The sequence below is a fragment of the Thrips palmi genome, unplaced genomic scaffold (assembly GCF_012932325.1).
Source record: "Thrips palmi isolate BJ-2018 unplaced genomic scaffold, TpBJ-2018v1 HiC_scaffold_4, whole genome shotgun sequence".
NCBI lineage: Eukaryota > Metazoa > Arthropoda > Insecta > Thysanoptera > Thripidae > Thrips > Thrips palmi.
In genome coordinates this window covers 11,291,530-11,425,964 of record NW_023144631.1, presented here as the reverse complement: position 1 = coordinate 11,425,964, position 134,435 = coordinate 11,291,530, and the positions used below count along the sequence as shown (strand labels likewise).

Genomic DNA, 134,435 nt, shown 5'->3' with positions numbered 1-134,435 from the left:
TTTCATTTTTTAAAAAAAAGCCCCTTCACATTTTACCTTGGTATTAATTTTTTTATTTAATTATTTTATACATATGCCCCTTTTCATATCTCGGCGAAAGGGCTTACGTTGGGTTCGCTTGGTGCATCCGCGCCGTACCGCACCCCATCCGAACACCAACCCCCACCCTCCCAAACATCGAGAGGGGTGGCAGAATCGGGCACGAGGGGTGGCAAAATCGGGCAGGAGGGGTGGCAAAATCGGGCATGGCAGAATCTGGCAGCTTCAGATCTTCAGGGGCCTCGTACCGGCCTTTTTATACACACACCCCCTGCGGGCGCCAGGGTGGGCACGCCCGCCGCGCCCCCCGTGAAACCGGGGTGGCCTACCTCCCCCCGCGGGCGCCAGGGGGGGACGCCCCAGCGCACGCCAGTGCCCCGGGAGGCCTACCTCGCCCCTGTCATTACCATTACCATTACGGGCTAGACCCGCCCTGGAGACTTCGACGCGCGGTCACCCGAAGAGTTCCGTCAATGCCGTCGCTAGTTCGGCCCCGGGGTTTCAGCACTGCGAGTACTTTTACTTCGGCTCCATCATCAGTTCGTTGGGCGCAGTCCCATGCAAACGACGGCGGGCGTAACTGGGGCTGATTCCGAGAGTTTTCCCTCGCGGCTCCGTCTCTCCTCGCACTCACGAGGGCGCGAGAGAGACAGCGTGACCGAAACGGCGCTCGGAATCAGTCCGCTGGGATAGGGCACCCCGGGCCTGTTAGCGAGGCGGCCTTATTTGCGTCACTCAAATACTTTGTAAAGGAAATCGCGCAATATTCGACGAGAAGGTCGCCGGCCAGAAGGTCGCAGTGTCAGTCTTGACCGGCTCGGCTCGGCCGGCCTCCCCTCTGCCGGGCCGAGCCGCACAGTGGGCCAGAAGACCGGTGGAGGCGGATGAAACTCTAGACGCGTTTTGACCTCCAGCGTCGCTAAACAGGACTCGAACCGAACGTGTGACCCCACCCAAGGATCCCTCTTTCGGAGAGCAATCCATTGGGGGGGTCACAGTTCTATTCGAGCGCCATTTTGTGACGCTGGAGCTCAAAACGCGTCTAGAGTTTCGCCCGCCTCCACCGGTCTTCTGGCCCACTGTGGGCCGCCCTCCGCGGAGCACCGCGGCGCACGAACGACGCGAAGGTGCAGTATACATCATGCACCCAGCAGACTGATTCCGAGAGTCGCTTTCGTCGCTCTGTCTCTCTCGCACCCGTACGGGACGCCCCGTGAGTGCGAGGGGGACAGAGCGACGAAGACGACTCTCGGAATGAGTCTACAGCGCACCCGAGCAGCCAGCACCGCGCATTTTTGAAACACACAAAGCGTGCGGGGCATTATAAAAGGTTTGCGTTTCGAAAGGGCGGCGCGGGGTATCGACACACCGAGAGAGTGGCGGCGGTGGCGGTCCGTTGGCAGTGCAGTGGGGGACGCGGAGGAGGAGCAGCAGATAAGCGGCCTAGCGCAGCGCGTGTCAACGGGTTATAGTGCGGCGCCATCTCGCGGCCGGTGGGGAAACCAGCAGACTGATTCCGAGAGTCGTTTTCGCCGCTCTGTCTCTCTCGCACTCATGAGGCGTCCTCTATAGGTGCGAGAGAGACAGAGCGACGAAAGCGACTCTCGGAATCAGTCTGCAGCCGACGCACCGAGCGGCGCCGAGGATGAGTGGACGACAGAGTGGACGGGCCACAGTGGGCCAGAAGACCGGTGGAGGCGGCCAAAGCTCTAGACGCGTTTTGAGCTCTAGAGTCGCGGATTAGGACTCGAATCGAGCGTGTGACCCCACCAATGGATTGCTCTCCGAACGAGGAATCCATTCGTGGGGTCACACGCTCGGTTCGAGTCCTGTTTAGCGACTCTGGAGCTCAAAAACGCGTCTAGAGTTTTGGCCACCTCCGCCAATCTTCTGGCCCACTGTGCGGGCGTCTTGTTGTCGTTTCGCGGTTGGCAATGCCCCGCGAGCTATTGTTGCACCGGCCGGAGAGTCTCTTCAGCGTGGAGTAGCGCCGCCCTGTCAAGAGGGAGAACTTCGGCCTCGGCCGGGTTAGAGCGGCAAACTGTTGAGCGCGCAAAGCAGCACTTCAATGAGTATTTTCCCCCGAGTTTGTAGCGGTGGCGGCGACACAGGTGGAGTCTTTCGGGTAGCCCACCTGCACTTTACACGGTCAAAGTATGGCTTTTTGTCTTCCTTTTAGGAGGCTATCTAAGAGGGGTGGTGAAAAAGCCCCCCCCCCCCCCCCCCCAACACACACACACATACCTTTTCTTGAATCTGCACCTGGATTTTCGGCAGTGCAGTGCAGCGTCGGCACCTTAGGCGTCGTTGACTGACAGCTGGCCGCACGGCCAGCGAAGATGATGATGTCAGAGACTGTCGCCCGCACGCTTCCGCCACGCACCGCGCTGCGCCACGCCCCCCGCGCCAGAAAGGAGCTTCTCTATACGCCTCGCTGTGCTTCCCTTCCCTTCCCTTCCCTTCCCTTCCCTTCCCTTCCCTTCCCTTCTCTTCCCTTTTCTTCCCCTTCAGGGCCAAGTTCAAGCCACCGCCAGCGAGGTAGTACCGTCCGTGCGAGCCGAGCAGCCGAGCCATCGCGGAGCGTCGTTCCGGCGCTCTGTCTCTGTCTCTGTCATGGGTCCAGGAGAAAGAGAGTGAGAGAGCGAGAGAGAGACAGAGAGAGACAGACAGACAGACAGACAGACAAACAGACAGACAGACTTAGACAGACAGACAGACTTCGGAAAAGCTCGGCTGCAGCGCGGTGCGACGAACCGAAGCGAATGCGACGCCAAGCAGTCAAGCACCGCGACGACAATGCGGTCGGATGAAGTCATCTCGCAAAATAAAGGGAGAGACAGAGAGAAAAAAATGCAGAAGACGCCGCCGCCGGGATTCGAACCCGCGCGCGAGCGGCTCGGGACGCGCTAATGACCGTTTGAACGGCGTTAATTTCGCGGTTGCCCGGCCATCAATCACTCACTCGGTACGCGACGAGGAGGACGAGGACGCCGCGAAGAAGCTCGTAACTGGGTGCGTCCCTGCTCGCACAGTCAAGCCCGTCCACGGTGTAGAGCCGTCCTTGCCCATTGCGGCATGTAAAACTGGCCGCTGTCTGTCTGTCTGTCTGTCTGTCTGTCTGTCTGCACCCGTCCGTCCGTCCGTCCGTCCGTGTGGCCGCTGCGACGTCGTGCAGACTGGACGGCCCACCGCGGGGGCGCCCGGGGGCGCCGCGTCGTCCGGGCCGTCTTGGCGGTCAGCAGGCTGATTCCGAGTCGTCCTCGTCGCTCTGTCTCTCTCGCACTCATGGGGCGTCCCGAAGAGGTGCGAGAGAGACAGAGCGACGAAAACGACTCTCGGAATCAGTCCGCCGCGGAGACGCCGATAAAAATTAGCGAATGATACGGTCGAGTGTGTTGTTGACTTTTTTTTCCAGTGTGATGCAACGCGTTGCAGCGTGCGGGGCGGCGAGGCGGCGTTGCCTCGGCACTGCCAGGGCGCAGGCCGCCCGAAACGGGCCATTGTATGAAGAGCGGCTCGCTTAGCATGCGTGCCGCGCCTTGCAGACTCATTCCGAGAGTCGCTTTCGTCGCTCTGTCTCTCTCGCACCTTACGGGACGTCCCACGAGTGCGAGAGAGACAGAGCGACGAACACGACTCTCGGAATCGGGCGGCCGCCACGCCGTGCCCTGCTGCAGGCCTCGTAATTATTCGCACCAAAGAAAGGAGACAGAAAAAGGGAAGAAGAAAAAAAGGTATGGCCGAGACTTGTCCAATATATTGGCAGTGCCGTGCCGCACGTCGTCTAGCGGCCCATTGGCCCATTCCGCGCGTTGCGACGTCACATTAGAACAAAGAGGCTCTTCGGCACCACACTGCGAGAGGTCCCGCCCGGCCCGGACGGCGTCGCCTGCAAATTGTTTATGTCGCCGCCGAAAAGGGGAAGACGGGGTGCTGCGGGCTGCCTGGCCGGCCGGCTCGCCTGCCGGGCAAAAGGCTAGAGGTTGTGCCGCGCCGCGCTCCGCCCAACTCGACTGGAAGGCCGGGACGTTTTAAAACGAATAAACGACACGTTAAAACTGTCGGGGCGGCTCTGAGTGAGTGTGCGCGGCGCCCCTACCCGCCGCCCTGGATCTAATCGTGGGAGTTCATTTATCACGCTCTCTCTCTCTCTCTCTCTCTCTCTCTCTCTCTCTCTCTCTCTCTCTCTCTCTCTCTCTCTCTCACACACACACACACACACACAGAGGCACGGAGTGGCAACAAACTAACAGTCCGAAATATTCCTCGAGATGAGGTGGCCTTGCGACGAGTATAAGAGGCCGGCGTGTGTGTGTGTGTGTTGTGTGTGTGTTTGTGTGCGTGTGTGTGCATGCGTGCGGGATGCCCGAGGCGTCTCTTTTTGGAAGGACCTGACTGACCTAGCACTGGCAGGCGTTATACCGGTCACACATCACACTCACACACGCGCAGGCAGGCACACACACATACACACACAGGCGTAGGGACGCACGGGCGGCGGGCAGTCCAAAATATTAATGGTTTCGCGCAAGCAAGGAGAGGTCAGACTTGGTCGTGGCCGGTCATATGTGCGAAGCGTACGTGTTCCCACCGCAGTGCACTTCTCTCTCTCTAGCACACTAACACAGGTGCGCGAATTCACTCTCACACACACACACGCACACAACACACACACACTCACGCACGGCGCACGCGTGCCATTCGTTCACACCTGTCGGCTCCAAACCGCTGAGGTGAGGCGTCGGATTTGCGGCAATCTGTTCACAGCGCCATCGCCTCCTGTCAAAACAGAGCCGCACAAAAAGTGGCAGTGGTTTTTCATTCTTTCAACGAACTGGGCGGGACGGAGCGAGTCGATCCCCAAAGTACTTCCCCGTGGGGCTAACGCACACAAACACACACACAAGCACGCACGCACACACACAGACGCGCGTGCGTCCATGATATACGGGTCGCATTTTCAAGGTAGCCCCCAGAACGATGCATAATGTGTCCTCAGAGCAACACTCGTACAAATTTTATTTACGACCTGCAAGACGGGCGCATTCCTCGAGGGTAAATAGGTCAGCAGAAGCCAGACAACAACAACAAAAACAACAACATGCTTTACAACTGCCAAGCCTCGAGGCGTACGAGCGGGGGTGCTGCTCGAACGCTCCACACTAAAGACAAAGGCTGCTTCCACTTGGTCTCTCTCTCTCTCTCTCTCTCTCTCTCTCTCTCTCTCTCTCTCTGTCTTTTTTACAAATTGCAACGGAACGCCTCCATGAGTGCGACGGAGACGGCGTGCTCGAAACGCAGCAGACTGATTCCGAGAGTCACTTTTCGTCGCTCTGTCTCTCTCGCACCGCTACGGAACGCCTCATGAGCGCGAGAGAGACAGAGCGACAGAAAACGACTCTCGGAATCAGTCTGCAGAGGCGCACTGCAAGGCGCTGCTGCTCGCTTCGATCCCGCTGCGTATCGCGTGCGTACGGCGGATCCAGGAAAGCGAACCAGCTCCAAGTTTGTTTCGGTGTTTCCTGGGCACGCCACACTGCTAGACGCGACCGCGTCCCTGGAAGCTACGCTAGCCTGGCAGAGCCACGACAAGGAGTTGTCCGATAATAACAGACGAGCAAACACCGGAAAAGACAAGCCCGCCCTCTCCTCCTTTCCATCATGTCCCCCCACCCCGACGTCCCCAAACGCCACGACGACACACCGTCTGCTCAGGCAATTTGCATAAGGGCAATACCGTGCGATATGATTTGCACGCAAACGAGCGCCGCTCAGCGCCGTGACACGACGTGTGTGTGTGTGTGTGTGTGAGAGAGAGAGAGAGAGAGAGAGAGAGAGAGAGAGAGAGAGAGAGTATGTGTGTGTGTGTGTGTACAGACGTGCCTACTACGTGGTGGTGCTGGTGATCCGCACCCCTTTTTTCCCGAATCTGGGTCACTGGGCCGCAACAAAGCATATAAAGCTTTTGTCGCCCGCGGCGGTGGCGACGTCCTGACTTTGGCTCGCCCCCGAGGCACCGTGCCCCCGCCCTTCTGGCCCTCCCTCAGCAGGCGCGAGAATCCGGGGGGGGGGGGGGGCAGGAGGATTGCGGTGAAGTGACCAGGAAGGTGGGCAAAAAGTCCGCACTTCACCCCCGTAAGTAGGCCACTTTTGCTACGACTCTCCCCTGAAACCGGATCTGGATCCGCCCTATTCCCTCAGAAACGCCCTGACGCGACGTGGCCAAGAAGTGCCACCTTGTGGACCGCGGCGGCCCTAGGCGGCCCGCATCATCGGCGCGATGACCTTTGCTACCCCGCGATGCAGGTCGAACTCGTAAAGGGGGTAATGAACGGCGCACGCAGCCTCTGTTTGCATGAGTAACTTACTTTGTGCGTGTGTGTAAGTGTGTGTGTGCGTGTGTGTAGGTGTGTGTGTGTGCGTGTGCGAGCGTGTGTGTGTGTGTGTGTGTGTGTGTGTGTGTGTGTGTTGGCGCGCGCGCGTTTCCGGTGAGTCTGCTGATGGCAAACCGATGGGCACGAGTCCAGGCGGGCTAGGCTGGGCTGGGCGTGTGGCGCGCGGTGATGCGTACGGCTGCTGCTGTTGCTGGCGGTAACCGTGAAGGCGTCCGTCAACGTGTTGGCCACCCCATTGTGCCGCGTCGTGGCCGCGGCCCGTCGTCGGCCTGCATAGCCTCGCTCTGTCTCTCTCGCACTCGTGGGGCGTCCCGTGGGGTGCGAGAGAGACAGAGCGACTGCTGTTCGGAATGCCGCTGTCGTCATCGGCATGGTGCAGAGGCAGGCATTCACCAAGTCCGATACCAGATGACGGTATGATGATGCACTGCGAGAGGAAGAAGGAGAAAGGGAGGAGTGAGAGAGAGTGAGTGGGAGGGGAGGGGATGGGGAGGACGGACTAGGATGGACGACCCAGATGGGCTGACCTTGCACCACTACAGCATTATCGCACAGTGTGCGCGCACGGCGGCCGGCAGCAGACTGATTCCGAGGGTCGTTTTCGTCGCTCTGTCTCTCTCGCACTCATGGGGCGTCCCTTGTAGGTGCGAGAGAGACAGAGCGACGACTCTCTCGGAATGAGCTGGAATCTCCCGTTTGTCCTTTCTCCCTTCCCTGGTTGCCCTGGCTTCACTTCACTGCTGATCCAAGTGTGGGACAGTGCCACACGCTACGCGAGGTAGCGGTCAACACAGCTCTCCACTAGGTGGTGGCGTCAACAGCAGAATGTTCCACACTAGGTCACGGTCAACAGAAAGCTGCCCGCTAGGAAGCGGGGATCATGCCGTGCCGTGTTCCACACTTCCCCACGCGCCTCAATTCAAAATGTAACACCACACTGAAAATCCAGGTGTGGGACAGGCATGCACTAGATAACGTGGGACAAAATGTCCCACGTTTGCAAGCGTGGGACAAACCGCGTTACACGCTTGCAAGCGTGGGACAAATCCGTGTCCAACACTTGCAAGCGTGGGACAAATCCGTGTCCAACACTTGCAAGCGTGGTAGGAAAAGGTAACTGATCCGGACAAACCGTGTCCCACGCTTGCAACCGTGGGACACTTTGTCCTACGCTTACAAGTGTGGGACATTTTGTCCCACGTTATCTAGTGCATGCCTGTCCCACACTTGGATTTTCAGTGCAATACCACCTGCTGAGTGCGGAGCGCAGTGTTCCACCCTACCGATAGTAACGCATAAAAATTTTCCTCACTTGAATTAGCAGTGTGTCAGTTTCTCTTGCTCTTCAGCGCCTTAAACACGACAAAAAATCGCGCTAACGCCAAACACACACAAAAAGAAACACGTTATTGAAACGTCAACCATTAACAGGGTTTCGAACGGCTGACCTTTGAAACCGCAGGCGAGCTCGCTACCCATCCGGCTAACCGAGTGATGGACGCCGCCACCCGCCGTGCCGACGCAGAGACACACGGCTACATGTTACTCACAAGCTAATGCCGACAAATGATTGCAATACACCACCGCCACTGCGCTACAACAACTTGTTGCTGCCGTCTCCACACACGCGCACGCACTTACCTAAACACACACACACACACACACACACACACACACACACACACTGAGTTCATTCATCCATCCAGCTGAGATGGATTCCGCATGAGTCGACAACAAGCGGTAACGGCTGGCTAATGCGCTTGGCTACTGACCGCGCCTGTCTGGCTCTCTCTCTCTCTCTCTCTCTCTCTCTCTCTCTCTCTCTCTCTCTCTCTCTCTCTCTCTCTCTCTCTCTCTCTCTCTCTCTTAGTGTTCTAAAGGGTAGGAATATTCCCGGGAATTTAGGGAATTCCCGGGAACGTTCCCGGGCACAATCAAACCCCAAAAATGGGAAATTCCCGGGAATTTAAAAAATGGCTAAAAACAGCTGGTTTTTTGCAGGAAAAATGTAGAACACGCAAGGTATCAAGTAAAAATTATGAAACACATGAGTGTATTTCCATTTTTCTTTCAGAAGGGAACAAAACAAAACGTTTTGTAATCAAAAATTAGTTTTCTATCAAAAAATTTCGTATTAAAAATTTTAACTTTTATCAAAAGTGATGGGTTTCATATGAAGCAATGTTCCCGGCCAAGTGGGAATATTCCCGGGAATTCCCGGGAAGTCTCGGGAATATTCCCCTGAATGATTGTTCCCGGGAATTTTCGTCTCTCTCTCTCTCTCTCTCTCTCTCTCTCCCTCCCTCCCTCCCTCCCTCTCTCTCTCTCTCTCTCTCTCTCTCTCTCTCTTTCTCTCTCTCTCTCTCTCTCTCCTTTGCCCGTATAGGACGTCCTATGAGTGTGTGAGGGAGAGCCCGCCTCCACACCTCACCGTGTTTCGCGGCTTGTTCAGTCCAACCACCCTCGCACCGCACGCCGCCTGACGCAGGCCGCTAGGTGGCGCTAGCGGCGAGCCGTCTGGTGGTTGGCCACCGAGAAGACGGTTTTCATTTCCAAACACAACCCAGCCGAGTCTGTCGTTTGAACGAACCCCGAGGGTTTCGTTTGAACCTTGAAGCCCGAGTGAATTGTTTGAACCCTGGGGGTTCCGTCTCAACGTCGATGATTCTCGTTTGTACCCCGAAAGTTTCGTTTGAGCACTGAGGGTCTCGTTTAAGACCTGCGTAATTCGTTTGAACCCCGAGGGTTTTATTTGAACGTTAGGTTCCTTTGAACCCTGAGGATTTTTTTCGAAACCCAAGGGTATAGATTGAACCTGTGGGCTTTTAACAGTCCCGCCCGGGGTTTCCCAAAACCCCGGCTTGTGCCCCGTTCGGACCCCCACGACCGCAACTTAAACCCGGTCCCCCTAACCTCCAAATGCCGGCCGCCGGGGGTGCCCGCCCCCCCCTGGATTTCCTTCGATCCCTGGGGCTCCCCGGCGCCGCCCAGCGACCCGTTACCCCACCGAACCCCCCGAAAAATTAATTTGCCTTGTGGGCGTAGCAGGGGGCCCCTGGGGGCGGGGACAGTGGAAAGGGGGGAAACGGCCAAACCCTAGGTTTTATAAATTCTTTAATAACAGTTTCCCCTAATGACCTTTAAAGCAATCCATGGGGGAATTCTTGATCCCATTCGTCTGAAAAAGGGATTTTTGGGGGCCCTCCACCTCTCAACTGGGAGGGGGGTTTTGCAGCCGGGGGGCGGGCAGCCAACTGCGGGGGGAATCGGCCAGGACTGAAGTCGTTTTTTCCCTCCTTGTAAGGGGGGGTTTAAGCGGGGAAAGCCCAAAACCCCTCTGGTTTCCCTGAAGCCCTCCGCGGTTAGCCGGTGGGGGCCCGGGGGGGGCTAAAATTTTACGGCCATCGCCTTTAACCCGAACCGCCGGGTGTTTCCGACCCCTTTTAATTTTTCCCAAACGGAAGAAGGAGAATTGAAAAGTCATGGCACCCAAGCCAAGCCGCCGAGCCCCCCCCAATCATTCTGTTTAAACCCAAGCCGCTTGATTTTTTCCCCGGTTTTTTGGCTAGGGAAAGGGGTTTTTTATACCGCAGGGTAGTAGCTCCCAGAAGCCAGCGTTTGACACCCAAAATCATGGCTTTCGCTCGTAAATTCAGAAAAATTTTCAGACCTTCCTTGGCCTGCCCCAAAGGCAGATATAAAGGAAAAGGACCCTTCTCGGTTCTTCTTGTTAACTGGTAAAACCACGGCGCAATTTGAGAAGGGCGTTCAGGCATTTTACCTGCGTACGTGCGCAGCTGATATTTTTTTAAGTTTTTGGTGTTTTTTTTGCGGTGCCGACGGCGGCTGATCCTGGAGGGGAAATGATGGGCCCCTCGTAAAACGGATAATAAGGGGACGCAATCGTCGCGCGAGCCGCCGTGGCGCGCCACTGCCGCGTTGCATGCAGGCTGTCGTTATTAACCAGGATTACATAAAGAAAATTCGGCCAACTGCGCCCTAGGGGCCTTCAGGACCGCCGCTGCAGACTGATTCCGAGAGTCGTTTTCGTCGCTCTGTCTCTCTCGCACTCATGGGGCGTCCCGTATGGGTGCGAGAGAGACAGAGCGACGAAAACGACTCTCGGAATCAGTCAGCTGATGACGACGCTCGCTGCGCCTAGTTCCTGGGCGCACCGCAGCAGAGTCCCTTTCGTCGCTCTGTCTCTCTCGCACCTACACGGGAAGTCCCATGAGCGCGAGAGAGACAGCGACGAAAGCGACTCTCGGAATGAGTCTGCAGGGGGAAAGCAGGCTGGCCGGAAGGCCCGGCCGCAACCCCAACCGCCAGGCATGTTGCCGGAATTCCCCGGTTCCTGATTCCCGTTACCCGTCCCGCGGTTCGGGCCTTTATCGGGAAACCGAAGCGTCCTTCTTCTCGACCACCGGCGCCCCCGGTGCGGAGGCAGGCACGGGCCCCGGACATGCAAAGCCGCCGGGGCGCCCCGGCCTGGTGGGCCAAATGGGCCGCCGCCAAGGCCGCAGGCCCGCCCCCGGACCCCGCCAGTTCACGCCTCGGTAGATCCTTGTCGGCCACCGGCGTGCGCGTGATGGAGTTTTCGGGCTCGCTCTGCCTCCGGGGGCCCCCGGGCGCCCGCGGGCGAAGAAAAAACGACTCTCGGAACTGCACGGGCTGGGCAAAGGCAATGGTTTGCATGTGGAACGGTCAGGGAAGGGTTCTTGGATGTCCCCGCCCCGACCTTTTTAAGGAACCCGGCCGGCTCGCATAAAGCTTTTTCGTTCGTCTTTTGCATTATGGGGGCCCCAGGGGGGCAGAGGCGGGGGACACCCCGAACAATAGCTTGGAGGAAGCCGGCCCAGCAATCCAACGGGCCAAATCGAACCGTTTTTGGAGAGCGTTAAAAAGCTCGAGAATTTTCCCCATGGGGCCCCCGAAAACCATTGGGGGGTACAGCCGGGAGCCCATTGCCCGGACCAAAACGGCCCAAGGGCCCCCCAAGGCTCGGCCCACTGCCCGTTGGAAAATTAGATGTTAGGGCACCGGAACCAACCCCACCAACAGAGGCACACCCCCCGCTTCAGCTTTTCCCCTTTCCGGGCCGGGGAACCCCCATGGCCGTCCCGGAATCGGGGTCCATCGGGACCTCGAGTTGCCGCGACGCGTTCGGCTTGTTCTCTGCACTCACCCCGAGATTTGGCCCACCTGGTCCGGAATTCGTGGCCCCCATGGATGATTAGGCCCCCGGCCAGTTGCGCCGGGACATTTGAGATGTTTCCCGTGGGACCCCGCGATATGAAGAGGGTTGAGTGTCCGTTGTCTCGTTTCATCAGTACCCCTTTGGGGGGCCCCAGCGGCCCCCCCCCGGGTTTTTTTGGTTCCCCTTTTAATACAATTTCCGAAAACAAAATTTCCCAAACCCCCTTGGGTTTTTTTAAGGGCAAAAACCCTAAAAAGGGTTTTTTGGGGTTTGGGGTTTTTTGGGGATCCCGGAACCTGCGGGCCCAAAAAAATCTACCAAAGTGTCTTTTCCGAAAGAAAAAAGTGCGCTCTTTCGAATGCCGTGTCGCGCGAGGCTCTGAGGACGGGTTTAGACGCTACGGGCTCTCAAAGTTGCTCAATTTCACTATTTCTACTGAAGATTTGAGCGTATCAGGGCCGTTCGAAGCAGACCATCGGCGATTTCGCTCCTCTTTGGCTTAAATGGTGCCTACCCATAGGTAAACCCCCCCAAAAAAATTTTTCAGCTATCTCAGGCAATTATTAGAGGATCTGTGAACAATTTAATTTTTGGGTCTTTTTACCACTGAAGTGAGGTGGTTTTGGGTCCAAAAAAAATTTTTTTTTTCAACTATCTCTATTTGATCAGCACCTCTTGAACGTCTTTTTTTCATGGTGCCTCAAAACATTTTTTCCGAGGACAAACCTGTCTTTCTAGAAGCTGTGGTTTTAAAAACCCAAAATAAACAGGTTTGTCCTCGGAAAAAAAGTTTTGAGGCCCATGTAAAAAAGACGTTTCAAGGGGCTGATAAAAAGAGATAGTTGAAAAAATATTTTTTCTGGACCCAAAACCACCTCACTTTAGTGGTAAAAAAGACCCAAACTTAAATTGTTTCCCCGATCCTCTAATAATTGCCTGAGATAGCTGAAATTTTGTGGGGGGGTTTACCTATGGGTAGGCACCATTTAAGCCAAAAAGGAGCGAAATCGCCGATGGTCTGCTTCGAACGGCCCTGATACGCTCAAATCTTCAGTAGAAATAGTGAAATTGGGAACTTTGAGAGCCCGTAGCGTCCCAAACCCGTCCTCGTAGAGCCCGCGCGACACGGCATTCGAAAGAGCGCACTTTTATCTTTCGGAACGACACTTTGGTAGATTTTTTGGCCAGCAGGTTCCGGGATCCCCAAAAAACCCCAAACCCTCAAAAAACCATTTTTGGGGTTTTTTACCTCTACCAAAAGCCAATCGGTGTTGGGTCCGGCCCCAAATTTTTGGGTTTTGGCAATTCGTATTCACTAGAGGAACCAAAAAACCGGGAGGGAGCCAGATCTGAGGGGGGCCCCGGCCAAGTTTTTTTTTTTGTCTGGAGCTGCTCTTTGTCTCTCTCGCACTCGAGGGGCGTCGCGCGTGGGTGCGAGAGAGACAGAGCGGCCCAGCGGGTGGCGCCTGCATTCCGCCGGCCCGCGCCTTGCAGTGCAGTGCCGTGCGCGCGGCGCCGCCAACAACGCGACAACTGCCGCCGCGGGGCGACGCCGCCGACGCGCGCGGCCGCGAGATACGCCGTTTTGCAGTGCAGGCCCCGCGCCGCAGCGCGCGCAATTGTTGGAACGCAAGGAGCATCTCGCTAGCCTCAGCCCGCCCGGCCGGCCGGGCCTGCAGACTGATTCCGAGAGTCGTCGTCGTCGCTGTGTCTCTCTCGCACTCATAGGACGTCCCGCATGGGTGCGAGAGAGACAGAGCGACGAAGAAGCCTCTCGGTATGAGTCCGCCGGCCCGTCGTGTCGTCACCGCGAACCCGACTCCCCCTCAATCCGCGGCCAGCTGTCCGTGGACGCGGCGCCGCGGCGCACTGCACGCCGCGGTTTGCTGTCTAGCACGCGCGCGGGATATGGATGGATATGCGGGGAATTCGAAGGGGTCATCACGCGTACCATCACCGCGCGCCGTGCGCTTTTTTTACGCACCGGTCGACCTGCTGCGCGCCGCGCCGACCAGCAGACTCATTCCGAGAGTCGCTTTCGTCGCTCTGTCTCTCTCGCACTCAAGGGACACCCCGTCTAGGTGCGAGAGAGACAGCACGACGAAAACGACTCTCGGAATCAGTCCGCTGGTCGGCGCGCCTCTGTATTACAGAGCGAGAAGAAATCAAGTTTCGGTCTGCGACGTCATCTCATCTGCGATATGCAAATATTTGGCGGTGCTTCATTGGCCGGGCGAGGGCCGTGCAGGGCGCGCGGACTTTGACGGCGTCCCCATCCATCAACCAACAGCCAACACAGCGCGCCGCGCCGCCATGCCGCCCCCGCGGCGGACAAGATTGATGCCGTATTGAGCGGCGGGCTGCCCGGTGGCCTGCTTCGCCTGCCCGGAGGCCCAGCGGTGGCGGCGCACAGTGGGCCAGAAGACCGGTGGAGGCGGCCAAAACTCGAGCTCCAGAGGACTCGAACCGAACGTGTGACCCCACCAATGGATTCCATGTTCGGAGAGTAGTCCATTGGTGGCGTCACACGCTCGGTTCGAGTCCCATTTAGCGACTCTGGAGCGCAAAACGCGCCTGGAGCTTTAGCCGCCTCCACCGGTCTTCTGGCCCACTGTGCAGCGCCGCCCGCCGTTGTGCCGCCGCGGCGTCGCCACACCGCGTCGTCGACGTGCGTCACAGCGAAACGGCGCCGCCACCGGGATTCGAACCGCGGTCTAGCGCGTCGCGGCCCTGCAGCCCTGCGCAGCCCTGCGCAAAGTTCACGGCCGCGAAACGCGCGGCGCACGCCGAGGCCGCGCTGTCCGCACGACGCGCGCCTTTTCCAGACGGTCGCGGGATCGATCCCCGCCGACGGCCGAACGCTTTTGCCCCTTTTGCCCGGGCCGAACTAAGCGAGCGAGGCTTAACGGCGACGCTAAGCAGGATCAAGAGACGCCAAATGAGCCGTCCTCCACAGTGTGTGTGTGTGTGTGTGTGTGTGTGTGTGTGTGTGTGTGTGTAAGAGGCCCTAGGGAGCATGGGCGTAGCAGAGCCGCTGCGTAAGAGGACGTAGTTACGCCCCTGCACGGCGGCAGCGACGGCCTGTCGACGGATCCCGAGGGTCGCTTTCGTCGCTCTGTCTCTCTCGCACTCTTGGGGCGTCCCGCATAGGTGCGAGAGAGACAGAGCGACGAAAAAGGACTCTCGGGATCAGTCTGCTGGACGAGCCCGCCGCGCCGATGGCGGCCCAGATCAGGAAGAGATCCCCTAGGGACTCCCTTGGGGCGGCGCAGGCAGGGCAGCCAGCCTCCCGGACGCGCGACGAATTTATCGCCCACGAAACGCGAACGCGCGATCCGCTTCCCGGCTAAACGCTGCCCGATAGTTTCGCAAACTGTCCGCGCCGCGCTCGCGCCGCTCGCGGCCCGCTAGAAGAATGACCTGCCGGAGGTGGCTGCCGGCTGATGCACTCCGGGGGGTCGGCCGCCCTGAAGCCCTGCATAACGAGATCGGCCCTGCCGCCCGATTCCGCGAAGGATCGTTCCGTCGCTCTGTCTCTCTCGCACCCGTGAGGAAACGTCCCACGAGTGCGACAGAGACAGAGCGACGCAGCGGCCCTTCAGAGTCAGGCGGCTGCTGCCGGTGGAGACAACGAAGGGCAGGCACAGTGGGCCAGAAGACCGCGGAGCAGGCGGCCAAAACTATGTACGCGTTTGGAGCTCCAGAGTCGCTGACCAGGACGCGAACTGAACGTATGACCCCACCAATGGATTCCTCGTTCGGAGAGCAGTAGTTCATTGGCGGGGTCACACGTTCGGTTCGAGTCCCATTTAGCGACTCTGCAGCTCAAAACGCGTGCGGGATTTCGGCTGCCCCCACCGGTCTTCTGGCCCACTGCGGCAGGCAGCCCTTCAGCGCATTATGCACCATAACTCGGCGGCCCTTTCCGAAAACCGGCGTGGCCTCGGCAGGACCCGCGTCGCCACGCTGCCATTGTTCGTCCACCGGGTCCTAACGCTAACGCACTCGCGGCGGTGCCTTCCTCGCGCGTCCTTGGCCGCCCCGCCGAGCTGAGTGGCCGCACAGTGGGCCAGAAGACCGGTGGAGGCGGACGAAACTCTAGACGCGTTTTGAGCTCCAGAGTCGCTAAATGGTACTCGAATCGAACGTGTGACCCCACCAATGGATTGCTCTTCTAACGAGGAATCCATTGGTGGGATCACACGTTCGGTTCGAGTCCTGTTCAGCGACTCTGGAGCTCAAAACGCGTCTAGAGTTTTGGCCGCCTCCACCGGTCTTCTGGCCCACTGTGGGCCGGGCCGGCGAGCGCAGCCGGGCCGTGCGCGGGGGTCATCGCGGAGCCGAGCCGAGTCCGGCGAGCCACGGGCAGGCCATGGGCAGGCCCAGCGCCGGCCGGCACCGCCAGCACTCCGCACAAGGCTCGATAAATCCCTGTCGCCCTTTTGCCGAGCCTTTTCGCGTCGCCTCGCCGAGCCTCGCCGAGCCTTGGCCTGCCCTTACCTCGGAAATGGACTGCATTACCACCGGCACCGCCGGGCACCGCCGGGCACCGCCGCCAGCAGGCATGATATTTGATGTCCCCCTTGCGACATCCCGACGACGACGCCTCAAGGGGACGCGTCTTAATCCTGCGGAAAAAGGAGCATCAGACTCGTTAGGACGGTCGCGTGTTTCGTTATCGGGCGGCAATGTCATATCGCTCCTCTTTGGGGCCCGTGAGGGTCCAGTGTACAGTGGGCCAGAGGACCGGTGGAGGAGGCCGAAACGCGTTTTAAGCAGGGCTCGGCTCGAACCGAGCGTGTGATGGACAATGGACTCCTCGTTCGGAGAGCTATCCATTGATGGGGTCACACGTTCGGTTCCAGTCCCATTTAGCGACTCTGGAGCTCAAAATGCGTTCAGAATTTTGACCGTCTTCGCCGGCCTTTTGGCTCACTGTGCGGTGGGTTCTGTCGGTCCCCTGGCTCCCATGGGTCCTTATTTTGGTCCTGTGGAACACACGCGGCGGAGAGGTGGAATCCAGCGACCGCCCTAGGCGTGCCTCCTTGCCCTAGGCGCCGCACGCGGCACGCGACCCAGAGGCTGTCCTCAAGTCCTGCAGGGCCCGTCGTCCCGGGGACCCCGGCCTCCTGGACACCATCTCCCCCCTCGCCACCGCGGCACGAGCCCACCCCCGGGGCCCCCGGCGCCCCGGGCCGCGGTGGAAGGGGGCACTGCAGGGCTCGCGGGAAGGAGGGGGAGGGGGACGCCGCGGGCCGCGGGGGTGGCACGGTACGGCACCGCTGCACCTTAACGCTAGGCTCCGGCGGGCTGCGCGCTGCGCCGCGCTGCGCTAGGCTAGGCGCGTATAAATGGGCTAGTGGTGGAGCACGCCTCTCAGTACTTGCAGCACCAGTGCCCGCCCCGCGCCAAAGGATAACAGCACAGCGTCGCAGCCAGCGCCATGCGACTGGTAGGTCTGTCACACCACTGGGAGAGGAAGCCAGTGCGTCTCGCCCCAGGAAGTTGACCTGGGTCGCGTGGACGGCAGTGACGTATCCAGAGCCAGGCTGAGGAAGGAGCAAAGTCCGCCGTTTCTTTGCCTATACTTGCAGGGGCAAGTATACAGGCGCAGTGCGGCATTTTTGCCTACCTTTCAGGCGGCTACCTGAAGGTTAAGGGGTGTCAATTATTGGTCATTCCCTCTCTCCCCTACTGAACCCGCGTCTGGTGAACGGGGTGCGCGCCTCGATCCGGATATTCGACCGTATTCGACCCCGTCGTCGTGTTGTCTCCGTGCGTTGGAGACGTCCCATCGCGTGGGAGCACCAAGCACAGGCGCGGAAGGAAGGGGAGACCGAGTGCTTTTTGCCTACTTACAATGGCAAAGTAGTACGTGTTGCCTAACCTCCAGGCGGTCTCATCTAGTGGGCCTGCAGACCGGTGGAGGCGGCCAACAAAATTCCAAACGCGGCTTTAGCTCCAGAGTCGGTAAATGGGCCTCGAACCGAACTTGTGACCCCACCGATGGATTCCTCGTTCGGAGAGCAAGCGACTGTGGAGTCCGAAACGCGTCTAGAGTTCTGGCTGCTTCCACCGGTCTTCGCTGACCTACTGTGGAATGGCTAACTTCCCCTATTACGCGCCACTTGGATCAGAGCCCGCTGCTGCTGCCCTTGCTGACAGGCCCAAACGATAGCCGATAATCCGATAGTACGCCCAAACGATAAACGGTGTCGCATGACGTCGAATTGAATTGGTGAGATTTCATTTGGGAAATCAACATGAAGCTTTTAAACCAAAGCTGCAGCCCCCCCTAAAACTCAGTGGTGCCAGCACATGGGGAAATAATGTCGTTTTGCCTACCTCTTCGTCGGATACCTGTACGGGCCAAGGGGAAGGTGAATTGTCCCTGTGCCCCCCAACTGGATCCGCGCCTGCTCAAACTCAGGGCGAAAGGACCCAGCAAGGACCCAGTCTCTGTGGCGGGGCTGCCGGGGCGAGGGCGCCTTGTCACAGCCCTGCGGTGAGTGACCTTTGCACCGCGCGCCAACACTAGTGACTCCGACTTGCATGCAAGCCGCCCGTAAAGGGAGTAGTATGTTGTGCGGTGAGCCGAGCTGGCCTGCCGGTTGCAGTTCGCTTGCAGTCTGCTTGCAGTCTTCTGCTTGCAGTCTTCTGCTTGCAGTCTTCTGCTTGCAGTCTCCTGCTCGCAGTCTTCTGCTTGCAGTCTTCTGCTTGCAGTCTTCTGCTTGCAGTCTTCTGCTTGCAGTCTTCTGCTTGCAGTCTCCTGCTCGCAGTCTTCTGCTTGCAGTCTTCTGCTTGCAGTCTCCTGCTCGCAGTCTTCTGCTTGCAGTCTTCTGCTTGCAGTCTTCTGCTCGCAGTCTTTTGCTCGCAGTCTTCTGCTCGCAGTCTTCTGCTTGCAGTCTTCTGCTTGCAGTCTTCTGCTCGCAGTCTTCTGCTTGCAGTCTTCTGCTCGCAGGGCACTTGCCGCCCGGCTCTGCTTCCAAGCTGCCAGCATCCCCGCGGTGCTATCCCGGCTATCTAGCGACATGATCGGAACGAGGCGCCTCGGCCGGCACCTGCCACTGCAGACTGGTTCCGAGAGGCGTTTTCGTCGCTCTGTCGCTCTCGCACTCATATGGGGCGTCCCCTTTAGGTGCGAGAGAGACACACAGAGCGCCGAAAACGACTTTCGGAATCAGTCTGCTGGCCCTCTATACATCAAGCCCGTGAACTTCCCCCTCATAGGACCGAACTGACGTGGACTACTTGTTGATCTGCAGCGGCACACGGAAAAAAGACTGAAGTCAAAAGCTAAATTCGGAAATCCGATACTACCCAAAAAGCTGATTGTTACGACAAACCTCGACAAACTCGCCGTGCATGTGTCCGGCCGCGTAGCTACCAGATTTCGGTTCCAGATTCCGGATTTTCGATTGCAGCTTATCGAATGTAGCCCATCGAAGCAAAGTCCTTTAATACCGTGGGGGGCCCGCTTCCAAAAAATATTATGTATCGATTAATGTGTCGAAACTGCAAATATAGTGGCAAGTTTGCTTACCATAAAAGTGGCATGCCGTTTTGAATGCCAAAAATTGGCAAGCCTGGCCCTGATATACTCCTCGGCTAGCCAAATATTGGCAAGCTAATGAGGATTTCGGGTAAAGGTTGCCAATTTTTTTGGTATTCAAAACGGCTTGTCGGTTTTGTGGCAAGCAAGCTTGCCACGGCATTTGCGGTGGTATGCTTGTATCGATTAGTGTATTGATTAATGCATCGATTGACCGGTCCCATATGCATGAATCCCCGTTGGGGTTGCTAAAGTTTGCAGTGGAAATAATAGCGCATGCCGCCGGGGCACGTACTAGAAGCGCGTAGCGTCCCAAGCCTGCCTGGCCGGGCTGGCATCTGATACGCCCCCCGGCCATAATGCACTGCAGCCTGACGGTCTGCCTGACGGTCTGCCTGACCCGCGCGCAACAAGGCGAAGCAAGGTGCTGCCCCGCCATCTCCCATCTCCAGTGCACAGTGGGCCAGAAGACCGGTGGAGGCGGACAAAACTCTGCACGCGTTTTGAGCTCCAGAGTCGCTAAACAGGGCTCGAACCGAACGTGTGGGCCACTGGATTCCTCGTTCGGAGAGCAATCCATAGGTGGGGTCACCCGTTCAGTTCGACCCCTATTTAGCGACTCTGGAGCTCAAAACGCGTCCAGAGTTTCGTCCGCCTCCACCGGTCTTCTGGCCCAGCCGCGCTCGCGCCGCCATCTTCCATCCCTCTTTTCCCGCGCTCGCGCCGATGGCGTCGCCGATGCGCCTCAAGAGCAAACCCGGCGTGATCTGGTTCATCCTTCCTCCGCGCTGGGTTCGCGGCCGCGGTCAGGGCCGACCCATCTACCCATCGGCCGGCCGGTGCAATAATCCCATCGAACGGCCGCGTTTTTGTCTTTACGAGGCACGACCGAAAACGACCGCCATTGACCGCCTGCGTTCCGTCTTCAGCTCCGCGTCGTAAAAGCCGCAGTCGTCGCTGTGTCTCTCTCGCACCTGTGCGGCACGCCCCATGAGTGCGAGAGAGACACAGCGACGAAAGCGACTCTCGGATTCGGAGTGCAGAGCGGCATGCGGCACGCGCGTCCCCGCGATGCCACCGGAGCGTCGGTCATTTCGGGCCGTAAAACGCTAAATAGTGGAGGCTGCCCGCCAAGCCGACGAGGGCACGCCACTGTTGCAACGCGCAGCCGGCTGGGCCGCGGAGGCGGTAGCACACGTACCGCGGACCCGCGGGGCGGCCCGACCGGCTCACAACACTGCAAATCTCTAATAAATAGCGGCAAGGCAAGGCAGGCAAGCGAGGCGAAGCGGCACGCCTGTTTGCTTCAACTTGGAGTCCGTACCACCAAGCCAAAGTTTACTGCCCGCTTTTCCTGCTCTCTCTCTCTCTCTCTCTCTCTCTCTCTCTCTCTCTCTCTCTCTCTCTCTCTCTCTCTCTCTCTCTCTCTCTCCTCTCTCTCTCTCCTCTCTCTCTCCTCTCTCTCTCCTCTCTCTCTCTCTCCTCTCTCCTCTCTCTCTCTCCTCTCTCTCTCTCCCTTCTCTCTCTCTCTCACTCTCTCTCTCTCTCTCTCTCCCTCTCTCCCTCTCTCGGAAGCATCCTGCTCCAAAGTCTGTCTACCTCACCTTTCTGGCTTTCAAGCGCAAGTTGAAAATTCCTGCCGCTGCTTCGCCCGACTCCCCCCAGCAGGCTGCCTCTCAAGTCGCTCTGTCTCTCCCGCGAGTGTGGCACGCCCTGCGAGTGCGAGAGAGACAGAGGCCCCGGCTCGGAATCGGGCCGCGGGCCATGCCTTTATTAACCGCGAGGAGCAGCGAGCGAGTAGACAGAGAGTTGTTTTCGTCGCCGTCTCCCTCCCACTCACGGGGCGTTGGTTTGGGTGCGAGAGAGACAGAGCGACGAAAAGGACCCTCGGAATCGGTCTGCAGCGCCCCACCGCGCGGTGCCGCCGTGCCGCGCCCCCGGGTCAGGTCCCGCCTCATTCATAACAAAAGCTTCCGAAGCTTCCGCACGGAGCGCGCTCGCGTCGCCGAGATAAGCAGCAGCGCGGTTCCTATCGGCCGGCCGATCTGTTTCGCGGTGGTTTCCGTCCGACAAAGGCTCCGCCGAAACTACACTGGGAGGTGCAAAACCACCCCACAGTGGGCCAGAGCCAGAGGACTGGCGGGGGCGGCCAAAACTCTAGGCGCGTTTCGAGCTCCAGGGTCGCTAAAACAGGACTCGAACCGCACGTGTGCGACCCCACCAACAGATTCCTCGTTCGGAGAGCAATCCATTGGTGGGGTCACACGTTCGACTCCAGTACCACTTAGCGACTCTGGAACTCAAAACGCGGGAAGGGTTTTGGCCGCCTCCGCCGGCCTTCTGGCACACTGTGCGCGCCCTGCGCTGCGATCCCGCCGCACCCAAACAAGTGAATAATTCTGGTGTCGGCTGCGCGTCGCATTAAACCTCGCCGCAGAGGTCAAGCCGTGGCCACGGCACATGATTGACAATGCCGCTTCCAGCACACTGGTTCCGAATGAGTCACCGGCGTCGCTCTGTCTGTCTCCGTCGCACTCACGGGGCGTCCCGGAGAGGGAGACAGAGCGACGACAACGACTCTCGGAATCAGTCAGCAGGACGACGGCGACGGGAAAGGGGAGGCCGATTAGCGCGGACCACTGGACGCGTCTGCCTCGTTGGAGAAGGGACGGGGAGGGGAGGGGAGCGGGCATGCAGCAGAGGGAATGCAGGTCAAGAAGCACGCCGAGATGGTGCAGCCGAGGTGGTCGCTGTTGTGCAGCCTTCTCATAATACACCTTTCGCCCTCAGAGCGGCCGCCGTGCCGCGCGGCCGCGGCGCCAGTGCCGCCACGCTGAAAAATAACGCGATGGAAATATCGTGTGCTCGCTGGGATGGCCCCGCAGCGCCGCACCGTTGTTGCACTGCAGCGTGCTGTCTCTCTCGCACCGGTACGGGACGCCCCATGAGTGCGAGAGAGACAGAGAGTTCGGCCCGGCGGCTCACGACCGCGCCGTTCGCATTGCGTGGGCCGGCGCACTAACGGCGGGAACTTAAAGCGATACAATTACCATTCCGCGGCATGGCTCGCTAATTCTGTCCTCTTTTGTCCCTGCGTTCGCGGCGTTCGCTGTTCGCGGCGTTCGGCCGGCCGGCCTGGTCGGCGCGTTGCCGCGCGGCGCGCTTACAGTGCGCGCGCCGCGGTACGGAACGCGCCGATTTCATTTTCCCACACGTCGGGGCCGAAATAGAGTCGTGGCTCTGAGAACCGCCTCGGCGCGCGCGCCGCCGCCTTGCAGCAGACTGATGCCGAGAGACGTGTTCGTCGCTCTGTCTCTCTCGCATTCGTGGGCGGCCCGTGTAGGTGCGAGAGAGACAGAGCGACGAAAACAGTGCCCTGCCCGAGGCTCATTTCCAGGTGATGCCCGTGGATGGCTCGCCAGGTTCGCCAACACTCGCACGTAGACTCGGGCCGACCGCGGCGCCGCCGTGCCGGCCGGCGTCGTGACACTGTAAATTGTTTCGTTGGCGCCGTTGGCCACACTGACGGCGACGTGACTCTGTGCTTGCAGATGTTGGCGGTGGTGGTGGCGGCCGGGTGCGCCGCCGCCGCTCGCCTGGACAACCAGTACCTGCCGCCGAGGGGCGGATCGGGGGCCGGGGGCGGCGCCGGGCTCCAGACGCCGTTCGGGGGCGGCGGCGGTGGCGGCGGCCCTAGAGGACCCAGGGCGGCGGCGGCGGTGGAGGCGGCGCTCGACCCAGCCCGTCGTACGGCGCTCCTGGAGGAGGCGGTCCGACCGGCGGTGGCGGTGGATTCGGCGGCGGCCCCAGCAGCGGCGGTGGCGGTGGGTTCGGCGGCGGCGGCGGTCCCTCCGGTGGCGGTGGAGGCGGCGGCTACGGCGGCGGTCCTACCGGAGGCGGAGGCGGCGGCGGATTCGGCGGTGGACCCTCCGGCGGTGCTGGATTCGGCGGCGGCGGCGGAGGCCGCGGTGGTGGCGGTGGCGGCGGCGCTGGTGGCGGCGGCGGCGGCGGTGGACCCGTCATCGCCATCATCAAGCAGACCAACGTCAACAACGGCGACGGCTCGTACTCCTGGAGGTGAGTGTCCAACGGCCTTGACGGCCTTCCTCTCATTTACCTCGTCTCGCCGGCCGTTGCGAACCCGCGGGCCGTGACCACTGTTTGAACCCTCACTCACTCATCCCCTCCGCGTCGTTGCAGCTACGAGACGGAGAACGGCATCCAGGCCGAGGAGAAGGGCGAGCTGAAGCCGGGCGGCGAGGGCGGCGAGGGCATCCAGAGCGCCGTGGGCTCCTTCTCGTACACCGCCCCCGACGGCCAGCGCATCGAGCTCTCGTACACCGCCGACGAGAACGGCTTCGTGCCGCAGGGCGCCCACCTGCCCACGCCGCCCCCCATCCCGGAGGCCATCCAGAAGTCCCTGGCCGCCAACGCCGCTGAGGAGGCTCGCGGTGGCGGCGGCGGCGGCGGAGGTTACGGCGGCGGTCCCTCTGGCGGCGGCGGCAGTGGTGGATACGGCGGCGGTCAAGGTCCATCCGGGGGCGGCGGTGGCGGCGGCTATGGAGGTGGTCCTTCTGGAGGCGGCGGCGGCGGCGGCCCTGGTGGTTACTCCGGCGGCGGCGGCGGCGGCGGCAGAGGTCCCACTGGAGGCGGAGGCGGCGGCGGAAGGGGCCCCACCGGGGGCGGCGGCGGCGGAGCCGGAGGGTACTCTGGCGGCGGTGGCGGCGGCGCCAGCAACGGCGGCTACCAGTACTAAGCCACGACGGGCAACGAGAGCCATTTTGTGATTACTAAACGTTACCATTACGTCCGCACTGTATATTTATTCCGCGCGCGAGACACTTTATTTTTGTAAAGTTTTGCCCCCAAAAGTCATAGTCTTAAGTGTGTGAGTGTTGTGAGAACGTCTGTGTGTGTTTGAATCTTTTTGTACATTTTGTAATAATTTGTAATTTCGTAATGAATAAAAAGAGGCTACCGTAGGAAACGGCGGCGTTTGTTGCCTGGTTACCCCCTCGGTTACCCCCGGACGCGCACACGCGCGTCGGCCGCGTAAATCGCACTCGGCACGCGAGTGAGTGCTAAGCGTGCCGTTCACGAGGGAACTCTCGACTTCGCACCTCGACGGGCGGCCAACGCACTGGAAACTCGCTGGCAACTTGGCGACAACTCGGTGGCAAATTAGCGGCAACAACTCAGTGACAATTCTGTGTCAACTCGGCCGAAGTAGGGGAAAGACCGACCCCCGCGTCAGCGCGGGCCATCGAGTGTGAGCGGAGGCTCTAGCAGACTGGATTCCGCTCTCGCACCTATAGGGGACGCCCCATGAGTGCGAGAGAGACAGAGTGACACGGCCGGAGGCGCTGCTGGCGCCGCTAAATAAAGTCACCGCTTTGCCCGCTTTGCATGGAGAGCGTGCCGCCGGGCTGGAAGGCCTGGAAGGGCTGGAAGGGGCTGAAAAAGGGAAAAAGGTCGCCTTATCTTCATCCGCGGGGCGGCCGACGTCACGAATGCATTTTCAGCTCCATCGATCCGAGCCAGAGACAAAAGGCGGTAAACGTATGCACGTGTTCCACCTGAGCGAGTGCATTCCCACATGCATCAGGGAGTGAGTGAGAGGGAGAGAGAGAGAGAGAGAGAGAGAGAGAGAGAGAGAGAGAGAGAGAGAGAGAGAGAGAGAGAGAGAGAGAGAGAGAGGTGTCGACACCCCGCTCTTTATTAACAGGGCATTTACATACCTAACAATAAAGGCCACAGGGAACAGTAAACAGCACATCAAAAGTTACATTGATTTAAAAATCGGGCTTTGATAAAGCTATAAAGCGTGTTTTTTTTTTCATATTCGGGTTGAAGAGACGCTTCATTGTCTGCCACACCCCATGACTGCCACAACCCATGAAAAAGTCGCTACTTCCATCAAAATAATACACTAGCAACAAGTGGATTTACGTATAGATGTTTCAAAACAAATTTACTTTTAAGTGAATTCACTTATCGAAACATTCATGTAAATAAGCATTCAATCACATTCTCTTATTGAAAAATTCAAGTACATTCACTCATTGAAACATCCGAGTAAATTCACTCATTGAAATATTCGTGTAAATTCACTCATTGAAACATTCATGTAAATTCGCACATTGCACGTCACTTATCCTCGCTTCAAGAATGGAGGTCTGTGGGTGCGGCATGTCGCGCGGCACGGCCGAGGGCCCATAACCGTAAAGCGCGCTGCGCGACAAGCAACGCCAAAACGACGAGATGGTCAAGCAGCAGCGCCATGTGGGCCTTTTAGAGGATGCGCGTGTCCGGAGCGGCCGATCGCAATGTTCAAATTTATGCCCCCCACTTGGCCGTCTGGAGGTTAGGTTGTCCGGCATGACCCTCTCCAAGGGCGGCGCCGAGGCGTCCACTCTGATGGCCAATCTCGTTTTGTGTCATCCGCGGTGCCACTGCAGCCAGCAGACTGATTCCGAGAGTCGTTTCCGTCGGTCTGTCTCTCTCGTACCTATGCGGCACGCCGCGTGAGTGCGAAAGAGGCAGAGCGAGGACGAGAACGACTCTCGGAATCAGTGTGCCGGGCCCGGCGTGCGGCTACCGTCGGCACGGCCACCACGACACCATCACGACCACCACGACCACGGCCACCATGACGCCGGAAAGCGCATAAGATCGCGAGCTTTACGCCGGCCGCACAATCGACATCGGCAGCGACACCGACCGACGTGTACAACAATGCAGATGTCAACCTCCAAAAAACAATTCTAGAGCTGCCCCTGACCCGACAGACCCGGCCGGGAATCGAACCCGCGCTGCTGCAGGCCCACAGCGGGTGCCCGCGAGCCACGCCAGGCAGCAGACTGATTCCGAGAGTCGATCGCGTCGCTCTGTCTCTCTCGCACTCGTGGGACTTCCCCCTAAAGGACGCAGAGGGCCAGCGCGACGAAAACGACTCTCGGAATCAGTCTGCAGGCGAAGACAGAGACGTGATGCGCGGCGCGGCGCGTGGGAGCGGCCAATCCTTTCTCTGCGCGTCACGGCGTCACGGCGGAGACGAAGACGGCGAGGAAATAAAGCGCTGTCGCGCCATTCATTAAGTCTTCCTCCTCGCTCGCACTGCAGCAGACGGTCGTCTGCCTATCGTCGCTCTGTCTCTCTCGCACTCACGGGGCGTCCCGTATGGGTGCGAGAGAGACGGAGCAACGAAGACGCCTCTCGGAATCGGGCCGCGCCGCCGTCATTACTCCTTTCATTCTCGCTTCCTTTATTCGTTTGGCTCACCTTGCCAGTGGCCGCGACCCTGGCCGTGCCTGATGAAGCCCATGCAGTGCGACCTGCCGGACACACACTGCGGACCTGTCTCTGTCTCTGTCTCTCTCTCTCTCTCTCTCTCTCTCTCTCTCTCTCTGTCTTTCTCTCTCTGTCTCTCTCTGTCTCTCTCTCTCTCTCTCTCTCTCTCTCTGCTTTGGGATGGCACGACGGCTGTGACTGGTTGGTAATCATCGCGCAAGGCGCCCGTCCACCCAAAGACGGTCACTGCCTACCTGCCGGTGAGGCAACGCGTCGCCGCGACCGCCCTCCACAGAAGTAGGGATTCGCGCCCACATTTTTCAATTCACAAGCGTCGCGGAGGGGGGGAGGGGGCTTCTGCAGACTGATTCCGAGAGTCGTTGTCGTCGCTCTGTCTCTCTCGCACCTATACGGGACGTCCTATGAGTGCGACAGAGACAGAGCGACGACTCTCGGAATCAGACTGCTGCGCTTTTCGACCGCAGGAGCGTGGCGGGGTAGAGGAGGGGGTTTCGGATGTCCCCGCGCATCTCTGCAGGGGCGTGGCGAGGCGCACCGGCCGGCACACTGTGCGGCGCGCTCCACGAGGAGGAGAAGGAGAAGGACCGCATTAGTGGAGCCGGGGGAGTGGCACGGCGGCGGCGGCCGAGGACCAGAAGTCCTTCACCGCCGTTGTGTCGGGAGTATCTTCTTCTTCTTGACGGAGGTGGGGAGGAGCGGCAGGGTGGCCGTCCGGGGGAAGCAGGATCTGCGTGCCCTGGGTCTGGGCGGTCTGGGTCAGCGTCGTCGTCTTGTTTTGGACCTTCCTTTACCCCCGCCTCTATATATACGTTGTCGAATTTGGCCGGGGCACCAGTCACAACGACGCACCGGCGGAGTCGCCAACGCACGCCCAGCGCATCCCCGTGGATTACAACATGAAGCTGGTACGTACGCAGAGGAGGGCGACACTCATCAAAGAAGAGCATAATCGAAATTACCGTAAATGCGGGTAATATGGACCATCAGTGGATAATGTGGACCAGCCTTGACTTCTTTTAAGTGACCGGTTCGAGCCAAGTTGCATACAAGTTCGGATGCTGGTGGCCGAAGCGGTTTTCCATGCACCAGGTAGGCGGCATCACCGATCACATAGAAGAGTTTAAGGGGTGGTCCACAATACCCACTGGTGGTCCATATTACCCGCTTTCACGGTATGCTCAAACGGAGCGTAAACGATTTACGCCCCGGGAACTTGTAAATCAGCCTTCGGCCTTGGAAGGGGTGCACTAAAATTTGAGTGTTTACTGAGTACACACATGGAGCACAGTGTACTGACTACACACATAGAGCGCTTAAGTGTGTACAGAGAGTTAATTAATAGAAGGACTTCTGGGCAAAATTGTCATGCCCTTGTCAAAGGCATTCCCTTGAGCCGCCGTTAAAGGGCGTGGAAGACTGTTGCGCCCTTAAGGGCGTACCTTTTATACCTTTGTTTCGTCAGTGGACATGAGATTCAATCAGAGGAGTCAAACCGAAACAGTCTCCGAGCAGACTCCGTCCGTCTTGCAACTGGCAGAGACTTTTTCTTGGAAAGTAAGTTTGGTTAAGAAAAAAATCTGATAATACAGTATACACGCCCTTGCGCGCGCCGCCTGGCTGGTTTTCTATCCAGTTCACGTCCTTTGGGGAAAGAAGGGGCAGAGGCCTGGGGATTGAGGGGCGGGGAGGGGGAGGGGGGTGCATTGTCCGCGGTCGAAGCACGCCGTCACCCCGAGACCCAGCGGCGAGGGACCCCAGCCACCCCGACGCGAAGGCCCGACGCGACACTGTCTGAACTTTGCTCGCCCTTGACTGGGCGTGCTGTGTAAATAAGACTTTGCAAAAGAAAGGGAAAAAGGGGCCCCCAGCAAAAGTTGGAAAATGGCCTGGAGAAAGAGCGGGCGGTCCCGCTGCCGCAGCGGGTCAGCAGCACGTAGTCCTTGGCCTCGTAGAAATCCATCTGTCCGGGCCGATCCCGGCCGATGGTCGGTCCGATGAGTAAGAGCGGAGCGGAGCGGCCGGGCACACGCCCCGGAGATATATCTTTTGCGAAACAACTTTTAGTGGTGCAGGATTGGCCCTACTCCACTCGGGATAGCCGGGCCCCACCCCCGCCCCGCCTCACCCCTCCTCTCGGCCGAGTGCACAATATCGGGTCCATACGAGCGGCAGCGGGTCCTGCTTCAGACCGCCGTGCCCCGCCGTGGCGTGCCCCGCCGTGGCATGGCGAGGCATGGCGTGCCGTACCGTGGCGTACCATGGCGTGGCGTACCATGGCGTGCCGTGGCGTGGCGCGCCTGCCGCGCCGTGCCGCACGACTCGGTCACGACCAGCCTCGTCCAGCACGTGACGAACGCGGCGGTGGCGTTGGAAGGCGTCCGCCTTAACGCGTCCCAAACATCCTGCTCGGGATGGGCAGGCGGGTCAGGAAGGCCGCCGGCCGTCACTCAAGGCCGCGCCGGCAATACGCCTTGATGAATCGGCAGTCGTTCGAAATTTCATCGATTGGTTTGTCCCGCAGCTCATCGTGCTGGTGGTGGCGGGGCTGGCCGCGGCCGGCCGCCTCGAGAACACCTACCTGCCGCCCGCCAACGCCGACCAGGCCGGCGGCTACAACCTGCCGCTGCCGGCGCAGCCCGTCCAGAGCGTGGCCACGCACACCGAGGCCGTGATCCCGCCGTCCAACACGTACCTGCCGCCCGCCAACAACATCGTCATCGAGGCCAAGCTGCAGCAGCCGCCCAAGCCCCTCGGCGGCAGCGGCATCCTCAAGCAGGAGGGTCTGCAGTCCACGCTCGGCTTCGGCGCCCCCGCGCCCCTGCAGGGCAGCCAGGCCGCCAAGCAGGCCGCCTTCCAGGCCCCCTCCCTGCCGCAGGTGTCCTCGTACACGACCGCGTCGCAGACCCCCGCCAGCCAGCCCCAGACCTCCGCCTTCTCCTTCGGCTCCCAGCAGGCCTCCTTCAGCGCGCCCAGCTTCGGGTCCCAGCAGGCCTCGTCCCTGCCCAAGACCTCTAGCTTCTCCTTCGGCTCCCAGCAGACGGCCTCTGCGGCGCCCCAGGCCTCGGCCTTCGGTTCCTCCTTCGGCTCTCAGCAGTCCTCCTTCTCCCAGCAGGCCTCTGCCGCGCCCAAGACCTCGTCCTTTGGTTCTTCCTTCGGTTCCTCCTTCGGCTCCCAGCAGTCCTCCTTCGCCCAGCAGGCCCCTGCCGCGCAGACCCCTTCCTTCGGCTTCCAGCAGTCCTCCTTCTCCTCCCAGCAGGCCCCGGCCTCCTACAGCGGCCAGCAGGCCTCGTCCAGCTTCGCCGCCAAGACCAACACCGCCTTCGGCTCGCAGCAGCAACAGCAGCAGGCCTCTGCCGGCCTCGGCCTCCGCCAGGGCGGCTTCTTCTCCCAGTCGCAGCAGCAGACGCCCTCCATCGCCATCGTGCGCTCCAGCAACGTCAACAACGGCGACGGCAGCTACACCTACAGGTGAGGCCCGTGGTGGATCCAGAAACGGGTTCAGGGAGGAGAGGCGATGTCGGAAAAGTTGCCTCCCTACAGGGACAAAGAGCGACTTTCTTGCCTACCTTTCAGGAGGTTTGTCTCCCTCCGGATCCAGCTGCGCACTGTGGGTCAGAAGACCGGCGCCGGCGGCCAAAACTGCAGACGCGTTTTGAGCTCCAGAGTCGCTGAATGGGACTCGAACCGAACGTGTGACCCCACCAATGGATTTCTCTCCGAACGAGGAATCCATCGGTGGGGTCACACGTTCGGTTCGAGTCCCATTTAGCGACTCTGGAGCTCAAAACGCGTCTGCAGTTTTGGCCGCCGCCGCCGGCGCTGGTCTTCTGGCCCACTGTGGTTGGCCGGGCTCTCGAGGGCGCGCGGCGTCGCCCCGGTTGCCTTGACTCTGTGCGGAAACCCTCGTGCCGGGCGCTATCTGGTTGCGTGGCCCCGCCGGGCCCCGCGCCGCCGCGTTATCTGGCCATCGGTACCACCGATGGGGCCCTCGGCGGGGCCGCGGCGCCCGGCGGGGCCCTACACTGTGGGCGGACCGGGCGCGCTGCCTCGCCGGCTTGCTTGCCACACCGAGTCGTGCACACGCGCGGCGTGGGCCGAGGGGTACAGGTACCGGCGGCAAGCAAAACTTACGTTTGTTGTTTTATTTTCGACTTTAATTTCTTTAAAAGCGTTATTTTATCCATTTGTTTCTTAAAAATAATTCATAAATTTTCAAAATGAGAAAAGATAAGCAGGTAGTACTTGATTCCATAAAATGAGCGCGGCTTTAAGGGAGGGGTAATTTGGGAGGAAGGTGGTGCTCCCCAATACCAAATAGACCGCTTTAAAGTAGGGCAACAAGCACTACTTTTCACCTGTGTGCAGGCAAAAAGCACTGCTTTACCCCCTCACTAGAAAAATCCCGAATGCGCGTCCGTAGAGCTGCTGTCTATAAAGGCCACCGGAGCTGAAGTTCCCACAATGCACCAGTGTCAAAAATGTTGCCAACCTCCAGCCTGCCTAACTGGCAACTTCTCGACGCAGCGAAGCAGGCTGATGTTGGCAACCCTTTCGACACTGACATTCAGATCACTGAGCAGAAAATCACATCGCTTCGCAGCACCCACCCAGGGCCTTAGTGTTGATTCAGCAGTCGAACTTCCCTGGTCAATGTCGCCTGTTCCTACGGCAGCACTGCTAACAGAGTGGGTGCGTTTTCCTCCCTGTGTTGCAGCTACGAGACCGAGAACGGCATCCAGGCCCAGGAGCAGGGCGAGTTCCGTCAGAGCGGCCGGTCGGGCGAGGAGGGCGCGGTGGTGGCGCAGGGCGGCTTCGCCTTCACGGCGCCCGACACCAACGAGCGCTACACCGTCACCTACACGGCCGACGAGAACGGCTTCCGCGCGTACGGCGACCACCTGCCCACGCCGCCGCCCATCCCCGAGGCCATCCTGCGCTCCATCGAGCAAAACGCGCGCGAGGAGGCGGCCGCCGCCCGCAACCAGCAGGGCTACCAACAGAACAACCAGCAGGGCTACCAGAACAGGGCTACCAACAGAAACAACCAGCAGCAGGGCTACCAACTGCCCACCCCTCAGCGACAGCTCAGCTACCAGCAGCCCGCTCAGCAGAGCTTCCAGGTGCCCGTCGTGTCCCAGCGACAGAACTACCAGCAACAGTCGCAGCAGGGCTACCAACCCTCAAACCAGCAGGGCTACCAGCAGCAGCAGCAGAGCTACCAACAGCGACAGGGCGCCCAGAGCGACGCCGGCTACCGGTACTAAGCTCGAGAGTCTGCCCTGCTCCAACAGACTGACTGAAAACGCGCTAGTCGAGTGGCCAGCCAAGCACACTGTGTTATACATTCTAGATAGGGTATACCTCCACACGTGACTGAAATATACCACCCCATTACCCTGTGTATTATGCCTCATTATTCCCGAGCCGCGGCCTGCATACTCCCACAAGTCTCACACACACACACACACACACACACACACACACACACACACACACCACCCCACACGCGCGCGTGCGCACGCGCCTAGCCGCGAATGGTTCTCGATTGATTGGGCACTTGAACTCCTTTTGACGGAAGGGAAGGCCCGAGAAGTCGAACCGAGTCAGCCGCTCCTTCCGTGAAAAAAAAAGAAAATAAATGGCGATGACGATGGCCTGCTGAGAGTGTGGGAGGCCATTCAACAAGTCAGATCTTTTAAAAATAAATGGGAGTGAGGTATTTAAAGATAAATGAGAGTGAGGTACTGAAAGATAAATGAGAGCGAGATCTTTAAAAACAATCAAGAGTGGGATCTTTATAAAGAACATATACGGGTGAGATTTTTAAAACGTCAATAGATGAGATTGATATCTTTACAATTAAGAAATGAGCCTGAAGAATTTTAAAAATAAATGAGTCAAATCATTAAAACGAAAGGGGAGTGAGACGGAGCGAGAAACCAGTAAAAATGAATGAGACTCAGATGTTTGAAAAGAAAGAGGAACAAACAGCGAAAGTAGTCTGTCCTGTCGCACAGTGGGCCTGAAGTCCGGTGAAGGTAGCCAAAATTCCGGACGCGTTTTGGCCTCCAGAGTCGCTAATTGGGACTCGAACCGAACGTGTGACCCCACCAATGGATTGCTCTCCGAACGAGGAATCCATTGGTGGGGTCACAAGCTCGGTTCGAGTCCTGCTAAGCTACTCTTGAGCTTAAAACGCTTCTTGAATTTTTTTCCGCTTGCGCCGGTCTTCTGGCCCACTGTGTGTCGTACGTCGTGGCAATTGGCTGACGGACAGAGCAGGGCAGAGCGTGCAATCATATCGCGCATTCCCGGCGCGTATCTTCCCGCATGGAGTAACGCGACCGGGGCGCCGCACTGCAAGCCACGGCACTGCAAGGCATCGCGGCCTTGTCTTTCTCTCGATGCTGCGCGATTCCCAATGACGGATGGCAAGGTAAAGGTCCCGGCCGGCCCCGCCCCGCCAGAGAGCAGCTATCATATCACGGAGGAGGGGGCGTGCGGCACGTATGCAAAGACGCCGCCGCCGCGCCGCAAACGGTAACGATGGTATCGATCATTGTTTCCGTCGGCGCGGAGGATCTCGTTCGCTCCGCGCAGCAGACTGATTCCGAGAGTCGTTTTCGTCGCTCTGTCTCTCTCGCACCTGTACGGGACGCCGCACGAGTGCGAGAGAGACAGAGCGACGAAAACGACTCTCGGAATCAGTCTGCTGCTCCGCGCTGCTCCGCACTCCCAAGCCCCGAGCCGCGCTCTCTCAGCCTTTCAGCACCCACACCAGCGGCGGCACGACAGGCAACTCGCAGATCAAAGCGGCCAAGAGTCGGCGGCGCGCCACCGAGCAGCTTCTGTGCGGGGAAGGGGAGGGGGAGGGCGAAGGTGAAGGGAGAAGGGGGAGGGGAGGGGAAGAGGGAAAGGGGAAGGGGGAAGGGGGAAGGGGGAAGAGGGAGAGGGAAAGAGGGAAGAGGGGGAAAAGGGGGAAGAGGGGGAAGGGGGAAGATGGGGAAGGGGGGGAGGGAAAGAGGGAGGGTCGGTGCCGGTGGAGGCAGGCGGTGGGGAAGAAGGGGGGGGGGGCAAATCCGTCAGCCAATGTCACTGCGAGGATGGCTCTGGCGGCGGCACGCGGAAGGGAAGGACAGGAGAGGAGGGGGAGGGGTGATTGGGTTTTGGGGTCAGGCTCGGTGTCGGTAGCGGCCAAGTCGGCGCCCACGTACCAATTATTTTATGTATTGCGCCGTTGATGTTTTGTTCAGGTCGATAAAATATTTTTACAAACAGAAAAGGGCGCGGGGGGTTCTCTTCGCCGACGACAGAGAGTAATCGTCGTAGACGCTAAAACGCCTTGACCGGTTTGACAGTGAAAAATAAATTTGTTGCTGTCAGAACCATAAGGCAATCGGCTGGCCCGAGAAAATTTTGGCTGTCACTTTATTTCAATTTAAAGGCTAAATTTCCTTACAAGAATGTCGTCAACGTCAAACCATTTGATTACATTGTTGTTGAGCCGATTTTGCAATGAGGATAGGGACTTTGATGGTAATGTAACAGATTTCTTATAAAATCGTCGCCATTGAATGATGATGTAAAGGTCGCGTCAACTACTTTCGTGATGAAGTTTGCAACAAATTTCCACAGTGCATGATGCATGAGGCCGCTTGGCGCGCGAAAAGGTTTGAACGCGGCATTGGGAGAGCCGAGCCGCCAGTCGTCGATTCTGACGTACTGACACGTACATCGCATTTCCTCCGTCTGTGAAAATGTGGAGTTGAATCCCCCTCGGCTAGACGGCACTATGGACGAGACGGACGCCCCACGACGTGAACCTGTCGGCCGCCGAGCGATTCAGAAGAGTCGTTTTCGTCGCTCTGTCTCTCTCGCACTCATGGGACTCTCCAAGGGTGCGAGAGAGACAGAGCGACTAAGCGATCTTCTGCATCGCTCGGCTGGGTGCGGCATGGCATGGCGTGGCGTGGCGTGGCGGGGGCCTTGCCCAGAGGAACAGCGTCGCGGCACGCAGTCCTCAATCGACGGGTCTGGCGCGGAACACTGGGAGAGAGAAAAGGACAACAAAATGGCAGAAATGATTCGGGGAGGCGTCATGAACCGAGCGCGGCCTAGCCTAGCCTAGCCTGGTCTAGGCTAGCCCGGCCGGTACGGCACACGGACAATCTGCCACCCATAATTATCAGTTTTGCCCGGCACTGCCGAAGTTTGAAACAAATCAAACAAAAAACCTAAGTGTACGGGGATTTGAACCCGGAAAAGCCGACTCGTGCGTAGGATCCGCACGGGAGAGCGCCTGGCGGGTAGGCCACCACCCAACGCTCTGGCGCGTGGCGGGCCTGCCTATCCCCTGATTCACAGGCGCTATGAGCAAGACGCAGACACCGCGCCACCACGGAGCGGTCTCTCTCTCTCTCTCTCTCTCTCTCTCTCTCTCTCTCTCTCTCTCTCTCTCTCTCTCTCTCTCTCTCTCTCTCTCTCTCTCTCTCTCTCTCTCGCCAAGAGACAGGAAAATGGAAACCCCAAACAAAACGAGTCGGGATGAGCTTGCGGGGCTTACGGTGGTGTGACCGATGTAATGGAGCGGGCTAATACGCGGCGCATCAAAGCGAGTAAAGCGCGTTGAGGCCTTGGACGGACCAGACCGGACCAGTCGCTCTGTCTCTCTCGCACTCACGAGGGGGTCCCAGAGGGGTGCGAGAGAGACAGAGCGACGGGACAGCGCTGCCGGACTTGATCACGTGCAATGCCTATGATTGATGAACGCGCCAAAATGTAAGGAGAAGAAGAGCGACGAAGGAGCTTCTTCGAGTCTCCTGGAGTCTTCAGGAGTCTCCAGGACGGGCCACGCCGCGATTTTGATTCAACAAGAGCGGCCTTGCCCTTCTAGTGTAGGCAGCGCCGGGCCGGCAAAGCGCTGGGCCCTGCTCCAGGCATGCCAGTGCTTTACATTTAGTAAAGCCATGTGTACCGAGTCGGCCCAGCCCGCGGCGCCGCGGCGGCTGCGTGGGCAAGGGCCCGGCCCGTGTGGGAGTGCGCGTGCGTGCAGTTTACTCTCTGCGTTTTTAAACGCCCAACGTCCAGTTTTAGGCTGGCCGCGTGAGTGTGTGTTTGCGTTTCTAGCCGTGCGTGCGGACGCACGCACACACTCACATTCTCTCACACAAACGCGCGCGCACACGCACACAGAGCACACGTGGAAAGATTCTGTTAAAAACGGGGTGGAAATTATGGTGGGAATAGTAAGACTGCAGTGCGATGGACACTGGAAACTTTAGCAGATCCAAACACCCGAACTTAATGGATAAAATCCAAGACATCTAAGTCGGGGATCGTATGATTTGAGAAATATCTACACCTGCGAATTTCCTACCACTGCAGGCTTCGGCGCGAAAGTGTTAATTCCGACCAAATTCCACACTGGTACACACACACAGTTGACAACTAACTGGTGAAATTTGGTCAGAATAGTAACGCTAACAGTGCGATTCTTTCCACTGCGGGCCAAAAACACACAGAAGGAGCGCTCCTGGGACGCGACTAAACGAGCCAATGGGGCAGCAATGGGCCCCCCGGACGGACGGTCGGACCTGGACGGACGCTGCGCCGCCGGCAGTCTGTGGCCCTGCAGCACGAGTGCCGCCGCCCCCACCCCTTTTTTGTGGCCAGGAACTGGTCCATTGGTGGGTCCAGGTAAGGTCGTGAGGATGGCCCCGGCGCCCCTCCACCGAATGCCCATTCAGGATCGCCAGCAAAAACAAGAGCGTTTCGCACCCGCCGCGCCCCGCCCCGCCCCGCCCCGCCCGCCACGCCTCGCCCCCACTCCTCCGCCACGCCCCAACGCGCGGGAATATAAAAGGCAGGGGGGATGTGTTTGAGATGTCACTTGTGCTTCCAACTTGAAGACATCAACACCTCCAAGTCTTCCCCTTGTCATTCAACATGAGGACGGTAAGGCCCCTCCCTCCCCCAATCAAGGTGTGCTCGTCGACTCAGTGGAAGTGCGTCCCGAAGGCGGCCCCCAAAAAACTGGACTGTTTCGAAAAACACATCGGGTGTGCGTGTGTGCTTCGGTCCGAGGAAGTGGAACAACGATCATCATAGTGCTCCCCGCCGCCAAGGATAACCCAAAATTAGTTCTAGTCATTAAATGACAAGGTCATTTGTTTTATTGTTAAATTATTTTCATTTTTTGTCAGAATGTATGTTCCATTCATCAGAGAGCACAGAAAAATGGAGCTAAATTTGAAATAACTTTTATATTTTCTAGACCGGTGTCATTAAAGTGCCACGTGTAGGTCATCCTAGATTCGTGTCAGAGGGCAATGTGAGATGGGGGGGGGGGGGGCAGGTTGGCCAGGCCACTAGATGAGGCCTGGAGGTCGCTAGACGCAGTGACATTACTTGAAGCTGCCCGCCAGCAGGCTGATTCCGAGCGTGTCGTTTTTCGTCGCTCCGCGTCTCTCCCGCACCTATACGGGACGCCCCACGAGTGCGAGAGAGACAGAGCGACGAAAGCGACTCTCGGAATATCAGTCCGCAGTGCCCGGCCGTCCGTTGCGTCGGTTAATTAAGGTGGACCTGACCCGGCCTCAGAGCGTGAACATGCCAGTGGATCACGCGCCCAAATTCAAAACCCAAGGATCGCATAAACGTGTTTGCAAATGATCAAGACGGTGCAATATTTCTATTTTTATTTCCATTTTCGGCTCGTGGGGGAAAGGCGGTGCAGCGCCGCGGGGCTCGTCTGTCACCTGGGCGGGGGGGGGGGGGGGGGGCAAAGTGGGAATCCGGTCACGCGCACCAAGTGGCAGGCCGTGGCAGAGGCAGGCCTGAGGACGAGCACGTTCGATGACGGACTGGTTCGCCACCGCACTGTTAGCGCGCAAGAAGAGTGTGTGTGTGTGGGTGTGTGTGTGTGTGTGTGTGTGTGAGAGAGAGAGAGAGAGAGAGAGAGAGAGAGAGAGAGAGTGTGAGAGAGAGAGAGAGACTTTGAGTGCGCTTTGAGTGAGAGAGAGAGAAGCGCACTCAAAGTCTCTCTCTCTCTCTCTCTCTCTCTCTCTCTCTCTCTCTCTCTCTCTCTCTCTCTCTCTCTCTCTCTCTCTCTCTCTCTGTGTGTGTGTGTGTGTGTGTGAGTGAGTGAGTGTGAGTGAGTGTGAGTGCGTGCGCGTGTGTGTTTTTGTGTGAGTGTGTTGTTTTGCGTGTGTCTGCGTGCGATATGTGCGTGTTTCTGCGGCGGGGCTGGACTAGTTGTCAGTCCGCAGGCTGTCGACCGTCGAGAGGTATCCCCCAGTCGGTCCGAGAGTCACTCTCCGACCTGACCGGTGGCCTGGGCTGGCGGCGCTGGCGGGCTTGACCCGTGCGGCCCCGCGAGCCAAGACTCTAGGACGGGACTCCCCGCGCCGCCGCCTATCATGGAATCACGGCACGGCACGGCACGGCGGCGTGGCTTCGACGGCTACTCCTCCGCCGCTCGGCCGCCACGGCCACCGCGCGCCCGCGGCGCGGCAACACGCACTCATTTACTACTTTGTTTCGAAAATGAAGTTGCAAACGCGGCGCAAAGTTGGCGGCGCTTGTACCTACACTGGCCTAGACTCGTTGGCTTGTTCCCGGCCGGCCGCGCCAGTCCCTTGATTTGGGTGTGGCTCCCCGACACGCCGGCCGCGCCGACCCGCTGACCCGCGCAGTCAGAACGCGAGTTTATGGCCGGGGAAGGCTGCAGGCCGTCGCTCTGTCTCTCTCGCCCGGTTCGGCACGCCAGGGTGCGAGAGAGAGGCCGCGAAAGCGCTGTTCGGAACGAGCCCGCCGTGGGCTGGCCAACGCACGCCCCGGGGCCGGGCCGGGCTTGGGGCCGGGGGTGGCGGCCGCGCGGTCAGACCCGCCCGAGCGGACTCATCGAACGCGAACGTGTGGTAATCCCGAAAACGGCCCGACGGCGCCTGACGGCCTGCCCTGCTGCCCTCCAGGTGGCGTGCATCATGATGCTGGCGGGCTGCGCGCTGGCCGGCCGCCTGGAGAACACGTACCTGCCGCCGCCCGGCGCGGCCCAGGCCGGAGGCAGCAACCTGGCCACCCCGTTCGGCGGCGCCGTGTCGAGCACCTTGGCGCCCCCGCTCATCGCCCAGAAACTCCGAAGCCGCAGCGAGACCATCAAGGGCTTCAACGGCAACAACAACTTCAACTCCGGCAGCGCCTTCAACGCCGGCAACAACTTCAACGCCGGCAACGCCTTCAACGCCGGTAGCGCGCCCCTTATCGCGGAGCAAGCCCGCCCGGCCTCTTTGAACTCCTTCGAGACCGTCAGGACGCAGCAGGAGCAGCGGCCCCTGCAGGCCGTCAACGCGTACAGCGGCAGCTTCCAGCAGCCCACCCCGCGCCCCGCCCTCATCATCAAGCAGGTCAACGAGAACCCCGGCGACGGCACCTACACCTTCAGGTGAGACACTAGAAAAATTGAAATGCAACCGAGGTTTTGAACCTCGGACCTGTTACTCCGAAACCAGGACCGCTGTCACCACGGCTAATGCGACCGCGGATTTGTTACAGCTACGAGACTGAGAACGGCATCCAGGCCCAGGAGCAGGGCCAGGTCCGCGCCGACGGCGCCGAGGGCCTTGCCGCCGTGCAGGGCGCGTACGCCTTCACCGCCCCCGACAACAACCAGCGCTACACCGTCACCTACACCGCCGACGAGAACGGCTTCCTGGCGTACGGCGACCACCTGCCCACGCCTCCCCCCGTCCCCGCCGAGATCCTCCGCGCCCTGGAGCAGAACGCCGCCGACGAGGCCCGCGGCCTCAACGACGACGGTGAGTCTCTGGCGGCCTCGCGCCTCGCGCCCGCCTGCGCCGAACCCGTCTCCGGCCGTCAGTCAGCCATCAGGCCGCCAAGGCCGAGTCCGCGATGCGCCCTGCAGGCTGGTTCGGACCGTCTCTCTCGCGCCCACACGGGCCTCCCCACGGTGGGCCAGAGGACCGGTGGAGCCGGCCAAAACTCTAGACGCGTTTTGAGCTCCAGAGTCGCTAAACAGGCCTCGAACCGAACGTGTGACCCCACCAATGGATTCCTCGTTCGGAGAGCAATCCATTGGTGGGGTCACACGTTCGGTTCGAGTAGTGTTTAGCGACTCTGGAGCTCAAAACGCGTCTGGACTTTTGGCCGCCTCCGCCGGTCTTCTGGCCCACTGTGCTCCCCATGAGTGCGAGAGAGAGGGAGAACCCCCGTGGGGAATCTGCCTGCCGCACGCAGCGCTGCCTCACTCGGACGCCACTAATTAATGCATCTTCGAATTTCTCATACCGCAGGCCAGTACCGCGCGGAGCACCACGGCCCCGAGCACGGCGGCCAGCACGGCCAGGCCTTCGCCGTCCGCGGCGGCAGCACCCCCTTCAACGCCAACAACGCCTACAACAACAACAACGCCTTCAACGCCAACAACGCCTTCAACAACAACGGCTACAACGCCAACAACGCCTACAACGCCAACAACGGCTACACCGCCACCAAGTCCAGCAGCAACTCTGCCGCCAACAGCAACAACAACAACAGCAACGACGGATACCACTACTAAGCCGACCCCGCCCCCCTGGGCCCCGCTACAGTTACCTCAGAGTTACCACCTCGTCCTAGAGTTACCACCCGGATCGCTGCGACACGGCGCCGTTTGGCGCCTCAAACAGCGCCCCTGTCGCGGCGGTCGCTGCCAATAGCGCTCCGCGCGGAGCGGCGAGGGGCCGTGGCGGCCACTATTCGCAGTCGCAACCCGGACTGCCGATAGTGGGAACGCAGCTCTGCTTACATCTATTCGCAGTCGCAAACCTTGCCTGCCGATAGTCGGAACGCAGCTCTGCCCACCACTATTCGCAGTCGCAACCCTGCCTGCCGATATTGTGAACGTAGCCCAGCCTGCCACTATTCGCAGTCGCAGCCCCGCCTGCGGATAGTCGGAACGCAGCCCCGTTCCTTCCCCCCGCCGCCCCGCGCGCCCCGAATGCATCACGTTGATGCTTCCCTGTACAGTACAGACGGACCGCAAGGTGTGTGAGTGTGTGTCGTGTGAATGTGATAGAGTTGTTCCGCTTCAGAGAAGCGGCGCCGTTCAGCCAGGTCATTAAATTATTCTGCTCCACCAGACTGCTTGGCTTCCTTTCCTTATCGCTCGCCCCGAAGCCCTCCCTCGCGCCCCGACACACTGCAAACACGGCGTCACGCGAGAAGGAGAAAGAAATGCTTGCAAAAGTGATTTTGGTTTGGAAGCGCCGCCTTGCTTCGCCTCGCCGAGGCCGTGACTCGCGAGCACGGCCCACGGCATGCAGCGCGCGGCAGACCGATTCCGAGAGTCGTTTTCGTCGCTCTGTCTCCCTCGCACTCATGGGGCGTGCCGCAGCGGTGCGAGAGAGACAGAGCGACGAACACGACTCTCGGAATCGGTCTGCAGCGCGCTCCACCTGCAGTCACGAAAACCAATCACCCGACGGAATTTGGCCGGTTGTCTTTCATGCATCAATCACGGCGGGCCGCGGCGTGCAGTCGCTCTGTCTCTCTCGCACCCCTGCGGCACGCCCCGCGAGTGCGAGAGAGACAGAGCGACGACGGCGGCGCTGTTGGGAGTCGCTCTGCAGGCGGAGCGAGTGCACGAAATAATAATGGCAGTCACATTAGCGGGGAACATCTGGGACGAGCGCGCGTCCTTCGGGCCGCCTCGCCCGGGCAGCCCAGCCACCAGGACGAGGAGGAGCGCGGCGTTTCGAAGGATATCGAGGAGGTTCGAAAGATATCGAAGAGGCTCGAAGCTCGAAGGGTGTCACAGTGTACCGAAAGGGTGCAGAGGGGTGCCAAAGGGGTCGAAGGGTTTCTAAGGTTGTCGGAGGGCGCATGCGCGGGAGCCATACTGTGAAACTTTGAGTTGTCACTTGATGACAATTTCAAGGCTAATTTTCCTTACAAGGATGAGGATGGCATCAAAACGATTGCTGGATGACATTGTTGGCACGCCCCCTGCAATCAGTATAGACACTTTGATGCTTTGATGAAAATGTCATCAATTTTGTGATGAAATTGTCATTATTTGAAAGTGATAAAAACATCATCCACGATTTTTTTCATAAAGTGACAACAAATTTTCACAGTGCACCTGCAAAATCCTGTACCCCTTGAAATCACAATCACGAGAACTGCCTCGAAATCCCTTGAAATTAGAAATATTACATCCCAAAAGAGGCAAAAAAACGGCAGAATAGTGTCCTAATTTCGGACCTGAAATCCAATGAAAAAGTACGAAATCCGACGAATTACATTCCTTTCTGAAATCTTGTGCTTCCAAACATCAAAAGTGGTTGTCCGGACGAGGGTGCCGAAGCGAGTCGAAGAGAGTCGAAGGGAGTCGAAGGGAGTCGAAGAGGGTCGAAGGGAGTCGAAGGAACTCGAAGAGGGCGCTCGTAACGGCGGTGCCGCGCAGAAGCAGTGACGGCAGTGGCGCGCGCCGCGGGGGTAGGCAACCCAACGGGCTTCCCTCCCCGCGCAGACCACAACAGACCACTGTCTCCTCCAGTCTCCTCTCAGCGCCCACTACAAAGCAGCGTGTATGAGTATGTCAGCGATACGCATCGGGGGACCGCTCACTTCTTGCAGCGGGGGCACGGGGTCGGCGCCAAATTTAAACTTCTCATCAGCATGCCGACGACGACAGTGCAAACGCGCGGGGACGGCCTCTTTAGAAGGAGACGCGGCGACAGCGTGGCCGAGGCGGGTCGCCAGCAGACTGATTCCGAGAGTCGTCTTCGTCGCTCTGTCTCTCTCGCACTCACGGGGCGTCCCGTAAAGGTGCGAGAGGGACAGGGCGACGAAGACGACTCTCGGAATCAGTCTCCGCAGCGGCTGGTCGGCCGGGTCACCGCGGCGGCCGGCCGTTGTAAGACTCGCACCCCTCCCCGCTCGTTTTGCTGATGCCCCTTTCGCAATGCGACTGTGTGCGTGCGCGCGAGAGCGTTGCGATGGGCATCATCATCATAGCAGAGATTTGAACTGCCGTGTGGTCCGGGGAGTGGCGCGCCATGGCGGTCAGAGAAGAGTGCCAGCAAAATATAACGCGTAGGCATGGCAGTCACACACACAAACACACACACCACGCACATGCACGCGCACACACACACACACAGCGCGACCAGTCCCACCCGTCTCTCTAAACAGCTCACTCCACTCGAGCTATGCAGGGAGACAGACGGCCGAGCCCGAAAAAAGCGCTTTCGTCGCTCCGTCTCTCTCCGTCGCACTGCTGTGCGGAATCAGTTTGCAGTGCATGAAAGGACACCACGTGCAGCACGCGCGCCTGCAGACTGATTCCGAGAGTCGTTTTCGTCGCTCTGTCTCTCTCGCACTCATGGAGCGTCCCGTATGGGTGCGAGAGAGACAGAGCGACGACTCTCGGAATCAGTCTGCAGTGTGGCGGACGTCTCGTTACTCGCTACACGTGTGCACGCGCATCGGATGTCGCTTTGCATCGCTCTGCTCTGACAGTCGCGCCACGTCCACGTCGAGACCGTTCCAAAGCAGCACGGCGCGGCCGAGGCGAGGCGCCGCCGCGGCCAAGGGCAAGGCCGGCGAGGCCCTGGCTGCACACTGAGAGTCGCTTTCGTCGCTCTGTCTCTCTCGCACCCATACGGGACGCCCCGTGAGTGCGAGAGAGAAAGAGCGACGGAAACGACTCTCGGTCCGCAGTTCACGGCCAGCACCAGTCAAATACGAAATTAAAGAGCGGAGAGGTGAGAGTCCCTCGGGCCCGAAATGGCATACGATCATGTGTGGTCTAGCCCTTAATGGTAATGGCAGGGTAGGCCAAAATAGACAGCGGTGCTTGGCGGGCTGGCCTACCCGCCGGGCTGACACCCACCCACAAAAAAAAACGCCGTCAACACACATGCCGCCGGCGGGAATCGAAGTCGAGCCCTATGAGTGTGAGAGAGACAGAGTGACGAGAACCGCACTCGGAATCAGTCAGCCCCATTCAAACACGAAATTAAACAGCTTAGAGGTGGAGCCCCTGGCAGGGTAGGCCACTCAACAGCGGTGCTTGACGGGCTGGCCTACCCACCCACAAAAAAACGCCGCAAACACGCCGCCGGCGGGAATCGAAGTCAGGCCGGTCGCTCGCGACCGCTATGAAGGAGACGGCTAAGGCGCCAAAGCCGACGGCCGAGAAGGTGGAAGTCTCCTTGGCGACGACAAAGCCTAGCCGACGGCAAAGCCCAGCCGGCGGCGCGGCGACGCGCGTCTTCCAGCGCGTTTGAAACTCGACGCGCCGAAGCCGAAATCTGCTTACGATTATCTTGGGCGGGGCGGGCGGCGAGATTGTGCACGGCTGCACGCGCTCTCAAGGCCGCGCCGCTGGGTGCTCCGTCCCCCTCGCACCCCTGCGGACCGCCCCGCGAGTGCGACAGAGACAGCGCGATGGGTCGACGGGATGCTCAGCCCGCACCGCGCCCGGCCGAAAACAGTGCGTGGTCCAAGTTCACGCGGAGAGAAAGATGGCTTCCATTCCCTGCGGCTTGATTCCGAGAGTCGTTTTCGTCGCTCTGTCTCTCCCGCACTCATCGGCCGCCCCGTGTAGGAGCGAGAGAGACAGAGCGGCGAAAACGACTCTCGGAATCAGCCGGCTGACCTTAGCAGGGACACGCGCGGGGCGCCGCGGCCTGTCATGGCCCGTCGGCGGGGAACGCGTGGAAGGGGCAGAAACCCGCTCGCCGCTCCGCCACTCCGCCACTCACACTCGCGAAGAAGACCGCCCGGAGTTCAGCCGGCCCGGCCAGGTTTCCAGTTCACTTACCGCCGGCCGAGTGCCGCGGCGCCGCGGCCACCTCAGACTGATTCCGAGAGTCGCCTTCGTCGCTCTGTCTCTCTCGCACCTACGCGGCGCGCCCCACGAGTGCGAGAGAGACAGAGCGACGAAATCGACTCTCGGAATCAGTCTGCAGGAGCAGCGCGCCCAATTATGGAGAGCAAATGTCGGCCGCTGAATGGCTGCGTCCAAGGGCAGACCGCGCCGCGCCGCCCAGTCCATCGTGGAATATGGATCCATATTCCATGCGCGCGGCTTCTAGCGTTTTTCACACCCCGGCCATCAAAACCGCCAAACTTCACTCTCCGCTCGCGGCGCCCAATCCTATTACCCCGCCAGACGCCTGCGGACTGATTCCGAGAGTCGTTTTCGTCGCTCTGTCTCTCTTGCACTCATGGGGCATCCTGTATAGGTGCGAGAGAGACAGAGCGACTCGGCATCAGTCCGCTGAGTTCGAAGGTCCGAAGAGACGGATCGCTTTGTCTCTTTCGCTAATGCCCACGGGAGTGACAGAGACAGCGCGACGAAACGATCTTCCTTCTTCGCTCCCCGCCGAGCCGAGCCGAGCCGAACCGAACACCCTCGGCGGACGACTAACCTAGCACCCTGCCCCTACCCTGCCCACCCTCGCTTCACTTTCACTCGCGCAAGTTGTTTTGGACGCGAGTGTCCCGCGCGGCAGTGACGACACAAACAAGCGGGCGCAGTTCTTACCGTCTTGATGTCCTGCCGCCGTTTGGAGGACACAATCACTGTCACGGCGATGATGCGTTGGGACGGGCCGAGTCGGTGACGGGTGGAGGCGGGGGACGGCCGACAGACAGGGCCGCGTCGCGGTTCATCGGCGACAGTGGCGCGCTGACGGTGGCGGACATCCGAACCGACCTCCGTCCGAAATAACAAGCCTTGTCGTTGGCTGAATGAAACAAACGGATAGACGGATGGATGATGCGCGGAAAAACTGAGGCGTGTCGTAGCGCTTCTCGGAAAATGGAACGGGATGATACGCGTCTTGGTAAAACTAAGCAACGGCCGCCGCTGCGGCTGGACGCCAGCGAGGAGTGCGGCAACGTAGTTCGACACACCGCCAGTGGTGCTGCAGTCAGTGACACCTATAGAACTGCATCTCGTTTGACTTTGACAGTGGATGCTGCATTATCAGCTGATCCTCTACCGAGTGGGTCCCACAGTGTCTCAGCGGATCCTCTGAAGACTGGTGCCGGCATCCCGTATTACCACAGTGGATCCCTCACCCTACCGCACCAAGGATACGGGATGGAATAACAGCATCCAAGAGCGGGATCCACTGAGGAGATACGAGATGCGAAATCGGCACCTGCCTCACAGGTTGTCGGCTGTGGGACCCACTCGGTAGAGAATCAGCTGACAATGCAGCATCCACTGTCAAACGAGAGGAACTACTCTCATGGGTGTCACCGACTGCAGCACCACCAGCTCTGGAGGTGGTGAACTTCGTCGCCGTACTTCTCGCTGGCGTCCAGCGAAGGCCGCTGTTAATTTTACCAGCGTGGATGAGTAGATGGATAGATAGATGGGTCGAATGAATGAGGTCAGGAATGAAGGGCGGCGAAGGCGGCGGGTGAACATTGAGTCCGAGCTGGACCGCGGACCGCACGCAGAAGCCATCATCATCATCGCGTTATTCGCAGCGCGCGCGGCGTGCCGCACGGAGTGCCAATAGTGCAAGGGACTGCGACATTTACTGGGAAACGCGCTGCGCTCCGCAAAGGCAAAGCCAGGCAAAGCCGGCCGCCTCGTTCCGAAGGATCTCCTCGTCGCTCTGTCTCTCTCGCACCCCAACGGGACGCCCCATGAGTGCGAGAGAGACAGAGCGGTGTTCGGCGCCGCTCTGTAGGCCAAACCGCGACGACGGCCAGACTCCGCGCTGCGTCTGTCCGTCGTTGCAGTGGGGCGGAGGTGGAGGTGGAGGGCGGCGTGGGGTGGTCGCCGAGTCGCCGGCTCGCCGTCGCCGGAGCTCCAGTTGAAACCCGCGTCGGGTTCGCCGTCATCTAAATGCCGATCTTCTTTCTCCTTGAGGCCTTCGCATGCAGACTGATTCCGAGAGTCGTTCTCGTCGCTCCGTCTTTCTCGCACTCACGGGAGGGACAGAGCGACGAAGACGACTCTCGGAATCAGTCTGGCAGTGCTTCGCGGCGCTCGGCAGAGGCGGCGGGGCGCTGCTCAGCGCTGCACCACTGTTGGCGGTGTAGGTGGGGGTTGGTGGCGAACTACTTGCGACGCCCCGCGCGCCACCCCACGCCCTGCTGCAGCACGCCGGCCACGCCGGCCAGGCCGCACTGGAGGAGCCCCTCCAGCCGGCAGGTATATAACCCGCATGAGGCTGATTGAGGCGTCAGTCCCCATTGCCATCCTGCACGGCGAGCTCTAAGCCCCTGCCCCAGCATGCGCTCCTCGGTGAGCTAGTTGCTCTTGTTTCCAGTTGCTGCCTGTGTGTGTGCGTGCGTGCGTGTGACAGTGTGCGTTGTGTCGTCAGTGGGCGTGCCTCACCCTCCTGGCGGGCTGCGCCTGCGTCGCCGCCCAGTCCAACTCGTACCTGCCCCCGCGGAGGGGCGGCGGCGGCGGCTCGTTCGGGGGCGGCGCCGGCGGCGGATACTCTGGAGGAGGCGGCGGCGGATACTCTGGAGGCGGCGGCGGTGGATACTCCGGGGGCGGAGGCGGCGGCGGTGGATTCCGCGCTGGGGGCGGCGGCGGCGGCGGCGGACAGCAAATTGGAATAATCTCCCTCATCAACGAGAACAACGGAGACGGCACCTACAGATACAGGTGAGTGACAAAGACGGAGCATCGTGCTTCGCGCGCTGTGGTACTGTCGTTTCGTTGGCAGAGTGCGGTAGAACGGTTTAATTCTTCCCTATTCTTCGGCCTTTTACGGGCGCACGTAGACGGGCTGTGCCTCCGCGGGTCCATGCCGGTAGTATAGTGTTGGTTTTGTGGCTCCCCGCAAAACTTGGGCCGTCACGTCGCGCTCCGAGTCCAAACGGAGCGGCGGGCGGGGCGGGGCGTGGCGGGGCGGGGCGGGACGGCGCAGGTCGGGGGCGGGGCTGGATCGCCGCCTTGTGCAACGTCAGAGGGTCCTCTGGCCTCTATCACGGCTGCATCGTCATGAACTGAGGCACGTATTGAAAAGAGTGGGGCAACGGGGCGCCAAGCGCGGCGAGGATGGCGGCCGCCGGGCCCACAGTGTAAAACGTGGAGGCTGTCACAGTGAAGGGGATGGTGGATCGGCATGCGGCGCGCGGCCGCGACACTGCTCATGCATGGCAATGCAGGGCACGGCGCGCGCGTGGAGGGTCGCTGAGGTGGCGAAGCAGTGCGTCTTCGTCACCGTGTGTCGCCGAGTGAAGGGTGCGCGACGTGACGGGCCGCGCAACTGGAGCACCGCGAGGACCTCGCCGAGCACCTCGCCGACGAGAGGAGGGGGAGGGGGAGGGGCTTGATGAGGTGATTCATCCGAATGCCTTCGGCTCGCCTGTAAACGGCCGGCGCGGACGGCGCGGCGGTGGCCGCGGTGCGTGGCGTGCCTGGGATGCCCTGGTTGCTTTTACACGTGTGCTGACCTTTCCAGAGCGCAGCGCGGCGGCGTAGCGAAACGAAACGAAACCAAACGGCGCGTAATCAAGTTCCCCGTCGCACGGTATCGACACGATATTGCTAACGCCCCGCCCCGCCACGCCACGCCCCGCCACGCCACGCCCCGCCACGCATTGTGTCGTCCACCAGGACAACGGCAACGCGCTGCCGCTTATAAGGGAATCGAGTCCACGAGTACCGAGGGCCTCGTCAATTAAAGAAACGCCCTATCGCCGCAGGATTCTTTCGTCACTCTGTCTCTCTCGCACTCATGGGGGGTCGCGTATGGGTGCGAGAGAGACAGAGCGACGAAACGATCGTCCTGAGTGAGGCGGCTGGCTGGCCAGTCCGGCGCCTCACTTGCAGGAAGACCTTTTCACTTTTGAACTTGCGATTGTTCTCTGTGGCAGTTACGAGACCGAGAACGGCATCCAGGCCCAGGAGCAGGGCCAGCTGCAGGACGACGGCGGCGAGGGCGTGCTGCGCGCGCAGGGCTCGTTCTCGTTCACGGCGCCCGACGACGGCCGCCGCTACTCCGTCACGTACACGGCCGACGAGAACGGCTTCCAGCCGCAGGGCGAGCACCTGCCCACGCCGCCGCCCATCCCGCCGGAGATCCAGCGCGCCATCGCGCAGAACGCGGCGGACGAGGCGCGCGGCATCGTGGACGACGGCCAGTACCGCGGCAGCGGCGGCAACGGCGGCGGCGCCGGCGGCCGAGGGGGCTACTCCGGCGGCGGCGGCAACGGCGGTTACTCCGGGGGCGGCGGCAACGGCGGTTACTCCGGGGGCGGCGGCAACGGCGGCTACTCCGGGGGCGGCGGCAACGGGGGCGGCAACGGCGGCTACCGATACTGAACACCCACGACCCCCGATCTCAGCAATATGATGGAGGGAAGGTGAACGGGGCGGTCGCGGCGCGCAAGGAGGAGAAGACGCGCGAGTTAGAGTGGCCACTTCAGCCCGCGCCCCGACGGCCACTAGTCAAGGCACGGACTCCTCGGCGAGATCGCCGCGTGGCCACCCTATACTGGACCTCGCGAGGGCCTCGTCGGCGTCACCATGTCTACATCGCCGCCGCGGACGCGCAAGCCACAGTGCGTCGGATTTTGCTGAAACGTCGAGCTGGCGCAGTCGAACCCGGGACTTCCCTGACTGTCTTTTTGGCTTTACTTTTTCCCTTTAGCTGTGATGGGTACGCGCTGCGACCAACCATTTAAGACTGTAGGCAGGATGAACAATAAAATCATATTGTTGAAAACCTATATTGTTTTACCGCATTTTTTTTTCATTTTTGCAGTCACGATATGCAGTTTATTTTCCCTGAGGCGCAGTGAAACATCGAGAATTATTTTACCATTTATTTTCACGCCTTATTCTACACAAACAGGTGAACACACACTGGCTGGCTTTTACACGTATAAACCAATATCACGATCATGGCAGTGATCAATTAATCCTCATCAACATTCGGGCAGCACACCCAACGACGGGGTCCTCACTCAACACTCGGCGTCCGGGTCGCCGACCTGGCTGGCGTTGGGGAGTCGCATCCCCAGGAAGCCGAGCTGGGCCGCGGCGCCGGTGAAGGCGGCCTGCGAGGACCGGAACACGACGCTGTCCAGCCACGCCTTGTAGGGCTCCAGCGACGCGTACAGTCCGAACAGGCTGCACGACTTGAGGAAGCCGCAGTAGAAGGTGTGGCCCGTGTACTCCCACTGACTCTCGTACACCCCCAGCGCCATCCCTGCATTGCAACAGGACGAGAGTTGCAAACTTTCCGACTATTTTCAAAGTTACTAAAGATTTTCGACAGGACTACACTCTAAATATGGGGTGCCCAGAAACTGGGCGCCTTTGTCGCCTGCCCCACTTTTCAGGGTGCCAAATGTCGCCCAGTTTCTGGGCACCTTTGTCGCCCAGTCTCGGGGTGGACTAATCATACAGCAACCGGCCCTCTCCCATGGTAGAGGATGCACAGGTGTCTAGTTCCTGGGTGACTAAGGTGCCCAAATTCTGGGCACCTTTGGCACCTTAGTCGCTGCTGAGCCATGGGTGAAGGCAGGTTCCTTAATGGTTTGTCCACCCCGAGACTAGGCGACAAAGGTGCCCAGAAACTGGGCGACATTTGGCACCCTAAAAAGTGGGGCAGGCGACAAAGGCGCCCAGTTTCTGGACACCCTACATTTAGAGTGTAGTCGGGACAGGGGATAGGACAAGACTTGCGTGGATCCAGAGACGGGTTCAGGGGGATGCGATGTAGGAACAGTTGCCTATTTGCAGGCGCAAAATGTGACTTTTGCATACCTTGCGCATTAAAATGCTTATACCATATTAGGCGCGTCTAATGAGCCTGCCTCAAATGCACCAAAGATGAGCATTGTTGCATTTTTGGCGCATAAAATGTCCATTTTTGTATTGTGTCCGCCAAAAAATGTATGCATAGTTACATTACTCGCGCTGCTCGCTGGGGGCTCCGCCCCCAGACCCCCGCATGTGTGGGGCGCGTACCGAAGTATTTTTAGTTAGTCCGTGGTGACCAAAGGAAAATTTTCTTATGAAGTAACTGTACTGCTTTTTGGAAGGGTCTATTTAACTGCTTTTGACCATTAATTTTTAAGGTACTATTACTGCCCAAATAGATAGCTTGTATTGGCTACTGTGGCAGTCAACGGCATTCAAGGTCCGGAAAATATTGAAGACTGCTTTGACAAGAATAAGATCTGTGTTCATTATGGTCTATGTGGCCGAAGGCCAAACTAATGGGCCTCTTTTGCGTCTTTCATTTCTGATTTCTACAGATTTCACCGGCCAGGTTTAAGACGCAATATATTACATGGCTTTTATTGCTTGGAAACGGTTGTATTTTGTTCAGTTTAGGCCCATTTCATCGTTTTGAAGATGTTGCCGGTGACGGGAACCCGATTGCGGCACAGTTTCGGAAATGTCACGACCAGACCTACCGATGGGGCGAATAAAAATTTTTAATCGGTCGGTCCCCTTTTTTGAAGATTGAGTGGATTTTGTTGAATTTAGGCCTATTAATCGTTTTTGAGGATGTTGCCGGTGACGGGGACCCGATTGCGGCCCAGTTTCGGAAATGTCTCGAGCAGACCTACCGATGGGGCGCATAAAAATTTTCAGTCGGTCGGTCCCCTTTTTTGAAGATTGGGTGGATTTTGTTGAATTTAGGCCTATTTAATCGTTTTTGAAGATGTTGCCGGTGACGGGGACCCGATTGCGGCGCAGTTTCGGAAATGTCTCGACCAGGCCTACCGATGGGGCGAATAAAAATTTTTAGTCGGTCGGTCCCCTTTTTTGAAGATTGAGTGGATTTTATTGAATTTAGGCCTATTAAATCGTTTTTGAGGATGTTGCCGGTGACGGGGACCCGATTGCGGCACAGTTTCTGAAATGTCTCGACCAGACCTACCGATGGGGCGAATAAAAATTTTCAGTCGGTCGGTCCCCTTTTTTGAAGATTGAGTGGATTTTGTTGAATTTGGGCCTATTTTATCGTTTTTGAGGATGTTGCCGGTGACGGGGACCCGATTGCGGCACAGTTTCGGAAATGTCTCGACCAGACCTACCGATGGGGCGAAAAAAAATTTTCAGTCGGTCGGTCCCCTTTTTTGAAGATTGAGTGGTTTTTTGAATTTAGGCCTATTTAATCGTTTTTGAGGGTGTTGCCGGTGACGGGGACCCGATTGCGGCACAGTTTCGGAAATGTCTCGACCAGACCTACCGATAGGGCGAATAAAAATTTTCAGTCGGTCGGTCCCCTTTTTTGAAGATAGAGTGGATTTTGTTGAATTTAGGCCTATTTTTACATATTATTATATCGTTTTTAGGATGTTGCCAGTGACGGAGACCGGATTGCGGCACAGATTCGGAAATGTCTCGACCAGACCTACCGATGGGGCGAATAAAAATTTTTAGTCGGTCGGTCCCCTTTTTTGAAGATTGAGTAGGTTTGCTCGGAAACGGTGAGAAATTTGTTCCCCTTTTTTGTAGATAAAGTAGATTTTCTCGGAAACGGTGAGGAATTTTCAACTTTTGGGATTTTTCCCAATTTTCCCATTAAATTTGGAATCGAATGGAAAAAACCGCAAGTCTCTACGACCACTCCTTCACCCCAAACATTTCTATGAGTGAGTGAGTGAGTGAGTGAGTCAGTCAGTGAGTCAGTCGGATTGGGGCTTTATAGGTTCTTGATTATGTGCATAAAATGTGCTTAGCAGCATTTCATGAGAACAAAATTACGCACTTGGCTCTGCCAGCACACTGATTCCGAGAATCATTTTCCTCGTTATGTCTCTCTCGCACTCGTGGGGCGACCCGTGCAGGTGCGAGAGAGGCAGAGCGACGAAAACGGCTCTCGGCATCGAATCTCTCACCTGCCACCATGCCGTCGCAGATGACGGGCGCCCCCGCGTCGCCGAGGCACGGCGCCACGCCGACCTTGGAGTCGGAGCAGAGCGTGGCCCTGGGCATGGGGGTGACGCGCGACGGCGGGCACAGCTTGAAGGGCAGGACGGGCACGCGGTCGGCCTTGAGCAGGCGGCCCGGCGCGAAGGCGTGCGGGCCCACCCCGCCCATGCCGAAGCCCACCACCTTGCATGAGCACACTGGGGGAAGCAAGGGAGCAGTGTGAGTGAAAGAGGAACAGAAGAGAGCTAGAGCCCTACTAGAGCACTACTCTAGGGCTCTAAAGAGAGTCACCGCGTTGGCCAGAAGGCCGCGTCGCGGACTCACCCTTGGTGGGCGCCGGGGCCCTGACGGCCGCCCGCACCCAGTCCGTGTCCAGCCAGAAGGCCTTGCTGACGTGCAGCAGGGCCAGGTTGTTGTGGTGCGCGTCGTCGTACGAGGAGCGGCTGGCCCTGGCGCGGAAGTGCGGGTGGAAGTGCACCAGGTGGGACTCGCGGTGCTGGCAGCCCGGGCCGCAGCCGTGCACCGCGCCCCGAGACACGTCCACCAGCCCGGCGTACACCTGCAGCACAGCCAGCGGACAGTGGACCAGAAGACCGGTGGAGGCTGCCTAAACTCTAGACGCGTTTAGAGCTCTAGAGTCGCTAAACAGGACTCGATTCGAACGTGTGACCCCCACCAATTGATTCCTCGATCGGGGAGCAATCCATTGGTGCGGTCACACGTCCGGTTCGACTCCCATTTCGCGGCTTCGTCACTCTGGCTTTTGTCGCACTCATAGGGCTCTTCAAAAGGATGAGAGAGACACAGAGGGACAAATCGCTCGTAAGAATCACTTGGCAGAGAGCAACTCCAGTGTACTCCAGTGGTACTCACGTCGGTCAGGTAGGGGTTGGTCTCGGAGCGGCCACGCATGGTGTAGCAGTGCGCGGCGGTGAGCAGCCAGTGCTCCGTCAACACGATGGCCGTGCACGTGCCGGCGCGGCGGACTGCAGACAGAGAGGGCTATCTCTGTCTCCCTCGCACTCATAGGGGAAATCACTGAGAATTTCGGTGTACAAATCCAATGAATTTCAGTCAAATTTCGATGAATTTCGGTCAAAGTTTGATGAATTTCGGTCAAATTTTAATGAATTTCAGTCAAATATTTACGAATTTTCATGAATTTTAGTAAATTTTAGATGTTTGATGAATTTTGGTCAATTTTGCTGGAGTTATGTTCCCTTGGGCGTTTCGTAGGGGTGCGAGAGAGACAGTGCGGGCACAACAAGGGCCACGCGTGGGACAAGCACTCACCGAACGCGGCCACGAACGGGTACTCCCTCTCCTTGGCGGGGACGCCCCCCGCGATGGCCTGCACCGACGGCGGCGTGGCCAGCAGCACGGCCTGCAGCACCGCCCCCAGCACCGCCCCCGGCACCGCCCCCGGCCGCCGCCCCCGCAGCGCGGCCCCCAGGGCCGTCCCCAGGGCTGCCACCACCGCCGCAGCCGTCGCCAGCATGCCGCAGGCCTTGCCGCAGGCCTTGCCGCAGGCCCAGCGTGCTGCCAACTGAACAACAGGGCGGTGAATCGCGGTGACCGTGACATGCCCGCGGCAGTAGCGGCAGCCTGGGGGGCAAAGGGGTCTGGGGCCGCGGGGGCGGCAGGGCCTGGCAGGGCCGGGCCGGGCAGGCAAGGCGCCCCCTGCACTCGCGGCCCGCTATTACGCCAAGCTACGCCAAGCCCTCCGCCACCACCTGCTGACACCTGCCCGTCGGGCCTTGGGCCCCGCCTCGCGAGCGGACCACCCGACGCCCGCCCCCTGTGGGCCCTGTGGATCTTGCGGCGGGCGGGGAAGGAAAAGAGGGTAATGTCGCCAAAAGCGGGCGGCGGGCACGACGGGCGGGAGCGCCCGTGCTTCCCCGCCCCCTCCCGCTCCGCCTTGCACGGCCCTACTGGCCCTACAGCACCGCGACCAAAGCCGAGTTCGTTAACCCAGTTTCCGCGAGGACTTTTCCCGCACCAAGCTCGACGGGTGCGTTTGCTCCGTGGCAACCCTTTTTCCGAGCCCGTCGCTCGCCTCGCCCCGCCCCCTCTGTCCCCCACTGTCCCCGCCCCTCCCACACGCGCCGCAGCCGCAATTTTTCATAGAGGCTGAAATCGGAACAGGGCGATCGATCTGCTGCGAAGTGAAAACTAGAAGGCGGTGGCGAAGTGTGAAGTCAAGGCAACATGGCTACTGCACGGTAACTGGTCTTCCGTGACCCAATATTTATCCCTTTGCAATGTTTTAATTTGCGGCCCGACCTTAGAAATGAGCATACTATTCAACGGTAAGTTCGTGTTGGCGTCTCTCGCTCGGTCGCTGTTCTTTCCGTGTCTTCAGAACCGTTCTGAAATTTCTCGCGTATTGACGTTTTGACTGAATGGATCGGACTGAAGCCTGTACCAGTGACACAAATACTCTCGTACAAACAACTTCACTTTTCGCGTTCATGAATGGACCCTTGCCGAAAAGTTTTCTTCTAACTCATTTGGTGATACCATTTGATCCAGTTCGTTTTCTGTCAGAAGTCGAAGGTTAAGAGCTACTTGTTTCATCTCTCCTAGCCTAGATAAGGAGACAAGTGCACATTGGAATGTTTACGTCGATAGTATTATTTAGTTTCTGTCCCGTTTCCTACTGTACTATTTTCCACACTGTTAGTTTATTGGAAGTGTGGCATCATTGTTGTCAGAGTTAATGGGTGTCCATTAATGAATGTGTTCTTGAGTCACTGTCAGAAAAGTTAATTTGTTGCTTTACTAAAGTCAGTCTGCTTTCTCACTCCAAATCTTTGTTTATGATAAATCTTGTGCTATTGATTAAACAATGTGCCAAACTTTACTTCAACCATTTTCATCAGTCTTATTTTCACTTCAAGGCCATACAAATATCAGATGAATTCACCTCTAATTCAATTCATGTTCTTCATGTGTTTTCCATGGCTGTATGGGATTTTATTTAGAAATATTCTGGTCCACACTAGCAATAACAATATTTTGGGGTATTTCTTCTTTTTTGTAATGTTTACTTCTATGTTTTTAGAAGTCCTTCTGCTCCCACAATTTCCTTGTCTTATTCAAGTTTTATGATTGTGTTGTATTTTCTGTGTCTCTAGCTGAAATGGCTCTACTTCCTGGTGTTCCGTATGAGTGAGAGGATGGGTGCGTCAGCCTCCAACCCAGCCGGGGGGCTGGGTGGCCCCAGTGCCTCTGGTCTGAGTGGCCCAGGGAGCCTGGGGAGTCAGGGTGCTTCTGGTTCTGCAGTTGGCTCAACAGCCCAAGCAGCCCGCTTGTCTTCGAATCAGAGCCCAGGCCTTGTGTCATCTGGGACCAATGATCAACTTTGTTTATTAGTCAGGTAAGGCCTTCCTCACATTTATTTAGGGCACAATCTGTAACAAAATTTCACTCTGTTATTGATTTTTGTGTTTTCTTCCAGGGAACGGAAAAAGAAGGGTACAAGTTTTGCAACACTAAGGAAAAAGTGGATGAGGAAAAGGCGGTCATCAAAAGCTTGTGATCATGGACGTGTTCTGCGGGAGCTTGTCAGTGATTGGGGCTCTTTGGAATTAGGTGGTCTCCTGGAAGAGTATGAAGCATTGGCTGCTCTGAAGGACTTGTGTGTGCAGGCAGAGTTGGCTAGACCTCCTGCAGCCACTTATAAACAAGATCTCTCTACACTTTATGACTTTAAGCACTGTACGGATGTGGATCTTGTTTTCCATGGCATCTGTTTCCCTGTTCATCGAGCAATCCTCTCTGCTCGTTGCCCCTATTTTCGGGACCTTCTTGCTGGTTACCCAGTACATGGAGCTCGAATTAGGGTTGAGCCAAGGACAGCTGGGGTCGATGTGGAAATGTTTTCCTCTCTTCTTCGTTACCTCTATACTGGAGATTTGCGGCCCCTTGAGGGGAATCCTGAAAGGTGGGGCAGAAGATGTTTTTTTCTCTGAATGCCTTATGGTGGTCAATGGTTTTTATTGGTTACTTTTCTTGCAGGATTGCATTACTACGAAGACTTGGCAACGAATTTGGTACCTTAAACCCTCTTGAACGTGATCTTAGATACCTATTAGAGTCAGGAGATTATGCTGATGCCGCTTTAGTTTTCACTTCTGATGGTGATTGTCGACGGCCAGATTCTGGAAGCTCTGAATATGGCTTCCGTCCTAAATTAGAGCTACCATGTCATAAAGCATTGCTTTCTGCACGGTCGCCATTTTTTAGGAATCTCATACAGAGAAGAACAAGATCTGGTGAAGAGCACACAGAAAGAGCCCTTCATATTCCCACAAGGTATGCTTAGTGATGATTGTGGCACAATGTTTGCTTTTACAATGCAAGTTGGAATTTTTTAAACTTTTTCCTTTCTCATTTTTAGGATTGTCCTTGATGAATTCGTGATACCCAAAAGATATGCTCGTGTGTTGCTACATGCCATATATCTTGATACGGTAGATCTGTCACTGATCCTGCGGGGCAGTGGTTGTGCTGGAAGCTCTGGCAGCCTTGGTGAGGTACAAGCTTTAACTAACACTGGACGAACCAGACCTAGTGCTCTGGAGGAGGCCATGGAGCTGTATCAGATGGGTCGATTCCTGGAACTTGACATTGTCACTCAAGGCTGTGAAGATCTGATTCTAGAGTGGCTCACGTTGGATGCTTTACCTGCAGTCCTGAAGTGGAGTAGCCAACCTCATGGTTCTGCTTGGGTATGCACTTCGTATTTCTTTCATTATGCTGCTCTTCCGGATAATGTCTTAAAATGAGTTTTATTTTCAATGTTCAGGTGCACCGACAAGCTCTTCATTTTCTGCGAGAAGAGTTCTCACAGGTTGCCTCCAGTCCAGTTTTGCATCAACTAGACAAATTTCACTTGATTCAAGTTCTCCAAAGTGACTTTCTTCAAGCGAGTGAGTTGGAGGTTTTGCAAGCTGTGCTGAAGTGGGGAGAACAAGAGTTAGTCCGCCGTATGGAAGATAGAGGTACATATTCCAATCCATTTCACTTTTCAGTATAACAAAATACTACTTGCTCATTCAATCTTTCATTTAATTTCAGAGCCTAATCTTTTGAATCACACTGCTCACTCGGTAGCCCGTAAAGGCGTCAAGAAGAGGGATCTTAGTGATGTAGAGCTTCGTGAAATCCTCTGTGAATTGTTACCTTTAGTGAGGGTCGATCATGTTCTTCCACCCAATAGTGAGGTTCTGAGTCAGGTAAGAAAGACAGTTCATGCCTCTCTTTTTCAAAATGACACTTAAATAATGTGCTAATAAGTAAATTTCTTTTATTTACAGGCAATTAGAAGAGGTTTAGTTAGCACTCCTCCAAGCCATATGATTGGAGATGATCGTCACAGTGTTTCAGTTCTTAGGTTAGATGCGTGGGTTCGAGGCACAAGAAATAGTGGTTTATTTGTGAGGCCTCGCCTCTTCATGCCGTATTTTGAAGAATGCAAGGTATAGTATCTAGTAGGAGGGCTCCTATTGCGGTAAGTTTCACTTTAAGATTTTATTATTGAATTTTACTTGTTCACAGTCTCTGCTTGAAGATCATTTAGTGCCTGATGTTGATGTATCGCGCATGAGAAGAAACCGTTACATAAGGGATATCCCTGACACATTATACATGGTGGAGGACAAACCTCGTTCCCAAGCTGCCAATGTCCCAGTTGATGTGTTGGCAGCAGCAATTCCAGGTAATACTTCAAATCTTTTGGCTATTGTGTTTGATATTGTGGAAAGTTTTCCACTTTAACGTAAGTACGGAATAGCATCTCACCTCTCAACTATGTTGTTTCAGTGCCTGATCCTGCAACCATGTCAGCAATGTTGAAAAGGGAAGTGAAGTTGCGACAGAGTGTCAGTGTTCAAAGGGCTGTTTCTTTACCTCTTTCATCACGTCACGAAATTAACCGCCAAGTACGGTTAAGGGTAGTTCGAGAATTCAATTTACCTGATGCAGTTGCAGATTTGTTAGAGGTATGTGTTTCATTAGCTGAAGTTGTAATTCTTATATGAATGATGTTCTGTGAGCAGCAATAAATTAACTGTTAATGATTTGCAGAATGCTGCTTGCTACTCCAATACTGAGGAAGAAACAGATATGACTATGGAAACTGAAACTGATCATAATTTACATAGTAATGCTGCCAGTAGTTCTACATGCCCTGTCAGGCGTGTAACACTACCTCGCTCTCACAGAGGAGAACTTCCTGCAGTTGTTACTGAGGGTGACTCGTATCGTATACCAGGAGAGGTACGTTGGAGGCATCTCTTTCTACTCTTCCTCTTGAGCTCTGCAGTGTTTCTGACATTTCCACCTTTTTTGCAGGCTGGTAGTAGCTCTTGCAGTGATGGTCACTTATCGGACATCATGCCAGACGTTGCCATGGCGACGGCATCCTTTGGACAACTGCAACTACAAGAACAAACTGAGCTGGAGCTAGATCTCGGGGATGGTAACATGCATACTGGTCCTCTTGGCCACCCATCTCACTCTCAACAGATGGCAATGCAAATGCCACAAGGTGTTCACCATGGTCATGGCCATGGCCATGGCCACCCTCTGCATCCACTTGCCCTGGGCCCTGCCCCCGTCACTGCCCACAGCCAGCGCCAGCGCTACAGGTACTTGGGGGGATGTCCGCCTCAGGGAGTCCCGCCCCCTTACTCACACCACACTGGTCCTCCCCGGTTCATCTAACAGTGACTCACTCACATTACAGTGCTTCAATGTTTTTTTGTTGTTGTGAAAGCTATGTTGGTTACTGGGGTGGACTTGTGTTTATTCTTGGAATGTTTTTTTGTTTATTGTGTGGGTGCCTGTGATATTTGTTTTATTTGTCAGAGGGTTTTTAAGAAGGCTGTGCATTGTATTTTGTACTGGCCTCTTACATGTACAGTGTATTTATTGTATCTAAATTTGTCAAATTTGTTTAGACATCACAAATTGAATATGTTGCAACACAGTTAGATCATGACAGATTTTTTTCCTAGAAATGGCTTTTGAACTTTATGTTTGTACACAAGTAGAGGTAAAATACGGTTTGGCAGTTAAAATATAAATTTTACAATTGGCATCGGCAGCTGACTATTTCTACCACTAGGAAATTTGTTATTTCTTTTTATTATTATTTCTTTATCTTATGTTAATTATTACACTGTATGTGATGTGATACTTAAACTGCAAGACATTATGGAGTCCTCTATGTATTTTGTTTTTCCTATGTGATGTTGTTTTATTCTTATCCATTCTGGCTTTGGTTATGAAAAAATGTTTGTTATTCTTGAAAATTATCTTGCTTGATAGCTGCTTCTTGTTTAAAATGTTGTCTTTAGTAATGTGTTATTTTCATTTTTCATTTTCTGGTTTACTTAAAGTTGAAAGGCGCAAGTAAAAATTGTGCTCTTGTAAAAAATATTCTGTTGGCTTTTTTAAAATTGAATCTCATACTTAGCCTCCTTGTTGTTTGGTTTTCCTTTGCTCTGGAGGTTAAGTCCTTGCTTTTATGAACCTCAATTGTGAGATTCTGTTAATAATCATTCAGATATTTTTTACAAAATTAGGAAAAAAAAAAGTAAATGAAGGCACTATTGTGGTGGAATAGCAGATTGCAGCCTCTTTGTCAAGCCATAAACATCTAGGACTATGGAGCTTTGGAGAGGAAACATGCTTGGAGCTCTTCTTGCCATCTGCTCCATTTTGCTTTTTTTCCCCTTTTCACTGTACGTTTGGGTTTTAAGAAAGGAAAAGGAAAGGAGAAGATCTAGGTGTTGACCTGTGCAAATCCGTGTAGTGGTTGGTTGTACCTTTTCTTACTCCACCAGATACATTAAGTCTGCAGGGCTTGCTGTGCTGTTCCATCTAAACACGGTGTTGAAACAATCAGCTTTGTAGTACAAGCCAAATATGTAATGTATGAGTTTTCATTGCGACTTAGGCCATACTTTTGATTGGAATCTTAGTATGCAGATAGGTGTATGTAAGTTTGTTTTTTCTTAAGACTGATTTCGTCTCCTTGGTATAAAGCAGTTTTAGTCTTGCTCACGGTCAACTGAAGTGCTTTCTCATCGTGTTTTCTTTTCTCATGTTATAACAGGGAGGTTTTCCATTGGACAATTTGGCTTCCATTATTTAATATTGTACGTGATAGATTCCCGTTGTACAAATACTTTACTGCACCAATCAACCAAAATTTATCCTATTTTTTAAGCGTCGAAAGAATCATTGACAATGAAATAAACTTTGTAATTAGGGCCAGAAAATGTAATCTGCTGTTGATTTCTTGTGACCAAACCTTAATGTAAACCCTTTTAAAAGTACTTCAAACTGTAGATATTATGTATATTTAAAGTTTTTATGATAATTTTAATTATTGTGTGTACCTACCTTGCCAAAGGACTTGGAGGGCTGAATGTGTTCATCAGTTGTATGGAGCAGAAAATGGAATTTCATTTTCATTTAATAGAATAAAAATTTATTCCTATTAATACATACCTATATTTAAATATATACAAATACATATTTATAAATATATATATGAAAATTATACATATATGTATATGTCTATATGAACTAGAATAGACTGTTAAGATTGTAATTATGCGTTCAGTGGCCATCACTTGTGTGTCAGAGTGCTTTAAGGAAACAAATGCGTATGTTCTAATGTACTGGATCATAACATTATTTTGGCTAGCCAAAGTACCGTTAGTATGTGTAGCTTTTGATTCTTCTAATCCAGCAATCCAGCTCTTGAAACAGGTATTCCCACTCTGGTGTATGGCTAAAATGTCATTCAATACAAGCTGTCAAATTCTTTTATATTTGTTTATTACTCTGTAGGAATTCAGCAGAGGGTTCTTATTTACTTATAGGCTTACCTTATTTTTATAGCTCCTTCTCAAATGTACCATACTGATTTCTTTTCTTAAAAAAAAAAAGTTGTGAAGGTTATTTGTAAAGAGTACCTTTTCTGGTTATGGTTTGAATGACTTTCACATATTCCACTTGTGCTTATTGAACAATAGTTCTTTTTAGATTGAAAGTACATTAGAACTCATTGACCATCCCTCTTTTACTGTGGTGTTAAAAAGGGATGCATCTCCTGTAGTCGCTGACGGTATCAGTGTTGCATGAGTACCTTTCAACTCAATCCATGTAGTTTTTGTTTTCTATCATGCTCTTATGTAGTATATGTTGGGTGGAATAACATGCAGTTTTGCTCATTGATGGTATTGGGGGAAAATGATATAACAAAGTCCTGCAACACATGTCATGTTTTGTGTAATTTGTAAAGTTGTGATATTTAATGAATTTTATTACAGTACCTAATAGTCTCCTCTTATTATTATTTTTCTTTTTGGAAATGAAAGAAAGCTAAGTATTTTTCTCTCACCCAGTTTCCTATTCTTGTGCTGGTGTAGTCTCTCTGGTATCATTTAATGTGATGTTCCAGTCCCAAACTATAGATCTAGCCTTGCAAGTACTGCTGTTGAATTATTTTTTTCTCTGTAGAATTGCACTCAGCAAGTATATTTGATACAGTTTCTGAGCAATCCCCAAATAATGGGTTATGTTTTAACAACTTTGTGATTTAAGCTTCAGACGATAAGAATATTGCTCACCAGATAGCTAATTGAGCATGACCCAGTTAGTTTTCAGATTTGTGTTGATTTCTGTGTTGTCCTTGTTGCTTTCGATATTTTTACCAGTTTGTCTTGGTTTATCAATATACCAGTAGTATTTCTGATATGGATTTGTTTTAGAAATTGTCAACTCCATGAACAATTGTTGAGCCAACTGTCAACCAGGTTTTCTGTTCTCCTCCCCCCATGTTAAAAGTTGTAAATGCAAGAAATAAAACTGAAATCCGAAGGCAAGTCTTTCATTTGTATAGCTTTATCTTTAATCCAAGGAAGTTGTGGGAAACACCGCCCAACATACATTTTATCTGGCATTTGAATCATAGTCAAACAGTTACATGCTAATTCAAGAAGGTACAAAAACTTATGATAAAGAAGACTACAGTACTGATCCATAGTTTGAAATATATTAACAAAATACATAGTACTGGCTAAGAAAATGCTTTGCTGTCCCTTAAGAACTAGGTTTATCATACATAATTGTACTTGAATGAATCCTGCCTGTGTAACATACCCTATTCCAGTTGCCCAAAAGCTTCATAAACATTAGCTCCAAACACTTTCACAAGGTCGTTTCGCACCAGCTGATACATCCACAAATCTTTTTTGCTGGGGGAAAGTTCTGTCATCTTGTTTACAATAGGGATAAGCTTTGCCAAAGGCATTGTCACATTGCTGGGATGGACAAACGAGCTTTTTGCGGATCCATTTACTGCACTCGTCCAAGCATCTGCCACTTTGTCACTGGAAGGGCCAGGAGCAGGCTCCGAATGGTTTATAGGAGCAAACTGGTCGGCTAGTTTGTCTATGACACCGGCAAAGCTCTGGCTGATGCAAGACCTCATCAATGAAGCAGCTTCATCAGATTCCAATAAATCAGAAGTCTCAGAAATAATATTGAACAGTTGCTGGACTTCCTGTTCTTGTAAACAGCCAGTATCAGTATTTTCTTTGGAAGGAATGCAGAATTTTGCCATGGATTTAATTGGATTTTCATACATGTTACTTTCAACAGAGTTTTGAATAGACCAGAACAGCTCTTCAGTGTCTCGAAGTGACATTTGCTTTTTTAATGAAATATTTTCCATAATGGGCTGAACATGTCGCTCAATGAGAGAACAGAGATCAATAATACCAGTGTCTCGTAAGTGGTGGCATAGAGAGAGATACAAATGCTGGAGCTCTGTTGACAACACACCCTCACCATTAGCATCTCTAACAAGGAAACCTCCAACAAGGTTGAGTTGGATTCGCAAGAGAAGCACAAGCATGGAATTTGCATAAACTAATGCAGCTATTCTAGTGAAAGCTCGCACTTTTAATCTCTCCCAGATGCCATATTTTCCTGTTGTCGCTGTTTGAAGCTCAGTCACTAGCTCCTCTGTATTCACACAATTTATGATGGCTTCATGAATTGCAGGTGACAAAGAGAGAATTGTTTGATCACAAGTACGTTCTGTACTCTTAAAGTGCTGCTGCCGTCGATTTCTTTCAATGAATTCCTTGGCTTCATTTTCAGTATATTCTCTAAGCTTGCGCTGAGCGTAACGGAGGGCGAGCCAAGTACCTCCAACAACAACACCGGTAACAATGAACTTCCTCCGATGACGGTTCACAAAATCCTTGAATCTGGAGAACATTTTCCTATTTTCCTCAGTAACTACAGGTGATGACTATTAACATGACAACCGCACTATGTGCGATTCACTAATCAAAAGAAGTGTCTCCAGCTTGTCTGTCCATGAGAGACGTTTGAAACCGGTTGGTGATGAAGTTGTTGATATCGATGAATCTCTCGACGCAGTTTTTCAGACACGTCTCAGAGCGGCTCCCTAGTCGTGTCTCAGGCTTTTCAACGCATAGATCCCAACACTTGCTGGTTAACTTGTGGGTTTGCTCCTGAAAACAAGAGAACAAAGGGTAATGCACTGCCTTGAAGGCACTTTACAGGCCACTGTCGCTGTGTCATGTTCATACGACGGCAACCAAGGACGGATTCTCAAGAAACTTTCTTTCTAACGCCAATTTCCACATGTCCATGCAAATCAACACATTTTTGTTCAGGCTGACTTCGCACTTTTACCTGGAACCTGCTCATCTGCTCAACTTGACGAACGAAATCATCGTTGAAAGCGGAAGTCATGCTGTAGACGTGTTTACCCAAGTGGAATTCAAAATAAGAGATTTAACAGTTTGAAGTAAGAAAATAGCCTTCTCACCATAAATTCAACATGACATCAACCAAACATTTTCTGCTTGCGAGCGGCGTGCACTGCAAATAATACGTCATGGTTTTATCTGCAGGAGGGGGAGGGGAAAATCGATATCTCGAGATATCGCGATGCATCGATGTTCCCTGCCTGAGAGGAGAACCAACCGGAAGCGTTCGTTAAAAGGCAAAATTACAAATCGTCAGAGGACAATTCATGTAACGATCAGCGACTGACACATCAATCTAGCTTTGTAAAGAACGAGTCCCTCCCATGTGATATCAATTCTTTGATGTCTTTCCTTCTTGTTTTTCTGTACTGTCTACCACTGTCATAGCCACTCTGCAGTTGAAGACAACACATCTGTTCGGCATTTTGATGTCAGCTTTCAGGTTGTAAATCCTCCTTAACCTCTACTAACCCAGGAAGGGCTTTATTCCGCCAAAATAGCCACTGCCCTTGCATAAATCTCGACCCCTGACCTAGGGATGAATACATGGGGGGGTGTCCAGTGTCAGCAATGACACTAGGAATAGCAGACAGGTGTAGCAGATCCTTGGTGCCGTTTTCGTTCACAGTTTTTCTTGCGGTTCCTTTCCTATTTGTCATATCGCAATGAATGTGGTACCAATCGAAAGCTTAGACTTTCGGCTTTAATTGGCTCGCGTACACCCACCCTCTAAAATGAATAGGAAAAGCCCCACGGGCCTCGGAAAGTGGCGGAGCGCTACCCGGGCAGCCGCGGGGGCTCTATTTATAACTCCCGTTCTTTGTATATTCATCGGATCGACTTGAGACATGTATCAAATGAAAGATGAGGTCCTAAGCTACAACTAGCACTATTCACTTTTTATTCTAAGTGAACGGGGAGTGAATTGCAAGCGATAAACCGTCCGCCACCCATAAGACGCCGGCCGCCGGCCGGCCGTTCAGCCTGGCGGGGCGGCAACCCGCCGCGCCCCCTGGCGTGCGCTTGGGTAGGGAGCGCCGCCACCTCTCCTACTCCACCTTGCCCCACTCCACCTCTCTGCTTCAGCGCGGCCGAACTTGATCTGCGATCTGCGGCGTTCTCTTCCGTCCTCGTCGTCAACATCTGCACGTGTTTCAAGATTCCCTTGTTTGAAAGTGCTCCCAAGTTTTCTTCGCTTGTCATAATGCTGCGGGTCGCCGGCAAAACGAGGTCTGAACTCGTAATAATAACTGGCATATTGGGGTGAGTGTGTTTGGTTCAGTTCGCTTTTGTTGGTTGTTGGTGGGCAGAGGTCGGACTTTTGCGCTACGTCGGCTGGCTGCAAAGGCTGGGCCTCAGCCGACTCCGGCTGCCAACGTGTGCGACAGAGAGCGCGTCGCAGTGCGTCGCCGGGTCGCCTCAGCGACGGTGCCGGCTCTGGCTCGTTTCGTCTGCTAGGCCGGCGACGCTCGACCCTCCCTTCCCCTCTCACCTTCCAGTGCTGTCTCCGGCCGCGACAGCCGCCCCGTGGCTGCCCAGCCGAACTCGGCTGGGTCCCAGCCAGCCGACTTTGGCTGGCTGGGCCGGCCCGGGCCAGCCGAATCCCAAGGCAACGGCTGTCGCCCAGCCGTTGCAGCCAGCCGAAATCGCTCAAAAGTCCGACCTCTGTTGGTGGGCTGCTGGCTGCTGGAGGACGTCGCCCCCTTCCCCTTTAGGGGACAGTGGCAGTGCGTGGGCCGTGGGCTCCCAGCCGCATTTGACTACTGACAAGAATCCATTTCTTTCCAGAAAAGGGGCACCGACGATTCGTATCCCGAGGTACCAAATACACACACAAAATCTATGTGTGTACTCAGTACACACTTCTAGGTGCGTGCTTACAAGCATGCACTTCTAGGTGTGTACTTGCCTAAGCACGCACCTAGAAGTGTGTACTTGAATGAGTACACACTTAAAAGTGTGTACTCAGTGAGTACACACATAGAAGTGCATGGTGCGAGGTGCATGCGCGGCATAGGGAAAACGCATGCACTTCTATGTGTGTACTCACTGAGTACACACTTAAAAGTGTGTACTCATTCAAGTACACACCTAGAAGTGCATGCTTGTAAGCACGCACCTAGAAGTGTGTACTGAGTACACACATAGATTTTGTGTGCACTACGTTAAATCTCGGATACTTCTTTATTTCGCATCCTAGCCTATGACATGTAATGACATGTTTTTCTCCTCTTGTTGAGACGAATCCATTTCTGGACCCTCACTTCAGGCGAGGGGACGGAAGTTGTGCACTTACTTGTGTTCTGCTTCCTTCCGTTTCAAGAGTTGCGGAAATGCCCTATTTGACCAACTTTAGACACCTGATTTTTTTTTAGGGGGAGGGGGGGTCAGTGTCGTTTCTTTGCGAAACCACCATGGATTCATTTCCCTGTCGATTTCTGCGGTTCGAGGCTCACGGAGCTCTACGGATGCTGCCATTTCAATTTACTGCGTGGGTGGCCACTAAGTCCAGGTTTGGCGACTACTATTCACATTCGAAGGGGCGAGCACTGTCAAGTGGCCCGCCCGGCCCCGCCCCGCCGCCCCACCCCCCTTGCCCGGAGGACAACCGCAGACGGACCGCGTAGCAAAACAAACGGTAGCCACAGGGCGGCCATGGGGCGGCTAAGGAGGGGTCGGCAGAGAGAGGGAGAGAGAGGGAAAGAGAGAGGAGAGCGGGGCGGCGTGGAGAGGGGCGGTGCGGCCCCCTCCCACCGCGCACCGCACCGCGCCGCGAGGGAGTCCTGAGTCCTCGCGGCGCGCGGGCAGGCGGGCAGGCAGTCGCCGCTAGTCCCGCGGAGAGAGCCGGTCGAAGTGCACGGACGCGCCTTGCGCCTTCCCCGCCGCGTCAGCGAAGGGACTCTCGACGTTCTCCACTACGTGCTTTCGGAGCACCAACTCCTCGCGCGCCTCCTCGCGTGTTCGTGTCCTGTCACGCGTGCTCCAGTGAACGTCTCGCAGCGTGACAGCGCCGCGTGGGCGAGTGTGTGTGCGTGTGTTGTCTGTGAGTGACGAAGAGACCACGCCGGCTTGCGACGGCCGTGGTGGAAATCGCGAGCCGTGCCGAGTTGGAGTTTCTGGAGCTAGCCACGTAAATATGTCGTGCTTGGTGTGTGAGAAGGGATAACAGTGTGCTGTGCCAGCCTCGCATGGTGACCATTAACCCGCCGAGTGAGTGCATTGTCCGAGTGGCTATGGCGGTCTCGGCCCGGCCCGGACTCGGGGGCCGGCCTGCCGCCGACCGACTGCTGCGCCCGCTGCTCCAGGACCAGGATCACCAGGACCACCAGCAGGAGCCGCACCGCCGTCATTGAGGTTGGTTTCCCTATGCACACCGCCCATCGCCATCGCCCCGCCGCCCATGTCGCAGTGCGTCGCGGCGTGGCGCCAGTGTTGTGGCGCGGCGGGGGCGGCGCGGCGCCGGCCCGGACCGACTTCCACTGGGCACTGAGGGTCGTTTTCGTCGCCCTCTTCCTCGCACTCGTGGGGCGTAGGTGCGAGAGGGCCAGAGCGACGATCTCGCGCAGCAGCGACGCAGGTTTTGTGTTTTCGTTTCCCGCGTGTGAGTGTGGGTGTGCGTTTCGGCGGGTGTTGCTCTCGCATGTTGCATGCCAGCGCGCTGCAGCGGGGCCGCGACCTCCCGACGCCGTGCCGCCGTGCCGCCGTCCACTCGACGCAGGCCGTTGCGCAGGACGGCGGGGCGGCAAGGCGGCAAGGCGCGGCTCAAGGTGCCTTGCGCCCTGCCCGACGTGGAGCCGCGTGGTTCCGTGTTCCCAGGCCGCCAGACCCGCGGCCAGCCCGCCAGGCTGCACCCACACTGGCGTGTGGCGCGACGGCGGCGTGGCCGCAGTTCCCGCGTCGCTGCGCCCTGCTTGCCTGTGCTTAGCCGCCTTGCCATGCCGGCCGCTTGTTGCTGCAGACTGATTCCGAGAGTCGTTTTCGTCGCTCTGTCTCTCTCGCACATAGGGGACGCCTTGAGTGCGAGGGCGGCGATGAACGCTCTGGGTCAGTCTGCTGGCCAGCAGGCTGAACAGTCCTGCTTCGTCGTCCTGTCTTCCTCGCATCCCTACGGGACGCCCCATGAGTGAGAGAGACGAGGGGACGCGCATCAGCCTGCTGACTGATTCCGAGAGTCGTCTTCGTCGCTCTGTCTCTCTCGCACCTATACGGGACGCCCCGTGAGTGCGAGAGAGACAGAGCGACGAAAACGACTCTCGGAATCAGTCTACTGCAGCAGACTGGAGCCGGTCTCGTCGCTCTGTCGCTCTCCTCGCGGGGCCTTCCCTACAGGTGCAAGAGAGACGGAGCGACGAAAAGGACTCTCGGAACGAGTCTGCAGGACGCCGTCGACGGGGACCCTCCGCGACGGCCCTGCTTTTAGCCGCCGTTTGGCTGGCTGCAGCGGAGCCAAGCGAAGCGCGACAACGAGAGAAGAAGAAGGAGGAGGAAGATAGCCGAGACGCGCCAGTGTGTCAGTGGTGACTGCCAGGCCCGTTCAGCGGGCCGATGGTCGCCTCGTCGCGACATTTGATTTGCAATTTGGATCGCCTGTTATTGCCGCGCGAACGCCGCTTTCGTCGCTCTGTCTCCCTCGCTCTCATGGCGCGTCCCCGTAAGCGTGCGAGAGAGACAGCGCTCCTCGGCATGAGCCTCGGACGCCCCGTCCTGCCCCGTCCGGTTCACGCCTCGCCAGCAATTTGCGGTTCTTTTTTGCACCGGACTGTACGTGCCTAAAGCGTGGTCCTGGCGCTATGGATGTGACCGTTCGGCGTTTGGGCGTGCATTTCCCCCTTCCTAGGGAAGGGAAGTGCCGTAAGCCGGCAGCCGAGCGATTCAGAAGAGCGGTTTGTCGCTCTGTCTCTCTCGCACCCTTACGGAGAGCCCCATGAGTGCGAGAGAGACAGAGCGACGAGACGACGCTTCTGGATTGCTCGGCAGCTTGCCGCAACGCGCCCGCCCTGGCCGCCCTGGCCGCCGCGATACCCGCTCCTTCCTTCCTTTGTGGTCGCGATCGCCACTTTGTCTACAGGGAGGATTGGACACGCCTCTGCGGGCCGCTGCTGAACCGTGTCTCTGTCTCTCTCGCACGCGTGGCGCGGCCCGTGCGGGTGCGAGAGAGAGGGAGCGCTGTCGGGATGCGGCCTGCTCCGGGCTGCGTGCGAGGCGCGTTCGGCCCGTCCGGGGGCACAGCGGGGCACAGGGCTTCCTCCTTGGCTTCGGACGCGGCCCGCGCGCTTTGCTAGCTTTGCAATGTGAGGCTAGGAATGGCAATGGGCGATCGCGATCCTGCTGCTTTGTCCACGGCTCGGCTCGGCTGGGCTGGGCTGGGCTGGGTCCGTGGTGGCGGTAGGCCCCGCCGACAGCACCGCCTCGGGCCTGCCGCCTGGCTGCCTGGCTGCCTGCCTGGCCGCCTGGCTCGGTGAGCCGTGATAGCGCAGATAAGGCCGCCGTGTTGTTGAACCTGGCTGCCACCTTCGCAGTGAATCTACGATTCGAGGAACGCGGCGGCGAGCGGCGAGCCTGCTGGCCGATTGTGCGCCGTCTCTCTCGCACCCCTACGGGCCGGCCCAAGGGTGCGAGGGAGACGGCGCGACGAGGGCACTGTAAGGAACGAGACCGCCGGCCGATCGCCGCGCCGCGACGTGAGGGCGCTCTGCCGGTCGGCCGGTGGGGCCCCGCACGCCCCGCACTGCCCGTGGCCCTGCCACTGCACTGCCACTGCTAATTGGGTCTAGCAGAGTTATCTGGCTGCCGGCATTGCTGCATTGCTGCGCGTTGCTGCATGCCGGAGTGGTTGGGGCTAGGCATAGGGCTGTGGGCGTCGGCCTCGGCCTCGGCCACGGCCGTGCCTGCCTCCACCGCGCGGGCCTCGGCCTCAGCCCTGCCGGGTAGGCCGGCCCGCCCCACACGCGCGCCGCCTCGCTGCCTACCCTGATCGGCTCCATTCCGGTGCGGTGTGCGCTGCGCTGTGATGGCGGGTGTTTAAATCCCCCTCCGCGCGAAGGTGATTATGGATTTGAGCACGTCGCAGAAGAGCGATTCTGAACTACTGCCCGGGTCGCTCTGTCTTCCTCGCGCCCCGACGGCACGCCCCGCGAGTGCGAGAGAGACGGACAGCCCGCTCAGCTTGGCCAGGCTTGGCGCTGCTCCGCGCCCATTATGTTTTTGGGCTGTGCAACGGTGGCGGTGGCGGCCCCGCGCTGCCGGTGCGGAAGGCGGCGCAGGCGGCGAAGGCAGTCGGCGGGGCGCGGCGTAACACGTATCTCGACCAAAGTGCTCAGTGCCTCAACCGAACCTTGACAAAGTGGAGGCTTTGCCCGAGGGCCGCGGGCCTAGGGCCTAGGGCCGAGGGGGGTGGGGGTAATGGGACAATCGCGGCTCTCCCTCCCCTCCCCTCCTCTGCCCCGCCTCCCCCTCATCGTGATCCCGGTCGGCCGCGGTCCGCGAACCGCCCAGGCCCCAAGCCCACTGCCCTTTTTTTTTGCGCTCGAAGTGCGTTTCGTGCGATTTGAAGAAACAACAAACACTACAGTGGTTGCCGATCCGAGGCCGCGTCGTCGTCGTCGTTCCCCTGCGCGCCTTTGGGGGCGGCCTGGCCCCGCCTCCCCTCACCGCCCCCCCCCCTCTCAGGCGTGGCCGCGTGGCGCCGTCCCGTCGTCCGCCCTTGGCTGCTGCGAAGACACAGACACACCGCCCCCATGAGGGTCGGATTCAATCCCACACCTTGCTTTGTTCAGTTAGTTTGCACCTCCTAGGGCCTCTCTCTCTCTCCCCTCTCTCTGTCTCTCTCCCTCGCCCTGTGCGACTCTCACGGACCAACTGAGCAGAACGTTTTGTGATCGATCTGGCGGGCGCGCGTGTCACACGCTCACACTCACGCACACACGCCGAACAAACACAGGCGCACACACACATACACTCACACACACGCAATTGCGCGAGGAAGAGAGAGGGGCCTCTGCACACGTGCGCTGGATTTGCCCGCCGCGATACTACAGTGTAGCAACGCCACGTGTCTGGGATCGCGAGCCGAGCGGAGCCGAGAGCAGAGACACCAGCTGAACCGATTCCGCGGGGTCCTTTCGCGTGCCTCTGTCTCTCTCGCACTCGTGGGACGCCCCGCTGGGGTGCGAGAGAGACAGAGCGACCGAGGCGGCGGGCCTGGCGGGCCTCATCGGCCAAAGCCTTTCTCTCCTTCCTTCTCGCACGCGCGTGCGTTGGAATAATCGCGGAAAGCCAAAGCCGCTCGCTGTGCTCGCTGTCGTCACCGCGTGGAGGCGAAGCGCGGCGCGAAGACGCGGAGGGAGGGAGAAAGTAAAGGAACGGAATCGAAATCAAATCGAATCTCTGTCGATTCGATCCGAATATGACATTTATACTCAAAACGGTTGAACGTGGCACTTTTCCTCTGGTTTTTGACCGCGAATAACTCCGATCCGGTGCCATAACATTCGTGGTTCGGTTTCGAGTGACTCGCTCACCTCTATTCTCGTTCTTCCGCTCGAGCCACCTTTAGCGAGTGTCGCTGGCGCGTGGGGTATGGCGGTGCGGGGCGGTGCGGGGCGGTGCCGGGCGGTGGGCTGCAGCGCGATAGCAGCAAACATCCGCGCGTCTCGCTTCGCAGACTTCGCAGCCCGAACGCTCTCCGCGCGACCTTGACTTTGACACGGCCGCGTCCACCGCGAGCTTGATGCTCGCGCCGTCGTGCTCGCCGACCCGGCGACGGCGATACTCCGCGCGAATGCAGGAGGACGGCGTTAAAAGCGGCGGTATCGCGCGGGGTATCGCCGCGTTGCGCAGTGCACTGTGCCGCGACTCCGCTTCCTTCCTGCCCCGCTTTGGCGCTTGGGTGCTTGCTTTGGCGTTCCGCGCGCGTGTTCGCGCCGCCACGCGACAATGTTCGGCCCGGGGGGGATGCAGGACGGCGAAAAGCGTCGTCGGTCCATCGCGGTTCGGGTTGTATCGCAGCGATTAATGCGCTGCGTGCGCGACGTTAGCTTTTCAATGCGGCGCTTTGGAAAAAAGATGTATGATGTGAACTTGTCTTCGTTACCGAAACGGTCGTGATTAAAACGGAAACGTCGCGAACGCACAGCCTGGCCCGGGGATGAGGACGCCGTCGTCGTCCTCCTCGTGTCGCGGAAATTGCGCGCGTGCGCGGTTGATGCGCGCGCAGGTATGATGTGACTTGTCTCGTAAAACGGTCGTAAAGGAGCCGGAACGCGTCGCGTCGCCTCGCCGTGTCGTGCCGCGCCGCTCCGCGACCAAGTGCACCGCCGAGAGGCGGCGCCCGTTACCAAAGTTTTGTCTTGGTTTCACGGGGACACGCTCACGGCTTGAAACAGGCGCGGATCCTGGGAGGGGGGACGCCTACCTGTAGGATTCGCTAAAAGTCGCATACTTTGCCCCTGAAAGTAGGCAACTTTTGCTGCGTCGCCACCCCCTGAATTCATCACCGGATCCGCCCTTGGCTTGAAATTTGGTGGCGGAGTGCGCTGCGACGGCCAACCCCACCCCCGCATTGTCCAGCGGCACGATGGATGTCGAACACCGCGCGTCGTGCATCGTTGCTCTGTCCCTCTCGCACTCACGGGTCGTCCCGTCAGGGTGCGAGTGAGTGGCACAGCGACGAAAGCACTGTCCGGCTGGAAATGAACCGGTTGCCCCGCTCCCCTCCCCCCCCCTCCGGGTCCCCGTCGAGGTCCGCGTCCATCCCTTGGGTCCCCTCGGACCGTTCATTCAGGAATTCCTTTTCGATTCCCCCTCCCCCTCGGCCTGGGGCCCCTGGGGCCTTGCCTGGGGCCTTGCCTGGGGCCCCACGGGGATGCACCCTAACGGTGGACGGACGCGGCGACAACAGGTGAAGCCGGACAAGGCCGGCACCGTGACGGCCGTTTTCGTCGCTCTGTCTCTCTCGCACCCATGCGGGACGCCCCATGAGTGCGGGAGAGACAGCGCGGTGTGTTTGATTGACGCCCATGATAATAAGCGCGGTAAACGTCCTGAAAATCAAAACAAACGATCATGAAAAGTGGCTGGTTTGATGGAAGAATAGGGCGTTGCGTCGCCGAGCGAGCACTGCGTCGAATGTGGCGCCGCGCCGCGTCGCCCGAGGCGTGGCCGCGGTGCCGCGGTGCCGCGGTTGCGGTCGCGCGGCAGGCGCACTGCAAGGCACTGCAAGGCTGCGGGCGTTGCGTCTGTCGTCAGGCCCGTCAGGGTGGGCTCGGCAGCCCGGCAGACAGGCTCGTTCAAGTGATGTCATACTTTCCCCCAGGCCCGCCTGGTTACCCGGTTCCGGCCGCCACGTGAACTCGGCCCGGGTTTACAGGTTACCGGTTTACCGCTTTACTGCCCCGGCCCGGCCGGCCGCCGCGGCGTTTGGAAGGCGCAGAAGGGCCCGGGGGCGCGAGGGGAAGGGGGGAAGGGGATATCAATTTCCAGGCGGGGAGTACTACCTTTAAGCTGATGTGGAGAGGAGAGCAGTATCCCCGGGGATCCCTATCGTGGCGGCGCAGTGGCGGAGGAGTCCTGCGGGAGACGTCCTGACAGCCTGGTTCCGTTGCCTCCCCTCCCCCTCCCCTGACCCACCCCTCCCCCACCCCTCCCCCACCCCGCCCCGCTCACCTTGACGGGACTGCCGCCTCCAAAGTTCCCGTGGGCGGTGCGCGTGGCGCGGCGCGGTGCGGTGTTCTCAACTGCCTGGGTAATCTGCTTATCAACCGTGGGGCCAGCCAGGCCAGCCAGCCAGACCAGGCCAGCCACGCGGCGCCGACTCTAGGCGCCCCCTCCCCCTCCTCCTCCCCCTCTTTCTTCGCTCCGCTGCCATTAGCAAAGCTTTGTGCTGGACCGGCACCTGGGGCACCAGCACCACGCGAGCAGCGGGCTGGAGCCGAACATTGTTTTGCCGCGCGGTCTCTCTCGCACCCCGCGGACCTGCGCGGACCGCCCCGCGAGTGCGAGAGAGACAGACAGCGACGCTGCTCGGAGTGAGACTGCAGCGCGCGCCGGGCGCCGCGGGCCGTTCGTTCTCGTGCAGCGGCGCGGCGTGGCGGTCGTGGTGGCCGAGGCCCTGGTTGAGCACGGTCCGGCCGCGCCGCGATGAAGTCGTGTCGGGTCCGCCAGTCCGCCAGCGCCGTCGCGGTTCCAGGGCCGGATCCTAGACGGGTTACAATGTGGCAAAAGTCGCCCAGGGGCGAAGTGCGGCTCTTTGCGTTCCTCTCGGGGACCCGCGCCTGGTGGTCGCCGCGGTGCAGTCTGCGCGGAGCACGCGGAGCGCGTCTCGGCAGCGGCATCCGTCCGCCAACACGACCCCCGCGCCCGCAGACTGACTCCGAGAGCCCTTACTCGTCGCTCTGTCTCTCTCGCACCCGTACGGAACGCGTCATGAGTGCGGGAGAGACAGAGCGACGAAAACGACTCTCGGAATATCAGTCTGCTGGCCTGCCTGGCCTGCTTGCCGAGCCCGCCCGCGACCTCCTTAAGTGAATCTAGTCCACTTTAGAGACTGCGCGCCACCGTCGCCACCACGCCGTCCCCGCGACACCCGGCCGGCAGCCCATCGCGAGCCTCGGCTTCTGAATCTCCGCCATCCATCGCGAGCCTCGGGTTCAAATCTACAGTGAGCAGCGTGCGCCCCGGCGCTCTCGTTGGCGGGCCGCTTTGGGCTCTGCAGCTGCAGAGTGATTTCGAAGCGTGTGTGTCCGTCTCTCTCGCACTCACGGGGAGCGACCGCCCTGCCGCTGCCGGGGGTCGTTTTGTCGCTCCGTCTCTCTCGCACCCCCACACACATACGACGCCCGCGAGTGCGAGAGAGACGGAGCGACGAAACGAACCTCGGAATGAGGTGGCTTTGGCTTGCGCGACGCGTCGTTTCGCCACTCGGCTGCAGATTGAGCGTCGCGGCGTCGCGGCGCGATGAGGGCGTCGCTGCGGCACTGCAGCGCCACGCGGTGCAGCGCGACATGCTGCCGGAGTGGCGCGGAGTGAGTGCGAGAATGTAATGGGGCCAGCACGCCACGCCACGCCACGCCACGGCGCGTTGAACCAGGTTGAACGCGGCGACACCATTTGGGCTTGCGCGGTGCCTCATTTCGAAAGGCGAAGGCGCACCACCGCCACCCAGCGTCAGCCATCAGCCCGCTTGCCGCTGCTGCAGTGCCCCGCGGCCTGGACCTGGAGGAAGTGGAGAAGCGGAGCGAAATGCACTCCGCGCTCCGAGAACGGAGTCTGCTGTCGGACCCGTGCGCCTCGCTGGAGGAAGCAGACAGACAGGCAGTCGTGAGTCATGGCTTGATCCGACTCGGGCCGGCTCCCGGACGGCAGGGAACTGGAACTGGTGCGCCGGGCCGCCGCCGCGGCCTGAGGTTGCCGTAGGTCGGGGAGGCGCCGCGCCAACGGCAGGTGCAGCGGTGCGGCCGGCGGTCTCTCTCGCACCTGTGCGGGACGTCCAACGAGTGCGAGAGAGAGAGGTCGGCCTGCAGCGGGGCCGACGGCCGACCGCGAGCGCGCGGCTCGAGGAAAGCAGATCAGGAGAAAGGAAGAAGACCCTGCTGTCGCCTGGCTCTGAGGCTCTGGCGGCGCGCGCGGCTCGCGCAGCAGGGCACCGGAACCGGTTCCCGGTGCGGCAAGGCGGCGGCGCGATGCGCTGCGCACTCGGCCGTGGGTGTGAGCAGTGTGAGCACCGCGAGCGAGGACGCCGTGACCCTAGTTAAAGCGCCTGCAGGTTAATTTAACAAACGGGTCGTTAGGCGCGCGCGGGCCGCGGCAGCGGGTCGCTCTGTCTCTCGCACCCGACGGCTCCGCCCGCGCGTGCGAGAGAGACAGAGCGACGGAAGCACTGCCGGGAATGAGCGCGGGCCGCGGCTTGGCGTGCGGCATGGCGTGCGGGCGCCGCGGGTCACCTTGCCGGGCCTTGCCGGGTCGGCTTAATGCGATTACTGCTTACCTGTTACTTGGAGGGTGGATATCCGCGGTGGGGCCGGCGGGCCGGGGAGGGCGTGGCCTATCTGCAATCGAACACGGCGAGGACCCTGCCTGAATGGGAGGCCGAGGGCCCGGGCCGCCTCGGCCAGCCTCTAGGGCAGGTCGACGGGGTCACCGCAGTCACCCCTCCCATCCCCTGCTCATGTTACTTGTACTGACGCCCCACGGGGCCCTGGCTGCCCTGGCTGCCCTGGCTAGCCAGGCCGCAGGGCGGGGCGGGATGCGGCCGGTGTGTCCCGCCGTGCCGTGCCCTTGGGGCTGGCCGGGCTGGCCCCTGGCCTCGCCGGTGGGTACAGGGCCTCTGGCCTCGCCAAGGGCCTCGCCGGCCGGGCTGGCGCACCAAGGAAAACTTGGAGTGAAAGTGGCGCGTAAAGTTCCCCAGCACTTCCAATCATAAATCGTTGTTATGATAGGAGTCAAGTTGGTTGGTAGTCCCGGGGCCCGGCCAAGGGCCCGACCGGGGGAATGGATGGAGCCCTCCGCGGGGCCCTCCGCGGCGGGAAAAATGGAGAACAGGAGGAGGAGGAGGGCCTCGTTGGAGTTGGCCCGCTGCCTTGGGATTACCGCTGGCCGTCGGTACCTCTTCGGAACAAACTTGCAAACAGGAGTCGTGTCGACCGGCTCGCTTCTGCCCGCTGCGCCGCCAGCCCACCAGCCCGCCAGCCCGCCAGCCCGCGAGCGTCGCGCATTGTCAGCGAGCAGTCGCGTCTCCGCGCGTCTCGTCTGGGGGACTCCCGGGGACTCCCCGCCGCCAAGTTTTGTATCCAGCATCCAGTGCGCTCCGCGCTCAACTCGAGCGAGGGGAGGCCAGGCCGGGCCAGCGCGCCGCGTCGATATAGCCTCCAGAAAGAGAGAGTTTGAAAAAGTCGGTGTGTGTCTTGGTGAGTCCTGCTCGCTCGGTTCGGCTCGGGGGCACCAAGGGACTGGGGGCCCTCGCCTGCCTGATGCTCCCGACTGGCGTCCTGCTGCCGTCCAGGCTGCCGTCCGGTGTTGTTGTCGGACCGCTTGTCCAAGGACGGGGACGGGGTCGGTGTGGCTGTGGGCGAGGCGAGGGCCCCACGCCCTTCTCCCCCCTCCCCCCTCCCCCCGCCAGCACGGCGGGCACATGCCGGGCCATGGGCAGCCGTGGGCTGGGCGCTGGACGCTGGGCCGGGCCGGGACGTTGATAAGATAATGGGCTGGACGAGGACGGCATGTCGGAGGTTGCGTCGGGCTGGCCTGCCCCAAGGCTCGCCGCGCACCAAGGCGTCCCGTCCGTGTGTCGTGCCCCGTGGACCTTTATCCCGGGAGCGCATCGCAGTCTCTCTCGCACTCACGGGTAGGGTAGGGGTGCGAGAGAGACAGCAGCGACTGCCGCTGACGCGGCGCCGCAGGAGGCTCGCCGTCGATCAGAAAACTGTCGGCGGTGACGTGCTAAATTACGCCATGACGCCGCCAAGTCGGCGGCTGGAATTGGGTTCGGATTCTCAAATGATCGAAAGCAGGACCCAATACCGGCTGGCAAGGCCACTCTGCTTCTGGCGCCGCCGCGCCGCCTTCCTCCCCCGGCGGCGGCTAACTAGCTCAAGTTGTGAACTCGCTGCCCCGCCCCTGCCCGCCCCCACGGCTCCACGGCGTGACTGTCTTCCTCGAACAATCACAAAAGTTTGATTTGTGGAAATGATTGGCTGCTCATCTTACTGGGTAATTGGCCCGTCGCGGGCTGGAGGGGCTGGAGAAGAGGAAGGCAGCCCCGCCCTGCCTGCTCTATCCAGGCGGCGTGCTCCAGGCCTCCAGGCGTCCGCAGTGGCTGGAGTGGCGAGAAAGTGCCCCAAGGCCGGGACGGGCCGGGCCATGCCCGCCAACCCTTTGCAGGGGTCGGCGCGGTGTTCCCTCCGACCCGTCGACCCGTCGCCGCGGGTCGGCCGGTCGCGCAGTCGGACTCGCACTCCGGGGGCACCGGGGACCCAGTGGCGCGGACTTCAAGGGCGCCCGTCGTTTGCGAGTGAGAGTGAGAGGAGGGACCAACTTATGGAAACCGTCTCGCCCCAGGGATAAGCACACCATTTTGCCTGCGTACCTCTGCAGTCGGGGCTAGGCCGGGCTGCGCTGGGACGCGACCCCTTCCCCTAAGGGCCTTGTCTGGCCCGGACCCCTAGGCAGCAGGGCCGCCCAGGGCCGCCCTGACGCTGATCGTTGTATGAGCTTTGGCTCGGACAGCAGGACGGCAGGGAGGCCTTGTCCTGTCGAGGCAGCGACGCCCTCGGGGGCCAGGGCGGCCAGGGCGGCCAGGGCCACCGCACTGTACTGTACCACCGCGTGTGGCGCGGGGTCCCTCCACTTGCACCCCAGCAGCACAGCCTCGAGCACGGCAGCGCAGCGCGCCTGGGTGCATATTGTGAGCTTCTTTACGACCCCCGGAAGCTTACAACGCATTTTAGCCGCCCGACCTACCGCCCTACCCCATTCGTCTCGTTTGCGAGTGTGTGTGTGTTTGTGTGTGTGTGATAGTGTGAGTGTTGATGCAACGGCGTGGCGCAACATGGGGTACAGTGTGCCGCGAGGCGTGGCTGACGCCGTGGCCGACGCCGGCGTGGCGGTCGACCTCACCAATATCATTGTTCTGCCGGTTCCCATCCCGGCGCGCTGCTTGGCGCTGCCCGTCGCTGCCCGGCTGCGCGGCTCGGCGGCGGCCTTTGGGAACGGCGGCGGCGGCTGCTGCCCCTGGCTGCCTGTGGCCGCGGCGTGTGGTATGGCGGCGTGGCCGGCCGGCGCACAGTGGGCCAGAAGACCGGTGGAGGCGGCCTAAACTCTGGACGCGTTTTGAGCTCCAGAGTCGCTAAATGGGACTCGAACCGAACGTGTGACCCCACCAATGGATTGCTCTCCGGACGAGGAATCCATTGGTGGGGTCACACGTTCGACTCGATGCCTGTTTAGCGATTCTGGAGCTCAAAACGCGTCTAGAGTTTTGGCCGCCTCCACCGGTCTTCTGGCCCACAGTGCGGCGCCGCTCCCGCCTTTGGCCGCGCCTGTGGCCGCGGTGCTGGCGGTGCTGGCGGCGCTGGCCCGGGCTCTGCAATTTGGCGTTGCGCGTAGCGGTCGCGGCTCGCTTATGGCTCGCTTGGCTCTCGGGAAACGTTTTGCCTTTGCCGCCGGAAGAAAAGGGGAGACTAGACGATACGAGGCACCGCCGCGGCGCGCCGCGTTTTGCAGGCAGCGCGGAGGAGGGGTGTGTTGTTTGCTTGGACAAGTCTGGGGCGCGCTCGGGCCCCGCCCCGCCCCGCCCCGCCCCGCCCCGCCCCGCCCCGCCCCGCGCCAGGCGTTTTCCTCCCGGGCCAAAAGCGGAAAGTTATACGGTCGGGGTGGAGGCGCCGCGGCAGAGGCATGAGGTTGGCGCAAATCCTCGGGGGTCACGCCGTGAAGGTCTTGAATGCCGCGAACGCCGTGAACGCCGAGCTGGCGGTGGCAGTGATGGAGCAGCGCGGCGGAATTTGCTGCGACCCGCCCCGCCCCGCCCCGCCCCGCCCCGCCCCCACGCCCTGCCAGGGACGGCCAGACGAGCCTGCCTGTCAATCCCGGATGGATTTCTTCCTTCCCTTCCCGATCAGCGCGCTCGGCGCCCTGGGCCTTGGACTGGGGTCGGGATTACGCGCGGCGTGCCCGCATTAAGGCGGGGCGGGGCGGGGTGGGCTGGAACGGAGGAGCGCGCCCTTCCGCTAGGCGGCACTGACAGTCCTTGACACAAGACAGGTGTGACCCCACGCCTCGCCCCCTGCAAACAAGCCCTAGCCAGTCGTCGTCGACGTCGACCTGGGCGTCCCCTCGGTGCCTCGGTGCCCTGCCCGTCGTCGGGGTGCCTGGATGCCTCCGGAGGCGAGCCTAGGCGAGCCCGGCCGGGCGAGCAAGTGCGCGCGAATGCCAACTAGATTAAGCAGTATACAAGAGGAACGTAATTCGTTGCATAAAATATTAGGCAAGGATGCGCAAGCCAACCGAGCCGACTTGGAGCCCCTCATCTCGCTCCCCTCTCTTTCTCCCTCCCCGTTTCTCTCTCTTCATCTCTCTCTCTCTCTCTCTCTCTCTCTCTCTCTCTCTCTCTCTCTCTCTCTCTCTCTCTCTCTCTCTCTCTCCGACCAGGCTCGCGGAGAGGCGGAGCCAGGAGGTCCGATGCGGCGCGGCACGGCGCTGTCTGTCTTTGGTTGGAGCCAGCCCGGTGTTTACCCGTGTTTCTGAATTTCATCGCGGGGCCGAGCGGGGCCGAGGGACGGCCTGGGAGAATGGGCCGGATCCAAGGAAGCAAAAAGCGCGGGGCTTCTTGCTCTTGTTGTTTTTACAGTGCCGCGCTCCGTGGCACGTGTTGTTTTTGTTGTTGTTCGAGGCGAGCAAGCGCGGCCGCCTTAATAAACAGGCGGTATTAGATTCGCGTACCTGGTGTGTGTGCTCGCGCGCGCGCGTGTGTGTATGTGTGTGCCGCGTAGCGCCGCCAAAGAACGTGCTCCCGGGAATATCCTGGAATTTCCTGGAATGCCCCCCTGGAAGCAGCCTGGAAGCGGCAGGCGGCGCGGCGCTCAATGTACTCACATGTTGTCCGGTGCGCCGCCTCTTCCAGGCCCGTCCAGGCCGCCTTGGACGCCTTGGCCGCCGCCGAGGCGAAGGCCCCCGTCTTTTCTAATAGCCTATGGACCGCCATCGTGTGTGTGTGTGTGTGTGTGTGTGTGTGTGTGTGTGTGTGTGTGTGTGTGTGTGTGTGCCCCCTCGCGACCCCTCTGCCACGGCCGCACGCACGTTCCGGCCGTCCTGCTCAAGGGCTGTCATGGTGTGTATGTGTGCATGTACGTGTGTGTGTGTGTGCGCGTGTTGGTGTGCTGGTGTGCGTGCACCGAGGATCCATAAATTGGGAGCGGCAGCGGGCACGGCAGGCACGGCGGGCAAACAGACATTAGGCATGTCACGGTCCCTCCATGCTGCCTGTGCCCGTGCCGTACCGCCGGACGGAGCCGCATCGCCGCGCGGTGCAAAGGGACCGCCGGGGAAGTACCAATCACTCGCCGGAATGGCGCGGCGCGGCACGGCACGGCGCGGCACGGCACGGCGCGGCACGGCGCGATAGCGAGCCGGCAGCAGGCTGGCGGCGTGGGTGGGCGACGCGGCGAGCGGCCAGCGGCCCGGGCGGACGTCGAGAACGTCGAGAAGGGCCCCACGGCCTACAGGCACCTACGGGCCGACGGGCGGACGACGCACCGAGGTAGTGGCGCTATGCGGCAGCCGGCACTGCCCCGGCACTGCCCTGGCAGGCCGCCAGCGCGATGAAGTCATTGCGAGCGCCCGCCCGCCCCCCGCCCCGCCCCGCCCCCCGCCCCGCCCCGCCCCCCCGCCCCGCCCCGCCCCGCCCCGCCCCGCCCCGCCCGCCAACATTGACAAGGACATCGAACCGCTCTATTTGGCGAGCGGCGCGGCGGTTTTGCGGCGAGTCCATGTCGCGAGTGCACCTGCAGCGTCGAGGCGCGCCGCGCGCACACACTCGCACGCACTTACACGCTAGTGCCGTCGGTGCCGTCGGTGCCGGCGGCCGGGGCGCGAACGGCACCGCGGGAAAAAGATGGAGCGATACGGACAAGGCCCGGCAAGGCCGGTCGAGATTCCCCGTGTGATGCGATGCCGGTGATGTCAGTTCGCCGTTAGCTCGGCAATGAAGACGTTTGGCAAGTTGACGACCGACACTGTGGTCGAAATGTTACTACACAAGAAAGTTTCCGCGGCCTGCAGCGCGCCAATTTCTTCGGTGTTCCTTTTTCTTTGCGTCTTATTACCGTCGCGGACGACGGAGGGCCCTCCTCTTTACGACGCCGATCATGTCGTCCCCGCGGACGCGCGGCCTGGCGGCCTGGCGGACGGGGGCCGCGTAAAACAGCGCGATAAAAGCTCGATGATCGGCGAGGCGCGGCGCTTGAACTCGCCCGAGGACCGGCCTGGCCCGGCTCGGCCCGGCTCGGCCGCGCGGGGCGCCTGTAGTAACACAAGCCCGTCTTGTTAGGGCACAGCGCGCAGAAGACTTGTTCTTGTTCCTGAGCGGCCTGGTCCTCGGCGTCCCCGTGTCCGCGTCCATCTCGCGCCCGTCCCCGCGGGGGGCGTCGCAGCGTCTCCTCACAGCGTCGCGTCCCGCGGGGGGCGCCAGGGCCGGTCCACGCAGGGTGGCTCCGGACGGTGCTCTGTCTCTCTCGCTCCCCTTCGCGGCGCCCTGCGAGAGCGAGAGAGACAGCGCGCTGCCGGGCTGGAATAACACGCCAGTGTCGCGGCGCTCGGAGGAGCAGAGAGCCGGCGGAGGCGGCCGAAGATTGACTGCAATACGAAGGGAACCGACTCGGCCATGTTTGCGTTTCATCGCGTCGTCCGAGCGGCCAAACGAACTATCGGCGACTGCACTCGCGCATGACCGCGGCCTCGTGTGATCCCGCTCAAGGTCGTGCACCTTGACATCACGGACGCCGGCGCGCTGGCACGCTGGCACGCCGGCCGCGGCGAGCCGGACGGGCGGCGCCGACCGGACAGGCTGGCCGGCCGGGTCGGGTCGGCCAGGTCGGGTCCGGTCGGGTCGGGACGTTCAATTAAGATAGGTACATAATGCAGTCACGACGGGCCGGCCATCGCAGTGCAGTGGAGGGAAAACAAAGAAAAACGCCGGAAAGACGTGGAAAGTGCACGTCGGAGATGCAATGTGAAGGTTGAAAAATCGCCACCCCGTAGAGGGAGCACGGCGTGGACCACGGTTTTCCGGATTGAATCAGTTTGAACCACGATTTCTGCATATTTGTCTCCGTTTCGACCAACTATGTGGTAAGACTGCTCCGGAACCGAGCCCCAAGTACAGGCGTGCCAAAGAAAGGTCCGAAAAGGGCACTGCCAAGCACGCAGCACGGCACACCTGGAAATTTCCAGTTCCAGGCTCTCGGCCGGGGTATACGTGCGTGCGTGTGTGCCCTGCTGTAACTTGTTGCTTCCATTCCATACACCGGTCGGCCGTCCTTCCCTGCTCTTTTTCCCTTTTTTGTTTGCCATAAAGTTTGTGTACGACACTCCGGTGCGATAATATCCCCTCTGGCTGGGGATGGCGTGCAGCAGGGGAATCGCGTGTTGGCCCAATACTACACTGTGTGTGTGTCTCTGTGTGCGTGAGTGCGACAGGCGACGTGCCGGCCGGAGCGCCGTGCTGGGTAGGCAGTGCCGTAACGCGGGCGTGCTCGGCGGGCTGCCCGCACGGCGCTCTGCCACCAGCCCGTCGCGCACGCGCGTGTCGCGGGCTTGCCTACCCTCTCCGCACACGGCGCTCGCTCCAGCTCGCTCCGTCCGCGCGCTGTTTGTATTTGTTTTTGTTGTTGTTTTGGCCCAGGCCTCTTCTTTGGGCGGCCAGCGGGCTCGCGCCGTCTCCCGGGAGCCCACCCAGTGTCTGCAGGCCAGCAACGGCAGCAGCCAGCCCTTCCGTCCGACGCGCTGCGCACACCTGTCCCGACCCGGACCCGACCCTGGCTTGTTTACCCGAAGCCCCTCGTGTCCGAGGCCGCCGTGTCCGGCCGGCCGAGGGGTTCTGGAGGGCCGCTCTGCCTCTCTCGCACCCGCGGGCCGTGCCGTAGTCCCCTAGGGGTGCGAGAGAGACAGAGCGACCCTCCCTTCCCGGATATCGTCCTAATTACCGGCGGCGCTGCGAACGCTGCGGATCGGTTTCCTTCCTGCAGTGCAGCAGCGCTGCGCCTCCGTGCTGCGCCGCCGTGCATGTTGCAGAGGAAAGGATAAATAATAAAAAGCGGCGCGGCGGCGCGGCGTCTGTTCCCTCGCGGTGCATCGCGGTGCAGCCGTTAGGTGTGTGAACAAATGAATACGCCGCGTCTCTCTCTCTCTCTCTCTCTCTCTCTCTCTCTCTCTCTCTCTCTCTCTCTCTCTCTCTCTCTCTCTCTCTCTCTCTCTCTCTCTCTCTCTCTCTCCTCTCTCCCCCCTTTGCGGTCGGCACTGCACTGCACTGGCCCGCGCTGCACCGGTGCATCCTTCCCGGCCGCGCCGCCGCCAGCGCTCTGACAAAATAATAATGTTACGGTGAATGATGCTCGCTCGTGAGAAAGTAATGTCCTGGCGTCGCTGTCTCTTCATGAAGGCGCGCGTGGTGCGGCGGGGCGAGCGCGGCGCGTTCCGCCGTGATAGCATCATCGCCCTGCCCGGCCCGCAGGGTCGTTTTCGTCGCTCCGTCTCACTCGCACCCGCAGGGAGCGGCCAATGAGAGCGAGAGAGACGGAGCGACGGACACGACTCTCGGCCTCCACTGGCCATCAGGCTCGTGGCCGCCGTCAGTGCCGCTGCACTTCTTGGTGCGGGCCGCGCCTGGCCGCGCCGGGCCCTTCATTTGCTCGGCTTCTGATTGGCCGCCGGCTTTGGACCCTTTCGACACGCGCCTCGCGCTTTTCTTCTGCCCGCTGCATTTCTCATCCCGGCGCCGCGTAGTGCTGTAGTGCGTGGTCCACGGCGGCCTCTCCCACCGGGCCGCTGGGAGTGCGCCGCGCTGCAGTCTGCAGACGGATTCCGGGAGTCGTTCTCGTCGCTCTGTCTCTCTCGCGCTCGTGGGGCGTTCCGTGTAGGTGCGAGGGAGACGGAGCGACGCAAACGACTCTCGGTGGTGGTGCTCTGTGGCGCCGTTTCGGCGACCTGTGTTTCCATCGGAGCACTGCAGCGTGGGGCTGGGATTGGTCGGCCCGGCCAGGCCGGCCGGCATGCGCGTGGAATGATGCAGGCAGGCATTCCCCGGGTGAACGGGCTACAGCCATCGCCACCATTAGAGCGGCTCTGAGCGGGCTGTCCCTCTCGCACCCCAACGGCACACCAACGGGCCGACTGGGCCGACCCGCGAGTGCGAGGGAGGCAGAGCGACGATTAATTGGGGCGGTCCGGCGAGGGTCACGGTCATTCACAACGCGAAAGGGATTTGGCGCTGTGTGTGTGTGTGTGTGTTGTGGTGTGTGTGTGTGTGTGTGTGTGTGTGTGTGTACTTGTGTGAAAGAGGGGTGGAGGCGGTTGACCGCGCCACCGCTCCTGCCGCCCGCGGCCTGCCTGTGGTGGCCTGCGGCAGGGCCTGCGGCCTGTGGGTGCTGCGGTGCTGCGGTGCCGCGCGGCCGCTGCTCTTTGATCGGACGTTGCTCGGTGAGGGATGAAAAATTGCGCCGCGCGCCCAATATTTGCTGCCGGGTTTTCAAAAAATGATATTACATTTCCCCTCTCTCTCTCTCCCTCTCTCTGCCCCTCTCGCGATGGCGGTTTGTGTGTGTGTGTGTGTGTGTGTGTGTGTGTGTGTTCGCGTCCGTGTGTCGAGAAAGTGGCAAGAGGGCGCAGCAGTAATTAAAATGGAGCAGTGTATACTTCTGGGATGAAAAATTGCGTCCATTTCTAGTGGCGCTGCAGGCGTACTGCAGGCGGACTGCAGGCTAGCTGCTGTTGCAGTTGCAGTGCAGCGGGCCGTCCCGGCCGTCCATGCCGACTTGCAGTGCGGCTGCAGCGGCTCGTGGCGACGACTATATATTTCCGTCCTGCATTTATCGGGTCGACATCTCGGCGGGCGTTGCGCTGCAGCAGAGTGATTCCGAGCGTCCGTCCCTCTCGCACTCGCGGGGCGTCCCGTGTGGGCGCGAGAGAGACAGCGACTCCTGGAATCGGTCTATGCAGAGCGCGGCGCGCGCGGCCGCTGCAGTTCTGGTTTTATTAAGCACGTCGCTCTGCGATGATGACTGCGAATCGCGCGCGGTCCGGACAGGACTGTCGCTCCAAAAGCCCACCTCTCTCTCTCTCTCTCTCTCTCTCTCTCTCTCTCTTCCTCCCTCTCCTCCTCTTCTCTCTCCTCGCCCTCATTCGCGTACAGGGACGCTCCCGTGAGTGTGAGGGAGACGGCGGCGGAAACGACTCTGGGAATCAGTCTGCTGGCCGAGGCTGGCCTGGCCACTGGCCGACGGGGAGGGCTCGGGGCGGCCGCTACGTGCACGAGCACGTGAGCCTGGACCTCGGCCTGGACCGGCGTGAGCGTGAGCGGCAGGCGGGACGTGTCCGGGACTCCGGGCCACTGCCGCGTCGCCGAACAGTGTGCTTTCGTCGCTCTGTCTCTCTCGCAGGCCCGCGCTTGCCCCGTGGGTGCGAGCGAGACAGAGCGACGGGCGCTGGGCTGCGCTGGGCCCTAGGGGCTGGCATTCCTCGCGGTACGGCCACGGCTCTCGTTCCAATTACGAGCCGGGCCGCATCTGTGACGGATCTCGGCCCGGCCCTGCACTGTCAGGCAGCAGCGGCAGCGCGAGCTTCTAATTAATGGCCGGTAAACTACGCGGAGCAAATATCCCCCGGGATCGGTTTGACGGCCGGTCGCTCCGTCTCTCTCGCTCTCGCGGGGCGGGCCCCCGGCGCGCAGGGGTGCGAGAGAGACGGAGCGACCCTTCCGCTCGGCTTCGCGACCAACGTCTCGGGGCCTTGCCTTTCAATCGGCACGCTGCTCGCCGTCGTCGCCGCAGCAGCTGTCTCTCTCGCACTCGCGGCGCGCCCCGATGAGGTGCGAGGGAGGCAGCTGCACTGTTGGGGATGGGCGTGCTGTCGGCGCCTCGTCAGTGTCCCGGCGTCGGCCTGTCGGCCGCAGAGCCCTGCCTGTTGGCGGGCTGTCCGCGTGTCCTCCGCGGGGGCGGCCTCCGCCTCCACGTCGCTCGCGGACGGTCCCCGAGGCCGCGTCCCGCGACCATTTAAAGTATTTTTGGATCGAGTTATCTTAAGTTAATTGCCGCCCCGTTAACGATCTGGACCCCCTTGGCGGCCACGATGAGGTTTTCGAGGGAGTACAAGCTGCACTGTTGGGGATGGGCGTGCTGTCGGCGCCTCGTCAGTGTCCGGTGTCGTCCTAAACAATTTTTTAAAAAATTGGATGAGGGAATGGGGGAAAATACAACACAACCCCCATTAAATGCCCCCCCAAAAGTGTGCTTTGGCTTTGTTCTTACCCGGCCTTTTGGGAAAAAAATCTCCGGGGTAGGGGGGTTGGGAAAGGACCCCCCAAAATTAAAATCTAAAAACTTAATTGGCTGACTGACCAAGCGGGGGGTTTAATTAAGGGGACTAGGGGCCCCCGGGACTTCCCTCCCCGTCTTTTCTCCCTCCCCCCCCGGGGGGGGGGCGAAGGCCGGGCACCCGGGTTCCGGAAACGTTTTTTCTGGATTTTCCCCGGGCTTTTCTCGTTTGGGGGGTTTAGGTCGGGGGAACGATGTTGGGGAAATCGTGTTCGCTCGTAAGGTACCGGGTCTGCGGGTGTTTCGGGTTTTTCCCGTTTCTCGCCCCCGTTACGTTTTTTGGGGACTTCACCCTCCCGCGACCACTTAGACACGCCAGAGACGCGCCTTCTCGAACCATAAGGTACCTCTGCAGCGGAGCGTCGCCGGCCTGCACTGCTCCCTGCACCTCCCTCTCTCTCACTTGCGGGGGGGCTTGAAGGGGTGCGAGAGAGACAGAGCGAGTGAAAACTGCGCGAAATCGCTGGCCTGCTGCAGGTGACTGAGTGCGTGCGGCTGGTCTAGTTGGCCGGCAGGTCTCGGTTCCCTGGCCGTGCCGCTCAAGGGGTAACCAACTCGAGATTTTCATGAACACTGATTATATTTAGAGTATGATTACATGTGATTTCTTTAGATTATTTTATTATTTATCACTGATTATTGGAGGTTATTATGTTGATTATTGGGAAATATTGGGGATTAGCGCTGTTAAAGTGTCGGAAATTCAATATTGGGGGGGAAACTTTTTAGGGCCCAACCCCCCCCAAATTTTGCCTTTTTCAAAAATTTTAGTTGGCGGGGTCATAAAGGCCCCTTCCTCGACGCCTTACTATTCTGAAGACCCTACTCTTTCATGCCCCGCCTCGGGAAGGCTTTGACCGCTGATAGTTTGGGAGCAGTGGTCTCGCAAAAACGGTCAAAAGTGATTGATTTCCCGAAAGTATGATTGTCATTTCATTGGATGATGTTGATTATTTCACTGATTACCAACTAGACGTGCAATGATTATCTTGAGTTGGGTACCCCTTGGTGCCGCTGGCCGGTCGGCCCGCACTGTGCGCACTGCGGGTGCATGCGGCTCTCGGCGAGCACGGCGAGCTCGGCCCGCGGGACGGCGGCCCTGCCAGCCTTGACCCGCCGCCGTTAATCGACTACCCCCCCCCCCCCTTCCCCCGCTGCAGCGTCGCCCCCTTTTGTTTTCGTTAATTTTCATTTACTTTTGTTTCACTTCCACGCGCGACGCCGCGCCGCCTCGCCGCCACGCCCCGGCAGAGATTTTGTGTAATTAAAACGAGGTGGGGTCGTTCGCCAGGAAACTTGCCGGCTGTCTCATTAATTTCTTTCTCCGTCAGCCTTTTGTAATAATTTGTGTGCGGCCTTTTTCCGCGTCGCAGCGGCAGGCGGCAGCCCCCAGCAGCCCCCAGCAGCCCCCAGCAGCCCCCACCAGCCCCCAGCAGCCCCCAGCAGCCCCAGCAGCCTCCAGCAGCCCCCAGCAGCCCCCAGCAGCCCCCAGCAGCCCCCAGCAGCCCCCAGCAGCCCCCAGCAGCCCCCAGCAGCCCCCAGCAGCCCCCAGCAGCCTCGGCCAAGGTGGGCGTCGTCGCTCGGCAACCCCTGGGCGGGGCGGGGCGGGGCGAGGTGTTCGTTCATTACGCTGGCGTTCCATTTCGCGCCGTTCGTTCGTTTGGCCCTGCCGGCCCTGCGGCTCTGCCTTGCCCGGCGGCGAGAGACGAGGCAGACGCTCAGTCGGATTGCAACAAGTGCGCGCAATTGCAACAACACCGACGCGCTTGCAATCGACCCGTGATTGCACTAGTGCGTCCAACAAACTTGCGAGCGGGCGGTCCGGGGCGGCCCAAGCGCGCCCGGTGCGTGCCGACGGGTTTATTGATCGTGCTGCACTCGGACGAGGCCGTGCCGCTGGACCGCGTCTCGGGGGGCAGTCCGTGACTGGCCGGTTTGCCCACGACGCCGAGGAGTAGCGCGGACGGCGCCACAGCCAGGCCGCCAGGCCGGCGATGACGAAAGTGCCAGAATTGCAAGAAATTTCGACCACCAGTTTACGCCGACGCCGAGCAAGGTGCCTCGCGCCTCGCGCCCGACGTGTCGTCCCGACCACCGCCTCTCCGTCTCCCTCGCACTCACGGGGCGTGCCGCAGGGCCGTCCGTAGGGCCGAAGGGCCGTAGGGGTGCGAGGGAGACAGAGACGGCCTGCACTTCGTTGACGCCGCCACAGCATGCCGCAGCTTCGCCGCGCGGACTCTCCGATTAATGGGACGTGATAATTGCAAAGCTCGCGGAGCTTGAGGCAGACGGACACAAATAATGGATGGCGGCGTGATCCCTGGCCGACTGTCTCTCTCGCACCCTCGCGGGACGGCCTGTGAGTGCGAGAGAGACAGCGCGCTGCCGGGGCGCCAATCGGGCGCTGAATTAACTAACAACGACGCCGCGGAGGACTCGGCGGAGGACCCGTCCCTCCGGCCGCCTGCCCCCGGCAGTCGCGCGGCGCGGCGAATGAAGCACAGTGGGCCAGAAGACCGGTGGAGGCGGCCAAAACTCTAGACGCGTTTTCAGCTCCAGAGTCGCTAAATGGGACTCAAACCGAACATGTGACCTCACCAATGGATTGCTCGTTCAGAGAGCGATCCATTGGTGGGGTCACACGTTCGGTTCGAGTCCTATTTGGCGACTCTGGAGCTTCAAAACGCGTCTAGAGTTTTGGCCGCCTCCATCGGTCTTCTGGCCCACTGTGCGAAGCGGTGGCGGTAGCCGTCGTGAATATCGGCGGGGCGGCTCCGCGATGCCCGATAGCGCTGGAAGCGCCGCGACACCGGGGCGGGGCGGGGCGGGGCGGGGCGGGGCGGGGCGGCTAGGCGCGAGGCGTGAGATTCCGCTCGATTGTGACGGGGTGAGGTTTGTACACCAGGCTTCGCCGGGCTTGCAGGCTTGCGTCATCATTCCCCTTGATTAATTTTTGCGGCATGCTTCGCTATGCTTCGCTCCTCGCGGCCCGGCCGGCCCAATACCATGTAAAGCAGGGAGGGAGGGTTAATGGCTCGCGTCCCCCACCCTCTCGCTCTCGCTTTCTCTCTCTCGCGCCACCCCCTGCCTATGCTGATTAATATGCCGACCTAATGAAAGGTGATTTGCACTTTGATCGACTAGGTGCGGCCTCACCTCGCCTCGCTAGGCTAGGCGTGCTGGCCCGAACACAAACAACGTGCAGCGCAGTGTGCACACAGCCTACGCCTTTTGTGGTGGAGTGCGTATTTGCTTCCCCCTAACCGCCAATTTCTCTGAAAGGCGAAATCGTTTTTCACACTTTTTTTTTGTCCGACGGTCCAGCCGGGTTCGCCTTTGCCCCCGGCTGCTGCTGGCCTGTCACAGCGGGCAGGTCCTGGGCGCAGGCCATTGTGTGTGTGAGTGTGTGCGTGGACACGTGTGGGCGCAGGCTGGGCCGGGCAGGGCGGCATCACTTTGGTGTGCCTGCTTGGTATGAACGGGTTTACCGCAGCCGAGCCACGGCCGTGCCAGGGCCTTGCAGTGCAGGCACGCCGAGGCATGCCCTTCCAGTTTCTCCGGCGAGGTGAGCCCCTCTGTCCATCCTGCTCCCTGCTCTCGCTCATTCGTCTTCCCTCGCCGCCTCAGACCGCCTCAGACCCGACAGCAGGGCGTTCGCTCGTTCGTTCTGTTTCGCCCCGCGGCGTCACCCTGCGGTCGCGGGTTCAACTCCCGTCGCCGCCGTCTTTTCTTTCTTCCCTCACGTTTTGCTTTTCTCTGGGTTCACAGGTCGCTGCCGAGGCAGCCCCCCTCCTCCCCCTCCCCGCCTGCACCACGTGGCCGCCGCCACGTCACCAGGTGAGTCATGCCGGCACGTGGCACCGCGCGTCTGTGTGTGTTTAGGTGTGTGTGTGTGTGTGTGTGTGTGTGTGTGTGCGTGTGTGTGTGAGTGTGCCCGACAGAAACGTTTTCCGTGGCGCGGCCGGCCAAGCGTGGGGACGTATACCTCTGGAAAGACGACACCGCATTACCGTCGTGTTACGTATCCGGGCTTTATGATGGTATGCATCTGGAGAAAGTTGGTCGGCGGGGTAAAAAGAACACAAGTAAAAGAGTATACAGCAAAACTTTGCTTTTGGTCTTCGGCTGTTCACGATGCCGTTCGTTTGAACCGCGTGATGCTTGACGGGGGTCACTGTAAAACTCGGAGCGAGTGCGGCCGGCCCCGCGGTGAGCCCCCTGTGCGTTTGCATGACGGCGTCCTCTTTTCCGTCGCGGCGGTGGCGGTGCGGTGGCGGTGCGCGGCGTGGTGCATCGAGGAGGCACGGCCGATTCCGAGAGCCCCTGTCGTCGCTCCGTCTCTCCCGCACCTTTACGGGGCGCCCCGTGAGTGCGAGAGAGACAGAGCGACGGAAAGGACCCTCGGAATCAGTGTGCAGGCCGCGCGCTCCAGCTCCAGGCTGTGGCCGCCTAATAATATGTACGGCGACGCTGGGGCACTGTCGCGGGGCGTCGCGGGGCCGGGCCTTCCCTTTCTCCGGGCGGCTGGCTGGCTGGAGGCTGGCTGGAGAGGAAGCAGGAGCGCGTGCCAACTGTGCCGTAGCACGCGCTGCGTCTGTCTGTCTGTCTGTCTGTCTGTCTGTCTGTCTGTCTGTCTGTCTGTCCGTCTGTCCGTCTGTCTGTCCACTGTGAAACCCTTGCCGGCTGCACACTGCAGGCTGCACCACTCCGCGCAGTCGCGACGGAAATGCAAATGCGCTCGCACTGGCGTGGCTCCGCGTGGCTCCGCGTGGCTCTCGCGTCCCAGCCGTCCAGGCCATGCCGGCCATCCCGCGGCCGCGCTGCGTATTTATTCTATCCGATTTCAAAGCGTTTGTTGTACCGCGTCGCGCCCGCATTCAGCGCGTTTTCGTTGCACAGTGTCGGCGTGTGTGTGTGTGTGTGTGTGTGAGTGCGTTTGCGTTGGCTGCTTCATCTCGCGCTGTTTGCGATACGAATTCGCGAGCGCGCGTCGGTCTGTCTATTGATGGTAAATATATCCGATCCGGCGCGCCCCGCTCGCGATGGAGCTCATGCCGGGCTGCACCGTGACGCCCGCCACACCGCCCCCCATCCGCGATGAAGTGTGGTCGGCTCCATCCCACCCTCGTTCACTTGCGGTGTGGTTGTGTTTTGGAGCAGCGTGGCGGGTATCGTTGCGCAAGCCCTGTGCACTCACTATCCGAACACTTGCTGCCGTCGCTCCGTCTCTCTCGCACTCACGGGCCGTTCCGTGGGGGTGCGACAGAGACGGCGACCGACGGAGCAGCGTTCGGCGGAATGAGACTGCTGGACGGCCCTGCCTCCGGCCCGGCCCGTTCGAACGGACGAGCTTCCATTCGCACCTGGGCCCCGCCGCCCCCGCCGCCCCCGCCGCCCCCGTCGCCCCCGCCCGCCCCGCCCGCCGCCCCCGCCGCCCCCGCCGCCCCCGCCGCCCCCGCCGCCCCCGCCGCCCCCGCCGCCCCCGCCGCCGCCCCCGCCGCCCCCGCCTCCCACGCCGCCCCCGACGCCCACGACGCCCCCGACGCCCCCGACGCCCCACTTTTGGGGACTGGCCTGGCCTATTCGGAGGGCTGGGCGGCCGCGCCTCGCAAATGGAACAGAAATAAAGAGCAAAGAGCGAGAGCAGCAACGCGGCGCCCACTCTGGGCGTGATGGAACCGCGGGGAAATGAAGTACAGTGCGCGACTGTACGTAATTCGCGCGTGTGCGTGTCTGTGTGTGTGTGCGTGTGTGCGTGTGCGTGTGTGCGTGTGTGTGTGCGTGTGCCGAAGGCACTGAACCGCACGCCACGCCCGCCATCGCGCTGCGCGCACAGATTTTTCCGGCTCTGGATTTTCCGCCCGGAGCGTCGTGTGCTCGCGGCTTTCTGGCTACGGTTTGTGTGTGTGTGTGTGTGGTGTGTAGGTGTCTGTGTGAGTGGTCGACCTGTGCGACTGCCCCGAGTGACCCGCTGCCTCCCTCTGGGCTCCCCCGGGCTAAGGCTGCCCCTGGCTGATTCATGACGTCATAAAGCAGGCGTCACTTTGAGGCCCTGCCTGGCCTCTCCAGACCGGACCTGGGACCAGCAGGCCGCGGGGCGGGGCGGGGCGGGGCGCGCGGGCGGGGCGGGGCGGGGCGGGGCGGGGCGGGCTGCCCTCTGGGGCGCAAGGCCGTCCTCCACGGGGATGATTTGAATAAAGCCTTTACCGGAAGCGGGCTGAAATTACCGGCCCGCCCCGCCCCGCCTCACTACTTTGCCGTTATCAAAGTCGCCGGCACCTTATGCCTCTCGCAAACGAGTAGTGTATAAATAGCGACGAAAAAAAAAACGCGGGGCAGCTCTCTGAGGTCTTGGGAAAATGATGAAGGAAATAATGGGACAAAAAAGAATATGTTGGGATAATTGGAGAGGCTGGCCGAAGACCTGGGCCGCGCCGCCAGGTCGCCACGCCCTCGGCGCCGTGACCGAGGCCCTGACCGAGGCCGTGACCCTGGCCCCGCCCTGGCCGCGGTACTCGCTGGAGCGAGGCTAGCGAGGCGCAGGCAGCACGAGGCACATCATCACCTTGCGACCTGAGGCCCTGTGGCCCCCCTCACTCGTGTTGTGACCCCGCCATGCATTTGAGATGGGGGTCGCGGGACCCTGACGCGTTTCGTGGACGCCCGCGTGACGTCATCCACGTGCTCGTCTGTCGGACTGTCGGCGGGTTCGTTCTGATTGGACCCGATATGTCTGTATTGGCCAATCGCGTGCTTTGAAAACGCCCGCCGCCCCGCCCGCATTTCGCCCGCCGTTTTCTGATTGACCAATTTTGTGCGCCGGCGTTGTCTGTCCGGCTCGTCTCTCGTCCGGCTGCAGCAGTGCGCGGGATGGAAAGGGGGGGGGGGTGCCCCACCCCACTGCACTGCTGGAATCAAACGGAACGTGTAACCGCGGGATCCTGCCCCCGAAACTAATTTGCCTGGCCGCGTGTCCGTGTGTTCGTTATCAGGATCCTGGCGTGCTGGCGGTGCTGGCGGTGCAGGCGCGGCGCGCGTCGGACCATGAAAAGGATATAAACCCCGCGGCCAGGTAGCGGATAGCGTTTATCACGCCAGCAGGCTCGACAGTAGTGCCGCTGCGTCGCTGTCCGTCTCTCTCGCACCCCCACGCACGAGTGCGAGAGAGACGCAACCACCGTGCGGGATGAAGCCGCTGGTCGCCATACCGTGGCCGAAATACGGTCCGTTCGGCCCAGCGACCACCGCACAGTGGGCCAGAAGACCGGTGGAGGCGGCCAAAATCCTAGACGCGTTTTGAGCTCAAGAGTCGCTAAACAGGACTCGAACCGAACGTGTGACCCCTTCAATGGATTCCTCGTTCGGAGAGCAATCCATTAGTGGGGTCACACGTTCGGTTCGAATTCCACTTAGCGACTCTGGAGCTCAAAACGCGTCTAGAATTTTGGCCGCCTCCACCGGTCTTCTGGTCCGGCCAGTACGTGCTTCTTGTTGTGGCGCGGCGTGGCCTCTGCCCAGGCCCCAGAGGCCCCACGGGCCCCGCAGCGCGGCTAACGCGGAATCCCTTCGCGCTAACTCGCCGTGCTCGCAGCCCTTGATGGACTTTTAATGCGGTTTAGTTTTCGTTCAGAGCATGGGGGCTCCTAGTTTCTCCGCCCGGCTGGCTAGCTGGCTGCCCTGGCTGGCTGGCTGGCTTGTGGCGGCGCCACGGGGGCGAGAGCAAGCGGCGGCCCTGCAGTGGCGTAGCCGAAGAGGCTGCACCGAGCCGAGAGGGACGGCTAAGAAGCAAGGCGGCGTGCTCTGGCGTGCTGCACCGGAGCGAACCGCGACTGAGCGGCGAGCAGCGAGCATGCCCCGGGGGAAATAGGCAGCCACGCCGCCGGAGAGCAGCAGGCGGCAGGGAGAGCAGGGCGTGCCGGACGCGGCTGCCAGCCTCGGCCTCTTCCCGAGGGACGCTCAGGGCGGGGCGGGGCGGGGCGGGGCGGGGCAGTCGGCCAGAGAAGTAGGTTTGCACGGCGGCGAGAGGAGACACTAGCAGGGAAAGCTAATCCTTGCCTGCACACCCCGCAGGACTCCAAGGGCCCCGTCAAGGGCTGGCTGGCTGCCTGCCTGCCTGCGGCCGCGCCCTGGTGCACCAAGTGTACTGGAAGAGCCAATGGCGTGTGCGGCCCATCGCCTTCTTTGTTTTCGCCCCGGCCGCCTTTCGCGAAGGGCCTTCGGCTCGGCCTTCGGCTCGGCCTTCGGGGCTCCACCCCCCTCCTCGGAAGGGTCGTTGGTTTTTTGCGCGAGCCGCCGCGGGAGGAGAAAGGGCCAGGCCCTTTAACGGGCTGCCTCCAACGACCTTCGACGGGCGGCGAGGGGGGCAGCGCGCCAGCAAATGGCTCGTTCATTCCGCCCTTTGTTCACGGTGGCAACTTTTCAATCGTTGGGAATTTATCGGCGCGTCCTTCCAAAAGTTGTCGCACCTGCGAGCCTGGAGGGGGTGGGGTGGGGTGGGTTTAAAGGGGGCTACAGGCCTTTTGAACCCCCCTTTGGATCGTTGACGCCTGAAAGGTGGGCAAATGAACACTTTTCCTCTGAGAGAAGGCCAAAACGTGCTTCCTTGCCGTCTTTCGGGCAGGTTTTGCATCCGTACTGGTTGGGCCCCGGCCACAGAGTGCCTCAGAGTCGCAGCTCCTCCGGGCGTGCGCTGCGGTGCTCCGTGGGCCGTCGCCGTGCTGCTCGGCCCGTGGCGGTAATTGAATGCCGCCCGTAATAAGAGCGAGAGAGAGAGGGAGAGCAAACGAGATTGTTTAGCGGCGGCCCCGCAGGGTGTCGCGGCAGTCGCGGCGGCCGCGGTGGTCGCCCCCGGAGGGGAGCGGGCCGGAGGAGTAACCATCACCGAGACCTCCCCGGCGGCCCCTGGGGTCTCGGGGGCGCAAGAGGGACGAGCGCCCGGAGGGGGTGTAAGCCGCTTACGTGAGCTGCGCCCGCGCAAGGCCGCCTGCCTGTCTGTCTGCCTGTCTGCCTGTCTGTCTGCCTGCCTGGTTGCCTGCCTGCCTGTCCTTCCGTCCGTCCGTCTGTCCGCGAGGTAAAGCCCGGTCCACGGCGAGCACACTGGCAGTCAGACAGGCGGGCTGGATCGCGGGGGCGCGCACGCGGTGCCGGCGGCTGGCGGCGGCTGCCGTCCCCCGAGACCCTCCCCGCGCACTACAGGTGATGTTTGCATTGGCCGCCACGCCGTCGCCGCGGCGCCGAGGACCGCGTCGACCGCCGAGGCCCGCGTCGCCCGCGTCGTCGAGGCACTCACCCGTGGGGGCAGAGGTGGGGGCGGCCAAGGCGGCGGCGCGGGGGGCGGGCTAAAAGTGAGTGTTGGTGCTAAGCCCAGGACGCCCTCCCCTCCTCGTCTATCTCCTTCTCGTTTTGCAGTTCGTGTGACGTCACGGCCCCTGTGTTGGTGTGAGTGCGTGCGTGTGTGTGTGAGCGGTTAGTGTGTCAGTGTGTTGTTGGGGGGCGGCCGGCGGGTGTCTCAAAACGCTCGGCCTCGTGCTGAAAGGAATTCTTTATGCCAAGTAGAAGACTGATTCCTTACAGCAGTCCATCGCTTCGTCTCTCTCGCACCTGACGGGGCCCCGTGAGTGCGAGAGAGAGGAGAGAGAGAGAGAGAGAGAGAGAGAGAGAGAGAGAGAGAGAGAGAGAGAGAGAGAGAGAGAGGCGCTGTTCGGGATCGCTCTGCAGGCGCGACAGGCGACAAGCGTGGCCCGGCGCTTAGCGCGGCGCTGCCCAGGCGCTGCCGCTCCGCTCCGCCGTGAAAGCGCGGCCCAAGCGCCAAGCGCGTCGTGCAGCGTGGTGCATTGCAGTGCAGGCGAAGCGCTTTGCGTTTTGGGCTTCACGGCGGACATATATCGGAGACGCGCTTTCCATCCTTGCGTGTCGGCCCAGCGCGTGCGCACTCACACAGACGCACTCACACAGGCACGCACCCACACAGACACGCTCTAGGCGCTGCGCTCCGCGGCGTGCCTTTGACCCACACCTTCACCTTGCAGCGCGCCGCGCAGCGCGTTGCCGCCAAAATTGGGTCGGACGTGAGGGAACGGGGTGCGAAATGGGGAAGGGGCGGCTGCCTGCCTGCCTGCCTGCCGGCTGGCCTACGTGAGGGACTGGCCGAGCTGCTGCCGAGCACTTTGTCTGTGGGCGTGGCCGAGATAGAGCAAAACGCACCTCGCTTACCCAAAACGGCTGAAAAAAAATCGTAACTTGACTCGCGTCCAATATTTTGTTCCGTGTTTTTGCCCTCGCACAGGTTGGTCTGCAGAAAAAAAAACTTGGTTTTTAGGGTGTACACATTCTACCAAATCCGCTGAAAATAATGTGAACATCTTTTTATTTTTTTACGGAGCCCGTCCGAGCCTGGCACCGGGCGCTGGCCGCTGGCGGGGGGTTGAAAGGTGGCCGTGTTGACGCGTGTCGTCGGAGGCCGAGTGCAGGCCGCGTCACTCAGCGGGTGGAACGCGGGGGCGGCAAGGTGGCGCCACCGGCCGCAGCGGGTACCACGGCGAGGTCGGCGTGGACGGCGAGGACGCGCAGAGGGCCGCACAAGACCGGCGGAGGCAGCCGAAACTAGAGACCCGTGTCGAGCTCCAGAGTCGCTAAACAGGACTCGAACCGAACGTGTGACCCCACCAACGGATTCTTCGTTCGGAGAGCAATCCATTGGTGGGATCACACACTCGGTTCGAGTCCTGTTTGGCGACTCTGGAGCTCAAAACGCGTGTCGAATTTTGGCCGCCTCCACCGGTCTTCTGGCCCACTGTGCGGCGAGGACGACGTCGTCGGTCGACGCGGTGTTTCCCTCGACCCTGACGATTCCGGGGCCGTGCCAAAAGCACCGCGGTTCGCGCGGTTCTCGCTTCGCGCGCGGGTTATTTATACGGGAGGTTTGCAACATTTGAGGCGGACGGCGGCACGGCGGCACGGCCACTGCGTCGGCTGGTTGGCGGCGGCGGCGCGGCGGTGTGGAGGCAGCATGCAGAACGGGTCCCGTTCATCGCCCCGTCCGCCCCGTCCCGATGTTCCGATGCGGCTGGGAATAAACAGAGTCAACACGACGCGGCCCTCGCGGCGGGACAGTTCGCTGGGGCCACTGGGGCCTGGCGGTGTGTGTGTGTGTGTGTGCGCGCGCTCCAAGCACGATGCGGGCTGCAGTGGCAGTGGCAGCGGCGCCAGTGCGTGGAATTCGTTGGGCTTTTTGTTCGGGCGGCCTTTGAGTCATTAGGCATGAGGGCACTAGCGCCGCCCGGCCCGCAGCCAGCCATCTCTCTCGCACCCTCACGGCAAGCTTTGGGAGTGCGAGTGAGGCAGAGCCGCGAAAGCGCTGTGTACGGAATCGGCCGGTGCACCCCCTCCCCCTCGTCATTACGCGATGACTAACGAACAGGGGCTGTTCCGATTAAGGAAGGGAAGCAGCGGCCAGGCAGGCAGGCAGGCAGGCAGGCAGTCACGGCGCTCTATGTCGCAATCCGGAATAGACTAATAGAGTGAGTGGGCTGCATTCCTGGACGCGCCGTCGTCCGTGCGGCTAATCAGGCAAACCGCCCGGCGGAGAACTAGTAAAGGACGACAAACTGCCCAAGTCGTGAGCGCGCGTGAGCGACAGCGCGCAATCAGGTGGAGCTGGAGGCCGTCAAACTGGCCGGGTACGAAGAGTACGTGCGTTGGGTGCGTGCGAGACGAGCCAGCCTGCGAATAGCGAGCCATCTCCTCTCGGTGCTGCCAATAACCGCGGGAAATTGAAAAGTGTTTTTTGGGTCGTCTGACCGCATCAACTGGCAGAATAGATTGTCTATTCTGCTGCAGCTGCGCCGCTCCCCCGGTGGGGCGTTTCCGCAGGTGTCCCTTTGTGTTGGCCGCGTCCCGGGGCCCGCCTAGGGCCCGCGGTGTTGACTCCTGTCCCTGTCTGCTCCGCTGTGCCGTGACGCCTGCCTGCCTGCCAGTGTACACACTCCCATTCTGCATTCGATAGGCAGGTTGATGCACCGCCCCCTCTTGGCTCGTCCCCGTGCCTACTGCCCGCTCGTCGCGCGGCGGATCCCTCCGCCCGCTATTTCGGACGCTCGTTAATTTTTGTGACGATTGTTCCATTTTGCGGTCTGAAATACACTCGGCGCGGCCTCGGCTCGGCCGCGGGGGGCGTCGCGGGGGCGCGGGGGCGCGGGTGGGCGTTGGCAGCGCCGAGTTTCGCGCAAACACGTTTTACGAACAGAAGGTGGTTTACAAACAGTGCTTGCCGAATCAAACAGGTGCAGGCCCTTTGCCCTTGGCGCCGCACGCTCGCCCGGCCCTACGGCTGGAAAGGGAAACAGGCCTCGAGGACGCGGGCCACGCGGGCAGAAGGGGGAACTTTGAAGGTAGAATTACTGGAACATCCCCATCAGTTTGTAAGAACGATTTACGTGCTTCACCCCCCTGAATTTTCACCGCCGTGAACCTTTCCCTCCCTCGCGCTGCTTTGCGAACGCGGCTGTTTTCGCTCAACTGTTGTTTGAAAACGGATACCGTCGGCGTCCTGTTTTACACTCTAAGTTGTACGAAGACTTTGAACAGTCCCCCACCTCGAGAGGGGGATGCCGGCGGCTGACGAGGGGACGGCGGTGGGGGCCAAAGCTGATTGAGCATCGGTTTGCTCGTAACGACCCCAGCCGGATCGTCCGGCCAGCAAAAGGGCGCACGGCGTGTGTGGGTGTGTTTTGGGCGAGCGGTGTGCGTGCGGCTAGGGTGGGGGGGGCTGAATTGAGAGGGAGCGTGGCCTTGGCCCGGGGCCGGCGGGGGGGCCGGGCCCGGGGGGCCCCCCGCGAGTGTGTTGTTTTCCCCCTTTGTTATTTTACCCCCTTCCCCCCTGCGGCTTATTAGCCTGCCCCTTGGCCTTGGGTGCGCTCGCCCTTTTAAAAGACGACCCATTTGGGGAATAATTTGGTAACTATTGGGCGGTTTCGCCCTTCGGAGTGGCAAGTTTGGCGGACAAAGATCATCCATGCCACTAGCGCCACCTAGCGATAGAGCAATAATGTCCATTTCGGAGCTCTGAAAATCTATATGCTTTTACGACACTAAACGTAATTTATTTGAAATACAACAGTAGTATTGTTGAAAGTTCTGAGAAAATCGAAAAATGTAAAAAGGGACGGGGTTTTTTCACTCGTTTCCGATTTCACAGTATGAATTTAGTTTTCGGACGACAATGTACAAACCTTATAGCCATCGCTCTAAATATCAGACTTGCTAGTCTAATTCAAATTTCGGAAACAGTCAACTTTTCAGACCGTTGGTCTTAATATTCGTACCATTTTATGAATTTACGATTCAGACCACCAAGTAAGACGAAATCAGTCTGAATTTTCATATTTTTTTTAACAGTGGGGAACTTTGAAGGTAGAAGTACGGCAACGCGACGCCCAGGGGCTCAGGGCTCAAAAACAATGTGTGCCGTGCTGCCGCCGCCCTGCAGGGATCACCGCCGTGACAGCCGCCCCGCCCTCCCTCGCGCTGCTTGCGCCAACGCGGCGTGTTTTCGCTCAACTCTCTCGCTTCTGAAAACGGAGAGCGCGATGCGGCGATGCGCGTGTTGTGTACACTCTGAACTCTGAACGGGGCGTGAAACACGACCGCCGAGCCGTCGAGAGCGGGGCGATGCGGGGCGGGGCGGGGCGGGGCGGGGCCGAGCTGATGTGAGCGGAGCAGCGCACCTCTTGCCTCTTCACTTGATCCATTGACCGGCCGACCGGCCAGCTAAAAGGGCGCCCGCGACGTGTGTGGGTGTGTCTTGGCGAGCGCGCTGCTGCGTCGCGGGGCGGGCCGTGGCGGGGCGTGGCGTGGCGGGGCGGGCCGTGGCGGGGCGGGCCGTGGCGGGGCGGGCCGTGGCGGGGCGGGCCGTGGCGGGGCGGGCCGTGGCGGGGCGGGCCGTGGCGGGGCGTGGCGTGGCGGGGCGGGCCGTGGCGGGGCGGGCCGTGGCGGGGCGGGGCGTGGCGGGGCGGGGCGTGGCGGGGCGTGGCGGGGCGTGGCGTGGCGGGGCGCCAAGGCGGGCTCCGCTCGCGAGTGTGTGTGTCTTCGCGCGCGGGCGTGTGTGTCGATCCCATCCTCTTGCAGGCCGCCACCATGGTCCGCGTCCCCGTCGTCGGCGTCCTCCACGCCTGTCGGCCTGTCGGCCTGTCGGCCTGTCGGCGTCCGCCCGTCGGCGTCGACCCTCAAAGACGTCCTGATGAATGGCTCGGCTAATTGTCGCGTGCTGAGTGTCGGCGGTGCGTCGTCGCCGCCTCGGCGACGTGCAGCACAGTGTGGCGGACAGAAATTGCTCGTTCTCTCAAACGCTAGCTAGAGCGACCTGCGGCGGGAACTTCCGTCCAGCCCAATCCCCGCCGACGGTGAACCCCCGAGGGCCCCTCGGCTGGCTGCCCGGCTGGCTGCCTGCCTGTCCGCCTGCCGGACGAGACGCAAGTGGGCCCTAATTGAATTAGCGAGTCGCGATGATGGACTTGGCGGCCCTAACCTGACTCACGCTGGTGCACTGTCTCTCTCGTGCCCCTGCGCGTCGCCCCGTGCGGGCCCCGTGAGCCCCGTGAGTGCGAGAGAGTCGGAGCGCGGCTGTTATCCGATCGTTGCCTTCGACGGCCAGGCTGGCCAGGCCGGCACTGCAAAAAATTCCGTGGTTTGGCACGGAAGATGTACGGAATAATGTAGGCCTGGGCGATTATTGGTTGTAATCGTAATCGGCCGATGAATAAAATAATCGCGATTGGTGTCGATTAGCAGTTCGGTAATCGGTAATCGAAAACGTACACGATTCATCGAAAATCAACGATTAATCGGGGGAAACCGATTATTTGGAAATTGACAAACAAAGGTTAATACTCGTACTATTGTGAAAATAGCATGTAATAAGAGGATAGGAAAACCATTGGCGCAACCTCGAGTGTCTGAGACAGCTTTTTCGTGCGTTAACTGAAAACTTTTCAAGACTTTTCCGCTCAGAATTTGAACAGGTGATGCATAGAATATCCGATAATGAGACGATTAATCGATAATCGATCATCGTTAAATAATCGGTCAATCCTTCGATTACCGAACCACTAATCGGGGGTTTGAAATAATCGGACGATTAACAAAATAATCGCGATTATTTTCGATTATTCGATTAATCGCCCAGGCCTAGAATAATGGGGTACAGACGGGTACCGAAAAGGTACGGACCTTCTGTACTGGTTCTCTGTGATCCCCATAAGGATCTCATGTAAACGGGTACAGAAAACATGTACAGAACCTCCGTGGTTGGCAAGGTACGGACGGTCCAGGTAAAAAATTGACCAGACATGTTCCGTGTAATTTCTGTACTTTTTTCTATCAGTGGGCCAGGGTGGCCCGAGCGGCGCGGAAGGGCCGCGGTGCCGCGGTGTCGGCGGACTAGCCAAATTAGACGCGTGCTTGGCAGCGGGTCAAGCCTCGCCGGGGAGAGGGAGAGAGATAGGAGCTCGCAAACCAGCACGCGAAACCTCTTGCAGGCGACCGTGGCCGTCGCGCGCGTGGCGTGGCGTTAGGGTGCATTTTTGGACCCGCCTGGCCTGTACGTACGTGTGTTGGCAAATGTGTGAGTGTGTGGCCGCTTTTCCTTCATTTCCGCCCGATTTGTCTATCGGACGGGGTGACTTCACTAATGAGTCGGGAGGGGCGCCTGCATGGCCTGCATCGCGGGCTCGTTGCCCGCATCTCACTAACGAGTGTGTGAGTGAGAGGGAGATGGAGATGGTGTGTGTGTGTTTGTGTGTGTGTGTGTGTGTGTGTGTGTGTGTGTGTGTTAACTGAGTGTGCCCGGTGGGTTGACACACACACGTTTGCATGTTTGACCAAGGGGTTACCCACTCTGGTAATCGTGTGTACACTTCGTCCAGTAATCATTGGTAATCACACACCAAAACTGGCTAGTTTCTCCGTTTTTATCGGAATTTGGGGGTTTTTCTTAAATAATTAGGCCAAAATGCTCGTAGATGGCTAAAATTATGGAGTTTTTTTTAGTAAGTTTGTAGGTAATCACTGGTAATCAGTAATCCTGTGTACACTCCTGAGCTGAGTGGTCAACCCCTTGTGTTTGACACGCATGACGCGAGGACGGGCCGCGTTGCTGGCGTTGTTGTGACCGCCCCACTGTGCGCTTGGCGCGCTCCACCGCCCCCTCCAGGCCCTCCAGGTCCTCCAGGTCTGGTGCCGCACTGCCGTTGTGTCGCTTCGGTTTTTGAATCCCTGTTCGGGTGCTTCTCCGCTCCATCCGCACTGTGAGAAAAAAGGACGGAAAAAGTACGGAACATGTCTGGTCAATAATTTGCCTGGACCGTCCGTACTTGCCAACTACGGAACGTTCCGTACCTTTTTTCAGTACCCATTTACATGGGTTCATATGGAGCAAGTACGGAACGTTCCGTACTTTTCTCCGTACCTCCGTACTAAATTGTTCTGTACCATTTCCGTACAAAAGTACGGAATTTTTTACAGTGCGGGCTGCGCGCTTGTGCCGTTCGAAAGCCTCGGAGTGTGAAGCGCTTGACGCTTTCTGCTCGATCCCGATCCTGTTGTTGGGGTTGATAATCGGCGGTCGTCTGCGCTTCCGGAGACTGACTTGGCAGTGTGGCGGTTCGTTTGTCCTCGGGGCGCGCGGTGATTTGGACGACAGAAATGCATAGGCTGACGCGCTGACGCGCTGCCGGGCCTGAACCCGCCGGATGTGGCCACTTGTTGGACCTGCCACTGCGCGGCGCGGCGCGGCACAGTGGAGGCCCCGCGGCCCGTCCCGTCCCGTCCTGCCCGCGAAAAACGCTGTGGATGTGGTTAACCGTATTTTGTTTAGCTCCCTTCCCCTTCCCTTCCCCGCGCCGCCGCGCCACTGCCCCAGGGCCGCCCCGGGGCGTTTACATCCGCGGAATGGAAATGAAATCTGCGGAAAAGCAAGCAGCGCCTTGCCTCGCGCTCGGAATGCCCGGCCCAGCCTGGCCTAGCCCGGCCTAGCCGCGGCGTGTGTGTGTGTGTGTGTGTGTGTGTGTGTGTGTGTGTGTGTGTGTGTGTGTGTGTGTGTCTGTGTCTGTGTGCGTGCCGGGCGCTTTGCAAATCCTTTTGTTCCGATGCACACGATGCAGGGCCTTTCGCTGGCGGGGCTGGCGGGGCAGGGCTCGCGGATCGCAGGGCCCGGTTTGCATACTAGAGCCCTTAGGGCCCGCGCTGCCCGCCTAGGCCCCGCGCTGCCCGCCTAGGCCCCGCGGAGGCTCACGGAGTACAGGCCGTGGTCCCCGCGCAGAAGCCAGTGCCCTCGGCGGGCCGCGCCGTGCCGCGCGCTCCGGCTCGGTTGGGTGGGTCGTCACGAAGACACGGAGCACCAAGTCTACTCCCCGACCGGATAAAATCTGCGACGGAAATCTTGGGTGTATGCAAGTGAGGGCAGGGCCGGGTGAGGGGGTGAGGGGCGCACGGACAGCCACGTACAGTGCGGTGCCGCAATGTCTTCCCGATGGCATGTATATGGGATACAAACATATCGTATCATCCGGCCGGGCGTAAGTCTCGGGGCAGCGCATCTGATGTCCGTGTGTCGGGCGTGGCGGGGCGGGGCGATGCAGCACGTCGCTGGACCTCGCGCCGGGACCGGAAACGGCACAACGGAGCAGGGTTGACACTGCTGCTGCAGAATGAATGCGAGAAAAGTCAAATTCCCATAAATAAATGACGTGAAAAGGGAGTGGGCCGAAATAATTGAGAGCCCCGCCGGTCCCTGCTGGTCGCGCTGCGTCGCGCTGCCATGGTGGGCGTGGGCCGCCGTGCATGTCACACCCCCGGCCGCTCTTTCGCTCTCTCGCACCCCTGCCGCGCGCCGCACGAGTGCGAGAGAGAAGGAGAGAGGGGGACGGCGCGGTGGTCGGAGTGAGCCTGCTGCTCCGGACGTGTCACGCCAGTTTGGACAGTGTGGGAGGCGGTGCCGCGGTGCCGCGGGGCCTTGCTGGTGGTGTGGGCGATCCACGCCGATCCACGCGGCCGTGGACGTGTCCACACGCATTAGCCGTGTTTCCCTGGAATCCTGGAATCGCACGTGCGTTCCGTCCGTTCCGCCCCCGCTCCCCGCCACGGCCCTGAAGGCCCTGCCGCCGCTCCCCTCTCGCCTTCTCTATTTTCGTCTTCGTCAGCGAAAGGCGCAAAAGGGGAATGGAATTCTACCAACTTGTACATGGTACGCGTCATTACCGTCTGCCCGCTCGCTGTCTCTCTCGCTCTCGCGGCGCGTCCGGCAGAGGTGCGAGAGAGAGAGCGCTGCAGTGCTCCGGAGCGGCTGCAGCCATCCCGCGCGTGACGTGGGTCGATCGCACACGGCGCGCACTTGTGCACCGTATACTTATTCGCGTACTTTTGTTTCGCTTTTTGCCTCGCCGCCTCGCCGTGCCGATTTAATCGTCACGAAGCACGTGAAATCGCCGCCACCGCCGCCGCGCTACCGAGTGCTCCGTCTCTCTCTGGCGCGCCGGCCGTTTCCTAGGGGTGCGAGGGAGACGGCGTCGCGGAGACTGCGGCGGCGGCGGCGTCGCGATCTGGAAGCGGAAGCCCCGCGCCGCGCCGGCAGACGAGGCAGTGCAGTGCCCTCGTCGCTCTGTCTCCCTCGCACTCGTGGGGCGTTCCGTAGGGGTGCGAGAGAGACAGAGCGACGAGGCGCAGCGAGGCAGAGCGCCGTCACGACGAAGCCATGCCGGGGGGCTCGGCGACGACGGCGACTCGGCGGACAGTGGGCCAGAAGACCGGTGGAGGCGGCCAAAACTCTAGACGCGTTTTGAGCTCCAGAGTCGCTAAGCAGGCCTCGAACTGAACGTATGACCCCACCAATGGATTCCTCGTTCGGAGAGCAATCTAATGGTGGGGTCACACGTTCGGTTCGAGTCCCATTTAGCGACTCTGGAGCTCAAAACGCGTCTAGAGTTTTGGCCGCCTCCACCGGTCTTCTGGCCCACTGTGAGACGCCCGGTCTGCCGGCCGCCCGGCCACTCGCACGGTACCGGGCGGTTCATCTCGTTGGGCCGCGTCGACAGCACACTGGGCGTGACTGCGTCACGCGTTCGCTCTGTCTCTCTCGCACCGCGTCGCTGAGGCGGCGCGCCTCGCGAGTGCGAGAGAGACAGACAGCGTAGCGGCTTGACCAGCAGAGCGTGTGGTCTGGCGGCCGGGGGTCATCGCCACCATTGTGCATCTGCATCGCATGCCACTGCGGCGCACTGCACTGCGGGGACCGAGGCGGGGACGCAGCCTGCAGCCCTGCAGCGCAAGGACGCCCGGGTAGACCAGCACACGGATCGAAAAACAAAGACAGGAAATAGTTTCACTTTTGTTCTTAGTGTGTGGCGAGAGGCTTCAGGTGTCATCATATCTAAAATCAAGTCTTCTCATCAAAAGCCACATTAGACAAATGAGAATTTGAGGAGAAAATTGAAAACACGAAACAGTTTGCAAGTTGTCATTTGGCGGCGTGCAAATATTACGTCATCACTTTTCGGGGGAGGGGGTGGGGGTACGGCCTCTGATGACGGTCCTATCTTAAGTACATGAGAAGGTTACGTTAAACCGATGACGGACGGGGGAGGGGGTCAAAAAGAGGCCTAAAAGAGGTGACGTAATATTTGCACGCCACCTCCCAGACTGAAATTGATTTTTAAATCAAGTCGTTTCATGTGTCGGGGGAGCGACTCGTTAGTTAGTTTGCCTTGACGAACCCCACTGGGCGTGCAAAGGCAGCCAGGCAGGCAGCCAGGCAGGCAAGTGCAGCAGTGCGGACGCTTGATGGGTCGCTGCCCGCGGCCACAGGGCCCTGCCGCCCTACCGCCCTGCGCCGGGCGATTCCAAAGTACCGTCTCGTCGCTCTGTCTCTGTCGCACTCGCGGGCGTCCCGTGAGGGTGCGACAGAGACGGAGCGACGGAACGACGCTCCGGAACCGCGCCGCTGCGCCGCGCTGTCCGGAGGAGGGCGATCGGAAAATAAAGAAGCGAGCCGGGCACCACAAATTTAGCCCCGAGCGGCTGCGGCCAGAATGCAGGCGGCGGGCTTATTTGCTGTCCTTGCGCGGGGCGGGGCGGGGCGGGGCCACTGTCCGGAACAGAGAGCAGAGCAGCTTGCCTGCGTTGCGATTTTTTTTCGACTTTGCGTTATTTTCTTCTCATGGCTGTGAATTTTCGCTCAGACAAAAAAAAAGTGTGCACTGCTTATCGGATGTTTTTGATTCCCCGTTAGCGCCCTTTCCTTTGATTTTGTTCTCCCCCTGCTCTTCCGTAAATAGACGAAAAACCAAGCGCTCTATTCGCGATGTATCGGAAACAATTCCCACTCGCATGCCCTGCGCTGCGAAGAATGTTCCCCTAAACCCTCCGGATAAGTTTAGCGCTTCGTTCGTCGTGCACACGTGTTCGTGAACTTTTCTGGCAGTGCGCGACGCGCCGGGAGTTTTTGTGTGGCAGCGCGAAGGCAGGCCGGGCAGGGATTGGAGAGGCGAGTTGGATTGCAGTTAAAGTTGGGATTCGCTTAGGGCTTTTTGCGCCTGCCTGCCTGCCTGCCTGCCAGGGCGCGGCGCTTCGGCCGGGCGACCCCCATGGCCGTGGCCGCCACACCGCCACACTGCTTTGAATTGCTGCCTCGGTCTGTTTACTGTAGTTTAAGGAGGCTGCCCCGAGCGCAGCGCGCAGCATTTCACATTTCGTGGGGCTTCTTTTTGCGGCCCTCGTCTCTGCGTGGTCCCGGTCCGTGCCCGCCCTGCCCGCCCTGCCCCGCTGTTTCGCCTGCCTGGATCCTCTGTCTCGCCCGAGGCCTCATAAGCAAGTCGTGGAGTGCAAGCTGCAAGGCAAAACTCAGCCCGCTCGCTTTTGTCGGTGTGGATTCGCCGCGATTCGCCGCCACAGTGGGCCAGAAGACCGGTGGAGGCGACCAGAATTCTAGACGCCTTTTGGGCTCTTGAGTCGCTTACGTGGTCGCTTAACAGGATTCGAACCGAACGTGTGACCCCACCTATGGATTCCTCGTTCGGCGAGCAATCCATTGGTGGGGTCACGCGTTCGGTTCGAGTCGTTTTAAGCGACCTTGAAGCCCGAAAGGCGCCAAAAGGCGTCTAGAATTCTGGCCGCCTCCACCGTTCTTCTGGCCCACTGTGCGCGTGGAGCCCGCCAAGCCCGCCAAGCCCGCCAAGCCCGCCAAGCCCGCCAAGCCCGCCAAGCCCGCCAAGCCCGCCAATCGGCAGCAGACGACGCGACACGCGCTCATTTGTCACCGTTTGTCACCCTCTACAGTGGCGGCGCCGGGCGGCGCGGCGCGGCGGGTCGGTCCCCGGAGCCCTCTCCAGTCCGGAGAGCGCTCGTCGCATTTAATTTAGTGAAAAGCCGCTGCCGATCTGTGACAATTGCCTTTCGATTCCGTCACCGACCGGTGACTGTCCCTCTCGCACCCCGTCGGCACGCCCCGTGAGTGCGAGAGAGACAGACTGTCCGGCCGGCCGCTCCCTGGACATACTTTGTCCACGGGCCGCCCGCTGCGGTGTTGGTGGCGCACTACAAGCTCTTATCGCGTTCATGAAAATTAAACGGGCCTCATTTGCAACAAGTGTTGTCGACTATCGCCAACGACTTGCTCCGCTTGTCGTTGGCCAAACAAATTGTTTGTTTCCCGCTCCACCCGCTATGCAGCACAGCGCCGCCGCTTTCAGTGCTTTACTCTCAGAACAAAATGACGAGATAAGAGTTTTTTTTCGCGATCCTGCTTTGCCGAGCCGCGGGCCCCGCCCCACAACCTGGGCTGCATTAAGGGGGGACATCACTCCAAAAACAGTGCTTTTGTAAAATCGTCATAAAAACCAAACGGAAAGAGGTAAATTGTTCATATTTTAACAGATAAAGTATCAAACAACACAAAGTCAATCCGCCAAGGCAGTACAGCGCTTTCGTTGAAAACACATTTTAGAGTGTTAGGTTAGACCATTTCGCACTGTTGCAGTGCTGGACGCCAAACGGTTTGACCTAGAACAACGAAATTTGGTGACAGCCTTCCTGAGATGTCTGGCTATAGTGGGTACCTCAATCACATTAAAAAAGGTCATTTTAAGCTGTGTTTGTTACACACCAAAAAAAATTGTTCATTTTTTTTTGGTCAAAATTGTTCAATTTTGAACGTAAAAAAATAATAAAAATTGACCAATGCAAATTATTTTGCTACCCACCATAGCGGCATGTCGTAGGAGCTTTCATGCTAAATCTCCCCGCTGTAGCTCAAAAACTGCGCCCTAGAGGCCTGCAACCGTTTGCAATTTCATGTTCCGAGAAAAACGGGATCAAAGTTGGGGAAACTGGGCTTTTCCCTTGTGCATGTTTGCGGCCCACAACCTCCTAAAGCTGCAATTTTTTGAATTTCAGAATGCGGTTTTCACCATTCGACGCAGAAAGGAATGGTCTGTATCATAAACTCATAAAAAAAAGTTGCAATTTTTGACCATTTTGGAGTGATGTCCCCCCTTAAGTCCGCCCTGCCGTCTGCGGTATCTGCATCTCTGTTTGCTCGCCGTCCACAGTGCAGGCGCGTCCGTCTACCTGTCCGCCTGTCAGTCTGTCCGTCAGTCTGTCCGTCCGTCCTCCCCGCTCCCGCGGCCTTTTCAATTGGCGCGTGCTGTTAGTGCACGCCGCGAAATTGAAATGCAAATGTGAGCTTCGCCTGCTCCGCCACGTCGACGGGCAGCTCGACGGGAAGCGGAGTCACGCCGACACGGAAACCACGGACGGCGCCGACGGCGTCCTCTTGGAGCGCGCGGGGCACTGTAAGGCAGTGCGTTGGCCACTGCAAGGGGCTCTGTATGGCCGCGGCCCGCCCCCGCTGATGTGCGACTCTGTAAACGATGCCATTCGTTCTCCCCGTTGTGTCTGTCTGTCTGTCTGTCTGTCTGTCTGTCTGTCTGTCTGTCTGTCTGAGTGATTTACATCATAAATGTGCTGGCATCACGGAGTCATCATACAAGTCGATGGGCATGAACAGAAAGATGGCCTGGAAATGCAGCGGCTGTAAAGCAGACAACAGGAGTGGTTCGAGTGACAAGAGAAACTTGAGTTTGAGTGCTGGCGAGCAAGACCTGACAGCGGCTACCATACTTGAGCTCAAGAATATCGTCTTGGAAATGAAAAACGATCTGAATGAAAGCATTAAAGGGCAACAATTTGTGAGTCTGGAGTACGAGGACATGAAAAAGCAGATCGTGGAGTTAGTCCAGGAGGTGAAATCACTGAAAAATGAAGTGAGTGATCTGTTGAACAAGTGCGCCGAGAAGGATGAAATAATTTTGAGGCAGGAAGAGAGAATCCAAGATCTAGAAACCACTCCAGAAACAGAAACATTGTGTTATCAGGTGTGATTGAAAAAAATGGTGAAAAAGTGGAGGACATTGTGTGCAGAGTGTTTGCATCTCGATGTGCACATTGAGAAGACTGACATCGAAGCAGCTCACAGAATTCCTACGCAACGCCCTGGGGTCCCAAAACCAATAGTGGTGGAACTGCGGTCACGCAAGATCAGGGAAGAAATACTGAGAAAAAAGAAGCAAAAGGAAGTGTTCAACGATGTGATCTACTCTGGTGAAGGTGGCAAGGTATTCATCATGGAGCAAGTTTCGCCGAAAATTGGGTATCTAAAGTACAAAGCCAAACAATTAGCAAATAGACATAACTGGAAATTTGTCTGGATCAAAAATGGAAAACTGTTTGCTAGGAAAGGTGAAAACTCTCCAGTTGTGAAGATTGTGACGGAGGAAAACCTCGAAGCAATAAGGTAATTTGTCTCCTTGGTGTTGCACTTGTGTAATACAACTGGAAAAATAAAATGGCTATGAATACGGACTTTGTTGTGGACGATTGGAATATTAATGATGTTTTAGAAGTTTCAACATGTGAAGAATGGATAGGTGAAAAGGAGACTGAGGGTGATTTGTGCATTGTACATTTAAACATAAGAACGATTCATAAGTACTGGGATCAACTATGTATACTACTGGATAAAGTATTGGAAAAGATAGATATCATAGTTCTTAGACTAATATTATATACACGCAGCGTTTAAATAATAAAATTGGACTTTATGTACACGCAGCGTGCACATAACAGAAAAAAAATTATTGACACGCAGGATTTTTCCCCTCAGACGTCCACCGACGGTGGCCATGTAGGACAAAATGTTCCTGCGTGCAAATAATATTTGGCTTTTATTTAAACGCTGCGTGTCTCCAAGGCACCAAAAAATTATTGGCACGCAGGATTGTAAAAAGTCTTCCGACCGGCGACTGAGTCCGGCATGGCGGCTTGGTGGGTGAGTGGGTCCGTGCTTGCACGGGAATTTTTTGGCCCGGGTTCGAGACTCGCCTTCTTCTCAAAAAATTTCTGCGTGTCAATAATGAAAACCGGTGTTGTTTCAACGCTGCGTGTTTATAATAAATTCACATGTAATTTACACGCAGCGTGTCTGCAAGACCCAGTTTTATTATTTACACGCAGGAAAAGTTTTGCTGCGTGCAAATAATATTTTGGCCTTTATTGAAACGCTGCGTGTCTCCAAGACACCAAAAAATTATTCGCACGCAGGATTGTAAAAAGTCTCCCGGCCGGCGACTGAGTCCGGCATGGCGGCTTGGTGGATGGATGGGTCCGCGCTTGTACGGGAATTTTTTGGACCGGGTTCGAGACTTATGGCCTTTGTCTCAAAAATTGCTGCGTGTCAATAGTGAAAACCGGTGTTGTTTCAACGCTGCGTGTTTATAATAAATTCACATGTAATTTACACGCAGCGTGTCTGCAAGACCAAGTTTTATTATTTACACGCAGAAACTTTTTGAGAAAAAGGCCAAGTCTCGAACCAGAGCCAAAAAATTCCTGTACAAGCACGGACCCATCCATCCACCAAGCCGCCATGCCGGACTCAGTCGCCGGTCGGGAGACTTTTTACAATCCTGCGTGCGAATAATTTTTTGGTGTCTTGGAGACACGCAGCGTTTCAATAAAGGCCAAAATATTATTTGCACGCAGCAAACTTTTCCTGCGTGTAAATAATAAAACTGGGTCTTGCAGACACGCTGCGTGAAAATTTACATGTGAATTTATTAAAAACACGCAGCGTTGAAACAACCCCGGGTTTTTCATTATTGACACGCAGAAATTTTTTGAGAAAAAGGGCAAGTCTCAAACCCCGGGCCCAAAAAAATTTCCCGTGCAAGCACGGACCCACTCACCCCCAAGCCGCCATGCCGGACTCAGTCGCCGGTCGGAAGACTTTTTACACTCCTGCGTGCCAATAATTTTTTGGTGTCTTGGAGACACGCAGCGTTTAAATAAGAGCCAAAATATTATTTACACGCAGCAAAACTTTTCCTGCGTGTAAATAAAACTCGGCCTTGCAGACACGCTGCGTGAAAATAAGATGTATATATATTATATACACGCTGCGTGTATATAAGACCCGTTTTTATTATTTAAACGCTGCGTGTCTATAATGACTCCGTAGTTCTTAGTGAGACTAGAATAAGAAATAGTTTTGAAAAGTATGTGCTACATCACTTTAGCAGTATAAATGTTATCAGAAGTAATTGTGAAGGTGGTGGTCTATCGGTGTTTGTAAGAGACACTCTCTCTTCTAGACAAATCAGTGTAACCCCGAAAAATTTTGAGGGAATTTGTTGGGAAGTATGTGATGGGAGAGGACGACAAGCAACAATATTGGCTGTGTATAGACCCCCCTATGGTAAGACAGCGGACTTGGTGGATGAAATAGATGATCTACTGCAAGCGGAAAAACGTGGAAAAATACTGTAAAAATAGGAGACATAAATATAATATTCTGCAGGAAGGTAAAATCACAAGTGATATATAGATATGTTATTAAGTAATAAATCAGGCACTGTATTAACAAATGTACCAGAGAGGAATATGCTGGAAACCATTTAAGTGAAACCTGTATTGATCATATTGCGGTAAGTGTTAACTATAAAATGTGTATCCTGCAATAATAAAATGTAAAATTAGTGATCACTATATGGTAGGAGCTCTGCTCTCTTTTCAGAATAATAAAAATAAATGTGAGGAAGATGGAAAAAGTGAAAACAAAATGAAGAACATACTTGTAAAAAAGAGGTGGAAGGAAAACTTAAATAGTGTCAAAAATAATATGACGGAAAGTCCAAGTGAAAATTATTTAGAACTTAGAGAGGCATTTTCGTCTGCTACCATAAGGGTTAAAATGAAGGAGAGAAAGTAAATGGACATGTAAGAAAACCTTGGATAAATGATGAGATTGTTCGCTTAATGCATGAGAGAGATAAAGCCTTCAAAGATGGAAAGTGTCCTCGAAAGAAAGCTACTTAAAAAGACTGGAGCTGAGACAAGTTTATCAGGGTCTCAGAAAATAAAATAATTACTCTATTAAAAGAAGCAAGGAAAGATATATGGAGGAGCAATTTGAAAAAATGTAAAAATGATATTAAGGCTACTTGGAAACTGGTAAACTCTGTATTAAATAACAAAGTGAGTGAAAATATTGACACATAATTACAAAAAATTTTGGGTATCTTAGAAATAGAAACGGTTGCCAATAACTTTGTCAATACTTTCAAAAGATCAGGTTGAGTGTATTATGCATGAATGTCCGACACTCTTGCTGAAGAATGCAACTGACAGAATAACCAACTCTTTCTTTTTACCAGAAGCAACAATAGAGGGGAAACGTCGGGACGTACCCCCGTCGGGACGTTCCCCCCCCCTGTTTTATAGTATTTCTTACAATATATTTAATGAATAAATATATTGGGTGGATATTATTTTAATTCACTCTGGAATAAACAGAAATAATCGTCCGTCGTCCCAAAAATATTTAAGAATATTTTTTAGATAGTCAAAATATTTTCCTCTCTCTAATGAGCTACATGCGGAGTTTCTCGCAAGGTCTGTCACAAGTAGACGAAGAGCTGGCGCGAGCAGTGTAATCTCTGTCACGAGTAGACTAAGATCTGTCGCGAGTAGAGAAGGACCTGTCACGACTTCAGATCTGTTGTAAGTAGACTAAAATCAATCACGAGATGAGATCTATCACGAATAGATTAAGATCTGTCGCGAGTAGAGTAAGATCTGTCACGACGTAAGATCTGTTGCAAGTAGCGCAAGATCTGTCGCTAGCCCGTTAGGTTTGGTTAAGACAGGTTGGACCCTTTAGTGTCAGAGTTTTAGGGAAGCCATCCGTCGGTCCGCATGCGCATCTACCATTAGAAATTCCGCATGCAGTTCGAGGAGAGAAGAGAATATTTTGATTATTATAAACATATGTAAAAAATATTCCTGGGACGACGGCTGATTATTTCTGTCAACTCGAAAAGAATTAATAACAATATCCATCAAATAAAAATATTCAATAAATATATTGTAAGAAATACTAATAAAACAGGGGGGAACGTCCCGACGGGGGTACGTCCAGGCCGTGCCCCAATAGAGGATGTGATAAAAATTATTCTTACTCTAAAAGAAAAATCTCCTGGTGATGATGGAATTAAGGTATCACACCTAAGTGACAATATCGAACTAGTTGCTCCAATATTACAAAACAATCAAAACTCAATAAGAAAAGGAATTTTCTGCGATGAAATCAAAATTGCCACAATCAGGACTATTTATAAAACTGGATCACCCTGTGAATATAGTAATTATAGACCAGTCTCCATTTTATCAACTATAAGCAAGGCAATTGAGCTATATATGTATACACATTTATTCTCATACCTCAAAAAGTACAAAGTGATTGATGAACACCAATATGCGTATCAGAAGGGAAAGAGTACCATTGATCTGTTACAAAATTTCTCTGACATAGTAAATGAGTCCTTGGATAAAGGTATGCATGTTGTTGTAATGTTTGTGGATTTGTCTAAGGCTTTTGATTCCATTAGTCATGAAAAATTATTGAAAAGCTTAGAAAATATTGGGGTGAGAGGAGAAGCGTACAAACTGTTTAAAAGTTATCTGGAAAACAGAATGTGTAAGGTAAGTGTGGCAGGAGTTGACAGCTGCTGTGTAAAACTTAAGTATGGCGTACCACAAGGCGTTTTCTTGGTCCCCTGCTGTACTTGATTTATATAAACGATCTAAAAGGTGTTTCAAAAAATGTAAACATTTTGTGTATGCAGATGATACTGTGATAATTCTGTACACAAAAACTAGATATAGCTGAGGCAAGACTGCAGGAGGAGTTTACTGAGTACCAAAAATGGTGTCATGATAAGAATCTCATAATGAATGGAACAAAGACTAAAGTAATGCATATATCCACTCCTTATATTGCAAGAAGAGATCTTAACCTAAGATTTCATTCTATTGAGTGTATACACAGTAATATTGCAAATTGCACCTGCAAAATGAATATTGAAATGGTGGAGTCAGTGAAGTATTTAGGGTGATAGTTGATAAACACCTAAACTGGAAAAGCCATGTTAAAATGCTAAGTGGGAAGTTGAGGTGTTGCCTGTATAAATTATCACAATTAAGTACTGCTCCCCACAAACATAGTAAACATGGCTTATACAGCCCTCTTTGAATCAGTCATGAGTTATGGGCTTGAAGTGTGGGGATCTGCCTCGGATACAAACTTGCTCCCCATTAAATCATACAGCAGAGAGCTGTAAAGATTGTGAAGAAAAAGCAAAGAGTTCCATTACCAAATACTATTTTAACATTAGAGAATTTGTACAAATTAAAAGTTTTAAAAAGAAATTATTTTTAAGAAAGAGTTTAGAAATATAGTACAACATAGATACTTAACAAGAAATGAGAGTTTCCAATATAAGATAGGTATGAATAAGTATGGTGATAGACTGACAGAGGTGGTCGTGCCAAAAATACTAAATAAGATGCCAATAGATTTAAGGAATATAAATAGTCAAAGTGCCATGAAAACAAAATTAAAACAATATTTTTTAAGTACAAACAATTGAAAAATCTAAATAACAAAAAGAAAGGTGGAGTTTAATTTGTAAAAGATTTTTTTGTTTGTAAAAGATTTTTGTTTGTTTGTTTTTTTTTTTTTTTTGTTATGACAGAAAGACAGTAAATCCACCCCTGACAAGCAGTCATGCTTAGGGGTTGTCTTTTTCTATTTTTAGGCAGTTTATTACTATGTAATGTTCTATCTGTAAGTGCCTTGTTTAAGTTTTTCTTAATAAATACGAATTGAATTGAATTGAATTGAATTGTCTGTCTGTCTGTCTGTCTGTCTGTCTGTCTGTCTGTCCGCCCGCCCGCCCTCTTCCTCGCTTCCTCGCGACCGCCATTTGGGAGCCGCGCCGCCCCCCTGCGCCGCTGGATTTCTCTTAATTTAATTTAACGGCGTGACTCGGCTGCGGCCTTCGCCCCCTCTGCCTTTACTCCGCCTCGCCGCGGCCAGAGTGGTTCCGCAAACGGGCTCCAGATTGCGCTGGGGCGTCGCCCTGCCCTGCCCTGCCCCGGCCGTGGATGTGTTGCGTTGCCGCCTCCCCGCCCCCCTCGCCCGGAGAGCCACCTGTCGGGCGGGCGGCACGGGAGGCACGGCGCGTGGGTCGTTGCTCGGCCACTGCTAGCCTCGTCTCTAATTCTGGACCTCTGTGTGTTGCAGGAGCCACGCCCGCCATGCAGAGTGCGTGCCGCAGATAGCGCCCTCTGTCATCGCCTCGCGCCTCGCGCCTGGGGCCGCACCCAGGCCCCGCCCCTCGCCCCGCCCCCCGCCACGCCCCGCACCATACGTCCGCAGGGTGGCAACACCGTGGCAGCGGTAGCGATAGCATGCTACTCAGGCGGTACTCGAGCCCAGCAGCCGGAGCAGCAGCAGTCTCAGCCGCCACTACCGCGCCTCAGCCTCAGCATCAGCAGGCTCTGGGGAGCCCCCGCCCGGCGGCCTCGCCCACGACGGCCCCGCGCCGTCGCCGTCCTCGTCGCCGACCTCGTCGCCGACGTCCAGCCGCCGGCGCCGGAAGCTAAAGTTCTCTCCGCCGCCGCAGACGCCGCCCCTGACGCCGCGGGACGCCGCCGCGGTGCTGCTGCCGCTGCTGCCCTTCTCGGAGGCGGCGCGGCTCGGCGTGGTGTCGCGCAAGGCCCGGCGGCCCGAGCAGGAGCCGCGGCCGCGGACCGCCACCGCGTCCGCCGACAACGCGTGCGCGTCGCCCATGCATGTGCCGTGTCAGCGCCGCGCCCGATGATGACGGGCCCCCGCGCCCAGTCAGCCCCGTCAGCGCGTACAGTGCGGCCCGGCCGGCAGGCTTCTGCCATCTGTTTTCAAAGCGGGGCCCGGCGGTGGCGGCCTGGGCTCTGGTCCGCGATCCGCATCGGCCCATCGGCCGCCCATCGGGCCCATTGAGCTCATCGGGCCGAGCCTATAAGAGTGGCCCCGCGGCCGGCGGCAGTCCTCCCGCGTACGCCGCCGTAGTGCACGCGCCGCACAGCCGCCGCACCGCGCCCCGCGACGCCGCCGCGACACCGTCGTCGACGTCGTCCCCGTGCGCCTGAACCGCGTGCCGCGCGTCGCGATGAAGCTCAAGGAGCGGCTGCGGGCAGAATGCAGGCGGCGGGCTTATTGCTGTCCTTGCGCGGGGTGGGCGGGGCGGGGCGGGCGGGCCTGCGCGGGGCCGGGCGGCGGGGCGATTCCAAAGGCCGTCTCGTCGCTCGCTGTCGCACTCGCGGCGCGCCGTGAGGGTGGACAGAGACGGAGCGACGGAGCGACGTTTTGACTGCGCCGCTGCGCTGCGCTGTCCGGAGGAGGGCGATCGGAAAATAAAGAAGCGAGCCGGGCACCACAAATTTAGCCCCGAGCGGCTGCGGGCAGAATGCAGGCGGCGGGCTTATTTGCTGTCCTTGCGCGGGGTGGGGCGGGGCGGGGCGGGGCGGGGCCACTGTCCGGAACAGAGAGCAGAGCAGCTTGCCTGCGTTGCGATTTTTTTTCGACTTTGCGTTATTTTCTTCTCATGGCTGTGAATTTTCGCTCAGACAAAAAAAAAAGTGTGCACTGCTTATCGGATGTTTTTGATTCCCCGTTAGCGCCCTTTCCTTTGATTTTGTTCTCCCCCTGCTCTTCCGTAAATAGACGAAAAACCAAGCGCTCTATTCGCGATGTATCGGGAAAACAATTCACACTCGCATGCCCTGCGCTGCGAAGAATGTTCCCCTAAAATACCCTCCGGATAAGTTTAGCGCTTCGTTCGTCGTGCACACGTGTTCGTGAACTTTTCTGGCAGTGCGCGACGCGCCGGGAGTTTTTGTGTGGCAGCGCGAAGGCAGGCCGGGCAGGGATTGGAGAGGCGAGTTGGATTGCAGTTAAAGTTGGGATTCGCTTAGGGCTTTTTGCGCCTGCCTGCCTGCCTGCCTGCCTGTCTGCCAGGGCGCGGCGCTTCGGCCGGGCGACCCCCATGGCCGTGGCCGCCACACCGCCACACTGCTTTGAATTGCTGCCTCGGTCTGTTTACTGTAGTTTAAGGAGGCTGCCCCGAGCGCAGCGCGCAGCATTTCACATTTCGTGGGGCTTCTTTTTGCGGCCCTCGTCTCTGCGTGGTCCCGGTCCGTGCCCGCCCTGTCCGCCCTGCCCCGCTGTCTCGCCTGCCTGGATCCTCTGTCTCGCCCGAGGCCTCATAAGCAAGTCGTGGAGTGCAAGCTGCAAGGCACTCAGCCCGCTCGCTTTTGTCGGTTTGGATTCGCCGCCACAGTGGGCCAGAAGACCGGTGGAGGCGACCAGAATTCTAGACGCCTTTTGGGCTCTTGAGTCGCTTACGTGGTCGCTTAACAGGATTCGAACCGAACGTGTGACCCCGCCAATGGATTCCTCGTTCACGAGCAATCCATTGGTGGGGTCACGCGTTCGGTTCGAGTCGTTTTAAGCGACCCTGAAGCCCGAAAGGCGCCAAAAGGCGTCTAGAATTCTGGCCGCCTCCACCGTTCTTCTGGCCCACTGTGCGCGTGGAGCCCGCCAAGCCCGCCAAGCCCGCCAAGCCCGCCAAGCCCGCCAAGCCCGCCAATCGGCAGCAGACGACGCGACACGCGCTCATTTGTCACCCTCTACAGTGGCGGCGCCGGGCGGCGCGGCGGGTCGGTCCCCGGAGCCCTCTCCAGTCCGGAGAGCGCTCGTCGCATTTAATTTAGTGAAAAGCCGCTGCCGATCTGTGACAATTGCCTTTCGATTCCGTCACCGACCGGTGACTGTCCCTCTCGCACCCCGTCGGCACGCCCCGTGAGTGCGAGAGAGACAGACTGTCCGGCCGGCCGCCCCCTGGACATACTTTGTCCACGGGCCGCCCACTGCGGTGTTGGTGGCGCACTACAAGCTCTTATCGCGTTCATGAAAATTAAACGGGCCTCATTTGCAACAAGTGTTGTCGACTATCGCCAACGACTTGCTCCGCTTGTCGTTGGCCAAACAAATTGTTTCCCCGCTCCGCTCGCTGTGCAGCGCAGCGCCGCCGCTTTCAGTGCTTTACTCTCAGAACAAAATGACGAGATAAGAGTTTTTTTCGCGATCCTGCTTTGCCGAGCCGCGGGCCCCGCCCCACAACCTGGGCTGCATTAAGTCCGCCCTGCCGTCTGCGGTATCTGCATCTCTGTTTGCTCGCCGTCCACAGTGCAGGCGCGTCCGTCTACCTGTCCGCCTGTCAGTCTGTCCGTCAGTCTGTCCGTCAGTCTGTCCGTCCGTCCTCCTCGCTCCCGCGGCCTTTTCAATTGGCGCGTGCTGTTAGTGCACGCCGCGAAATTGAAATGCAAATGTGAGCTTCGCCTGCTCCGCCACGTCGACGGGCAGCTCGACGGGAAGCGGCGGAGTCACGCCGACACGGAAACCACGGAAGGCGCCGACGGCGTCCTCTTGGAGCGCGCGGGGCACTGTAAGGCAGTGCGTCGGCCACTGCAAGGGGCTCTGTATGGCCGCGGCCCGCCCCGCTGATGTGCGACTCTGTAAACGATGCCATTCGTTCTCCCCGTTGTGTCTGTCTGTCTGTCTGTCTGTCTGTCTGTCTGTCTTCTGTCCGCCTTCTGTCTGTCTGTCTGTCTGTCTGTCTGTCTGTCTGTCTGTCCGCCCGCCCTCTTCCTCGCTTCCTCGCGACCGCCATTTGGGAGCCGCGCTGCGGCCCCCTGCGCCGCTGGATTTCTCTTAATTTAATTTAACGGCGCGACTCGGCTGCGGCCTTCGCCCCCTCTGCCTTTACTCCGCCTCGCCGCGGCCAGAGTGGTTCCGCAAACGGGCTCCAGATTGCTCTGGGCGTCGCCCTGCCAGCCCTGCCCTGCCCCGGCCGTGGATGTGTTGCGTTGCCGCCTCCCCGCCCCCCTCGCCCGGAGAGCCACCTGTCGGGCGGGCGGCACGGGAGGCACAGCGCGTGGGTCGTTGCTCGGCCACTGCTAGCCTCGTCTCTAATTCTGGACCTCTGTGTGTTGCAGGAGCCACGCCCGCCATGCAGAGTGCGTGCCGCAGATAGCGCCCTCTGTCATCGCCTCGCGCCTCGCGCCTTGGGGCCGCCACCCAGGCCCCGCCCCTCGCCCCGCCCCCCGCCACGCCCCGCACCATACGTCCGCAGGGTTGCCACACCGTGGCAGCGGTAGCGATAGCATGCTACTCAGGCGGTACGCGAGCCCAGCAGCCGGAGCAGCAGCAGTCTCAGCCGCCACTACCGCCGCCTCAGCCTCCGCATCAGCAGGCTCTGGGGAGCCCCCGCCCGGCGGCCTCGCCCCACGACGGCCCCGCGCCGTCGCCGTCCTCGTCGCCGACCTCGTCGCCGACGTCCAGCCGCCGGCGCCGGAAGCTCAAGTTCTCTCCGCCGCCGCAGACGCCGCCCCTGACGCCGCGGGACGCCGCCGCGGTGCTGCTGCCGCTGCTGCCCTTCTCGGAGGCGGCGCGGCTCGGCGTGGTGTCGCGCAAGGCCCGGCGGCCCGAGCAGGAGCCGCGGCCCGCGACCGCCACCGCGTCCGCCACCGCGTGCGCGTCGCCCATGCAGTGCCGTGTCAGCGCCGCGCCCGATGCTGACGGCCCCCGCGGCCCAGTCAGCCCCGTCAGCGCGTACAGTGCGGCCCCGGCCGGCAGGCTTCTGCCATCTGTTTTCAAAGCGGGGCCCGGCGGTGGCGGCCTGGGCTCTGGTCCGCGATCCGCATCGGGCCCATCGGGCCGCCCATCGGGCCCATTGAGCTCATCGGGCCGAGCCTATAAGAGTGGCCCCGCGGCCGGCGGCAGTCCTCCCGCGTACGCCGCCGTAGTGCACGCGCCGCACAGCCGCCGCACCGCGCCCCGCGACGCCGCCGCGACACCGTCGTCGACGTCGTCCCCGTGCCGCCTGAACCGCGTGCCGCGCGTCGCGATGAAGCTCAAGGAGCGCCTCGTGCTTGGCCTCAGCGTGTCGGCCGTGCTGTTCACGCTGCTGCTCGTCGTGGACCTGCAGATGGACCTGGGCATGTCGGGCCACCACCTGGTGCCGAGCCACGGCCGCGTGCGCTACGGACACCAGCAGCAGGACGCGCCCGGCAGCGCCTACAACAGCTTCAGGAGGAAGTTCCTGCAGCGCAACAACAACGCCTCGCGGGAGTACAACTCGGGTAAGTCCCTCTGGCGGCTGGTGGCGGACACCGCCAGGCTGTCAACGCGAGCGTCGCGAGCGCGGCCGACAAGTGAGGTTATGTGTGCTTTGGTGTGGCACTGCGCTGCCTTGCTCGCGATGTGGCAGCTGACGCCGCGACGCCGCGACGCCCCGTCGGCACACTGTCAGCCTGCCGAGGTGTTTGCAGTGCGGGGCCCGCGCCCCCGCAGCCCTGAGCCCTCCGCCACTCGCAGCGCCTGCTCGGCCGCGTCTTTGTTTTGATTCTGCGTCGCATCGCCAGTGGCGTTGCTAGCGGAGCCCGCGGGGCAGCCAGGAGCCTGATTAGCGGAGGCGCGAAGGCCGCGCATGGCCTGGCCGTCGGCATGGTGCCTTACACGCGCACGCAGCACGCGGCACTTCCAGTGCACCGACCTTCGCGTGCCTTGCAGTGTCGTGTCGTGTCTTCTGCTCCACGGCCCCGCGCTGCTTGTCTCTCGACGCGACGTTCGGACGGTGATTTCGATGCGCGCGCTTATCTTATCAGAAGCGACGGGACGGTAAAGGGGGAGGCGGGGGCAACGGGGAGCCGTGGTGTATTATTTATTATACGAACTAGCAGCGCGGCGAGCGCAGTGGCGACGCCGGCAAGCTGTTCGCTCTGTCTCTCTCGCACCCCCACGAGACGGCCCACGAGTGCGAGAGAGACAGAGCGCTGTTCGGCACCAACCAGACTGGTCTGTATCACTCTTTGGACGAGAGTGAAACTGCTGCAACTCTACTGGCGACGGGTTGACTCTGGTTCGTTCCACTGACCACCGCGTCCATGGCGGCCGCGTCCGGCTGCCCGTCGAAGCTGCTGAAGACCATCTCGTTGTCGCGAGCGAGTGCTAATGTGATTTGCAGCCCCGCCGTCCGTCCGTCCGGCAGAACGGCAGGACTTGACGTCGGAAGGCGGCGCACAGTGGGCCAGAAGACCGGTGGAGGCGGCCAAAACTCTAGACGCGTTTTGAGCTCCAGAGTCGCTAAAGCGGCTAAACAGGACTCGAACTGAACGTGTGACCCACCAATGGATTCCTCGTTCGGAGAGCAATCCGTTGGTGGGGTCACACGTTCGATTCGAGTCTCATTTAGCGACTCTGGAGCTCAAAACGCGTCTAGAGTTTTGGCCGCCTCCGCCGGTCTTCTGGCCCACTGTGCGTCGGACGCGCGGGCTGGGGGCGGTTCGGGGCAGTTAGCACAAGCAGGCAGGCAGGCTGGACAGCGGCAGCAGGCCGACTGGGCGGGCAGACAGACGGCCTCTCTCTCTCGCACTCATGGAGCGTGCCGTAGGGGTGCGAGAGAGACAGAGGCGCGAGAATGAGCGTGCAGTGTGAGGCCGGGCAAAACTGCGGCAAAGCTTGCCTGCCACTTTGAGTGTCACGCCGTGCGCGCCGGGCCGGGCCGCCACGCCAGGCCGTACAACTCTCAGCACGGCGGCACTCGTGCCTGTCATGTCGACCCCTCGACGCCCTGGAGGCTGGAGGCCCCGGAGGCCCTCGCCCTGGAGGGCACTCCAGGTCGGAGCGGGGGCTTTTGGTTTATTCGCACACTCCAGCCGCCTCGCCGCGTCGTCCTGCCCCGAGGGGGTAACCACTCGCGTAATACCCTGTACACCAAAACCGTGTATTACGCGTAATACACGTGATCGTATACCATTTTTGGGTCAAATGTGCCAAATTTTGGCATTTTAAGGCCGTAATACACGTGTAATACACCGTAATACAGCGTAATACCGAGTAGTCTGTACACGATTTCTTGAAGTGTTTACCCCCTCGTCCTGCCCCTTCTGGAGGGGGTGGCGCGGCGTGGCGTGGTGCCTCCACTGGAAGCGCCTCTAAATCCGGGGACTAGACGTGAAAACACCTCGACGCCAATTTACCTTTAAAATACTAAACACATCAGAGTTAAAATTTCTGTCAAGAACCGGCGTATTTGAATGTAGGTAGGTAGACGAGGGTAACCATTTAAATGAAGACGGTAAAATTTTGCAACCGTGCCGGAGGGGCTCTTGCTCTCGCTCTTACTCGTGTCCCGGGTGGTGGCAGTGGGCACGGCCCCAGCACGTGTCACGGCTCGCAAGGCGCACATCGCAGGGCCAGGTCACCACGAGGCAGAGCGAGAAAATGAAGGAAAGAGACAAGGACAGCACTGCGTGGGCGTGAGGAGCAAGAAGCGGCCGCATCTGCTTGGAAACAGGGACGCAATATCGAAAGGCCCGGTCAGCCGAATTGGCTGCGCTTCGTCGCTCTGTCTCTCTCGCACCTCTGCGGGGCGCGCCGTGAGTGCGAGAGAGACGGCCTGCTCGGCCTGCTCGGCCCCGCCGGCTGCACGGCACGTGTGCGCGGGCCGCGCGGGCTGCAGCGCTGCTGCAGCGGGGCGCGTGGTTATCACTCGCTGAGCAGGCGAAGAGGGTTGCAATCTCGCAGGCACTATGGACCGCCTTACGCAAGGCGCGCTGAGCGCGGCGTTTTCGGGGGTTCTTCGCAGAGGTGAACTTGAGACTGTTCTGGTCGTGCTGCAATCCCCGGTTGGTCGGTGGCGCGTCAGGCTGGCAAAAAAAAGAAAGGAAAAGAGACTATCAAATCGGCTAGGACGTTCAGTCAATGCGACTGAAAGAGACCCCTCCACTGTTTCTGCCTGTTCGACAAAATTCAGCATCGCTTTTGCTTTCCCGTATCTCTCTGAAGTCGCACTGCAAAAAGTTGCCCGTTCCGTTTTATTTTTGCAACAAATTGGTTTCGCGGCCCGAGGCCCGAGGCCGCGAGACCGTCCGCACACACGCGCCGCGCCACCGGCGGCCCGGCGGCAGTGCGTTGTATTTTCGGTGGCGATTCGCCCCCCGCGTCGGCGCCCTTCTCTCTCACACTCGTGGGCCGCCCCGTGGGGGTGCGAGGGAGACGGGGCGACGACACCGCGGTGCGGAATACACGCCCCGCCGCACAGTGGGCCAGGAGACCGGTGGAGCGGCCAAAACTCTAGACGCGTTTTGAGCTCCAGAGTCACTAAGTAGGACGAGAACCGAACGTGTGACCCCATCAATGGATTCCTCGTTCGGAGAGCAATCCATTGGTGGGGTCACACCTTCGGTTCGAGTCCTGATTAGCGACTCTGGAGCTAAAAACGCGTCTAGAGTTTTGGCCGCTCCACCGGTCTTGTGTCCCACTGTGCGCCGGGCCGCGCGCTGCGACGTGCGGGTGGCTGCTGTTTGCTCAGGTGCGACGTGCAGGCCGTGCACGCCGTGCAGGCCGTCGAGGCCCGCGGCGTGGTGGCGCACTGTCAGCTTCATGGAAAGCCCGCGTGTCGCTCGCGCTGGGACGTCAGGGCTTACGTTAGCCCGCGTTGGCCCCGGCCGCGGCTTGCGGTGGGCTGCCGGTTCGGCGGCGGTTCGAGTCCGCCGTGCCGTGCCGTGCGTGGCGTGGCGTGGCGTGCGGGGTAACGAGGCTTGGCGATTATACGGGATCACGCCGGCGCACGCCTGTCACGCTGACGCGGTCCCGTGGCTGCCCACGCCACGCCACGCCGCCCGCGCCACGCCACGCCACGCCGCGCCGCGCCACGCACGCGGCGAGTAAACGGAACAGCGTGAGCCAGGACGGCTAATTGTGCCCGGCCTGCCGCAATAAACTCCTTAGCGCCGTCATATCTCACCGGAAGATGCGACTGTGGGTGTGTGTGTGTGTGTGTGGCGGCGTTTAGCGCAAGCGCTCACCGTGATGGTGTGATCCACACACACACACATACACACACGCACACACAGTCGCAGAGAGACAGAGCGCGGCGGCGGCGGGGATGAGCAGTACGACTCGAATAGCAATCTCAATCTGCATGTGTAATGCCTTGTTGCCGCGCGGCTCATGATGGAATTGCAATGTGGGGGGATACAGACGCGCGCGGGGGATGTGTGCGCTGTGACGGGCAATGTTTAGCTGTCCTACCCCGTTTCGACCTCCCCCCCCCCCTCTCTTCCTGTTCCGACTGCCGGACAGACAGTTTGCTTTGCTGTCAAGCCGCGCGGCGTATGCGCTGCGGTCCCTTTTACACGATTTTGCCGTTTGTGTGTGTGTGTGTGTGTGTCCTGTCGCTGCTCGGGCTTGGCTTGCAGTGAAGGGGTAATTCCCTCCGACGGCAGTGAGATGGACGCGGCCCGGTTGAAGCTTGAGAGAGGCTGGAGCCCCTGGCAGTGTGGCGTGTGCTGCGGTGCGGCCTGCCTGCCGGGCGTGCCGCTTCGCGTGCTGCGCCGCCGCGCAGTGGGCCATAAGACCGGTGGCGGCGGTCGAAATCCCAGACGCGTTCTATGAGAGCCCCAGAGTCCGAGGGGTGAATCACTAGTGTACTCATGTGTACAAATTAGTCCGTACTCAGTGTACTCACAAGTTTAAAGGGGGCGAAAAATCACCAGTTTTTCGCCGATTTGGCGCTGAGTGCCGTTTAACGCTAATAAAGCCTTAAAACGTGTACAATATGAATTTATGAGTAAAATATAGTGTACTCACCCGTACTCATGTACTCATGTGTACATCAGAACGCCGAGTGATTCACCCCTCGCCAGAGTCGCTGAACGGGACTCGAACCGTAGGTGTGACCCTTCCAATGGATTGCTCTCCGAACGAGGAATCCATTGGTGGGGTCACACATTCGGCTTTAGTCCTGTTTAGCGACTCTGGAGCTCAAAACGCGTCTAGAGCTTTGGCCGCTGGCGTCGGCATTCTGGCCCACTGTGCGCCGCGTCGCCGCGTGCCGCGAGGTCGTGTCTCGCGTCGGCGCCAAACGCGGAGGACTCCGCCAGCCGCGTCGGCCGCGACTGCTCTGCGGTCGTGCGCACGCAGTTAGGTGCTACTTTGTTGTTGGGTCACTTCCGGCCTCGCTGTCCGCGCGCGGCGCGCGGGGCCCAGGTCTGAGGGCTGCGAGGGCCTGGAGGGACCCACTGTGAACGTCTGGGCCGCGACGCCGCGACGCCGCAACGGTCCCCCCGTTGTGCAACGCAGCGGCACCGCCACCGCAGCCACCACAGCCGAAGTCACGACGGACACGGCCAGCCCGGTCGGACCTGGTCAGGGGCCGGGCAGGGCCGGGCGACTTCGCTGCCCCGCCGTTTGTAGTGCAGGCAGCCGGTCGGACGGAGCTGGCGGCGGCAGCGCGGCGCCCCGCCGAGGCTGGCAGCAGCGTTCGGCGCGCGGCGCGAGGATTTGCGCGAAACTGGAGCAAATTGAATGCACGCCCCATTTGTCTGCAGCCTGGCCCAAAGCCCCCTCGGTTTATTTATGAATGCAAACCCGGCCGGTCGGCCGGTCTGCGCGGCGTACCGTGCCAGCAATGCAGGGCTGCTTTTCGGGACTGATCCGGCGCGCTCTCTTATTCATACCCGAGTTGCCATGGAAATTATTTGACCTTTGAACCACACTGGGCGCGGCGAGGGAAGCGGAGCGGAGCGAGTCCATTCAAAACTAGCGCGTCGCTCCTTTCCCCGCAGACTGATACCGAGAGTCGCTCTGTCTCTCTCGCACTCTCGCCGGCGCCTCGGATGGGTGCGAGAGAGACAGAGCGGCGGGAACGGCTCTCGGAATCGGTGCGCTGCTCTGCCTGCAGTGCAGGGCCCTGCTGCCGCACATTCCTCTGGCTGCGTCCTGGACGGTCCTGGATGCAGTGCGGTGCGGTGTGGCAGTGTGCTCGCGGCGGGGGAATCCGCTCCGCGTCGCCGCGATGTAGGGCGAGAATGCTGCAACGCGCGGACGACGTTCGCGGGACGCCTGTTTTGTTTTGTTTTGTTTTGTTCGCACTTCAAAGTGAGACCGTTTTTTCCAACGGCCGTTATGACTGCCTGCTATTTGGCTGCCTGCTAGCTACTTCCACACTCGCATTCACCAAATTGCGGCGTGTCCCTGAGGCAGAGTCACAAAGTGTCGGTCGTTGACGCACTGCCGCTGTCATGACTGTTCGAACTGTCGCCGAAGTGACTGTCGTTGTGTCACGGCCGAGCTGGCCCACAGGAAAGGGTTTTTGAAACAAAGCAATTGGCGGCGTCCCCGCCAGTCCCCGACAGCCTGCAGGTTCACATGCATTTGCATTGTCGGGGTTTTCCCTCTCGTCTCACGCCCCTTTCGACACACCGCACAGTGGGCCAGAAGACCGGTGCAGGCGGCTAAAGCTCTAGGCGCGTTTTGGGCTCCAGAGTCGCTAAACGGGGCTCGAACCGAGCGTGTGACCCCACCAATGGATTCCTCGTTCGGAGAGCAATCCAAAGGTGGGGTCACACGTTTGGTTCGAGTCCTGGTTAGCGACTCTGGAGCTCGAAACGCGTCCGGGATTTTGACCGCCACCACCAGTCTTGGCCTACTGTGCGAGAGAGACAGAGCGACGCTGTACGCAATCAGCGCGCCGCCTTTTTGCGTCCGAGGCGAGGACAGCACAGTGCAAGTACAGTGCTTGACTTTAACCCGTCCGGTGGCAACCACTGTTTGTTACTCATTTCCTGTTTGTTGGACCAATTTTCCTTTACTGTCCGCCGGCAGGACCTCGGAAGGTCACGAAGGACTCGCTCCTCCCGGACCGGACAGACGGACGGACGGACAGACAGACGGACGCATCTCTCCTGGAAAACGAAACGCAAACAGAGGCTGCACAAAGCCGTCGAGCACTCGGCATGATAACGCACTGCAGCAACAGGCCTTTTGTTGTTGTTGTTTTCTCCGTTGTCGCCCGCTTGTAGTTGTTGTTGCTGCCGCTCGCCGCGCTGCATTGCATTGTCAACACACGGCAGGACTGGAGAAAGGACCGCCAATGACGCGGCGAATTTCCAGTGGGGTAAAAATGAAAATAATAACAAAGACGACAACGACGGCGGTACGGCACGATTTTTACTCAACGTCGCTACGTCCGCAAGTCCCCCTGCCTCTGTGTGTGTCTGTGTGCACTGCACTGGGCACAGCAATATTCTCGCTTCGTGACCCACAGCTGCGGCCCTGTCTGTCTGTCTGTCTGTCTGTCCGTCCGTCCGTCCGTCCGCGCGAGGTCCGGCCTGGATTATGCATGGCGGAATGCAGGACCGGCCTGTCACACAGACGTCGCGGCGCCGTCCCGCCGTGCCGTGTCGCGCCGCGTGACACTGCGACGCCGTGACACGCCAGACACGCGTGTCACAGGAAGGAAGAAGCCTTGGCACATCCTAACGGTGTGCCGGCCGGACGGACGACAGACAGACAGACAGACCGAGGGACCCTCGAGGCGGAGTGGTACTGGCGGAGGAAAGGGCCGAAACATGCAAGCCTGCCTCGCGGCCTCGGTGAAGCGGCGGAGCGGCGAGGCGCCCCTCCGTGGTCTTTGGCGCCTCACGCCACGCGGGCAGCGCGGGCAGCGCGGTGTGAGGCTGCGTGTCCTCTCTCCTCTATCGTGCCGGCCGACCGCGTCTTTTGTCAGTTCCCGCGCCTTTCCGGAGTAGTTTAGTGGGTCAGTGGTACTGGCCGCGGGCATGCTGCAGCGCGCCGCGGCGGTGCGCCGACGGCGACCCCGCTGGAGGCAGCGCGGCCGCGACACTGCAAGGCATCGAGGCTGCTGGAGAGGACGCGCCGCGACACTGCAAGGCATCGAGGCTGCTGGAGAGGAAGGGCCGCGATGCAGCCTCCAGCGTGCCTCCAGTGTGCCTCCAGCGTCTTGCACCCGGATGCAACCAGGGAGGTTCGGGACGCCTGCGAGGTAGGCCGACCCGCCGTGCGCCGCTGCGCAGTGCGGCCTACCTCGCAGGCGGTCGATGGAGACGACACTGTACTTTGGGTGCGTGTGTGTGTGCGTGTGTGTGGGCCTAATTGCGACTCGTACGTCTCCAACCCGGTCACGTCGGAATCAGCCCCAAGTCGTGTGGCACTGCGGCGCACCGACCGGGCCCACCTGGCCAAGCAGTGTGGTGGTGCGCGCGCCGACGCCGACCCGACCCTCCGCACGTACGACGCGTCCTCCCTCCCCCTCCCCCCCTCCCCTCCTCCCCCGCGACGATGAGGCCCGCTTTTATCCCCGCCCCCCTCTCGGCTCCTCTCGGCCCGCGGCGTTTTACTGCGAGAAAAGTGCAAGTGGAGGCAGAGTGGTCCGCCGGGCCTGGCAGGCTGGCAGCCTCGGCACTTAGGCGGCGGGACGCGTGAGCGGGGCGGGGCGGGCGGGGCGGGGCGGGGCGGGGCGGGGCGGGGCGGGGCGGGGCGGGGCGAGGCCCGGGGGCCGGTTTTTATACCCTCGCTGGCCAGTACTTGAACCCGGGCCCGTGCCGAGGCCCAGGCCACCTCCTCCTGCCGCTTGCTTGGGCGCGCTGGGCGCGGCGCGGCCGAGGGCGAAGGCTGTTTGCATAGCAAATGCCTATTAGCCCTCTGTTTTTGCGCGCACAGTTATGCGCCAGGGCCCGGGGAATATATGCAGGCATAAATTATGGAACGGCCGCTTTTAAATTTTTAAATATTTTTTTTTTCGGAGTGTTGATTTAATGCGCGACGCGCACCTGGGCCTCTCTGCTTCTGCTGCTCTCGGCCCACATCAGCGCTGGTTGTCGGTCGCTGACTGCCCCCTATCAGTGTGCCCGCATTGCGCGGGGGAGGGGGGAGTCCTTGGCGAGCCATTTCTTCCACCGTCCTTTCCCTCGCCATCTGCATGCACCTGGACGGGGAGGGGAAGGGGGGGGGCACACCACCTGTCCACTTTCACTAAGTGCCTCCTCCGCGTCGCGCGTCGCCCGCCCGGCGCGCCGCTCGTACGGTGTACGGTCTTCGCCCAAGCTCCGCGACACCTCCCGTCCCAAAAGCGGGACCGGTGGGTCCACCTGCCGCCAGACGGCCGCCAGACCGCGGCCAGACTGCTGCCCACCGCCCCGCCCCGCCCCGCCCCGCCCCGCGCCGCGCCCCCGGGATCGCGGAATACACAAACGGACTTGAATGGCGCGGGCGTCGAGTCACGCTGTCGGGTTGGCGGCCGTTGGCGGCAAACGGCGCACTCCGGGACACTCCGGTCTCCTTTCCGCCCCGTTCGTTGGCGGCGGCATTGATTGGCGTGGTTTTCCTCGTCGCTGCCGCGCCTCGCCTCGCCTCACCGCGCCTTGCAGACGGCTGCCTGCTGCTTCGCTGCTTTGGGGCTGATTCACGCGGATTGGCGGGGACTGGCGGGGACTGGCGGACGTGGCGTTGCAATTATGTTGACTGAGGCTGTCTGGCGTCGACGGCGGCCCTGCCCTGCCCTGCCCTGCCCTGCCCCAAGGCGTCCGCCTGCAGCCTCCTTGCCGTCGTCGCTCGCTCTGTCTCTCTCGCGCACCCGCAGGCTGCGCTCCAAGAGTGCGACGGAGAGAGACCGCTCGTTTGCCTGGCGGTACCGCTTATTGCCACTGCACGCCGCGTAGCCGCGTAGCAACGCAGCAGCGTAGCGGTGCCGCCTGACTTGCAGCGTAGCAGCTCATTGCAGCGGGAACCCGGTCACTGGGTATATAGGGATCGGCGGCATTTGGGACGGGATGGGCCTGCCCGCCTGCCCGCCGCGCCGGGCCGTGGCGAGCCACGAGCCGCGCCACCGAGCACGCACGGACACGCACACCAACACGCTCGGGATCGAGTGTCCGGCGTGTCCGGAGTGTCCGGCGCGGCCAAGAAGGACACCGTTTCCTCCTATGCGACACTGTGTGTGTGTGGGGGGGGGATGACAGTGTTCGGGCCGCGTTAATCTTTGATTACCCTCGGCAAGCCTTGACTGGCGCGGCTGCCTCGGTGCGACGCGGTGCGACGGCCCCAAAATGTGACGTGTGAATAATACATGGCCGCCGCCGTGCCGTGCCGCCGTCATCGGGGCGCGGGCGTGGTGTCACCGTCCGGGCCGTCCGGGAAGGCGCTTGCTGTGTGTGTTTGTGTGTGTGTGTGTGTGTGTGTGTAGGTGTGTCTGTGTGTGTGTGTGTGTGTGTGTGTGTGTGCGTGTGTCTGTGTGTGCGTCGGTGTGTGTGTGTTTGTTCGGAGTGCCGCGCGGTGTCGACTCGTTATGAACACGGCCGTGCCGTGCCGTGCCGCCCCGACGTGTTCCCGCTCGCGAGGGACGACATGAACATCATCCGGGAATATTATTTCTGAAAACGAAAGGGACGCGTTCTGTGCGGCGGCAGCGGCGGCAGCGGCGACCGGACCAGTTGAGCGAAAGTCACCGTGCCGGGCCAGGAAGGCCGGGCCAGGCGCCCAGGGTCAGCTGACGCACACCGCTAGAGTTGCTGCAGGCGGAGGCGGTGCACTGCACTGCACTCGTCGCTCTGTCTCTCTCGCTCTCGACGCGGCGTGTGTGTCGTGTGTCTCTGGCTGGCTGGGACTGGCGGGGGGTGGCGGCGCCTGGTGGCGCCTGGTGTTGGCGCTAAGTGCCTCTGGATCCGGAAGTCGACGGGGGCAAAGGCGGAGGGGTGTGGGGCCACTGTGGGGCGGGGCGGGGTGCTTGGAATTCGATCGCCGTCTTGGTTGAGCACCGCAGCGTCATCATCTGCTGGCTTATCCGCCATCTGAGCAGCAAGCAGCATCAGCAGCCCAGCCGCCCCATAGGAACATCCACGTGGATGAGACGTGGACGCAACGTTACTTTTCACGTGGAATCGACGTGGATGGTCGACTTGACAATCGAGTAGAAACGTCCAAGTCAAACTACGTGGATGCAACGTGGATTCAGCAACTCGCCTTATCCACCTACCATCGATTTTACATCGAGGCGCGTACCGGTCATTCTGAGCTTGGTGAAGCATAATTCGAATGAGTCGATAATCGATGTGAAATCTATCTCTCAACGTACTCTGCATTTATGTTAGAAAGTCCTCTCGCGGTTGATTAACGTGAGGACGTCTAAAAATCATACGATCGAGACAATTCCTATGAAGACCACGTCAAGTCCACTTAGGTTGTCCGACGAGCATGGTAGTATGGCTCTAGGACATGGTGAATTGGCATCCTACTTGCAGGTCGAGAGGGTAAGGAAAGACAAAAATATCAGCAGGCCCTCTGTCGGCAGCTTTCAAAACTAATCAAGTTCCACAGTCCTCACATAATCTTCGTTGAATCCACGTGGAAGTCTGAATCCTCTGCGATGAATCCGGCATCGACAGACGACCATGCTTCAATGAATTTGGATACGTGTGATCAACATTGAAATCGTGTAGAAAAGTTAAGGCGCTCAATCCACATACCATTGATATCGATAGGACCGCTCTGGATACTCGTCACAAGGTCACCGTATTATCGACGTAGACACAACGTCCCTAAAATCCGTTGGACTATCCACGTGGAGTCAACGTTGGTTTACTATGGACCACCATAGACGCCCAAATCGATGTTAAATCAACGTGAAAGTCACGTGGATTTAAGGTAGAAAAATGCTATCCACCTAATCCACCTATCTCACGTGGATTCTACGTGGATGGTACGTGGTTGTTCCCATGGGGCGAGGGCCTCCGAGGGCTGCCGGCGGCACGGCGGCACGGCCCACCCCATCGACGGCGTCCGCGGCGCCCCGGAACGGTCCAACGGCCCCCTGTTCTCGCGGACGCTGTGTCCCTCTACGATCTTGTGTTTTTGTTGGGGAGCTGCTGGCCGTGCTGACTGGCCACCGCGCTCTGTCTCTCTCGCACCCCTGCAGGGCCCTGCCGGACGCCCCGAGAGCGAGTGAGAGAGTGCAGCGTGCAGCCTGCTACTGGCCGCGGCGCCGGCGTCTCAGTGTCACGGTCAGGGCGAGGCAGTGGCATGCGGTGCCGTTGGCTAGGCCAGCTCCGGGGAGAGAGAGAGGGAAGTAGGAATCCCAGACACGCCTTGACCAGCCAGCGCAGCCAGCGCAGCCTACCGCTTATCCAGCTGGGTGCCCATCGGCCGCCCCAGATCGGACTCGTTTACATGGCTCGCGCCTCGCACGGCCTAGCAAGGCGGTGCCGCACCCCGTTTCGTCGCTCCGTCTCTCTCGCACCCCGACGAGGCGTGCCGTGAGTGCGAGTGAGACAGAAGGCAGTGTTCGGGGAAGTGCCGACAGTGCGGCCGAAACCGTAGACTTATTTTGAGCTCCAGAGTGTCTAAATGGGACTCGAACCGAACGTGTGTCGCCACCAATAGATTGCCCTCGCGGCTCGGTCCCAGCCGCGGTCCCGGCGCGTGCTGCTCGTGGTCGTTTGGAGTCCGGGTGGGCGCCTGGCCTGCCTCCACGTTCTAATCCCACCGTAATTACCATTGGCGGGGCACGGCGGGGCGTTACGGTGTAGCCGACGAGCGTCAAGACAGAGTCGCTTTACTGCCGCAAAGTTATGCCGTCATAATATGTCAGCGCGGCGGGGCTGGCGGGGCTGGCGGGGCTGGCGGGGCAGACGGGGCTGGCGGCTGCGCGCGCCGTAATGTGATAGAGTTGACTTGTTAGCGCGAGTCATGCGCGCGGCGCGCAGGCACACCTGCTTGCCTGCCTGCCGGCCCACTTCCACGACAAGAGAGCCATCTGCGTTGTCGTTGCCGTTGCCGCGGTGCCGCGCCGAACCCCCCGCCGCGACCCGCC

General features: G+C 58.8%; 10 protein-coding genes across 11 annotated transcripts in view; 7 read left to right on the top strand and 3 right to left on the bottom strand.

Annotated features, from left to right (window-relative positions):
* Positions 1-17,017: 17,017 nt before the first annotated feature.
* On the top strand, positions 17,018-25,262 carry LOC117649622 (pupal cuticle protein 20-like). The gene is made up of 5 exons (XM_034392521.1): positions 17,018-17,083; positions 22,735-22,847; positions 22,925-23,260; positions 23,384-23,748; positions 25,234-25,262. The coding sequence occupies exons 1-5, from the start codon at positions 17,075-17,077 to the stop codon at positions 25,260-25,262; spliced, it is 852 nt and encodes a 283-aa protein (XP_034248412.1). The 5' UTR covers positions 17,018-17,074.
* Positions 25,263-27,338: 2,076 nt separating this feature from the next.
* Positions 27,339-31,895, top strand: LOC117649273 (nuclear envelope pore membrane protein POM 121-like). The gene is made up of 3 exons (XM_034391877.1): positions 27,339-27,399; positions 29,016-29,962; positions 31,209-31,895. Exons 1-3 carry the CDS (start codon positions 27,391-27,393, stop codon positions 31,756-31,758), a joined length of 1,506 nt encoding a protein of 501 aa, XP_034247768.1. The 5' UTR covers positions 27,339-27,390; the 3' UTR covers positions 31,759-31,895.
* Positions 31,896-36,390: 4,495 nt separating this feature from the next.
* On the top strand, positions 36,391-40,070 carry LOC117649621 (pupal cuticle protein 36a-like). The gene is made up of 4 exons (XM_034392519.1): positions 36,391-36,448; positions 38,467-38,936; positions 39,047-39,370; positions 39,881-40,070. Exons 1-4 carry the CDS (start codon positions 36,440-36,442, stop codon positions 40,068-40,070), a joined length of 993 nt encoding a protein of 330 aa, XP_034248410.1. The 5' UTR covers positions 36,391-36,439.
* A 6,577-nt stretch (positions 40,071-46,647) lies between these two features.
* Positions 46,648-49,210, top strand: LOC117649753 (pupal cuticle protein 20-like). The gene is made up of 3 exons (XM_034392776.1): positions 46,648-46,769; positions 46,849-47,138; positions 48,356-49,210. The coding sequence occupies exons 1-3, from the start codon at positions 46,758-46,760 to the stop codon at positions 48,801-48,803; spliced, it is 750 nt and encodes a 249-aa protein (XP_034248667.1). The 5' UTR covers positions 46,648-46,757; the 3' UTR covers positions 48,804-49,210.
* Positions 49,211-49,328: 118 nt separating this feature from the next.
* On the bottom strand, positions 49,329-53,732 carry LOC117649754 (kallikrein 1-related peptidase b9-like). Its single transcript, XM_034392777.1, has 5 exons — positions 53,670-53,732; positions 53,250-53,362; positions 52,701-52,935; positions 52,343-52,573; positions 49,329-49,692 (listed from the first exon to the last, which is right to left on the bottom strand). The coding sequence occupies exons 2-5, from the start codon at positions 53,286-53,288 to the stop codon at positions 49,448-49,450; spliced, it is 750 nt and encodes a 249-aa protein (XP_034248668.1). The 5' UTR covers positions 53,289-53,362; positions 53,670-53,732; the 3' UTR covers positions 49,329-49,447.
* Positions 53,733-54,523: 791 nt separating this feature from the next.
* On the top strand, positions 54,524-61,796 carry LOC117649160 (BTB/POZ domain-containing protein 7). 2 transcript variants are annotated; one of them, XM_034391641.1, is made up of 12 exons: positions 54,524-54,598; positions 55,514-55,755; positions 55,837-56,322; positions 56,397-56,693; positions 56,779-57,109; positions 57,187-57,382; positions 57,459-57,616; positions 57,698-57,859; positions 57,939-58,098; positions 58,203-58,381; positions 58,467-58,658; positions 58,734-59,105. In XM_034391641.1, the coding sequence occupies exons 2-12, from the start codon at positions 55,544-55,546 to the stop codon at positions 59,103-59,105; spliced, it is 2,745 nt and encodes a 914-aa protein (XP_034247532.1). In that variant the 5' UTR covers positions 54,524-54,598; positions 55,514-55,543. The 2 variants fall into 2 exon arrangements, with proteins under 2 accessions (XP_034247532.1, XP_034247530.1); XM_034391639.1 differs by having other exon boundaries at positions 54,530-54,685; positions 58,734-61,796.
* Positions 61,797-62,284: 488 nt separating this feature from the next.
* LOC117649162 (peroxisomal biogenesis factor 3) lies at positions 62,285-63,709 on the bottom strand. Its single transcript, XM_034391642.1, has one exon. It carries the CDS (start codon positions 63,682-63,684, stop codon positions 62,560-62,562), a length of 1,125 nt encoding a protein of 374 aa, XP_034247533.1. The 5' UTR covers positions 63,685-63,709; the 3' UTR covers positions 62,285-62,559.
* Positions 63,668-64,327, bottom strand: LOC117649163 (mitochondrial import inner membrane translocase subunit Tim8 A-like). Its single transcript, XM_034391643.1, has 2 exons — positions 64,128-64,327; positions 63,668-63,943 (listed from the first exon to the last, which is right to left on the bottom strand). The coding sequence occupies exons 1-2, from the start codon at positions 64,185-64,187 to the stop codon at positions 63,752-63,754; spliced, it is 252 nt and encodes an 83-aa protein (XP_034247534.1). The 5' UTR covers positions 64,188-64,327; the 3' UTR covers positions 63,668-63,751.
* A 46,009-nt stretch (positions 64,328-110,336) lies between these two features.
* On the top strand, positions 110,337-111,122 carry LOC117649620. Its single transcript, XM_034392518.1, has 2 exons — positions 110,337-110,699; positions 110,778-111,122. The coding sequence occupies exons 1-2, from the start codon at positions 110,337-110,339 to the stop codon at positions 111,120-111,122; spliced, it is 708 nt and encodes a 235-aa protein (XP_034248409.1).
* Positions 111,123-121,614: 10,492 nt separating this feature from the next.
* The window catches only part of LOC117649102 (extracellular serine/threonine protein CG31145), an 87,591-nt gene continuing 74,770 nt past the window's right edge, over positions 121,615-134,435 (top strand). Inside the window, exon 1 of the mRNA XM_034391544.1 lies at positions 121,615-121,905. Within this exon, the coding sequence (XP_034247435.1) occupies positions 121,671-121,905 (235 nt within the window). The 5' untranslated portion in view covers positions 121,615-121,670. The remainder of the gene's footprint in view (positions 121,906-134,435) is intronic.

What these genes read in the sequence shown, in the direction of transcription:
- LOC117649621 (XM_034392519.1), top strand. An exon ending in GACGGCACCTACACCTTCAG is followed by an intron (nt 38,937 to 39,046) that starts GTGAGACACTAG and finishes GATTTGTTACAG; the next exon opens with CTACGAGACTGAGAACGGCA. An exon ending in GAACCCGTCTCCGGCCGTCA is followed by an intron (nt 39,371 to 39,880) that starts GTCAGCCATCAG and finishes CCGCGGCGGCAG; the next exon opens with CACCCCCTTCAACGCCAACA.
- LOC117649753 (XM_034392776.1), top strand. An exon ending in GACGGCACCTACAGATACAG is followed by an intron (nt 47,139 to 48,355) that starts GTGAGTGACAAA and finishes TCTCTGTGGCAG; the next exon opens with TTACGAGACCGAGAACGGCA.
- LOC117649620 (XM_034392518.1), top strand. Translation starts at nt 110,337, where the DNA reads ATGGCCTGGAAATGCAGCGGCTGTAAAGCAGACAACAGGAGTGGTTCG. An exon ending in CAGAAACATTGTGTTATCAG is followed by an intron (nt 110,700 to 110,777) that starts GTGTGATTGAAA and finishes CACATTGAGAAG; the next exon opens with ACTGACATCGAAGCAGCTCA.
- LOC117649754 (XM_034392777.1), bottom strand. Translation starts at nt 53,288, where the DNA reads ATGCGTGGCCGCTCCGAGACCAACCCCTACCTGACCGAC. An exon ending in CCAACCCCTACCTGACCGAC is followed by an intron (nt 52,936 to 53,249) that starts GTGAGTACCACT and finishes GCTGTGCTGCAG; the next exon opens with GTGTACGCCGGGCTGGTGGA. An exon ending in GGCCCCGGCGCCCACCAAGG is followed by an intron (nt 52,574 to 52,700) that starts GTGAGTCCGCGA and finishes TGCTTCCCCCAG; the next exon opens with TGTGCTCATGCAAGGTGGTG.
- LOC117649163 (XM_034391643.1), bottom strand. Translation starts at nt 64,187, where the DNA reads ATGACTTCCGCTTTCAACGATGATTTCGTTCGTCAAGTTGAGCAGATG. An exon ending in AGCAGATGAGCAGGTTCCAG is followed by an intron (nt 63,944 to 64,127) that starts GTAAAAGTGCGA and finishes TCTTGTTTTCAG; the next exon opens with GAGCAAACCCACAAGTTAAC.
- LOC117649622 (XM_034392521.1), top strand. An exon ending in GGCGCCGGGCTCCAGACGCC is followed by an intron (nt 22,848 to 22,924) that starts GTTCGGGGGCGG and finishes CGCTCGACCCAG; the next exon opens with CCCGTCGTACGGCGCTCCTG. An exon ending in CGGTGGCGGCGGCTATGGAG is followed by an intron (nt 23,749 to 25,233) that starts GTGGTCCTTCTG and finishes GAAAAATTCAAG; the next exon opens with TACATTCACTCATTGAAACA.
- LOC117649273 (XM_034391877.1), top strand. An exon ending in GACGGCAGCTACACCTACAG is followed by an intron (nt 29,963 to 31,208) that starts GTGAGGCCCGTG and finishes CCTGTGTTGCAG; the next exon opens with CTACGAGACCGAGAACGGCA.
- LOC117649160 (XM_034391639.1), top strand. Translation starts at nt 55,544, where the DNA reads ATGAGTGAGAGGATGGGTGCGTCAGCCTCCAACCCAGCCGGGGGGCTG. An exon ending in CGTATTTTGAAGAATGCAAG is followed by an intron (nt 57,860 to 57,938) that starts GTATAGTATCTA and finishes ACTTGTTCACAG; the next exon opens with TCTCTGCTTGAAGATCATTT. An exon ending in GTTGGCAGCAGCAATTCCAG is followed by an intron (nt 58,099 to 58,202) that starts GTAATACTTCAA and finishes ATGTTGTTTCAG; the next exon opens with TGCCTGATCCTGCAACCATG.
- LOC117649162 (XM_034391642.1), bottom strand. Translation starts at nt 63,684, where the DNA reads ATGTTCTCCAGATTCAAGGATTTTGTGAACCGTCATCGGAGGAAGTTC.